This window comes from Pezoporus wallicus, unplaced genomic scaffold, assembly GCF_028554395.1.
Source record: "Pezoporus wallicus isolate ANWC-B61680 ecotype Strahan unplaced genomic scaffold, APGP_CSIRO_Pwel_v1 contig_11493, whole genome shotgun sequence".
Classification (NCBI taxonomy): Eukaryota; Metazoa; Chordata; class Aves; order Psittaciformes; family Psittacidae; genus Pezoporus; species Pezoporus wallicus.
In genome coordinates, this window is record NW_026635895.1 from 849726 (window position 1) to 953728 (window position 104003).

General features: G+C 48.1%; 1 protein-coding gene across 2 annotated transcripts; it reads right to left on the reverse strand.

Moving 5' to 3' along the window:
- Positions 1–422: 422 nt before the first annotated feature.
- On the reverse strand, positions 423–101092 carry TRERF1 (transcriptional regulating factor 1). 2 transcript variants are annotated; one of them, XM_057398502.1, is made up of 17 exons: positions 101016–101092; positions 70292–70347; positions 31409–31506; positions 20269–21906; positions 19680–19726; positions 18822–18972; positions 17667–17915; positions 13964–14333; positions 13309–13369; positions 12068–12207; positions 11261–11364; positions 10029–10104; positions 5234–5322; positions 3577–3690; positions 3143–3331; positions 2497–2705; positions 423–1859 (listed from the first exon to the last, which is right to left on the reverse strand). In XM_057398502.1, the coding sequence occupies exons 4-17, from the start codon at positions 21640–21642 to the stop codon at positions 1538–1540; spliced, it is 3495 nt and encodes a 1164-aa protein (XP_057254485.1). In that variant the 5' UTR covers positions 21643–21906; positions 31409–31506; positions 70292–70347; positions 101016–101092; the 3' UTR covers positions 423–1537. The 2 variants fall into 2 exon arrangements, with proteins under 2 accessions (XP_057254485.1, XP_057254486.1); XM_057398503.1 differs by lacking the exon at positions 17667–17915.
- Between the last annotated feature and the right edge of the window lie 2911 nt (positions 101093–104003).

Consider the following 104003-nt stretch of genomic DNA (forward strand, 5'->3'; position numbering starts at 1 on the left):
GCACAAAATAAGCTCCACCTTCTCTCAAGATTCTGCTCAAGATGTTAGGAATGTGGCAAAAAAAAACCAATAAACCAAAACCGAACCCATAAAAAAACCCCAAACGACCCTGAAATCTGGAAGATCTGAAATCAGTCTTACAAAATATTTTATAAAGTTAGCAGTAACTCTTCTAACTGTGCAAAATTCACAAGAAAATCAGTGCTGCTACCTGTGAAAGCTCTACAATCGGTATTCATATTGTGTCATTAAAGGTCCACTCAAACCTAACTCCAATACTTCGTTAATTCTTTCATTCTGCAGGGTACAACTCTTTTGAGATCCTATTTAGAGGACCAAATCTGAAGTCATATAAATGGTGTCAGACACCCAGCATGTGGATCTGAACCTAAGGGAGGAAAAACACTCACGAAACAGCAACATCAACTCACCTTTGCAGTTTGTTTTGCTAAACAAACAGTGCTTGAATTTGATGTAATGAGGACTAAAAATGGCACAAGAGTAACAGTTCATGCCTACAAGTAATAACTGACATGGGCAGAAGGCATATGCTCCAATCTCTTCCACGGGCAAGAATGTCTCCCTGTATTTGCCTGGTGAGAGAGCAAGCTCCTGCGCTGCTCAAGCATACGCTCTCCTAAAACCACCGAGATGGCTATTCAGCAGTGTGATTTATTGTCACAGCAAAATATATTTCCAGTGCAATCTGATTCCCAAGGCAGTGTTCCTGATTCAGTGTTCCCGATTCAGTGTTCCCGTCAGAGGATGTGAACCACAGTACAATCATCTTTCTTCAGTCCTCGAATTAGGTCATTTTAAAATCGGCGGATCAAAACCTCGCTAAAATGGAAGCTCTAAAACATACAGTGTAACCAATGCTTTTGCAAACTGCCTAACATGTCTGCATTAAGGCAAGACAGAACTGAAAAAGGACTGCGATACTGCAGATGATACAGTCACTCCTGTCATTATTTCACAGTTAAATCAGAATAGGTTTTTTTTCCTCCACCTCCCTTAAAAATGACAGCACAAAGAACGTAATTATCTCCTTAACAGAGATGACATTTAGTCTCCAGAAGATGCTGGAGGTGATCCAGCATAGGCAAAAAAAAAAAGAAATGCTCCATCAGAAGTGTGTGAAGATCATTCTTGTAATTGGGGTAAAATGAAACTTGGAAGGAGTTAAAGACTAACGATCCTACCGGGACCATCTGGAGGGAAGTGATAGCAGAACCATGAACTTCTGTAATTAGTGGCCTTGGAAGTTATCAGCAAAATGAGCTCAGATAAAAACACCTTATAAGAATATTTGTACCAATTATTTATTTTTCCTCCAAAACACAAATTAATAGAAAAAAAAAAGGGGGGGTGGGGGGGGGAAGCAGATTTCTTTTTTTTTTCTTTTCTAGACCTGGATAGAAGGATTATCATTTTCAACAGGTAGTTTACAATCAGTGGGGAATAAAGGAGCAGTCCAGGTTTCCTGATTGCTCCATTCAGGGTGTGCTCAGTAGCTGTCTTTATCAAACAACTTTATTTACAACTCAGCCTCATCCTGCAGTAGATCTGCATCTTCATCATCCAACAAAAGGTCAGCATCCATGACTTCATTCTCTTCCATGACGTCACCCAGCTCCTGAACAACATCATCGTCAATGTCACCCACACTTCCAACATGTTTCACCAAACTCATGTGATCCAGAGGGACCAAACCATGCCCAACGGGCCCAGTAGTTCTCGCAATAGCGGCTGCCGCTTCTGCGGCCACAGCGGCTTTCTGAGCCTTCTGCCTCTGCTGTTCTTCTTGTTGTCTGTGAGTCTTCATATGAGCATTGCGGCTTTTGATTTTGAAAAACACCCTAAATTTGAAAGGAATAAGAAAAAAAAAATCAGATAAAAACGCATTCCTTTTGATGAAGTGAGCCAAAAAAGACTCAACAGCCTATCAGTACATTTGCTTCCTTGTCCTGAAATAGAAGTCAGTGAAGTCTGCAATGCCACGGTGAGAATTTCCGGGACAGACTACCAGATTTATACATCCTGACAGTATCAAAATGGCCTACTCCTACTGCCGGAGGTATTTTGTGGCTCGCGCAGTTGCTTCAGTGTCTATGCACATCCTAATTCTCCCTGTGCTTAGTTTCACAACAGTCCTGCACAACAAAGAAAACACGAAGGGATCCCACATTAGCATGGACAAACTCAAGCACAGAAACAGACAAAAAGTGACCCACTGTCACATGCAAGTGTGTGATGAGGCAGGAAGCTGGACTGTCAAATGCAGACATTCCAGCAGGTAAACGGGTTCAGGAATGTTGGAGTAAATGCTGTGAAGTTTCCAAAACGTCCAGAATGTCATGCTAACCAATCTCTGAGGGTTTTGGTAAGGCAAACCTGTTCTTTTGAGACCATGAGAGCAAAATAAAGGGTTTGCTGCGATACTATTCATCTAGAAAATAAATGGGCAAATGTGATACTGCAGTTCTCTGCACTTACTTGCCACACTCCTTGCAAGGAAAAATCGTCGTTGGGTCGGTCTCCCCGCTTGTTGTGCTGTGGGCAGGTGAACTCTTGATGGAGCAGTACCCGCTCTGCGTACCGCATTTCTGCTTCGTGCCTGCAATGGTGCACCGTGGCTTTGTCACCTGGTTCGTACCCCCGTGAATGCGAGCGTGGCCGTTCAGCGCCTGGCGGGAGCTGAACACCTGACGGAGAGTGGGGTGGGGGAAGAAAGGAAATCAAAACCAAGCAACACCGCGCTGCAGAAAGAGGTATGCTGACTGCAGGACAACCGTACGCATCTAACACGCACAGTCTACTTGGTCAATGCTGCTTGCTCTCACCTATATCCCACTAGAGTTAGAGAAACTTAGTCATAATAAAACAAACCAGTGATACGTCCTATTACTGCAGCTGTACAGCAAAAAGGTAACCAGAGCTGTCACCATACAGTATTTCTGATGATACAACAACTCAGGATTCAGTTTTATATTGCCTGTGTTTTGTGGGCTGGGCTTTAAAAGCAGGCAAAATAATTTGTCCAAAGAGATTCGGGAGATATCGCCAGCCAGGAATAGTCTAAAGCCCTGACTTCACTCGCATGCAACCCCTCCCCCTGCTATTAAATATAACAACCACGTACAGCACCACAGTTTGGCATTTCACAGATGAAGGAGGACGAAGAAAGTGAAAGACTCTGAAGGGCAGGCAGATCTATGGGTCCAACAAGAGGGATAGCTGGTGGATCAGGAGACTTCTGCATCTCCCTTTCTTCCTTTCTGTCTTCTTCGATGTCCTCATCTTCCTCTAACACTTCTTCCTCTCCGCTCGTCTGAAAGTGAGAGTGCGTGTAAGAGATACTGGAAGCATGGTCATAGGCAGACAGTGCTGGATAGCAGGACATAGCACTGGAACAGCATGCTGCTTAACCAAGCCTGCTTCCAGGTTTCAGTACCTTTTCCTCATCCTGAATTCATAACTGTGGAGCGGACCTACATCATCTAGTTCAAACTCCTCCTCAAAACAGGATGAACGCAACAATTATCAGGTGGTATTCTTACATTCTTTTAGACTCACCAGGCACTCCTCTCTCCTTTTCTCTAAGCGTGTTCTGTGTTTCCGTCCCAAACGCAAGATTTTCTTCCAGGTATAGTAGTATTCCACACACTGTGCAACCGTCTTAGACTTAACCTGTAGGTAAGGAATGGCAGAAACAGTCCAATCTCAATGTTCTGCTTTCACTCAACACAATTTTAATATAGAAGCATAGAAACAACTTCATGATCATACAGTCCAACCGTTCCCCCACACTGCCGAGGCCACCCCTAACCCATGGCACCGAGGCCTCGTCTCCACAGTGTGTGAACACTTGCAGGGATGGGGACTGCAGGCCTACCCTGGGCAGCCTGTTCCAATGCCCGAGCACCCTCTGGGCAAGGAATTGTTCCTCAGCTCCATCTAAACCTGCCCTGGGGCAGCTTGAGGCCGTTTCCTCTTGTCCCATCCCTTGTTCCTTGGGAGCAGAGCCCAGCCCCTCCTGGCTCCATCCTCCTGGCAGGCATTTGTAGGGAGCCATCAGGTCCCCCCCGAGCCTTCTCTTCTCCACACTGAACCCCTCAGGTCCCTCAGCCCTTCCCCATCACACTTGGGCTCCAGGCCCTGCTCCAGCTCCGCTGCCCTTCTCTGGCCCCGCTCCAGCACCTCAATGTCTCTCTTGCAGTGAGGGGCCCAGAGCTGAACACAGGATTCGAGGTGCAGCCTCACTAGTGCCCAGTGCAGGGGCACAGTCACTGCCCTGGCCCTGCTGCCACACTGGTGCTGATACAGGCCAGGATGCTGGAGTTAAAAGGCACTAAGAAGGACATATAATATATAATGCAGGCACTGTGTAAGGGAGGTAAGCTTGCCTCCAAACACCTAATGTGCAAACATTTGTTTTCCTTCAGAAGCCTGAAATCAGGTCAGAACAACAGTAATGTGATGCTGGCTTGCGCAAAACAATGCTTGCCTTTTTTAATAAGCGAGAGTCCTACCTCACCAGTGCCCAGTACAGGGGGAAACCCAATATACTGAGTTGGTCAGTATATTCTAAGAGGCAGGCTTTATTTCTCAAAGATTCAAATGGAGAAAACACCACCACCCCCCCCCCCCCCCAGTTTGACTACAACAGGAATACTCTTGTAGAGTAAGATTTTTAGTTACTGTTTTCCAGTCAAATTTGTGGTGACTATTTCATCTTCATTTCATTTCTCTGGGATTCTCTAGACTTTAGTCAGGAAATGACTGAGAACATACTTCTGTAGCTCAGAACATGAAAATTAAGCCCAAACATTTCCTTCTTTATTAAGAGGCTTCAACCTTTTCTGGCACAGAGCTCAATGCCAGTGACTCAGGTACCTTTTAACAGACTGCCAAAGAACACAGAGATGACAGCAGAACGCCATGCTTGTTCCACACGCACAATGCCATCACCTGAGCTTCCAGGTGTGACGATTTTCACATGTAATAACAAGAGGAACAAGTTTGATTTATTTGTTTCTACCTGGTTTTTACTGGTGCTGCAGTTGCAGGCACAGGTACACCGAACGAATTATATTACTCCGATCAGAGTTCTCATAACCATGGCTGGCTCTGTGCCTGCAAGGAGATGGTCTGGCACTGGAGGATAAATGAAGGGGAACAGAATACAGCAAAAAGAAAAAAAACCCAATTGACTGAACAGAAATAACCTTACCATTTTCTGTACAAATATGAAATCTTTGCTGTAGGTGGACAGTGCCTCTTTGAACAGCCTCCTTTCTTGATGGGTCCATTTGTCAGAGCCTTAAAGAAAAGGGTGAACTCATTATAAATGATAAAAACCCACCATCTTTATGCTGACATAACATCTGAAACAGAAACTGGAAAACCTCAAGCACATGCTGCTACCCAAATACAAGTATGGCTGTACTGACTTAGTCCTCAAGTCCATCTAACCAGTATCTGGTCTCCAGCAGCGGCCACAGGCAGTTGTTTAGACAACAGTAAGACCAGGGTAAGCAAATACAATGCCTCTCCTAAAGTTTTCCTAACCTCTGACCACTTCCAGTGTAGGGGATTTCCCAAGTCTGGTGCAATTTGCTTATTTAGTAATTATCGTTGTAAGTGCTGACCCACTCTTCCTTTCAACCGATTGAACTTCTTGCACCCAAACCATCCTTTGCCAAGGAGTTTCACAGACCAAGAAACCCTTTGAACTCTTTGGCTCGTGGCTCCCTGTAGATTCACTGGAGGACCCTTTGTTCTTCAATTGGAAGAGAAAGTAACCTAATTCCAGTCGTCACCTCCATGCTGTCCAGGACTGCATGACCTCTCTGTAACGGTCATGCAGTCCTCTCATGGCCATTACTGCTGCCCTCTCCGAACCTCTTCCACTACTAAAGAATGCCTATAGATATGAAGGGAGCAGAACGGTGCATAATACTCAACACAGAAGCAATCCAGACTCACACAGTGGTATCACCGTGTTCTCTATTCTAACATTTGACTTGGGTTTTTTTTTAGCTGCTGTAAAATACAGAGCAGATGCTTTCATAAAACTAGCATTGCAATCCCAAGGTCTCATTCCAATTGAGAAGTATCACCAACAGAGCTCAATTTTATACGTAAAGCTTGTATTGCTTATTGCCATTTATGCCACTTTACAATCAACTGCATGGAAGCCACCTATTATTTTATTCTCTGCATCGTAACTCTTACAAGGTGCTTTTGCAGCTCTTCACTTGCGTGGCTTGATGCAAGACACTTAAAACCTCTGTAACAGAGGTCACAAGTAGATATTGCAGCAATGTGCAGTACAAAGTGTTTTATGAACATTTAATGGAAGCTGAACATAAAACTTTCCAATATTGTTATTCTGGGTCTGCTTCTCCAGCCTAACTGGCCATGGAAATGTGAAACCAACACTGAGATTGAAATGAATTTGTTCTTCCTCAGTCTTAGTCAAACAGAAGGAACACAAGACTGCTACACTGCATCAAAGCAGTGTCCTGTTGGTACGAGTGGGCAGCATTACGTACATTAAAGGAGGAGATGCAAGAAGCTATAAAGCAGATGCCTTTGAAATGACTTACACCATGAGAAAAGTCTCCTTCAGTCTGTCTGAAAGCTCCTGAAACACGTACAACTTTTATCCAGAGAAATCCCTAATATTGCTGTCCAAGTCACCGTTCTCCACAGACATGCTTGCCTCTGCACTGAACTCAATTAACTTGGGCTTGGCACCATGCATGGCACTGAACTCTACAGGTTACGTACGCCTATGCAAAACGCACAGATTTTATTAGCTGCAAGTGTTTTGTTTCTCAGTGCCAGCTCTCAGGCTCGCAGTCTCGGAGCAGGTGTCTCACTCCTCCTTCATATGTTCAAAACGACTAAATTAACTTCCCTGCAACCTGTTTTCTGCAGGCTTTCCCAGCACGTATTTGTAATTTCCACAGAGATTTACACTAAAGCTCTGTCCAACGTCAGAGAAAGGCACTGGCTTCAAGCCAGTTTTATTTCTTCTGTTACCACCCAAAGATCTTTCTGCTGACACACTGCCTCGCCATCTCTCCCACCCTGAACCACCATCATTCCTTTCTTAGGCAGCTTGCCAGTGATTTGATATTTCATCCCTTTGGGCAGGGGCAAATGCACTGATTCAGTCCAGTGGCCTGCTCTACTATGCCGAACTAGAACTCCAAGAGGCATAAAACCACCAAAGTAGAGACTTTAGGCTTTGGCAAACCTCTCTAGTCAGTCATGCTCTCCTGCCTCTGCCCCACTCTCCTGAAAAATAAATACTATAGAATCATTTCCATGAACTAATTTTATTGTGCACCCATGGAGGATTCAGGCCTTACAGCATTTCCCCAATAGCTTCGGTATTAGCAGAGGCCCTTGCAAGATTATGCGGGTTAATTGGAAGTAACCTAATTAATAGAATAAATCCTGTGTAGGAAAAGAAACAGAAGAAAAGCTGTTTTTAACTCTGGTTGCTGGGAAACCACTTTTGCTCTTGTTAGCTTGAAGGAGATATAGAGAACGTGTATAGAGAGAGATCTGCAATGCAGCAAGGAAGAATTTTGGACTTTGGAATACGGATGAAATTTGAAAGCTCATCTTTACGTTCAGACATTTATCGTACACTTTGTTTTACAGGCCCTGTTGTCTTTGCACTGCATCACTGACTACAGATATCTTCTACAAATCTGGGGGCTTTGGACCCAACCTGTCAGTTCCAAGGGGGCTACACATGCACCCAGGGAGTCACCCTGAGAGGTGGCTCAAATCCATCACATACAGCATACGCTGGGTCTGATCCACGCTCGATCCCAGCAGGTATAAGAAGGTTCCAGGCTGCCTGAAGCACATTATTCCAGAGACCTGCAATTCTCTCTGGAGAAATTCCACTCTTCAAATGCAAATACTGCAAGTGTTTGCCACAGTGCTCCTCCTGTATTAGATACATGTTCCCTCTCTCTTCCCTAGAACACCATCCTGACAGATGGCAAAGCTTTAGGACAAAGAGATGAGGGTGTTCTCCCAAGAAGCCCTGGGCCAGCATGCCCAGCTCTCTCAGCACACAACAGGAAAGCCTCAAGTTCTACAGTTCGCTTCCCTCACAAGCCCACAGGTTTCATAGGCAACCTATTCGCTTATACCCTCATCCAAGGGCAATGCTAAGGATGAATTTGGATTGATTGTGCTATCAATTAATGCTCATGAGTCAGTGCCATGCTCTGTTTCCGTGATTTCACCTTTAAACGTGGTGACAAGCGAGAGCTGCAATTTCTGAGTGTGGAGCAGAAAGCCCAAAGAATTAACCCACACAAATGCCACTTGGAGTTACATTGAGCTATTCATGCACCAGATTGCAAGAAATTCCCATATGCTCAGGTGGCTGATTATCAACCACAAATGAACCATTATTCAAGACCTGCTGCATGGTGCTAGAGCGAGGCTGTCAATGCAAGTTCCAATCACATGCTGCATTCAAGAGCATTAGAAAGTAATGCTTTGTCTTGTTATTTTATGGTGCTTAAATCCAGACTGGTGAGATTTTGTTTCATGCTGTGATAAACAGAATCAAACTTCCTTTACTGCTTAAGGAATAGGAATACACTGATGTCCACAGGTCTCAGCGCTAGGTAATACGGATCAGCATCATCTCATTTAAAAGATTAAACAAGATAGCCTCTCCTGGCTTCTCCCTCCACCTTCTGAAACTACTTTGAAGGCGCTTCAGTAAAGACTGCTCCTCCTCCTCTGCCACACAGGCAGAAGTGTCTTACCTGCTCTGCTAATTAGATTGCTCACTGAGGATGAGGCTGCCGTGATAGCTCCTCACCTTCCTGTTCTCATGCCCTGGACTGCCTCACACATGATTAGGTGTCATCTCTTCGTACAAGAGACCCCCGTCAAAGCTCCTGGCTGATGCCCTTCTCCACCCACGCCATATTCACCCTTTGGACTACAACAGAGCTATTATCAAAGGCACTAAGCATGTCCCCAAGACAAGACCCAAAACCCAATCTTCACATTCATTCATTCACTCTCATTATCAGCTGCCATCAAACCTGTTTCTGTTCTCGTTCTCAGGCCAAGGGGTTAGATTGTTGCTTTACAAGAGAGTTCTTGTTACCTGGGAGTCTTCCCAGTGAGCTGCTACAGCCAGGAAGCAGCTTGTCTCTATACTTGTTGTCACATAATGACTGGAACTGGAAATGGGTATATTACAATGACCACCAGACTTTTGGCCTGTTTCTTGTTGAGCCTAAAACTGGAGGTAGTCTCAGGTCTCTTATGTAAAACCCTGTTCTGGGTGTCCAAGCAGCAGTTAGCTACCATGAAGCATTAAGCAGTAACATGGAGGGACTTTTCCCACCTATGCTTAGGTGATGTAATGTAAGTCCAATGGCTTAACATCACCTTGTGTATTCCACAGAGCACTTCTCCTTCATCACCAACACGTAGTTCCTGTTGTGTTTGTTAAAGAAGTCACCATCCCAGACCTCTTTCTTTCTGGCTGAATCCAGAAATTTGGTACTAAAACACTAGCAAGAGTTACAGCACTGCCTCTTTGGAAGGATGCTCATGATTATCATATTCATTTATTCACCATGACCTAAGAAAAAGAAGGCATGATGGCAGATATGTATATACCACAAAATGGAGCTCTTCCTGCTAGTAAATTACGATCTACTAATAGCAGCAGTGTTAAAAGGAGTTTTAAAAGAGAGGGAAAAAAGTGACTCAAGGCAGTTTCAAATCTGTAGAACCCCACTCAGCTACATGGGTGCCAAGTTTCTGTACATCATCGGACAGGCAAAACACTTCAAACCTGCCACAAAGGGCTTCAGAAGTACCACTCAGCACAGTCCACGTCACCTCTCTATTAGATGCTGCCACCCCTGTGCGGAGAGTGCAGCGTGATCCCATGCTCCAGTCTGGAATTCCAGCCTTGGACTCTAGATACCAGCAGACAGAGAGAGCACAGGGAAACCTACCAGCGTAGTGGTAATTTGCCAAAGGGTGACACTTCAATCTCACTGGCTTCCTCAACAGCAGCTTCTCAAGAGTAACCTAAATGAAAGAGCAGGGAAAACCAGAATGAACAAATGCAGTCAGCTGTGGCACACAGCTGCATTCAGAAGACTATTTGGTATGAGGCTATGAATTCATTTCCTCCTTTTCTGCCACACAAAAATCGCATCAAATTACTCCAAGGCCCATTAACAATGTACCTCACAGAGCACCTAAAGCACCCCTGTCCTGCCTCAGCACAAATGTAGCCCTTACTCAGCAGCTTCCAGCTCTTCCCTCCCTTCTGCTTGCCGCATACGAATATGTTTACAGTGCTGATAATTAATACTAACATTTAACGGTTGGTTTGATAGCATTAATATTTATAGCATAAAGGCTTTTAGAGCATCTGTTAGGTCAACATCTGTAAGGAAGGACAGCAAGTGTAGTTAATCCTCCTTTGGATCAGGGAGACAGATGATCTGTGGGTCCCTAAAATATTTCCTCTGACAATGCAGACATCCCCCCCTCCTGTATAGCAAATATCACATCCTGACAGTAAGTTTAGCCTCCTGTCTCAGACCCAGCTAACAAAGCCTAAGGAAACTGGGACACAAGCTAAATCCCACTGTATTAGACAATCCTATGAGATTCGTTCCAGCCTTGTGTTCTGATGCAGCTTGTTTCAAATTGGCTTTCCAGGAACCAGCTCAGGGCCTTGTCTTTCCCTAACGCTGGGCAAAACGCATGTTTTTGCCCTACTTAGTAACATTCCCATCACTAAACTAATGCAAATATCTGAAATGCAGTATTTATATGAGACCTGGGTGCAATGACCTCACAGTTCTGAATAAATAATTAGCTATGACTGCTGCTACAGAAAAGGGTTTTTATAAGGGCTAGGAGAGGACGGGCTAAGCTCTCTGTGACCAAAGAGAAAGCTTGTGAAATCTCGGGGCTGGAGTAAGTACTGGGACACATTCAAAGCCCCAAGGCTATAAACTAAGTAATCTTATCTATATGAAATATACAGTAAGCCTTCAGAGAGGCACTGCTTTGAAATTTAAATTTATTAGAGAATGAAAGGGAAAAGTCATTCACTGCGAATCAATCAGAAATCTCTTTTTTATATAACCATAGCTAAATCCATTTAATAAAGCATGCTAATTTATCTGCAGAAGAGGATCCTATCTCCCCTTTCAGCTTCTTATCTTACCATAATATCTCCTTTTGCTTCAAAGAGAGAGTGCAAAGCGTATTCTGAGTTAGTTCCTCCACCAGGTAACACACTGGAACAGCTCATATTTAAAAGGTCTTCCACTGCGAGAAACAAGTCAGCATTTTACTGTTAATACACTAGCCTGTTAGTCAAACACCCAGAGCCAAGGATTCTGCAATGCCACTCAAAAACAACAGAGTTTGGGGCAGCAGCTTTCATATTCTCTCCGCAGCACCTCACCTCCTGGTTTTAGGATCTCTCACTGAGGAGGGGACGTGATGGGACGTGCAGAATGCAGTCCCTGGGATGGGCCAGGCTACTGCAGAGCCAGAGACCTGGCTGTGAGCAGTGGCTTGCCAGGCCACTGGTGCTGCTGTGCCAGAAAGGCTCCAGCCAGGGTGGAGAAACAGAAATGAACCGTGCTGGAAGGAGGAACAATCTCTGCTCAGGACTGGTAGAAGCTGCTGAGCCTGTCACGTTTCCTCTCCGTTACAGTCACAGAGCAGCCCCAGGAGCTGCCCCTCATCTGTGACCTCTGCCCTTACCAGGCAGTTCAGCACCCAAAACCACCCCAAGACACCACTTCCCCCTTGGCTGCCAGAAGCACTTCATCCTGACCTCGCTTTAAGTGGCACCATGTCATTTGTTACTCGGAACCTGTAACAGGCAGTTCTGGTCCCTTGCTCTGCATCCTCAGTAATTAATACTCTCTCGAATGTTTTATACAGGGTACAGGAGAAATCAATGTGAATTTCTTCAGCAGGCACAGGCTGATGTGCTTCTAAAACCAGCAAGTCGTTGTACCTCTTTGTTGGAAGACTTGGTTCTCCAGTTCTGGCCATGGTTTCCAAACCAAAGTAGCCTTGTGCACATCCTTCTCCATTAGCAACCTGTCCTGCAGCTCAGGAATGTCAGCCTGGAATCTGGACCCGATATTGATCCGTCTATAAGGATAAATAAATAAATAAATAAGTATTCAACCACACAGAAGTGCAGAAAAAACACCCCAGAAGTCACACAGAATCACAGAATCGTTAGGGTTGGAAAGGACCTTAAGATCATCCAGTTCCAACCCCCCTGCCGTGGGCAGGGACACCTCCCACTAAACCATGTCACCCAAGGCCTCGTCCAACCTGGTCTTGAACGCTGCCAGGAATGGAGCATTCACAGCCTCCCTGGGCAACCCATTCCAGTGCCTCACCACCCTCACAGGAAAGAATCTCCTCCTTATATCCAACCTAAACTTCCCCTGTTTAAGTTTGAACCCGTCACCCCTTGTCCTGTCACTGCAGTCCCTAATGAAGAGTCCCTCCCAGCATCCCTACAGGCCCCCTTCAGATACTGGAAGGCTGCTATCAGCCTTCGCTTTTGTTTCCAACTAAACTTTTATTACACTGGCATGCCAGGAAGTTGTGTCAGACTGCTTTACGCAATGCTTGACTCTCAGTGGGGTATTCTGAACAGAGACAGAACTGATCTCTTGGGGGAAACTAAGGTTTAAATACATAACTTAAACTGTACCGAGACATCCTACCTTGTGGACAACCCAAGCTAGCCTGTATGCATGCTGACTAGCAAGAAGCTTAGATGCCAGATCAGTACCTTTCATCGAGAAAGGCACTCTTCAGCAGAAACAGACATTACTATGGAGGGGCAAGCCTGTTTGCAGTCTGACCTGGGGAACCTACCAGGTAATGCCTCTCCAAAGCTCCACAGTTAATACCTATCTATCTGTCTAAACAACAGTATTGGATCAGTGTTTGTGTCCTTCACGGCCCTTTCCCACCCATCGCTAACTGCTCTTTCACCTTCAGTGGCTCCCATCAAGCCTCTCCCAGCATCTTTGAGCCACGGCATCTCCATCTCTCACAGCCACTTTGCTTCCAGTGTCCTCAGCCATCATCCAGAGCAGCCGTAAATACACCCAGCCCAACGTGATTTCAGGCAGTTGAACACTACCTGCCTGGTTCAAAGCACTTAAGCCACACGCTGTAGTCTGGAGCTATCTATAAAGGCAGTGACAAAACCAATATGGCTTTTCTTACGGTTCAACAGTCTGTTCTCCAGGCCCAGGCGTCACAGGAATGACACTTCCATCAATACTATCTGAAACAGAGATTGGTGCTTGAGCTTAAAAGGGTATTCTGGTAGCGACGGTACCACTGCTGACGCTCCGCCAGTGCAGTGGATGCACTGCCACTTCCCCATTCACATCAACATTACTCCGGTCTGTTGCCAAAAATTACCCTTTATCAACATTTAGGCAGAAACTGTCGACGTTTTTAGAGAGGTACCAGAAATATCTCAACTTGTAGCAGTTTCTGCTGCCCTGATCATGTGTGATTAGACACCTTTTCGTTCAGTGCTTCGTAAGAAAATACTTCAAAGGAACCCCACATCTCAAACCAGATCCAGTGGCCCAGCCACTTCAGAAGGCCCAGATGTAACGATAGCCACGGTGGCCCCCTCCTGAGGCACACCACACTGAAAGATCACAGCCTTACTTGCTGGTTAGGCTCCTCTGTTCACTTTAACACCGCCTCTACAAAATCCAAGGCAAAAACCCCAATAAAGACGGGCTTTTCCTGTGAAGTAGCTGTACCAGCCATGCATGTGAGTACACATGAAAGTCACTAATGTGGGAACACCACAAGAGCTGGTATTTACTACGTGCTGCCTCCCTGCAAGCGTAATACTTACTAGACTGACACAGGAGTACCCGTGGAGTAGGTGTCAGTGGCGTAAGGGGCAGCTGAGCATGCGAGGTGCTGTGAGATGACGTGATGACACTGCTGAAGAGACCCGACCCTTGCCGAACCGGACTGAGCATCGGCGGTGGAGTGTAGGGGGGCAGCTCATGCGTCCGGTCCAGCAGATGGTCCCCGAGGACACGGGGAGAGCGAAGCTGACTCTGGTACAGGGTGGCACCCGAATGGGACATGCTGAAGTTGCAGGAAGGAGGAGGTATGAAGAGAGGTTCGGGTCTGTGCCGATACTTCTTCTTGTCCTGCAATGGTTTGAAGTTTTCTTCCAATTTTACAGCACTTGGATGAGGTTTTTTGCTGATTTCCTACAGGAAAACACGCAGAACTTTAGTATTTAGGCATGATTAAACGTGGCTTGCACATAGCTCCCTACAGCTCAGGAAATGCTGTTACCACCAGGCACTTATTCACATAAGCCTGGGTCAATACATTATCTAGCGCTACACAGAAACCTCAGGGGAGTGAGGAAAAGCAGGACAAGTCACCCTCCCCTCCCTCAGCAAGCCCTTTGGGTCAGGGTAGGGCTGAGCCACAGCCACACACGGAGAGGCCGCTTCCAGCTCTTGAAGGTGTAGGAAACAGCTCTCCCAGCCCATGAGTCTCCCACGCCCTTCTTCAGCTCCAGCAGAACACCCTGGCCACTTCTAATTGCACTGTCGCACAGCACACGCTGGCTGCGGGGAGTTACTTCATTACCCAGTCACATTGTATTAGAAACTTTAGATGAGATGCTTTCCAATGCATTTGTTTTGTTTGCCTGGGAAGGACACATGAGCTCAGTGAAATTACTGCAGGACTCAGCAGCAGGAAAGGAAGAAAAATGTCATAAATCCAAATGCTTTGCCTCTTATCACTACATTCCCATCAGCCTGAGTACAGTCCAGCTGCAACAAATCTTCAACTTAACTCTCTGCTCTTTCCTTGGAGGGAAAAGGGGAGTAGATGTCCATTTGGGAAACACACACTGTGCCGCGCCTAGGATTCTAGAATATGAACGTTTGAAAAGTCATTTAACAATAAATCCTTAAGAATCTGCAGAAGCAGAATGCACGGGATTTGTGCGAACCTGGAATCTGGATTCCGGGGTGGGTAGGGACGGGACGAAACAGATTCTCAGGCTGTGCTTTAAGAACACAAAGAGCTGGGAGATGAGCACAGTATTAAAGATACTGCTTTCAGGTGTTCCACAGGAGATCCTCTTTAGGATACACTTGGGAAGTGGCAGAAAATTAGCAGACGGTTATTCCACAACGTCTGCTTCATCGGCTAAATCCCACTACTACATAAATTACTGCAGTGTATGTTTAGACAGCATAAATCTTTACACCACGGGTGATTCTTGAGAATCGCATTCACCCAATAAAAACCATGTTCTAGGAGCATTAGCACTGTCACCCTTTATCCCTTCTGTTAATAGGTTGCAGCTTGTGGACATGTTTTTGATTACAGAGGTCCTGTCCTCCCTGTTAGATCATGGCTGCATCCTCTCCAACAGCTGTTGACATTTTTTCTCTCTAAAAACAAAAAAAAAAAAGGAGCTAAGTTTGGGAAGAGTTTTCCTTTTGCAGGAAAAACCCCGAATGCAGCTTTACAGAGCATTTTGTTGCTAAGGGCCATTCAGAACAGTAAAGGGGCGAGGGTTACACAGAACCACGGACACTGCTCATGATGATGTTGAAAGTTTTGTGTCCATAAAGGAGAAAGAGGGAAAAACCCCAACTCAAACCTAAAAAGAGAAGGCCAGATCCAAGTCTTTGGGTAAGGGCTCATTTTGTTCTGCTCTTTAAACGTGAAAGAGCTGGTACACTCCTTTCTCACTAGTGTAAAACTAAGTAACCAAGACAACACCCTAGAAGTCTGGTACTGCCCCGTCTCCTATGCTGCTTCACCTACAGTATACCTTACCCTCAACGTGGTTATACCAGCAAAAAAGATCACAGTGAATATTAAAGGAGACCATCACGTCTATGCATAATCACCCCAGTACTTCCCTGAAGCTCCAGGAACTGGTTTCCCAATATCCAAGACTGAATGCATCCTTGTGGGCCCTGCTGCCGCAACCTGACAGGTCCACTCTGGGTAGATCCTGATGGGCCTCACCTGCCTGCTCACTGGCCTGTAGCCTTGCTGAATATTCAGTTTCCCTCTGCTGTTTGATTTTACTGATTCCATGAGCTTTGTGGGAGTTGTTCTGGACAGCTCAAAGCACGGTATAAATAAATGCAACACAGCTCCAGTTCTTTGGTATTAAAAGGGGGGGGGGGGGGGAACAACCTCTGTAATGGCACAATCTCTTCACAGAAGAGGAGGGAACTGCAGCTCTTTTGGTCTTTGAGTGTTCCCAGTGCTACTGCTTAGATAAAAGGTAGGATCCAGAGAGGAAACCGCATGAGTTTAGTTTGCTTGGGCACTAATAAAGACTGCAAAGCATAACTCTGAGTGAATGAATGCGCATTTAGCCAAACACTGGCAGATTTAAACACAGTCACTTCACATACGTTGCAGAAATACACAAGCCCAAGCCACCTACTCTGGTGTCTCTAGAGAAGATCTCCCACTCGGAGCTCAGGGATTCAGAAAAGACTGTCCCTTTTCTTCCTAGAAACCAGAAATAGACAATAAAAGCTGCACTGCTGAGTTACAAACCGTTGTGAGATGCTGCCTTCGGCAGGAAAGGGCAATTTTATGTGGAAAACCTCTGTCCGAAAGGAAGAGAGTAAAACATTTCATATGTATTTAAAATGACCGTGTTACGTCCGAGTGAAGGGTCAGAAGGGAGGTGATCCATGATGGGGCACGCTGTCCCCTCCCCTCTGGCCATCAGCCTCACGAGGAGGAGAGAAAAACAGGAGTATTCCTCTGCGTAACACAGATAATGCCATGCAGTGCTGCTGCTTCCCAGTAACCTCTTATCATGGAGTAGACTGCAAACATGGATTTGAAGGAACAAGCAGCATCTGTTCCTACACTGGAATGTGAAATAAATACCGCTTGCTCCAGGAGCCTTTCAGGAAAACAAGAAAGAGCGTTCCCACATCTCCTTCAAGTACTCCTCAATTCCTCGTGCTGCCGGACAATCCCAGTTTTACAAGTGAAATGAAAGCACTGAGCATAGCTATTTTTCCTAGATCAGGTTCCCTTAGGTCTGACGCATGCAGAGAGAAAGGAAAAATTACTTCATATTGGTCGAGAGCACACACACTGTAAGCACTACACGGTGCCCTCCTGCCTTGGGCTGAAACGAGAAGCACATAGATCTGCCTTTAAAAAACACCAGGAAGAAATAAAACTGCAATAACATAAAACCAAAGCAGCCTGAGAGGGGAAAAAAACCAAACCAAAACCAGTAAAAAGAGACTAAATCCCTTTGTTCTAGTGGGATAAAGGAATACTACGTTCCAATTGCAAATTGTTTCTTTTCAACTGAGGCCTCCACTTGCCCAGCAAAGGGAAAATTAACATTCCCAAACGGCCTAGGAAGAAATGCTGTGATGCTACAGGCCTTTTGTGCTTACTGGGCATCGTGAAGACTCTGGAACATATTCTAGAGTACAGATGCTTTAGAGGAAGTAGCAGCACTATAAGCAAAGGGATTTAAGACGCACAGCACAGTTAGTGGCAAGAAACGCAGCACTCACAGAGGATGAGCAGGGGTTGGCCACTTTTGGACTGCACGGTGGCGAGTAAGTCATCTTCACGAGCACGGGCATCTCGTCATCTGACACAGGGTTGGCAGGCTTGTCTCTGACTGTGGCAGTGCTGGCAGAGGGCTGCGTGCTGGGCTCGGGCGACAGAAGCTTTACAGGGACAGACACTGGCATGACGATGGGCGCGAGGCTATCCACCTCTTTAGGCAGCGGCTGCTGTGGTGGGGTCTCTCCTTCATCCTGTACAGACAATTAAAGGCTTTCAGCCCGAGTGAGGAGGCTACTGCTGGATGAACACACTACACAAGGTATGCACCGTGGCTCAGAAGGAGCAGCCAGAGTTACAAAACACACAACGGTGCTGCTCCCTGGACTCTGTTTGCCTTGAACGAAGTTGGTGGATTACTTATGACTCCTACACAGGCTCCAGCCTCGGTGGAAAATAACCACATGAAGCATCTTCACAAGATAAATCGCAGGAGGGGAGATAAACACGTGCTCTTTTTATCGCTATAAAGACAGAATTCTCCATCCCCCACCTAGAAACAAAGATGCAGATGGTGTAACTCTGATGGCTCTCTGCCTTCCTGTGGTATTCCCAGCTCGGACAGAACTCAAATACCAGGACAGAGAAAAACCAACTGACAGGGCAAGTTCTTTTCGTGCAGAACAATTCAAACCCACGTGTTTGGTTTGGTATTTGTTGATACCTATAGAACCAAAACACTTGGGAAGAAGGCTGTCAAAGATTCAACAATCCTGCTCCTTCAGTTAAAGCCTGGGAAGGCTTCCAATTAACATCCCTCACTCATCCAAGTAGTCCAAATGAAAATAAGGAAGACTCGATGTTCCTGATATTTCTAATGTAATAAACAGGAAGGGGAAAAAAACTTGATGCTCCTAACTGATTCTGTGATGTGTTCTTGTAACATGCAGGGAAAGAGAGGGACAAGCTCACTGCCTCGGGCTTGAAAGAGAGACTTCTGGCCTACAGGCTAACAGATTCACATGCTTTTCTGCTTACAGAGGGTACGACATAACAAAAGAGCGCCGAGAAGAACGAGTTTTGACAGCGAAGCAAAGCATGGCAAAGCAAGCAAACACGGAAAGGAGAAAGCCAAATACTGAAGTAAACCGGACTGCTACCTGTTTGAAGTTCGGAGATGCTCTCACTCCTCCGTGGGACCTCATGTGACCATTGAGAGCAGGCAAACTCTTAAACTCCTTCAAGCATATCGAACACATTAGTTTGTTCTTCGCATCAGCTCTCTCCGGAAGTGTTTCTCTGTTCTGGCCACTGTGTGGGTTTTCATTTGGTTTTAGCATGGAACAGAAGAAGAGACATTAGTTTGGCACGTTCCCTTTGGTGCAAAAAGAGGAGTTTTAGTCGAGGAAGTCAATGAGATTTTACAGCTAGATGGTTATGAAGCCGCAAGTAGGCACAGGGTGACCGCTGTGGAGTATGTGGGCAATAACCTAGATCCGCTGCTCCCGAGATGGGAAGTTTAGAGTAGGCCTCTGTATTGGAAACCCCGAGAACCCCCAAGATCCATCGTGTCAGACCTACAATTTCCCCACTCATGACAGCATTTAACAAGCGCTCCTACTCATGGGAGGAAACTGTGCTGGAGGACACCTCAGTCCTTCAGAGGTGAGACCTTCAGGTTAAACAGAGGATCCCCGATGCCAAAGATACAAATCCCAAGCACACACTGTCCCTTCTCCTACAAATGCAACACTGAGGGCAAACTGCTCCCCTGCTTTTGCTCCTTCTTTGGTTCTTTTCTATGGAACACAAAGCAAAGAACTGATTTTCCTGCTGGGGGGGGGGGGGCGGAGGGGGACGGTGGAAATCACACAAACTTAGTTCACAAAGCACAGAACTAAACTTGCATCTAGTAGGGGAACGGTACCCAGAGTGCCTTTCCCTCCCTCTGCACCGCAGCACTCCCTTGTATTTGTCATACTTGAATTAAAAGGGCTAAAGCAATCTTGTTCAAATACCTTTGTTCTGGGGACAGGGGCTGCAGCCTGCCGTCTGACAGCGGCACCTGCGAGCAAAGGGGGAGAAAAGAGGGGGAAAAAGAGAGAAAAGCCTTTTTCAGGAAAATAGGAATGCAGAAATGAAGGTCCCCACAACATTCTGGCTGCATCTGGTGGAGGATTTTACTAATATGAAAAGCCTCTGAGCTGAGAGCCTCCCAACGGCTCTACCAAACCAGTGCCCCCGTGAGCACTTCCTTGCACTCGCTTGCTGTCGGAAGCCTTTGCTCTGACCCTGAAGCGTTACTTCTGGCAACAGGCAGTTGTCCGACTGCTCCTGAGCAATCCAGCCCCAGAAGCATTTGTTGTAATTGGGTCCCTCCTCCCCAGACACTTCCCAAAGCCCCTCGAGAGGGAAGCAGCAGCTCCGTGGTGCCACCAGCCCGGGCTGAACCCCGAGATGGAGACAAGAGAAGTCTCTTAATGCAGCTCCCCAAAACACGCCCGTGATCACAGCTCACATCCTGACCTCCTCCTGGCTCTCCTGCAGCAGTGTCATTTCCACACCTTGCTACTCTTATGCAAAACACGGGTCTGAGCCATTACCTACCTGAGGCCACGCGGCGCTAGGAGAGTCTTGCTGAGAGCTTTTGTTGTTCAGATGAACCCCCGAGGGTGGCAAAAGAGTTCGATGAGGGACAGCATTACCTACAGAGTTCATCTCCTGCCGTGGGGCATCCTCCGCGCTCTCTGGAGGAGTGAGGCCGAGATGGGAGTTCAGAGCTGGCACCCTGCTCTCACCTGGGTATTGCTTCTGCTGGTCCTGCTGCTGCAGCAGACTCTGCGGGTACAAGTGCCTGTACTGTTCGTGGGGATCCTGGTAGCAATACTGAGGCACTGCTCCCAACTGGATAAGCTGCACAGGATGACTGGGATCCTGAGAGTACTGCTGCGAGTCATGCATAGCCTTTGCATCAGGTTCCCTGTGATACGGAGGAAGCGGCAACTGCATCTGTTGCTGCTGTTGCTGTAACTGCTGCATGACAGGTTGTGTTTGGTAATACTGAGCTATCGGCACCGGGCAGTGCCGCTGCTGCCGAGCTGGCTGCTGCTGCTGCTGCTGGATCTCCTGCATGGAGAGCCGAGGATGTCCCTGCTGTGGCTGAGCGTAGTACTGAGTCTGCTGCAAGTGCTGCATCTGCTGCGGCAAGAGCTGCTGGGGCTGCATTTGCTGAACGTGCGCCTGCCCTGGCTGGAACGCAGAGTGCATCTGCATCTGTGATAAGTGCTGCTGGTAGTCGTAGTACAGCTGCTGGTGCTGCATGACTTGCATCTGCTGCTTCTGCTGCGTGCTTGCAAAGCTCTGGTGGCTTTGCTGCGGCACCGGCTGGTATCGCTGTACACTGGACGTTACGGGCTGTTGCTCAACTGCTGGCTTCTGGGACAGCAGCTGCCTGAGCGCGCTGTCACCAGAGCTCTCCACCATCGAAGCCTCGGTGTGCAAAACCTGAGCCATGTTGTTCACCTGGATCCTCAGGTTTTGGTTGGCAAACACTTGTGTGAAGGAGTCCAGCTTATGCAGGACCCCACTGGTGATTTTTTGCGACCGATTATCACTGGATTGAGAGTAGGAATATTGGTACCCATCGTGGGAATCCCCCTGCCCGAGGGGGCTCCACATTGCGCTTGGATTGTTCAAACTGTTCCTCACTGGGACGTGGTTTCCTGAGCCAGAATGTGTCCAAGTAGTTTGTCTGGATGTATCCATTGATCCAAGACTTTTTGAACCTACAGGCAAAGCTATACTGTCTCTTGAATCTTGGGGAAACTGTGGGGAGAGAGGGGATGCCTGGGGAGCATCCAGAACAGAGGTCCCGTAGCTATGATTTAGAGACGGAAGCGAGTTCATTTGGTGCTGTTGGTAGTACAAGTTCTCATTGCTGTTGGCAGTGTGGTTAGTCTTATACAATTGCTGGTCCCCCATTTTTGGTCACTTCTGTTCCAAACTTACAGGCACACGAACCATTGAAATCTCTATGAACCCTGAGATAGCTGAGTGAAGGGAAGGGAGGGGAGGGGAAAAGCTAGAATTACTTATAATCCAGCATGTCCATGTGCATCACAAGGACTAAGATTTTCTCCAGTCTATCAGTAATTCCAATCTCAGACTTGCCGTTGCTTCACATCTTCAATAAATGGACCACAGCACAGATGCTACACAGATCAATGGGCTCAGTGTGCCGGGCACCTGTGGAGGAAGAGAAAGACAAGGTGAGGGCCAGCTCTCCACATAAACAGTTACAGTTGTTGCCTCAAAGGAAACTGTAAAATCTCTTAGTTTGAAACACATAAGCAGACACAAAATTGCAGCAGCTGGGCTACTCCAGAGCAGTCAGATTATTTCATCTCATCCCGTTATCTGCCTCCAGTGCTCCGACAAAATCATTCCGCCAAATAAAGGCTTATTCCTCAAACCTCTCTTCTCCCATAAAGCACGTGACCATCGAAGCAGCTTTAGCTGGCTACACACTGCTCTCTCATGCCTAGCTGACTATCAAGCCAGGTCACCTTCCTACAGTGTTACGAGCCTTCTTGTCAGAAGCAACACCCCCTTTACAACAGGTAAAAGAAAACCACGGCCTTGAACAGAGCTGACTGTACTCGGGGATCAGCACCTAAAAGGCAGACAGAAAACTGCAATCTGGGATTTGCACAGGGCCTTCCACACCTTCCCAACTTCCAGAGTACCTACAGAGGGTGCCCACTGGTGATACGAACATAGAGCATCACCGAAGAATAAGACGTCACAGCAATGAGCATTAGCATTGCAATAAAGAAAAGCAGCTCATGAGCGTAGTTACCCAAGTGCATCGCTGCACGTCCATTTGTTGGACACTTCTGTGGGGAATGTGATTAATGGCAAGACCAAACCAGTCCATGGAAATCTTTCCTGATCACTCACCTTACCTCAGGAGCGCTGAACTCCAACTCCTGTTCCGCCCTCTCACCCTTCCTTCTTCACCTTGTGTTATTTTAATGGACTAATTTCTATCAAATGCAACCTTTTCTCATTTTTACTGTATAAACTGTAACTCAAAGTAACACTTTACAGCTGTCTCGACTGGTTTTGATGAATAAGCCAGAATACATAAGCACATTATAGGGCTGGTTTACTATTCCACAGTATGAAGCAATCACTGTGTCTACAGTCACACGCACACACAGAGGCACAATATGCTTATGCAGACATAAATACGTCTTAACATAAAACCTGATCCTGAGCTTTAACAAGAGCACAAAAATACGAGACCACAACCATAACGCTGCCTCCTTCACATCTGCCTTTCTAAAGGTACCAAAGGCTCCTGTGTACCCATGGCCTTACCTGTTTTAACTTAGGAGGATCCTTGGTCTGAATGCATAAATGTGAAGTCACTGATGGAGAAAATTTTAACCATTGCCAGATGCATATTAACAAGGTCTGTGCTAGCAACGGCAAAGAAGGGGAATACATAGCTGCAGGCAGAACAAACCCTCTTCCGCTCTAGCATAATGTACGACAGCAAACCAGAGCTCCAATGAAGAGGGCTTTCAGCGTGTACAGTTTTTGTCTAAACCATCTGCAGCCATTAGCATGCAACGTTTTTCACGTGACAAATAATGGCTGAGAATAATTGCGAGTTTATTTCCCCTTTCCACAAATATAACATTGCTTCAGAGGTCCTCTCAACACGCTCCCCTTCCAGACTGCTAGAGATGCACGAGTCAACGAAGAGAGAAGTCAACAGTGAACGCTCAGGCTGCCAACAAGGTGGCTCAGCCCCAACCCAACTTCAAAGACTGCCTGTTAAAAACTAGGGAGGGAAACCGAACAAGGCTGGCACAAAACATTCCAAGGGCAACAAAAATAAACCCTGTGCGGCGTTTCACAGGGAAAAGCCATCAACTTCTAGAGGAAAAGAGGGAATATGCATCTCCTCTTACGCCTGTGAAGTCAAGAAAGATGAGCAGAGATGCTCTCAACACATCTGCCCATAAAAACAGGGCACTACTGGGTCTGCTGATACACCTTTTGAACAGGAGATCTGTCCCATATTAACAGTGGTGTAACTTGCACCATGCTCCTTGGGTTTGGCTCTTCTTTCTAGAGTCTGAAGTGACAAGCACCAGTGAAAGGACAAGAAACAATAGCAATTCAAACCAGCGAGTGAGAATAGGTGTTGCCAGGGGACAATTAAAAGGCTGTCAGTACTTCAGGAGTAAGAGCACTTATTCTTGAGGCAAGAAATGGCATGATTTTGGTATTTTTTATACATGTGAATGTAAATATAAATATGGGGGGTTTTACATATATATACACAGATGCACACATATATATGGCAGACGTTACCTCCTGCCCCAGCAGCCACAGTGAGTCGTGTGGTCACCAGGGAGAACGCCAGCCCTTGGGCACACACCAAATTCCAGTCACTGTACCCTTTTGCCTGGGGCTTATCCCATACAGATCTCAGGGGACTGGAAAACAGTCGGGAAGGTTTTACAGCTGAAGCATCAGCACCAACCTCTCTCCTCCCCTGTCTCAGGATCCAAAATAATGCTCATAGAAACTTCCTCTCCAGCATCCTCACAACACCTCCAGTCTGGGAGCTGGGACAAAACTCCTGTCTCTGAAGTAGCGCCAGAGTTAGCATCACAGTGACACAGAAACATCTGTAATAAACCTGAAGAAAATCAGAATGGGAAATTATAGTAAAACACCAGGTCAGGAAAGGATGGGAAAGTTCAGTCCCTTCGAGCATCGCACTTGAAGGCATTTGCATTGTTTTCAAACCCCCACTGTCCCATCCCAAAGAAAGATGAAAACATTCCTTTCAAACATATCCGGAGGGAGAGGAGTGCAAATGTTAAAAAGCATTATTAGTATTGCACCTTCAGGAGCATATTAAAAACCAAGAGGCAGGCACGTGGATACAAGCATAATAAAGCAGTCCTTTAGATACCAGGGGTGGTTTTGGTACTCGAGCAAGCTTAAATGCAAGGGCCTGGTGCTGTACACACTGAGCATTTGTTACCACGTTAACAAAATGCTCACAGTATGCATTTCTTGTGGGATTAAAATCTAAGAGCATTTTGGTGCTGTACACAACACCATTAAGGCTTTAGGGGCACCCAAGTTAGTCTCTGGCCAACTGAGAAGCCAGTGGCAGTGCACTGAATGATTTCTATTTCCTTCAATGGGAGGAAGAAAAGGGGCTGGTGCCTGAACGGCCATCACTGCAATTTACCACAGCTCTAACTCCTAAATGGTTAAACCAAACAACTAAAAGCAGCACAAGTTTTATAGCAACAATAGTTCCACGGTTGTGTTTCTTCTCTTCCCAACAGCCATTTATGCTACTTAACCTCTTACACGTCTGACATCGCACATGTATCCCAATCATGCAATCATTACAAAGGCACATCAAAACAAATGCAGACGGATAGAACCGTTTCTGTAGGCTGCTTAAAAGGAGAAATACCCCACTTAAGTTTACGGATAGAACCTGGACTCAAACTAATGGGAGTTCAGTTGAACTTGGGTAACAGACAAGGTTTTGCTCCAACTCTTTCTCATCGTTTCAGCATGGTCCCCTGCAACTTCCCCAGCCCGAGAGCCAGGGACATGCCAAGCTGGCTGAGATGCCTTTACACACTCCAACTCTGCAAACACAAGCAAGTGTAAGGCAATACAAGCAACAGTCTCTCCTGGAAGCACGCCTTAACTTAATTCTGGTAACCATGAAATGGAAGAGTATTCCAGCGTTATCAGTTGTCAGTAAAGGTGATCTGGCTTCCCTCCTTCATAAACTATATTACTGGAGAGTCAGAAGAACATAGAGAAGACAACAGGAGGTGAAATATCAATGAGACGGTAGCTATATTAAACCCCCCTAACAAACAGGAGCACTCCCAGCTCCATGAGGCAGCACAGCAGATCAAGCCACAGTCCCACTATTGAGCTGCCTGAATCCACATGGATTTCAGAGCAAGACATCCACTCCAAACAGGCTGTTGCATGAAAGTTGGGCTGGGCGCAGGCTGCAAAACAAGGACTGAATGACAGCCAGTGCCACTTTCAGAACTGAGTCAATGGAGAGGGATGACACAAGACTGTAGGAGAGCAGATGCTGAATGAAGCAGGCTCAGTAAGAAGACTGCATGTGATGGCAGATGCAAAAAAAGCCTTCCATGTTCAACCAGCTTCTGCAGGGCAGCACAAACAGTATCAGCAGATGCTCACTTGCTGGGGCACCATCCCCTCTTCACATCCCTCCCTGCAGCATGGTTACATGTCAGTTAAGGCAAGTTTAACCACCACTCTTGGTCTAAACTGGGTTTTATATCACTTAAGGCAAGCCTGCTTTCAGAAATGTGTCATTGCTGTGTGTTCTCCCAGCACTGCACACGTGTTTGAATTGTGCCTTCCAGCCTTCACTTGCACAGGGGTTTCTCAAGGGGCTGTCTTTTTGTTATTAGAATATAAGCTTCATTTGTAACTGCAGATAAGATGAGATTCAAAACCGAAGTACTCTGTGCTGTTCCTTCAATTTCCCACACAGCCCTCGCTGCAACAGAAACAAAACAGGATTTATCTGATTCGGTTTTTAGCCTTTTGAATTGGAATGGGTTTTTATTGGCCTGTTTTGTTATTCAGAACTGTGAGATCTTCTGCTAATCTATTCCTAAATCAAGGAGCCATCGGACAGGGGCTTGGGCAACGTGGTCTACTGTCAGGTATCCCTGCCCCTGGCAGGGGATTGGAACCAGATGAGCTTTAAGGTCTTTTCCAACCCAAACCATGCATGATTCTATGATTGTCCTCATCTTGCTCTCTGCTTTCCTTTAGGACAGACACTGGAAAATACAGCAGTTCCTTCCCTGGTACCCTCTGTTCTGTTAACACTGATGTTACCAGCAGCCTCTGCCACATGGGTTAAACGTAACACAGCCTTTAAGTGACAGCACAGACAGGCCTGACTTTGAGCTGAGCACTACCGACATACAACCACCTTTAAGAGCCCATTGAGAAAAGCAGCTTTAAAAGCCAGGAGAGCACTACCTAAGAACACAAACCTGCATTACCAAGTCCAGCTCTCAGGGGTGATGCTGGCACTCTTCAGATGTGATGACTATAACAGGATCCCAGATTGGTTTGGGTTGGAAGGGACCGTAAAGCTCATCCAGCTCCAACCCCTGCCACAGGCAGGGACACCTTCCACTAGAGCAGCTTGCTCCAAGCCCCTGTGTCCAACCTGGCCTTGAACACTGCCAGGGATGGGGCAGCCACAGCTTCTCTGGGCACCCAAATAGAGCATTCTGTAATCTATTTGTAAACAATGAATTCTTCACGACAGGACAGCTGTGCCTGTGGATCCTGTATCACAGAACTGGTTTTCTAAATACACTTTATGCTAAGATATCTATCCCTTTTCCCAGGCTGCCCTGTCCCTGTTCCTGCTATATCTGTTATCCATTTTGACTCTGACTCATAAATAATAGATACGTGTGTAAAAGTTCCTGCTTTTTGTTATCAGTTGGTACTGACACAAGGTAGTGTTAAGCTAATTTTATAAGAAGCATGTATCTTTATATGTAAGGGTTCCAGTTTTTGCTCTGTGTGAAGTCAGATTAGTGGGAGAATTATGTGCCATGTAAATTAAGTTTGCTTCCTCTTACTTTCCCAAAGAGTACAGGTCTTTGTAAGACGGTGCTTTTTAAGGTTTTCTTACTTAAGAAGAGCTAGTCTCTGGCTATGCAAGAGGCTGCTTTACCTGCTCCTGCCTGCATCTCCCATGGGAGCATGGGGAGCGATCTGATGGCACACAAGAAGTTGCAGCCCTGGGGAACCACAGATGCGTGGCCCCAGCGGCGGGTGCCTGTGCTGACCAAGCCACTTGTGTGACAGCAGCGTCTGGTGAGCCCCGCCACTGAAAACATCCCAGTGGGAAAACTGATCTTCCACAAGGAAAAGGCTCGGATGTCACCCAGCCTCTTGTAGTGACCTGTTCTTCTGCGTGGTCCATGGCTGGATCCTCCTAGCATGAGGTACAGAGGTGAGCTGGTCTGTGCTAACATTCATAGAATCATAGAATCGTTAGGGTTGGAAAGGACCTTAAGATCATCCAGTTCCAACCCCCCTGCCGTGGGCAGGGACACCTTAAGCTAAATCATATCACCCAAGGCCTCGTCCAACCTGGCCTTGAACACTGCCAGGGATGGAGCATTCACAACCTCCCTGGGCAACCCATTCCAGTGCCTCATTTATTGAATCCCAGACTGGTTTGGGTTGGAAGGGACCTTAAAGCTCCTCCGGCTCCAACCCCTGCCACGGGCAGGGACACCTCACACTGGAGCAGCTTGCTCCAAGCCCCTGTGTCCAACCTGGCCTTGAACACTGCCAGGGATGGGGCAGCCACAGCTTCTCTGGGCACCCTGTGCCAGCGCCTCAGCACCCTCACAGCGAAGAGCTTCTGCCTTAGATCTAACCTGAACTTGCCCTCTTTCAGTTTGAACCCATCACCCCTTGTCCTGTCACTGCAGTCCCTGATGAAGAGTCCCTCTCCAGCATCCTTGTAGCCCCCTCAGACACTGGAAGCTGCTCTGAGACAACACTGGATGGCTGAGCAGCACAGAATCGTGAGAGGGCGAATGGCTTCCTTCAGCCACCCCTGTGCTCTCACAGCCTATTTAGACACCAGGTTTGCCTCTGTAACTCTTTGTGCAGCCACAGTTCAAGGCTCAGCTCGGCTTTTTTTGGCACAGGAAATAAGCACATGAAAAAGGCAGCAGAGTACTGAAACAGAACGAATGAATTCTAGTGTCGCACAAGGTGGTCGGGTGAACGAGCAGAGAGCAAAGGGGAAAGGCAGGTGAGAAGGTAACAACTCAAAGATTACCCTGTTATTCCATAAAAGATCTTTGGAAGCCCTGAACACATCTGATGTAGCAATAAAGGGAGGGAGAGACTGAAAATAAGGGTCAAAAGGTATTAGGATCATGGCTACTGCGTTAGAACAAACACTGGGATAGCAATATGGATTTCAAGGACAAACAAGAATTTTCTACAGCTATCCCAAGGACAAACGCTTACAGGGTGACAACCTTTGCATCCCAATCCAGGATACATCTGCAGTTCAGTTTTGGCATTCTTTGAATGGCAGAGATCTCAAATCCATGCCCATAGCTGCATGCAAACCCCAAGGCAAAACCAGCACCTCCAAAACACCCCGCTTCAGCAGGTGAGAACAGAAGCAACTAAACCAATCGATAAAGTGAAAGAAGGATGGAGAGGAAGCAGACTGTGCAGTACATTGGTAAGAAAGCAACACGCTCTCAAAATGGAAGGGAAAACCAGATGAGCTGCTTTTAATATTAATGCTGGCAATTCTTTAACAGTTGTGCAAATCCTCCCAAAATTATCATTCCCTTTGCAGCTGAGTTCCCTCCGCAGTGCCGTTGGAAAGGCTGCTGGGTCTCCTGTGGCTGCTCATTTACGCTGTTCCCATTTCCACTCTTAGGACTGGAGACTCCAATGTCCTAATTCAGTTTAATAAAGAACACATTGGACTTGGGGGAAGGAGAGCAGCAATGGCATTGGGAGGGGAACCGAGCACTGCTCTGCTTCAGTGCAGTTAGAAAAGGCAACAAAAACAATAAACAGCCAAACCAACAGTTGAGCATCTCAGGCAAGTCGCCAGCAAAGGGGGAGGAGGAAGGAAGGCAAACAAGCAAAACCATCTTCCTCTCCTTTTGATCAAAGATACAAGCAGAAAACACATTGGGAGGCACAGGTGATTGCACGAAAACATTGCCTTCCCCCCAAAACTAACAGAATCCTGTCATTCAACAGGAGGCTGACTTCCACATAAAGCCATTAACGCAAATGAGCTCAAGGAAGACATAGTTCCATGGGTGCCAAAGAAAGAAAGAAGGTTGCTTCAATAAATCTGCTTATCTCTGCTGTCAGTGAATGGGTGTTACAGTTCGTAGGCACTCGGAAGGGTTTGGAAAACTGCAACTGGAGCAAGTACCACATCATTTCATAAAATGGCAAACAGGCACTGCTGTGATCTCCTCACGACACTGATGAGAAATATAATGCAAACCTTAACTAATGCCAGGAGGGCACTGGAATTCCATATTCCATGACTAAGCAACTAAAAACCATACAGAAAACAGCATTATACAATCACAGAATCACAGGATAGTTAGGTTTGGAAAGGATCTTAAGATCATCCAGTTCCAACCCCCCTGCCATGGGCAGGGACACCTCACACTAAACCATGCCACCCAAGGCCTCATCCAACCTGGCCTTGAACGCTGCCAGGGATGGAGCATTTACAACTTCCTTGGGCAACCCATTCCAGTGTCTCACCACCCTAACAGGAAAGAATTTCCTCCTTATATCCAGTCTAAACTTTCCCTGTTTCAGTTTGAATCCGCTACCCCTTGTCCTGTCACTACAGTCCCTGATGAAGAGTCCCTCCCCAGCATCCTTCTCAGCCCTCTTCAGATACTGGAAGGCTGCTATGGGGTCTAAATTAAAGGGGCCATGATAAAGGCAATGATTTTCTCATATTCACCAATACATTACTGGGGATTTGAGCAAGGCTAAAGCTGTCTACGAAGCCTGGTTTGGAATCTCTTCAGCCAACACAGGTTTACTGCCTGTTTAGAGGAAATAAACTGTACTAAGCTCCTGCTGAGTCCGACATCCTCTCAAATGAAAACATGGCTTACTATGAAAACTGGCCTCAACTTCACATTTTAACATACTTTTAGTAGTGAACTGAGCGACTTGGCTTTCCCCAGCAACACCCAAGTTCTCCAGACATAAGAACACCCTGGCATGAAGACCTCAGGACAGATCTCGCCTCACTTAACGTATGCGGCTGCATCACAGTCTCTGCTCAGTGCCTTTGATTTGGGGGAGGAAGGGAAGTTTTTAGGCCCTCCCACTCAAAGCTCAGCTATTGCAGTGACCACAGCAGTGCTAAGCACATGATCTGAGTATGAAGGTGGGCATCCTGCACTTCACCACTTTCTTCCTGCCCTCTACAGTGTTCATGCTCTGAAGCTTATGATGTGATTGCCTTTTTCTGTGACTGCACATGCTGTGAAACAGGCAGAGAACATAGGCTTGGGTTTGCAAGAACGGGCAAGAAGGGAACATCCTGGGACAGATAACAATTAAAAACCCAGGCCGAAGGAATAATACGTGGAAAACAGCAGATGAGCAAGCTTCGGGTAGGGAGGGAACAGCTGTTTGGAGCCCACTGTGTCCCCCGAAGGAGACAGGGCTCAGAGGCCCTCTGAAAAGTCAATCCCTCTAAAACACACGCCGTTGGTAGCCAGCAACGGAGCCAAGCAAAACCCAGTGGCTGTGCAGAGCCGACTGCCGTGGCTGTTCCCTTTTGTAGCTGTTTGGAACGAAGGGCACATCCTTGGCTCCTACAGCCATGGTAGCCCTCAAGACAGAGTGAGTGGGGATCTCCCGTGCCATACATCCTGTGGCATCATCTGTATAATGTTTTACAGGACAGAAAGAAGTCCTATTTGAGAAGAAAACACAAAGCAGTCGTATTTGAGAAGCCCATCAATAAAGCGGCAGAGGTTCTGAAGCCCAGCTTTTGGGAAGCACTCAAAAAGCACTGAGGCTCACCAGTCACAGAAGCCCCACAGAAGGTGGATATGGGATGCTGCGACGTTACCTGATTTCTGAGGATCTGTGAGACTCCTGGAGCTTGCTGTGCTGTCTTTGCCATAACATCTCATGCTGTTTTCATCCTGTGGTCTCCCAGTGATGTATCTAAGCATAAGGCACAAGAAAGGAAATTAGTTTTCCCCCAACCTGATTCTCTCATAAAATATCACCAGCTTGCCCCAAACCATGAGCTTCCGATTGCCACACAAGCAAATACTAACGTTTATTCACTATAGTATCTCCATGTTACCCTGTTCTTCAAGTCACTGTTGCAGAGGACGTCTATCAGCACTATAACTCCCTTAAGGAACAATCTAGAACGTCTTTCCTGTATCAACAGCGAGGGGCTTCTTCACTGTCAAATCTCTGGGATTGATTCATCCCCAGGCCTTCAAATCACAGACTGAAACACAAGTAAATTCGCCTTCTCTTCTTATTCAGCTCTTCTTATTTGCCTGCTGCAAAATGAGGAATGGGTTACGGTGATGAAACAAACAGAACAACGTTGTGCCTCTACTGCAGAGGTCACTGAGGTTTAGCAGCATCTTGCACTGCTTGGACAGAACCCAGAGACAAGCTGGATGCTCTCACGGAGAAGAGATTTGCTGGCCCAGAGCTTGCAACCTACATGAGGAGCATCGCACAAACAAGAGAAGGTAGAGCAATCAGGAAGGGAGGGATTAATGAAAGTCGAGGGTGCGGGAGATATAATCAGGTTGTCACCCACTGCAGAAGAGATATCTACGGCAGGCATCTGAAGTTACATAAGTGAAAACAACACGCTTGGGTTTGTAGGTGCTGCTGCCAAGATGGCTTTTAGGGAAGGCCCTGAACACCCAAGAGCTGACTGAGGTTGTTGGGAGGCTGCTCTCCATAATCATTGAGGAGTTATGGAAGCTGGGGATGTCCCATAAGCCTGGAAGAAGGCTGATGTCACCCCCATCTATAAGAAGGGCTTTAAAGGAGGACCCAGGCCCACCAGTCCTACTTCAGTCCCTGGTAATGGTATGGAGCAAGTCCTCCTGGAGGCTCTCACAAGTCAGATGGAGCATGAGACTGGGAAAAGCAGAGCGTAAGTCATGTCTGGCACACCTGATCACCTTCTCCAACCAAGTAACCTGCTCCACTGATGCGGGGCGAGCAGTGGGCACTGCCCACCGGCATTTCTCCACGCCTTTCCATACGGATTCTGAGAGGCCACCTCCCAGAGAAACCAACCCATTCCAGTCCAGACAAGCAGTCAGTGCAGTGTGGGGGGAACCGGCTGGCCGGCTACACAGGCAGGGATGCCTCACACTTCGTAACGTAGAGGCACAGGGAATACCTGGGCTTAACACGAGCGGAGTCAAAAGAGAAAGCTGATTTACCCCCCAGTTTAACCCAGCAGTTTGGAACCTGCCACGAGGTTTGTATTTCGTTTACAAACTAACTGCTGTACCACGAGCAGTGACCAGAGGCACAGCACACAATTCTGCTCTCTTTTTCTGGAACAAAGAATGCTAATGAATGAATTAAACCTAAAAACGCCAAACTATTCTGCAGACAAACCATCCCTGGGAGCTTCCTACAGAGGCCAAGCCAATGGACAATGGGAATGCTAACAACATAAATGCCCAGGAAAGCCCCTTCCTGCATTTCTTACTTGTTTTGGCTGCTTTTCCCCTATAGCGTCTTCATCATCTGAGCTGTACCACCACTCCTACGTAGCTGTATGTAAATGAGCAGACGTGCAAAGCTCTCGCACATAATAACACACTTAAAGAATAAAACTTTGGGTGTTTTAGGGCCAGAAGTAGTGAAATGATGGCAATAATGAAAACGGACCCAGCACTGCAAAACCACATACAATTCACAAGTGAGGTTTGAATTCCCTTCATCACATTTCAATCAGCATCTCATTTTTGGGGGTTAAACTAAAAAGCAATCTGATTTTACGTTCCTCTGCCACTCTGTTCAGTTTTGCTCCCATCCCAGCCCCTAGATTCTGCATGTAACCAAAGCACAGCAAGGAAACGCTGAAGTGAAGCCTACAGCAACATTTACAAACGGAGAGCTAAGTCAGAGATCAGCTATCCCATACCCACAACATGAATTCCTCTCTCTTCATCGGGATTGATGACTCTGCTGTAAAATCAGGAGCACATAATACCTTTCATGGGAGCGTAAAGCGCAGATGAATTAGCAGAGAGAGAACGAAGCTAAATCAATTTCTCATCTCGAGATAGTAATGGAGGCAATTTCTTGAACTTTACTGTGCTTGTAAGGTATTGATCAGCAGAGCCTCAGGCTGAAAGTTAAACCAGCTATTTTTCCAGTGGTAAAGTGGAGGATGGCAGTAAAACTACAGGCAACACACCTCGAAACGGGGGTTTTCTCCAGTTACAGGTCAGACGCTCAAAGTTCCCACCTAGCCACAAGTTAGTGCAACACACGAGAGGAAAGGCTCTAGCCAGAGGCTGAATGAATCCTGCAGGAGCCTTCACAGGGCTTATTTAAGGAGAAGCACAAAGACACAGTGCTGCTCTAGGAGCGACGGCACAAACTGCAGTGCTGGTTACACTACTGCAGCGACGGCGTGGGGACGGCACTTCTATCGTCACCCTAAGGAGCCACTTCCCAGAGGTCTTTCAGGCTCTGCTGGGAATACATTTGCTGCTCCAAGGCCTAATGGCAGGTGAGGATGAGGAGAACCTTTGCCTGGCCGATGACGATGCCCCACTCAACCACTGTGAAGAGCAGTGACATCAAGGAATGCCACGCAGGTGCTCCATGGGCTGGAGAAGGCCATGTGCTTCCAAGGACAATGCTATGGCTGCGTGGCAGATTTTAGGTATTAAAAGGACAATGCAGATCAGTGATGAGGATACACACATCACCTGCTGAAGCGTTCAACATGCACCCTTCTAGAAGGACTGTATTTACTTTAACGGGATGGATTTCTGCATCACCTGGCATTAAGACCCTAACTGAAAAGCTGGAATTGGGAACTCAGAGCATCCAAAATGCGATTCCGAAAGAACACAAAAGCCCCTTACAAACACCCAAAACCAATCACAACAACAAAAGGTCATCTGGGATTTCTGTTCTCCTGCCCAGTCGCTGCTGGTTTATCCAAGCACACACAGCCACCAGCTATAACCCTCCCATGAAAGGAATAAGCCTCACCTACTTTAATCAATGAAACACAAGATTTGCCTCCACTGTATTTATCATTATTTCCATTACAACAAGGGTGACCAAGAGCATCCTGTTATCGAAATTGGCTGCTCATGATTAAATAGTATTTAATTCTTTTGGGAACAGAAAAGGGGAAAAGGAAGCCACCTTAAGATAAGACACCAAAGCACAATACAGAGTACCTGAATTAAACAAGCAATACCAACAAGGACCGTAAGAGTGACCGGCAAAACCAGCAACAAAAAGTGGACAGGACCAGAACTACCATTATCACTCATGTACCATTACTCTGATTCACTTAAGGCATTTACATCAGAGCACGGCCTCTGCACATGCTGGATGTCCTCTCTTAAGCACCAAGTTCATGATTGTGTTGCCTTTCTCTGGTCCATGTTCAGCTTTCTGATTGCACCTTCCTAGAAAAAACCTCTAGGAATTCCAGTTCTCCAAGGACAGGATTCCTCATGCACACAAGGCCACTCTGATGTGCTCATTTCTCCATCTTTGAAATGCCTCAGGAATATTATATGATACTTATTTCCAGAGAAAATCTCTTTGACAAATGGCACATCTTACAGGTGCGATGCTGTGGCACAGAGAGATAACACATTCCAAAATCAGAGAATCATGGAATCCCGGACTGGCTTGGGTTGGAAGGGACCTTAAAGCTCATCCATTACCAACCCCCTGCCACAGGCAGGGACAACTTCCACTAGAGCAGCTTGCTCCAAGCCCCTGTGTCCAACCTGGCCTCGAGCACTGCCAGGGATGGGGCAGCCACAGCTTCTCTGGGCACCCTGTGCCAGCGCCTCAGCACCCTCACAGGGAAGAGCTTCTGCCTTAGATCTAACCTGAACTCGCCCTGTTTCAGTCTGAACCCATCACCCCTTGTCCTATGGCTGCAGTCCCTGATGAAGAGTCCCTCTCAGCCATCCTATACACATGGTACTGAAGGCTAGGGAGCACCCCACATTTATGCCGTGGCACACTGATGCTGTATGCTGGTTTCTGCTCATTCACTCGTGAGTTCCGACACTCATTTTACCCCGGGACGACCACAAAGTCTCCTTTCAGAGCAGGAACACCTGGTGCAGCACTCCTCAGGCCATATGCCGCACTGTGAGCCCCCTTCATCCTCCCACATGCAATGCTTTCATTTATCTACTAGCAATTTCCTCTGGCATTTCATCATCCAACATCCAGTGAAAGGAGTCCTCCTGCAGCACAGTTCAGCCAGCCCTTCTTTTCCTTGTTCCTATTACCCTAAGCCTACACTCCTGCAAAATGTCAGCTCCCTTAAGCTACGAGGTGACTGGAACTGCTCAGGCAGCATCACCACCAGAAATGACATCAATAAACAGCCCTGCTTCCTTGAAACACCCCCCAACTACTCTTTGCCTTCACAAAATTCCTGGAGAACAGCCACTCTTCTCAACTGAACTCCCCAATCACTCAAAGAAAGGGAAAAATCTTCACGCAAGCACTGCCTATAGAGATCTTAAGCCCTGATTCTTCCAGGCTGGCAGAGTCGAGAACACCTCACGGTGAGATCTCCTGCCAAGAGCCCGACAATCCAATGCTCACACAACATCCCTGCCCTGAGGGGACTGAACTCCTCAGCTCAGGAAACACCACTGCCAGCCCAGAAACACCCCAAACGAACGAGCAGCCAAAGCTGAAAGTCCAACAGCTACCGCTCGGCTCCAGATGCGCTGCACGCAAGTAGGAGGGGAATGAAAAGCCAGCCCTTCCCACCGCTCTGCAGACGGGCTCCTGCGCAGTGCCAGGGATGCGCTGGGAGATGCACGATGCGTAAGAGCTCTCCCAGTGAATATTCATGTCTGGAGCAAAGGGAAGCATCCGCAGTGTCGGAACGGGTCCTGTGCGGGGAGGGCTGTGGATACCCCCATGAACTCAGGCCTGGCCTTTGCACTGTACTGTGTCTGCTGACAGCCACAGAGCATGCGGAGCTCTGCTTCCAGTGATCCCTCCGGAAGGGACAATCCCATCCATCAGACACGTGGAGCTGCAGCGACCGACGGGACGGATTCAATTCCTCCGTCCTCTGCTTGTATTTATCCAACTCGCTTGCACTGCTCTGGCTGAGAAAGGAATGGGATGGCTTGGGAGGCTGAGGGAACAAAACCACACCTTTACCCCTCACCCCCATAGTTACAACACATAAGATACGAAACCAATGCAGCCAGTGGTGGAATTCCTGTTACTGTGACAGAAAGATACCATTTTCCCTAGCTTCTATTTTAAATTGCTTTCTGATACAGCCAAGGTTCTTTAAGCCCTTTTGGCTCCTTACGTAAGGAAAGGCCACGCCATTCAGTTTTACAATTACTTTTACCACTCCCAAAGGAGCGCTGACACTCAGCACCTTCCTCAACTTTGTGAGGAATTTATTCAGGTATTAGTATGAGCAATTTCTGTTTCATTACATTAAAAGCTCTTAGTCATCCCTGTAGAAGTCTTTTTCCCTTGGGCAGGCTCTTCTGTAGAGTAGGTAGTTATCTGCCAATCCCGTTTCCTTTCCTAGGATTCCATGTAAGCAGAAGTAGCACAGAAAAGGGGAAAGGACCATGCTTTTGAACACCATGGTGCCTCCATTTTGCAGGTGATGGACAGTGAATAGGCACAACTCACACATTTGACAGAACTTCAGGTTTGGCATTTAATACTTGCAAAAATAGCAATGTTGCCAAAAGGGGGAGCAAAGCTACGAGCATTTTGCCCCATCACCCTACAGGTACAGATAATCCCAGACTGGTTTGGGCTGCAAAGGACCCTAAAGCTCATCCAGCTCCAACCCCTGCCACGGGCAGGGACGGGGCAGCTTGCTCCAAGCCCCTGTGTCCAGCCTGGCCTTGAGCACTGCCAGGGATGGATACACAGCCTCTGAGGCTTTGAGAACTGGCTTCCACGCTTCCTCTCAGATGACCACCTAAATTCTGGAGCATGCCCATTCCCAGCCCTTCTAACTTCACTTCTGAGGTGTTTCCCACCCTAAGCGTAGGTCCACGCTCTCTCATTCTGCCAACCTGCGACACAGCACGCAGGACACCTCACTTTCTTGATACAGAAGCGCCAAAGCAAGCACACATTCTGCAAGGAGCAAGTTCATCCTGCTTAACAATTACCCGAGAGAAACACAAACAGGGAAACACAGATTAGGGGCATGATTTCCCTTCCCAGGGAGGCCAAGGAAGGTGATTTGGCCAGTGTTTGTTTTGGTTGGGTTGGGTGGTTGGGCTTTTTTGTTCTTTCTAATGTGTGGCCAACCAAGGGGGAGGAGGGAGAGACCAGAAGAGCACCTTCAGGTAAGGGCCTTTAACATAAATGAACGGCTAAAGCTTGATCTGGGACAAAGGTGCCAGCTTGTTGCTTAGCAGAACAACAGGACGATGTTTGCAGAGAGTGCCCAACAAGCACCCAGGAGGAAGCCTTCTCTATAGCAGGCACAGTGCAACACCACAGGGTCTTCTGGCAAGGAATTATGAACAGGAAACATTCTGAACAAGGTGATAAACTTGCCTGCCATCTATGGCTCTACCTCACATGCAAGCTGACCAAGACATCCTTCGGAATTACTGGAATGTGACACTTCCGACTGAAACCAGTGTATGCCTGATTAACTCATACCATTTTCAGCTCTAGCACAAAGCCATCCTGAACTGTTGTCCCAGACAATACAAGAACCAAAAGGCTCTGCCTGCATCTCCCCATGACCCAACTGGCATCCTGGCACAGCGCTCTGCTCAACGGTGAAGAAACAACTGGGGGGGTCTGCAGTAGGGAGCCCATCTCTCATTTCAAGTCCCAATTTTGTCTGAATCTGGCATGAATTATGCACAGGTGCCCTCCAAGCAAGTGGAGCTGTGCCGAGCGAACCTCATTATAGTTTTGGATGCTAGGAGGTAGAAGTGGACGTATTCTAAAGTCCCGTTTATTCGAGCCATTGAGGCTCTCTTCTGGAATAACCTCCCCAAATCTGCTCACCCGTTTCTCTTTCTCTTCTTGAGGCATCAGACCTGCCAAAATCTGTGACTTCCCATCTGCTGCCATCTCTATGAATTATCTCCCCAAACAGGCTGCAAAAGACCACCAACACCTCTCTTTTACCCACCTTCAAACAAACAAGGTAACATGCCTGGCAGCCGGCCGGCTCAGGTACATCGTGCATTCACACACAGTGGTGCTCAGGTGCCCAAGATCTCAAACTCCCCGAGCCAGCAGTGCAGACAGAACCTCAGCACCGCTTCACAGAGCTTGCCTCAGCTTATCAGCCTGCTCTCTCTGAAAGACTCCTCTCACGGAGGATACACGGTGTTTTTACATCCCCATTTTGCATCAATTCTTTTATGTGGATATTAAGCTTCAGAGCGCGCTATCTGGAAATCTGGGCTGCTCTAGATCATGCGTTTAAAGACTTACTCTCTAATTCTCCTGCCAGTTTATAGGAGCTGCATTTTTATCCTCTGATTTAGAAATGCATAAAAGGACTTCCTATGGCTTATCCTGGCCACGACTGGACCAAGTATTTATTTACTGCGTTGCTTACATGGGCTGTGAGCCACCCGACGAGGAAATGGGGAAATAAAGACAACCTCCTCCTTTAGACCACATCGTTTCTGTCACCGTTTCTACTTAGAGATCTGCTCAGGTCTGGTTTATATAGGAAAAGAGTAAGCACAGACTTCAGTTTTTCATCATCTACTGAACCCATGGCATATAAGACTCATTTATCACCAAGCCCTAGACCCCAGATGAAATGCTAATTACAGACACAAAGACAAGGTAATGCTTTTCCAATAATGAGCAAGCAAGCAATTCTCAGAACAGCGTTACCTGATTTATGACAGGATTCTGGAAAGAAGACGGTGGTGCTGAGACACTCGTGGTTTCCCTTCTGTTCACTTCTCACTTGCAGCAGGTTCAAGCCTCTCTGCAGTATCTACTCAAGAAATCTGAGTGGAAGAGTAATCTGTAACGGAGCAGGATGGGTGCTGATCTCCCCACCACTGCGTCCTTGGGAACTGCCCAAGGAACTGCGGCTACAAGCAATGTGAACAGAGAACTTCTTCATGAATCAGAGGATCAACCAGGTTGGAAAAGACCTTTAAGATCAACAACTCCAACCATTACCCCAAGCACTGCCAAGACCACCACTAAGCCAGGGCACTGGCTGAAAGATGTAAGTGACAATGCCATTTCTAACAACCCTCAACACCGCAGATAGCGGCAAACTTAACTTGGGGCTGCAGAAGAGCAGCAAGGTGGGATTCTGAGTCGATTTAAACACACAATTAAAACAGGAGGTAAACCCAACTGCAGCAGAAACCAAAGGTGAGAGACATCACAGATGTGCTGAGCGAGTCAAACACCAGCCAAACCGGAGCCGGCAGTGCTACAGCCTCTCCTGCCAGAGGAAGCAGCTCAAGAACCCCAAAGCTCCAACACATCCAGACGTGAGGGACAGCAGGGCAGGGGCACAAGTCTTCAAGAGGCCCTCCCATAATGAAGAATATTCCCATTCAGGAAGCGTGGTGGCACGCTTCTGGAGCCAAGGCTGGCATTACCAGTGCACGGCTTGAAGGGCTCGGGGACGCCAAACCTTGCCTTCATTTCTCTGCCTGCACTTAGCTCCAATAGCCCGTCATGTTAAGGAAACACCATTGTTACAGAATCCCAGACTGGTTTGGGTTGGAAAGGACCTTAAGATCATTCAGTCCCAAGCCCGTGCCACGGGCAGGGACACCTTCCGCTAGAGCAGCTTGCTCCAAGCCCCATCCAGCCTGGCCTGTCGCCATACAGGAGGTGCTCTTGGTCAAATCTCATGGTGCTTAACTTAGGTGCAGGCTGCACAACTATCCCTTTCGAGTGGTGGGGTTGTTGGGGGAACGCGTTTGTGGTTCTTTTAGCACTGATGTAAGTCACATCGCAAGACAGGCACCTCAGAAGTTACTGGAATAATGACCTGTATAGTTGTTATTGAATACTGACACTGAAATCTGATCTAATGGCACTTTTCTTGAGAACTGAAACAGTATTACTGAAGAGATTTCTCTTAAAAATGGAACACGGGACACGTGCACTGCACTGACTGGGAGGCAGGACTCCCCAGCAGCAAGGCTAACAGAAGGCATACGGTGACTGACCCAACACAGCGCTGCGGCATTCCAGAACAGCCTTCCCCTAGGAATACGTCCACAGGAGGAGAGCATCAACATGCAGGAAGGTGAGGACGGTGCTCCAATAGCTGTCTCATCTAACAAAGATCTCGGGCAGAGACTTCACGGGGAGGGCTACAGTACTGTTAAAGGATTTTCTCCAATATATATGCAACCTTACATTTGTGTCCATTATCCTGTGGTGGAGAGTTCTTACTGCCATAGAATCATGGAATCAACCAGGCTGGAAAAGCCCTTTAAGCTCACCCAGTCCATCCACTCCCCAGCCCTGTCGAGGCCACCCCTAACCCATGGCACTGAGGCCTCATCTCCAAGCTGTGTGAACACTTGCAGGGACGGGGACTGCAGGCCTGCCCTGGGCAGCCTGTTCCAATGCCTGAGCACCCTCTGGGGCAGGAATTGTTCCTCAGCTCCATCTAAACCTGCCCTGGGGCAGCTTGAGGCCGGTTCCTCTTGTCCCATCCCTTGTTCCTTGGGAGCAGAGCTCAGCCCCTCCTGGCTCCATCCTCCTGGCAGGCACTTGTAGGGAGCCATCAGGTCCCCCCTGAGCCTTCTCCTCTCCACACTGAACCCCCCAGGTCCCTCAGCCCTTCCCCATCACACTTGGGCTCCAGGCCCTGCTCCAGCTCCAGTGCCCTTCTCTGGCCCCACTCCAGCACCTCAAAGTTTCTCTTGTAGTGAGGGGTCCAGAACTGAACCCAGGATTCAAGGTGCAGCCTCACCAGTGCCCAGTGCAGAGGCACAGTCACTGCCCTGGCCCTGCTGCCACACTGGTGCTGATACAGGCCAGGATGCTGGAGTTAAAAGGCACTAAGAAGGACATATAATATATAATGCAGGCACTGTGTATGGGAGGTAAGCTTGCCTCCAAACACCTAATGTGCAAACATTTGTTTTCCTTCAGATGCCTGAAATCAGGTCAGAACAACAGTAATGTGATGCTGGCTTGCGCAAAACAATGCTTGCCTTTTTTAATAGGCAAGAGCCCACCTAAGAAAGAAATACTTTTTAAATCCAATTATCTTTTTGGGACATTCGGAGACAAGGCTCCTGGATAACAGATAACTGCATGAGATTGAAGATAATTGGAAGAGTTCTGGTCTCTGCCATGTCCTTAGCATTCCCGGGCTGCACATTCAAGCTACAAAACCCAGTCTGTGCATCCGATGCTGTACAAGGCAATGTAGCAACACAGATGGATAGAGATTATCTCTGAAAAGGGATGTGTGCCCCGGGCCTAAATGCTTTAATTTCATCTTTTAAATATTGAGATTCCTGCTAGGAATTTGATTTGCACCTTCGTTCTCCTACAGGGCAGTTTTCCTCAAGGAATTCCTTACCTCATTTTCCCCTGTGCTCATGTCTCTGGTAATGCAAGATTCACAAGTCTCTCTGCTGCCATACTTCCCGCTGGTATACTTTCAGTAATCCCCAGCTATCCCGAAAGCTGCATCTCTCTTTCCATCATCAGTGTCTGAGTTTGACCCTGGTTTTGGCTGCGATGGAGTTAATTTTGCTTCCCAGTAGCTGGTGCAGGGCTGTGCTTTGGCTTTAGCCTGAGAACAAGGCTGATAACACACCCATGTTTTAGTTGTTGCTAAGTAATGCTTACCCTAAGTCAAGGACATTTCAGCTTCCCATGCTCTGCCAGCAAGGAGGGGCACAAGCAGCTGGGAAGAAGCAGAGCCGGGAGAGCTGACCTGAGCCAGCCAAAGGGGTATTCCAGACTGCAGAACACCATGTGCAGTATAGGAAAACTGGGGGGAGTCAGATGGGAGGTGCTGATCACTGCTAGGCATGAGCTGGGCATTGGTCAGTGGATAGTGAGCAATTGTGCTGTGCATCGCTTGTTTTTCTTGGGGTTTATTCCTCTCTCTTTTTGTTATCCCCCTTTTAATTACAATTATTATTATTACTGCATTTTCATTTCAGTTATCAAACTATTCCTATCTCAACCTGTGTGTCTGACCTTTTTCCAGTTCTCTTTCCAGCGTTAGGAGGGGAATGGGCGAGCAGCTATGCAGTACTTACTTGCTGGCTGAGGTTAAACAATGACACCAGGTCCAGGCTCAGCTACAGGCTGAAATTCCTTTGCACACTGGAAGTTTCAGTTGTAACCTCATTAACTCCAGGCACTGAGCTCTGCAAGGCCGAAGTGGAAACGGAAAGCCCCATTCCTTTGAGATCTCCTGCCCTTGCCAGAGGGATGGTACAAAGGATCTCCCATCACAACAAGAGTCACCTCAACACGAGGAAGAACTTCTTTACATGAGGGTGGCAGAGCCCTGGCACAGGCTGCCCGGGGGGGGGGGGTTGTGGAGTCTCCCTCTCTGGAGCCATCCCAACCCCGCCTGGACACGTTCCTGGGTGCCCTGCTCTGGGTGGCCCTGCCTTGGCAGGGCTTGGACGGGATGAGGTCCCAAGGGCCCTTCCAGCACTGATGGTGCTGGGATCACAGGGAGACCTATGATCGAACCAGCAAACTTCTGGACGCCTCCTGAAGCTGTGCAAGTCCGAGCCATCATTCCCCAGAGACCTGCTCTTGAGCCAGCCCACTGACACGCAGATAATGGTCTGATCAATAAGGGAACGGTCTCTCAAATACTAGCACAGAGGTTTTGCACAATGCAAACGACACCTGAAAGCAGAGGAGCATCAGGCTGGTGTCCCCAGCTTCTCTTTATCCCTGGTGTGCTAGCAGAAGCCACAACCCAGAGGCTGCTCTCCCATTCAGGTGTGTTTTGGAGTCACTTTCCTCCAGTCATGACCTATTTCAGGCCACGGATACATCGGGAGCTGCTGATGGATGGAGACAACCTTCCTGGGTTTTTGTAAGAGAAAAAACATCCCTGGTGTGCTTCGTGCACGGGTGGTGGTGAGGCACTCCATGCCTCTGTGCTCACCAGCAAACCAGGGTACAATTACGGACCACGGTCCTGGAGAACCATCTGATAAACAATTACATCCTCATTTCCAATAGGTATGCCTGCTCCTGTCAGGAGAACCTGAAGATGAGATTTGGATGATTTATTCGTTAGTCTGGACTATGAAGTCCTGAAATGAAAGATGTACCTTGCAGTGAAACCCATGTGGGTAAGAACCTTCTCTCAACAACACAGGACTACTTAAGACATGAAATCCTGAAACAAACAGATCTCAGCCCTCTCTAACGTGAGGCTCCTGATGAGTTCATTGAAGACCATGAGATTTGGGAACGCTCGTAGGTCTTCATCTTGCCGAGACTGGCACATCTTATATGCCCCCAAGCACAGGACACAGAGTCAGCAAGAGGTTTCTGGTTCGTATGAACGGAGCATTTTCAGCTACTTTAAATCACCATCACCACCTTCTTGCAGATCTCGCTTCTGTTTCTCAGCTTCTTACAGGCTCTTAACAAGAAGATGCTGCTCAACAACAATAAAATCTTTAGCAAGGCAGTAGGCTCCGTTCTATTTCCCTTGTAGCTACATCCTCAAACAAGCTGTCTCACGAGTAGCAGGTTAGTATCAGAAGGAACCTGGTCTGGACTTGAGAACATCACCATTTCCAGTGGGTTCATGTCTTTCGGAAAGTCCCAAACGGAAAGACCTTAAATAAGACAGAAAACCCTGACACAACAGAGGCTTTTGACTCCATTCCCATGCCTAATGGACTGCCGTAGATGGATAACTGTGGCCTCACAAGGCTGTTATAGCATTAGCTTTGCTTCTAATAAGCAAGGGGAAGGCAAGATCCTCATGGCTCCTACTCCTAAGTCTCATGAAGTAGCAAGAAAAGAGTTCTGCCCCCAGGTGCTTTGAAAGGAAACCAAAGGCATCCACGGGACGATGGATGATTCACGACTGGCACATCTGAACCCCCAAATGCACCACGTCAATAAACAGATTCAGAAAACCAAAGATCATCATCAGTGCAGAGGATCAGAGCGAAGCGCATGCGAGTGATGAATTCCAACTCTTAAGAATGGATGACACAACCACTGCATCTCCTGAACAATGAGAGGGAAAAAAAAAAAAAGACCTATTAAAGAATCTATTCAGTGGCACAGCACCAGCCTTTGCAAAAAGGGTAAAAATAACCTTGGGCACAAGAGGCAGGAATCCAACACATGAAGTAGTCTGTGATGAGAACTCCATGAATAAAGCAGATGATACCAACTGAGTTCCCCAAGAAACCCCAACAAAGCAGCTGTTTACAGATAGGGAGAATTCCTGCCTATGTGTTTCCAAATTAACAACCAAGTGGAATGAGATGGATTTGCTGGTTTAAAAAAAGCCAAGAACCAGCTACAGAAAAAGACCTGGATTTGCCCACCCTCACAGACACATCGGGGTTTAACATTTACAAAGTACCGAAAGAAAACACCCCCCACCTCCGTTCTCTTGATTTGATGTCACATTTGGCACAAAACTTTCCTGTTCAGAAGGAGATTTGGCTAGACAGCAGATGGAGAATTCCATTAAAACACAAGTGGCAACATGTGCCCGCCCTCCCAGTCAAAAGCAGCAAACCACGTCCCTGTAACATCTGCCTGCAGATCACAAGGTGCTCACATGGATGCTTCCCCACCATATACCTTTTCCTTACTCCTATCTGAAAGTGTCCTTCTCCATAAGTGAATTCTGTGTTAAAAGACGGAAGGCAAACAAACAGCCTCACCTACCCTTCCTGGCACCATTCACTTATTCAGAAGGGTATAAAGGTCAAGAGCTCTGGAGCGCTTGGTTCAGCAAGAAGTCACTATTTCAAGTTAAGCAGAACGAGGAGGAAGAGAAACTTGGTTCACTGTACAAAAATAAGGCAAGTGGTAACATAAAGGCAAACCAGAGGGTACATTCATTATAACGATTCTGTGGTTCTCCTGTACTTCAATTAAAAGCCACTTTATTTACAGCTCTTGGCTTGGCAGCAGGCAAGCCGAGGAGAACATTCTTCATGGTGCAATTTCTAATGCAAACAAAAGTAAAGGTAACCCTAGAGGGGCTGGCTAACTTATACAACGAGGCAGGGAACAAACGGTACGAGTGAATAACCATCATGTCAAATGCATTCAGAAGGACCACGACTCGAATCATAAATTCTTTGACAAGCGCGTTCGCCTCAGAGAACTGCCTAAAATAGCTCCTTTCTCCCGTAAATATACAAACACTTTTCCTACGATATTGTTTTAACAGTAATTCAAAAGTACATTCCACCAACACAAAGTTAAAACCGCCCTTCCCACCCTCAAAACCAAGAAGTGACCACTACAGAGAGAAGTCTGTCTTTGCTGCTCAGCAAGTCCGCAGTGATTGGTTTCAGAGTGGAGAGCAGCCCTAAGAGGCAGTGCTGCCCAGGCAGGGCCCTTGTGCCCTAGAATCACAGAACAGAATCCTAGAATGGTTTGGGTTGGAAAGGACCTTAAAGCTCACCTACTTCCAACCCCTGCCACAGGCAGGGACACCTTCCACTGGAGCAGCTTGCTCCAAGCCCAGTTGCTCGCTCAGCAGAAGGGGTCACAGACTTACACTGCATTACTTCTATTCCCTGTGAAGATAGCCTCATATGGAACGAGTTTCTATCAGCCAGCTACAACCCATGTCCAAGTTGCTAGGCTTTGACTCAAAGACATGACATCATAGGTGAAACACTCCATCAGCAACCTCTCATTTCATTTTTGTCTGGTTTAACAGTACCTGTTCCAAGCTGTGTCAGGCACAGGTCTCCCCATCCCCATCTTTTCAAATGCATGAGGTTGCAGCAACCTCAAGCTCCTGGGGTTGCAAGCTCTCGCAAATGCTCTTCGCTCCAGCTTGCCAGTTGGCTTGGGAAAGAAATACCTACAAGAACATTTGGGGCTCCCATGCAGCAGAATGTTTTAAAGCAGTTTCTAATATGATAGAAAACACCCATCAACAGCTGTTAGCAGCACAGGAGGGATCTGTGTCTATACAGATGCTCATATGCTAGCAATCACTTCGCTGAAAGCACTAAGTGATGCCTGTTACTTTCTGCGCCCTATTTGGCTATGGGTAGTTTCAACTTGTATTCTACTCTAACCAGAGTGGAGATTTGAGAGCCGATCTCGTATCTCCAGCAATACACACAGGCCTGCTGCATTCAGAAAAGCAAGAAGAGCAGGCGTAGGTTTCTTTAAGACGCAAGCGCTCCTTCCAGGCTGTAAAAAGCCTTTTGCCCTGGGCAAACTAAGGCTTCAGGCCAATGCCTTCACTATTGCCCTCCAAAGATGTCCTACTTGAGAACTGTAGGTGCAACCACGCCACCTGATACCACCGCCAACTTGGCTGGCTCTTCTCCCTTGGTTTCCTATGGAGACAATTTGGAAACAACAAAAAAATGAGGGGAAACAAAAACTTCCAGAAAAGGAAGCAAGCCAGAGCACCGAAGTCCAGCTCCTGCTGAGCTGCCCTAAAGAAAAGCACCCTCTTGTCTCTAGTGATGGCCAAGGGGGCTAATGCAGTCAGGAGCCTGGTGAAATGAGCTGGTATGGTCAGAAGCCTAAACTCCGGAATCCTCAGGGCACAGACCGCAACAGCAGGAAGTTCAGTTAAGCCTTTCCATGTTATAATCAATAACTAACCAGTACCAGCTGTTTCGGGACCAGATGCCATTTGGTTTCTGGATAGGCTACAACGCACTGCCAACGAGGACAAGGCGACACGAAAGCACGCTGCAACGAGGGAGCTGAAACGGCACAAAACAAGGGGAAGGGGAAAACTTCCTGCAAGGCGAACAGCAAAGATGCAACGCTTCCCTGCTGTACTGAACTGTACTGAACACAGACACCAAAGCCACCCACCCCGCTGAACCCCCCCCAACGCTGCTGCTGCTGCCCACCCACACCAAACCACCCCAGTCAGAACATACCAGAGTGCCGCGGGTGCTGTTAGGCCACAACAGGAGCAGAAGCCCAAGAGCAGGCAGCACGCGCCCGAGCTGCTCCTCCTGCCCCACGGAGCATCCGGCCTTTCCCACTGGGCAGCACTGCGAGAAGAAACTGGGCAAGAAGCTCAGCATCCCTGAGAGCTGCTGTCATGTGTCTGAGCAAATCCTAACACACAGTACCACTCCCACAAAAGGGATCGAGCTTGTTCTTATGTAAGTATGTATATTATTTAACACTCAAAAACAACAGTTCCATCACATCGCTGTAAAACCAGAAGTGGCGAGGCGCTAAGGGGGGGAAAGAAGAAATCATTTCTACTCTTTTGTACCTATTCATTTTGTTGATTTGCCTTCAGGCAAGTCAAGGGCCCTCAACAGGCTGCAGAACAAGGACCACCATCCATTTTCCTCCTCTCCCTTTGTCGCAGCACAAGGTGACTGGAGTAAGCTTAATTCACACACTATTTGCATGTAAGTATCATCTCCTAGGAAATTATCTTTTGGATCTGGGGAAAAGTGATTACGAAACACCTTAAAGGTGAGATGAACAAAGGCAGGCCATCATCTTCTCAGGCAAGCAATTGTGGCTGCCTCTGCGGTCACCTGAACCAGTTTTGCTCTTCCTTAGATTAAACAAACACACATCGCTGAGATGCATGCATTGCTTCCGAGGTAGATGCGCAGGAGAAGGCCTAGGTGACGAAAATCACTTTCAACTAGATGTTAGTATATTCACGCTGCAAAGCACATAAAAGGAGGCAGGAAGCAGGGGAGGGAAATGTCTCTCTCTCATATCATATTTAAGTGACAGTACAACAGTGACTTTCCTCCCTGAACCGCTCACAGATACGGGGCCACTGCATAATCTGCAATAATCTTGTAAATTCGATTCACATTTTTCCCTGAACATTGCAGGAATTGACAGAATTAAGAGCAAAAATCATGATTTCTTTTTTTTCCCCCCCCCCCCCCCCCCCCCCCCCCCCCTCATCACTCAAACGAAACAGATGCAAAATAGAGCAAGTTTTCCCAGGAAAAACAGCTTTGTCCTACTTTGAGCTAGTTATTCCGAACTGTGCCCACCTCCCCTTGCACAGCACATTATGGAGTGCTAAGAAGCTCCTCCAGTCTCTACAAACCAGCCACAAGTTGGTTTACGGCAAACAAAACCCCATCCGCATCCAGGAGTAACAGCTGGCTGATGGAAGCAGATGTGCCCCTGCATCCCGAGCCTGAACTCATCCGAGCAGGTAGCACCAGGAAAGGCCACCCGAGGGAAGGGGGAAGAGGCACAACTTGGCACAGGACTTGGAAAAAAAGAGGGTGAAGGGAATGTATGCACACGCTTCTGAGATTTCACCCTGCTAAAATCTTGGACTAAGATAAGTTCTAGTGACATTTCTGCAGATCCAGGGATAAAAACCTCCAGAGATTCAATGTGAAAAGTTATTTAAAACATGCACAGATTTAATTTGATAGTCAGCCTTTCTGTCAACCTATTTTCTGCACTTCACTGAGGGCATCAGAGGGAAAGAGAAGATGTAAATCTTAAAGTAACACGAATAGATGCATTCTCCAGTTAGGAATGTATTATTTTTAGGACCAGGTGGAAAACGTCCTTCAAGGACACCATCCCTCGGTGGCACCCTGGATGGCCTGCGTGGCAAGCATGTGTCCGATAAGCAGGTAACTCAATGCCAACAACATAAAGACAAAAGCAAGTCAAATACAGCTTTACTTTAAGATGTGGCTTTCTACAATACCAGAGGAAAAAAAGGTATTTCTGCACTAAAGAGACAGCTGGGGCTCTGCATGGGTTACTTCAAAAGCGGCAACGCCTTCTCCAGACCATCCTTGTTCTGACTTGTTTCTTCTGGGTTTTCATTCACATTCCTGATGGGTTTTGACCGTTCCATACCAGCGCCCGGAAGGACCTTTGGAGAATGGACCCACAATTCCAACCACCATACTCCTTAAGTCCATCTTTGTCCCATCCACGCCTTGTCCCAAGCAGTCCCTGCAGCACATGCAACCTGCTGCTCCATCCAGCTGCATCACCGTGAGGCTCCAACTCCAAGGGAAGCACCAATTCCCACTTTAAGTTAACTTCCTCTAAAGCAGTTAATGGGTCTTTCATAATCACCTCTCCTTACCTGGCCCATGCTAACATACTATGATCTACCAGTGTGTCCCCTCCAAAATCATACCCCCCCCCGAGGCTCTCAAAGTTGAACTCACAGCGCTGTTGGGGTGCGTGCACACGTGTGCGTGCATCCCTGCACATCTGGGTAGCATCGTTCTCCAAGTGCCTCTGAGGAGGGATATTCACTTCTCAGAGCAAGCCATGGACTGGAAAGAATAAGCTCTTGCAGTATTAAGTTATTTAATACTTCAGTGCTGTAACAGATTAAAAGAAAACAAACAAAACACGCAGACCTTTTCCCACAGTGCTTTTAAGGCAGAACCAAAACTGGTTTACTTCAATGAAGCCTTAGGAGTGAAATCTACATAACCGGGTCAGAAACGGTGTCTTGGGAGGAACAGTTGCTGTTCTTTACCTCCTGAGCTTCAAAGCAACTTCCCAAAAGTTCCTTTGTAATGCTTCCCTCAGCAGAGCTCAAGTCACCCTCAGATGTTGCCATCGGACACTAACCCAATGGGTGAAAGGAAATCAGACCCCTCCCAAGAAGCACACGATGGGAAATCACTGCTGCGAGTTACAAGGCTCCCTACACTGGCATTACTCAGCTTAGCTCTACTCAAAGGCCTGATACACCCCACTTCACAGGCAGGACAGAAACATACACTTACAGGCTGGGGCAAACCAGCGTCAAACACCAGAGGGTTGAAGCCTCTGTCTTGACAGCAGAGTAACAGCACTCACAGCAGGCTCACAGGAAGATGGGGAACAAGTATGACGTTGCTTCTAGGGCTCCAATGCTTCCATAAGCTGTCTAAAACAAGTGACATGTATGGAAAGGGAATCTTTTCAGCAGAAGGCAGGGCAAGCTCAGGTTAGATCTAAGGCAGAAGCTCTTCCCTGTGAGGGTGCTGAGGTGCTGGCACAGGGTGCCCAGAGAAGCTGTGGCTGCCCCATCCCTGGCAGGGCTCAAGGCCAGGTTGGACACAGGCGCTTGGGTGACACTGTCTAGGTGTGAGGTGTCCCTGCCCGTGGCAGCGGCTCGAGCTGGATGAGCTTTAAGGTCCCTTCCAACCATTCCATGATTCTATGATGGAAAAGCAGAGGGACCTGCTACAGGAACCAACGTCCCCCTCAAGAAACTCAAACCACAACTCTCCAAGTTGACAATAACAGGGCAGGACGATTACCGGCACTGAAAGCCAGAGCAGTTCTCTGCATTCGGAATGAACTGATCCTATATGAATGATTGGGATATCACAACAAGCAACACAAAGGCTGCAGCAACAGTGTCCTGGAGGAGGAAGAGCTATAGCCTTGGTGCACGTAACTTGGCTTTCTGATGTGGTTTCTCCAGCAGATACACGCTTCCATGCTTTCCTCTTTGCTGCTCACGAGCTCTTTTTGGCTTGCATGGCTTCAAATCCATACATATGTATTTAAAAAGGCTGGGAATTGGACTTGCAAACAATATTTGACTAAATCCTTTTACACTAGTGAACAATTTGAGGTTTATGAGGGAGAGCATTTATACAGATTAGAAAGCAGCAGAGACACAAGAAATACACGAGAACAAAAGAAAGAGCTTGCAATAAGGCAAAAAAGACGGGATGCCCTCAGCTCTGGACTGGGATGGCAGTATTTCTATGTTCTTGAAGCACCGCAAGACATGAAGGCAACACCTCCTCTCCTCTTCCCCCAAACACCTGAACAGTAAAACCCACACGTGACAAAGTTACTTAGAGTTGGTCAAAGCCAGGGCAGAACTGGAAGGAACTGCAGATGAGCCAGGCAAGGCCAGGCCAAGGGGCGAATTAAATCCACTGTGGATCAATAACAATCCAAGTGCATTTAAATGAGAAGCACGAAGCACTCAGGACTGGTTGTTGGCTTTAACAGCTCTGGAGCAACTCAATGCTTGAATCGAGTCTTTGGCAAACCAATGGAAAGCAGTGCTGGATGCACACAGATACGGCTTCCAGATATCCTCCTTCCCCTTTTGAAGAGGAAAGCATTCACATGATTGTCTACAGGAGACTACCAACAACGCTGGTGTGCCACAGCATACATCAGCAGCGTGTTCTCCATCAGTGCTGTGTTCAGCTCTTACCATCTGATCTCGTCTTGAGACAGCAGATGGAGGAACAGGTTCAGAGAACGGGGACAAGAATAACCCAGGACAAAGGCAGACTTCTGTACAGTAAGAGAGGAAGTTTGGAACAGCCACACTAACAGGAGATGGGGAAATCGGCACAGGTATTAGAGAACTGTGAAGACTACAGTGCTCCCCTCCACTCTCCTCCTGCAGGAGCCAGGGCATCTCTGGAAGAGCAATGCACTCCAAGCTGCTAAAAGGAAATGTGTTTGGTTGGTTGGGTTCTGTGGCAGGCCTCCGGCGCTCTTGTTTTATCTTCCTTGCATTCAGCACTCAGGTTGCCCATTATTTTGCCACAAGCTCTAACGAAGAGCTCAGAAAGCCTCAGAGAAAGCCTACAGTCCTTCCGAGCTCATGACAATGAGTAATTTACTTGAGGCAGGGAAGAGATCAGAAACACCCACCTGTCCTCAATAGCATTTGCAGGATGCAAGGTTTTTGCAACACCAAAGTCAGACAGGACCAAACTAACTGAAAAGGCTCAGAACTTCCCTTCTGGGGCTTCAACATAACTGTTCACCTTAGGACAAAGCACATGTTAAAGTATCAGGTAGAGCCCCCACAAGCAGTAGGCAGAGGGCACACACAGAGGCTGCAGTGCTAGCCCATTAGGACACCCAATCCTCTGCAGAAGTGCAGAGTGCTACGTCCACACAGCGAGGTAGAGGAAGCTGAGAAGAAGGGAGCATACGCAGCTTTGGTTTGAGTCTTAAGCCGGAGGATGCTAGATAAAGGGTAGCTGTGTCCACGGCTCAGAAGTGGCCTTTGCAACGTTTGGAACAAGAAACGGCGCCGACGCCTCACAAGAGGGCTGACACACGAAGAAGCTGCTGGGTTACAGCAGGGCAGTGCCATTGCACTGGTCCAGCACAAGCCGCGCCCTTCAGCCCCCATCCCTTTGCAGTGCTCACAAAAGCGCTCCCGTGCAAGGCATTTACAACAGGAGCAAGGTGTTTCTGCCGTTAGTACTACAGTGTACACTCCTCACCAACTTATTCCCGAGTGTAGGAGCCCCGTGTTATGCATGACAGTGCAAGAGATGTTTTTGTATCTAGAAACCACCCCAGAACTAGGTTAGCCTGGCAGGCTTGCAGCGCTTCATTTACATATGAGTCAATCCTCCTGCAATACAAACATCAGCCATGCATTCCCCACTGTCCTTCTATTTATACTCACTATTTAACCTGCAGGCATCCCGAGTTAATTAAACAAATCAATCCCATTGAGATAATTGTGTCTCAAGCAAATTAGCACAATTAGCCTCTGAAAAAGAAAAGCCCAGCATTACTGCTGTATTTCTTTATATAATCATGTGCTCCTTCCTCTGACTGGGGGTTCATGGCTATCTAGGAATCTGCATTAAAATGAAAAGTGCGATGACACATGAAACTGGCTGATGTGCGACTGTTACCGCCAGCAGCTTCTCCCTTCGCATCATTCACTTCCACTGAAATCCGAGGTGCCCATCAGAAATGAAAGCCAGAGTCACAGAATGGTTTGGGTTGGAAGGCACCTTAAAGCTCACTCAGCTCCAACCCCTGCCACGGGCAGGGACACCTTCCACTAGAGCAGCTTGCTCCAAGCCCCCGTGTCCAACCTGGCCTCGAACACTGCCAGGGATGGGGCAGCCACAGCTTCTCTGGGCACCCTGTGCCAGCGCCTCAGCACCCTCACAGGGAAGAGCTTCTGCCTTAGATCTAACCTGAACTTGCCCTGTTTCAGCCTGAACCCATCACCCCTTGTCCTGTCACTGCAGTCCCTGATGAAGAGTCCCTCTCCAGCATCCTTGTAGTCCCCTTCAGATACTGTGCATATGCCCTCGCACTCGTTATCTCTACCCTACGATGCCTCTTCTGGTCCTTCCATTCTGCAACAGCTTGTCCAAGCTCATGAAGAAACCCTGGCGTGTAATGGGGAGATGAAGGCTCAAATGCAACACTGAGTTTAAACACACTCTTGCTTTCCTTTTGGGTCAAGATTTAGCTGGTTTTGTGGCAAGCTGGGAGGCCCCACGGCCAATGTACCACAGCCGAGACAGTGGGCAGACATAGGCTGAACTAGTAAGGACCAAATAAAAGCTAGGAGGCAAGGGTACCATCCTTAGAGGAAAAAGAAGCAAGGAAGGATCCCACTGCACTGGACACCTCACAGCTGTACCACTCTGAGGACAGTCCCTGCTCCAAAACAGTACGTTACACTGGTACTTACAACACAGACACAGAATGCTAGAGATTGGAAGGGACCTCGAAAGATCATCTAGTCCAATCCCCCTGCCGGAGCAGGAACACCTAGATAATGTTACACAACCACAGCAAGGGAAGCGGCGAGCTGGTTAACTGGATCCACTAGGGGTTAGAGACATTCTCAGTGCTTTCTTCTCCAGCTCAAGCTCCCAGAAACCCCTCTGTAACAAAGCTGAAGTTTTACAAATGACACCCCTGGTACCCAGGCTCTTCTGGAAACCGCACCTCCATCCCTCACAGCTCACCCGCCAGACAAGTTCTCAACCACCCTGCACCTGCATGGCCAAGGCAGGGGCAGGCATCCTCTTCTACCAGTCCTGGCCAAAGAAGAGTCCACAACTTCTGGCTGACAGCTGGAGACGTCTCCAGCTACCACCAGAATACAGGGAACAGAGGTGAGAAACGCCGAGCACCCTGCAGCAATGGCAAACTCAAGAGGCCAGTGTGCAAACCCACAACCTCATCAGCTGAAGCGCTTTAACCAGCCCCATTCCTTCAAGAGCTGGTGGAACAGCTACACAGTGCGTTTGCCATGCTGTGGACCAAGACCTCACCAGCAGCCCTGATGGTTACTGCGTCGCTCCACACGAGCCTGCGAGCACGAGTGTTGTTTGAATGCTGGAGACTCCATCTCTTGAGCTCATGGGAAAGTGCTGAGCAGAGGGAGGTAAGGGGGTGTGTATGTGCGTGTAGGAAAGACAGGGAAAAAGAGAAAGGCAGACATAAAGACGTTAAGGAACCTAACCAGCACTGTCTTCTCTGTTTCAGCAGATGATTCAAGGAGGGATGAGCTGCTCCTCGCGCTGCCTCCCGCCGGCTGCTAAGCAACTGCAGCAGCATCCAGCACTGGCTTCTTCCTCTTTCTGAGGGAATTAGACAGGCTTTACTAGTACAGCAGCTGTGAAAGTGGTAACTGGTACTAGGCTCCTGAGAGTCATTACAGGAGGAAGAAAGGGGAACAGAGGTGATGGGGTAAAGAGGGGAGGACAGCAAGGGACCAGGCTGGCACACTACTGCCGAGGCACCATGCACTAAGAAGGGAGGGTATGAAGGGGGTAGTTCTATGGAAGACTTCCTATTCTTTTTGCAAAAGGAAAATAAGGCATTTTGGGGGTTTCGGGCATATAAAACTAAAGCATTTTTCCCTCTTGGCACGTGTCATAGAATCACAGAATAGGTTGGAAAAGGCCTTTATGATCAAGTGCAACCATTCCCTAGTGCTGCCAAGGCCACCATTAACCCATGGCACTGAGGGCCTCAACTCCATCCTCCTGTCAGGCAGTTGTAGGGAGTGATAAAGTCTCCCCCTGAGGCTTCTCTTCTCCAGACTGAACCCCTGCATTTCTCATCTGCGTGGTACTGTAACCAATGGAACCCACTGGCTCAGCGGATGTGGCCGAGATGCTAACAGTGCTGCTCCTTCCACCATCACTCCAAACATGCCACCAGACAACGCTGGTCTGCACCTAGGTCAGCCAGCCTCCTGATCTGCCCTACAGAGCTCCTGGCCTTGATCCCAGCCTCCTGACCCTCAAATGAGGGGGGCCTGTAGGGACAGGCCAAGGGGAATGGCTTTAACCTGCCCAAGGGGAGACTGAGATGAGCTCTTAGGCAGAAGCTCTTCCCTGTGAGGGTGCTGAGGCGCTGGCACAGGGTGCCCAGAGAAGCTGTGGCTGCCCCATCCCTGGCAGTGCTCAAGGCCAGGTTGGGCACAGGGGCTTGGAGCAAGCTGCTCCAGTGTGAGGTGTCCCTGCCTGTGGCAGGGGTTGGAACTGGATGAGCTTTTAGGTCCTTCCCAACCCAAACCAGTCTGGGATTCAATGAATGTTGTTAGCACAGACCAGCTCACCTCTGTACCTCATGCTAGGAGGATCCAGCCATGGACCACGCAGAAGAACAGGTCACTACAAGAGGCTGGGTGACATCCGAGCCTTTTCCTTGTGGAAGATCAGTTTTCCCACTGGGATGTTTTCAGTGGCGGGGCTCACCAGACGCTGCTGTCACACAAGTGGCTTGGTCAGCACAGGCACCCGCCGCTGGGGCCACGCATCTGTGGTTCCCCAGGGCTGCAACTTCTTGTGTGCCATCAGATCGCTCCCCATGCTCCCATGGGAGATGCAGGCAGGAGCAGGTAAAGCAGCCTCTTGCATAGCCAGAGACTAGCTCTTCTTAAGTAAGAAAACCTTAAAAAGCACCGTCTTACAAAGACCTGTACTCTTTGGGAAAGTAAGAGGAAGCAAACTTAATTTACATGGCACATAATTCTCCCACTAATCTGACTTCACACAGAGCAAAAACTGGAACCCTTACATATAAAGATACACGCTTCTTATAAAATTAGCTTAACACTACCTTGTGTCAGTACCAACTGACAACAAAAAGCAGGAACTTTTACACACGTATCTATTATTTATGAGTCAGAGTCAAAATGGATAACAGATATAGCAGGAACAGGGACAGGGCAGCCTGGGAAAAGGGATAGATATCTTAGCATAAAGTGTATTTAGAAAACCAGTTCTGTGATACAGGATCCACAGGCACAGCTGTCCTGTCATAAAGAATTCATTATTTACAAATAGACTACAGAACGCTCCATTTGAGATGAAGTACCATAAATAATTGATGCTCAATACGTGTCAGAAGTAAAAGCAGTGGCGTTTTCTACACACGCATTGCCACTGTGGGGACAAGAAGTGCAATTCACCCTCTTTTAAGGCATTAAATTGCACATGTGAATTTCGTTTTCATCCCTGTAGACAGCACCTTGGGTCCACTGCCCAGTGTGGCACAGCTCTACCTTGTGCCATCTGTTCCCACCCGAAGAGGCAAATCCAGATGCAGGCAAGAAACTCAACCAGCGTGTCCCCCGTCCCAGTGTGGAAACCCTGGGCCGCCCCTCACACGAAAAGGCATGCCCCAAGCTTGACATTGCAATGGAGACGTGCCTCTGTTGGAAATTGGATTAAGACAAAGTATTTTCTATTGGCAAACAGTCACCGGAGAGGGGAGAGTCCAGTTACCACTGAGATGGAATCAATCTGGAGAGCCGACCTCACCCAGCACACTGGTTCTTCATTTTCCATGACCTGTGCAAATTCACCTATTTCCCACAAGATAAAGCAAAAAACGTGTAAAACGCTTGCTCCTGAGTTTATTCTTCTGTTCTGCCTGTACTGTTCTTTACGGCAGCAGGATACCTGCATGGATGCAAAGCTTCACTGCTCTGACTCCTTTTCTGTCCTCAATGAAAAGCCCTCAAACCGCAACACCCAAGTACTGGGTAAACCATCAACCAAGCAGAAATGCCCCTCGGAACTCTCCCTGCTCTACCTACACGTGCCCTTCTCCACACGGCGAGTAGTCAGGGCTTAAAGTCTGTTTTCTCTCTTTAGAGTCATGAATCCAAAGCCAGCAGGTCTGTCCAAGAGAGAACCTCAAGCACAGCACGGAAAGCTGGCCAGCCCACTGCGATGGCAGGGGGATAAACACCAGCACAAGCCCCAGACGCGGCTGGTCCATCATTCACAGCATCAGGCCATCTCTGTCCACCTCCCCCAGACCCGGAAAGCAGAACAGACCACTGTAATCTCCTTGACCTTCCACCCAGGGTGTGCCACTGACCTACATGCAGATGTATTACTTGTTGAAGCCCAGAACACACAAGCATCAGCAATAAACTCCCATATTAAAACCAGGCAGTTCTAACTCTCAAGCAGGCGACCAAGAATCCATCACATCCACGAGGAATTGTTTCAGTGAGTAATTTATCCTACTTAATAACTTATGTGTTACAACTAGTCCACATTCACCTGGTTTCTACTTCCAGCTATTCAACCTCATTACGCCTCCTACTAAACTGAAGAGCTGCTACTTTCTTTCCTCTATAGATCTTTGCAAAACACAGCTCAGCCACTTCACTTAAAGCAAGGGAGGCTTTTTCTTTCAAACAAATAACTAGCTACCCAACAGTAAAACAGGTTTTCCAACTGTAATCGATCTCTCAGCTCTCTGAAGCCTTATTCTTTCTAATTGCTTTTTCCTAAAGTAGGCACATAAGAACTGGAGCCCACAGTCCAGCAATGATCCTGTGCCACTGCTAAACTACTGTATACTCCTACGGGACACGCTTGGCTCTTGCACCCAAAGAGCACATCCATGCTTGCAGCAACACTGCAAAGAGTTGGCATTTTGGGAGCTTTTTACCATCACCCCAGGTCCCTTCCAGGGTAAACTGCCCTCCAGAACATAGCAAGCCCTTCCCTCTGCACAACACACAGAGGGGAACTGCTCCGTGCTAACACTCATCAAATCCCACACTGGCTTGGGTTGGAAGGCACCTTAAAGCTCATCCAGCTCCAACCCCTGCCACGGGCAGGGACCCCTTCCACTGGAGCAGCTTGCTCCAAGCCTGTGTCCAACCTGGCCTCGAACACTGCGCCAGGGATGGGGCAGCCACAGCTTCTCTGGGCACCCTGTGCCAGCACCTCAAGACTGGAAGGACACAGGAACAAACAGATTGTTCTTCAGTGATGGAATATGTTTTACACACACACACACGCACACTGTGTCCATAGCAAAAGGAAATTAATCCTATGTGACAAATGACATGTCATTATCTGCCACGGCCCTAGTTCTCAATGGCATTTTCAAATTTAAGAAGAAATAACTTTGTTCAGTGTAATTACCAGTAATAATGAAATAAGTCATCTCAGTTCTATCAGCCAAAGGCTCATAGTTCCTTCCCTTTCCAAATAATCACATTGCCTCACCACCCATTTATATTCCCTGCCATCATTTCTCCATTCGCTTCATACATAAGTGTGACAGAAGTCCCAGTATAAAACATGTTCCTCTTTGCATAAGTGCTCAGGAGCACTGGGTGTACATTTGACATCCTCAAGAGCAACAGGATGTCATACCGTGATATCCCGGTCCATTCTGAACACTGGACACAGTATTTTCACCTTCACTTTCCCCTCCCAGAAGAGCTTCATGAGTTAAAACGTACCCTGGTTAAGTGAACGCAGGATCGTGGTTTGTTGTTTTGGTGGGGTTTTTAATGCAGTACCTAATAAAGCATCAGCAACATTAACATTATGGTTATTAGTTTACTTAATATGATGAGGTTCCATTAGACAAAAGATAATACAATTGGAGGTTGGAAATTAACTATGGAAACATGTTGATATGGTTATATGGAGTCATGAAACTTTCTCAAATGCAGGAGCACTGTGCCTACAGTACAATTTAACCAAGTTAACTTATTTCAGCTGTACATGTATAATGAACTTTAGCCCTATGCTGTCATATCAGATACTCATTCCTCCAAAACAAAAATGTTTGGTTTGGGGTTTATACACAATAAAGCATTTAATGACCATTAAGAAAAGCTATAGCTGAAGTTGAGTCAGAACAACTTGTCAGCACATAGTGCTCCTGGAGATTTCAGCTCAAAAAGATGATTTCCTATCACTACTAAAAGGCAGTAGTATTTCTAGACAACAGTATCAGTGTAGTTGTACTACTTTTGCTTTTCTAGAGTAAGAGAACTTCTTATCTTTTAGACAAATAGCATTAGCATTGCAACAGTGTGCTGGAAAAGCACCATGCAGAAAGAGGAGCAAGAACGGAAGAGTCGGTATCCATCATCACAACAGAGCTGGGGGCAGTTGATGTTAGAGCCTGAACGAGAGGATTCCCTTGAAAAGCAGGGGTCTACATGCAAAACTCCAGCACCCTGTGCTGCTTTGCCCACAGGGATTTATTTAGGGCATGGCAACACCATAATGTAGACCTGAAGGTGTTCTTTTCCAGGCTAAAGTTTAATAGAGCTTCAACTTTTTAACAAGGGTCAAAGAAACTTCAACACATCTCCTCAGGTTAGCATGGCTTTCGTAAAAGCAGTGCAGCCCTTTGCTGATCCAGTTCAACTGCAGAATTAATCACCAGAATTCATTATCAGCCACAAAGCCTTCCCTAGGACACTTAACTGGTTGGCTATGAACGTATCCACCAGAGCTCATGTCTAACTCAAGCGTTTCACTGGTCAGAACGCACTACGGTCACCAACTCGCCCATCACAAGAACACCTCCATCATCATCATCATCATCATCATCATCCTGTGGCTGTTCTAAATAGCAAAGGTGAGGACTCGCTTCTCTGGGTAAGAGGGGTTTTGTTTGGGGTGCGTGTTGTGTGTTTTGACCTTCATCACCAAGTTCAAAGGGGATGGAGCAGTTTCCTCATTTCTGAGCACATCAGTATCCCAAGCAGTGGAGCGGCAGGGCTTTCACCTCCTGCCTGCACACTGCAAGCTCACACCTCGCTGTTACCGACTAAAACAACCACAATAAAGCACAAAGCTCCAGCCAGCTGAGAAAAGATGAACAGCCCAGCTTCAGGCGAACCAAGTGACTTTTGTAAGCCCACATCAAGCCTGTGGCAGAGGAGAAGCAGAGCCTGGTGAAGGCAGAGACACTCCAAAGCTGGGGACAGCTCAGACAGGGCAGCAAAGACATCCCCTCACTATGAAGGGCCTGCATCTCAGTGACATCCAGCGCAGCAGATAACGGCATCACTTGAAAGGATGACCCCAAGATGCTGCTGGTGGTTACTGTGCTGACAGGCTGCATGCTGGCCTTTTGTTCAGCCTCTGAAGTACGCTCCAAACAGCAAAGTAGGCTGAGAACCTGTTTCTTGTAACTTCACATTTCTAACGTAGGTCCTAGGCAGTCACTCAGCTCTGCACTTGCCTTTTGTGGTTGCATGTGTTTCCTATTTAAGAAAGGGACTACAGCAGTTCCTGGTTTGTCACATTTTCTTCAAATAAAGGGGCTGAGCAGCAGCTTCCTCTGCTGTGCATTACTCTGCACTGGTCAACGCTCTCTTCCCTGTCACCCTGCTCAGAAATGCTCAGCCACTCGCAAAGCTGATTCACAGACACGAGGCAACAAGAGGTACAATTCCAAACTCACATCCATGAGGACAGTCCATGGGATTTTCCCCTCCGTACCCTGATTTCCAACCCTCCCTTCTTCCATCTATGCACTTCCCACCTCTTTCAAAAGAACGGGAAACCACTTCTCCAGCTTCACAAATCTGGCACATTTCATCTTCCTTGCCGTTCGAGAGAGGCACACAAACTATTTGGTATTAATAGTAAGAACACTGTGTACTTTGTAAAGCTTTATTCAAAGCATCCTGTGATCTGCCCCTGAAAGCATCAATTTGGCACCTTCACAGAACTTCTGAGGCACGTATTATAATACACCTCGCAGAGGTGGCAGCTCAGAGGCACACTCAGGCTGAAGTGACTTGCTCTGGGGCTGCCCACCAAGGCCCAGAACAGGGATGCGTTCTGTACTGCAGCATTTGTGGCCAACGCTTGCTCCAGTGCTTCCTGCCCCACGTCTAGCTTCACAAGTCATCGTCTCTTTCCTCTTCTATCACCACACCTACACAAGTCTCTGGCAGAACTTCCCAGCCATCTCTTTTTCTTCCCCAAGGATTTCCTGATATCAAGTAATTAAATCATGAAGGAAGAAGTTCATCACCTGCTAAGGAAGCTACTTATACAAAGAGCATCCCCACCAACAGCAGCTTGTGTGGTGAGGTTCCTACATCCCAGATACGCTCCCCACTGGCTGAACACAAAAAGCTGATGTTAACCCCTTCCAAATGAAAATAACACTCTCAGGGTTTAGTCTTTAATTTCCCTGCATAAGCGAGACTGCTGATCAAATACCACACACATCTCCATTTGGTTCAAATGGGGGGAAAAAGGACTTAGGAGTTCAGTCTCCCCTCCTGCTATCCTCCAGATACACCATTACATAAAAGTGTAACGGTATTTCTTTACTATGAAAAAAAATAAACATGAAAGAGGAAAAGCAACCAGAAAAAGACTAATACTTCAACATGACAGCAACACCTGAAAACATAAGGAAATCATTTCAACCTTAATCAGCAGTGAAAACCAGAATCGCGTATGAAAAAGGCAGCGGCTACATGAACGTGAACTTGTCCTGCATGACAGCCAGCAGAGGAGCTCCTAACTTTATGTGATTCAGTAGTGCTGGAAGAGCATTACCTGGTTGGATTCTTGCGCCAGGATCCATCAACACGACACTTGGGCACACAGCCCTCTGTCTTGTTTTAACAGAGGTGCTTTAATAATGCCAGAGAATACCCTGCCATTAACCAGCTACGGCTCTGCTGAAGAACAGCCACTCAAACCTCACGCAATAAGAGGTCTCACTAGAAACCAGTAACAGAACTTGGGCTTATCCTGCAAGTGACCCTCAGGTACCTGCTATAAGCTAAACAGTTTTTTTTACCTCCTCTTATATCTCAAGGAGTCAGGGCCACAATGCATTTCCAGACTCCACTCCTCACTAGGATATTCAGAGCATGCCATCTCATCCCTTTCATTCCCTCACACCGCCTCTGGAAACTAGAGGCACAGGAACACAGCCTGACCTTGTTCCAACCCTCAAACCAGAGCTGAGGAACAACAGCTAGCCTCTCCGAGTGACACATGGAACACACATTTCCTAGAGAGGAAATGCAGGCAACCCTCAATGGCTCTCCAACAGCCTCTCTTGCTAGAACTGGGAAGTTTCCTAGGCAGCGTGGTCCTTCCACAAGTTCATCCAAGGAGAACATGACCCAGCAAGCTGCAGAGGTACATTCCAAGCACATTTTTCATGTTGCTCAATCAGCCCGAGCCTGTTGGATATTCTCCTAGCACAGTGCCAAAAAACTCTGCTTCAATGGAGTCTTATTTGTGGGACTGCTGGTGGAACTAACTCAACGGCAGAGAGCACTTCCAGTGAAGACTTAGTCATCACCCCCTCTTGGATGCTACAAAACAGGGTGGTATTTTAAGCTGCAAGGCGGCAGAAGAAAGCAGGGAGGAAAAGGGCAGGAGCTAATTTGTTCTTCCAAGCTGTCTATTCAAGAAACCCAGAGAAAGTTTAAGTGTGACACAGTCAAGTCTACTTCATTTGCCTGGCTGTTGTAAACACGCAGACTAGGATAACAGCCAGAGAGTGTATTGTTCTTCCTTTGTATAAGAGAAAGCACGCAAACATCAAGAGTAACATGAAGTTTTCAATGCATAAAGTGACAGCACTAGTATCTATTAGTGGTAAAATTCATCTGAACCTATACAAGACAGACCAAGCATGGAGTACTCCCTGACGGCTTTGGTGGGAGGGCACCATTACTCAAGTCCCCAGAGGCTTCCCACACTGCCCTAAACAGATTACTCAAGTCACTTCAGAAATAGCCAGCGAGATGCATAAAACGAGGCTGTGTACAACATCCCTGCAACATCCTTTTGAGGTGTGATCAAACACCCTACTCACTGGCCACCTTTACAACACATCACAAAGGCAGTATACTGTTGAGGCTTGGCATCCGAGAGCAAAAGGCTAACAAAGTACTAAAGCAACAAGCTTTTCTTTTCTCCTGATAAAATGGAGGAGGAAAACCAGACCCAGCCCTGTTGGCACACTTGGGAGACAAATTCCTTTTGTCAATTTATTAACTTCTTTTCTTCCTCCTGTTTAACAGAATTAATCTAATGGTGTAGAAGTTGGCAACGCAGCTATGTCAGAGGAGGAAAGCTGCTCTATTCCTTCTCGGTAAGCAGTGTAAATACACACACAAAACCCCCCACCCACAGGATATGGAGAGCTATTCATTTAGTTTTAGCCAAGTCTTTGCCAGACTGTACCTTCTGACTATTAGCTGACGGTAAATGTGCAACTGTCTGGTACTTCATCTCATATTAAGAACTAGACCAGCAGAAGCATCAACATTCAACTCCACCTCCAAAACCAGAACACAAGTGGTATGAATACAATTGTTGTCTAGACAAATGCCACTTAGCAAAACCAAAACAACTACACCCCCACATCCATGCAGTATTCAAAACAAAGATCTCCAAAGTGTCCTTCTGTTCACACAAAACCAAACTGCAGAGCACAAGAAGCTTGGTTTCAGGGCTCAAACCCCTGTCAGTGTTATGCCTAATGACATGCACCCCACTGCTTGTATTTGGGGGGCCTGATGGGATGCTGTCCATTGCCATTACCAGGCATCTGAAGGAAAATATTAAATCGCTTCTTGTCATCTGCACAGAGCACGAAACCTGGAGCGAGGGAGGGTGAGCAAAAACCAACTCGGGTTACTCTTTGCTAAAGTGTATTTTTGCTGGGTATAGCGTATCTGAACAGCTGGTTTCAATACAGCAATAACCCAAAGTCACCAACTCCTAGGAATAAACAAAGAACCACTGGGGAATTGCATTCGGGAAGGCAACGGTCCTGTAAAACGACTGGGGGTCACGGCAGACACAGGATAGATACTAAACTGCCTGCATGAAGCCGCAGCTAAGCGAGGAAGCTTGGCCTCTGGATGGGCAAGAAGAGTATTCTGTACAAGGCCACGCAGGGAGGGAGGGCCTTATCTAAAGAACAGTGAGAGCACGGGCAACTTGCACTTCAGCAAAGAAAACACCACAAGAACAGCTACAGAGTCAAAACCCGCATCTTGGGCCGTGTTCCTAAAGGCTGCATATTTGGCTTATCAAAAGGGATAACAGTTATCAGTGACTGACTGACAACGCAGCCAAATGTCTCCACCAAATTTACTCGGAAGATAAAGAGCGCATTAGCCAAAACTGGGCCCCCAAAACACACTGCTGGGCAGAGGGAGAAGTCTGGAAGAGTTCAGAATCAACCTCCTCTGCCCGACTGTCCATAGTTACTGTCGATTGCTATGACACGTGGTCTGCTCAGAAACTCAGCGACAGCAAGCCTGCAGAAGTATCCACAAGAACCACTTCCTATCTTACCCAGCTGACTAAAACCCTGTAGAACTCCGCTGGCGTTCACATCTTCCCCACTTCTTGGCAATGCTCTCCATGTGGAAATACAGACTTCTGCATTTAGGGAATTAGAACCAGTGTGGCTCTTGGAGCACACCTCTTTCAGAAGGACCGGCTGCTCCCTACACACCATCAAAGTTCATTTGTCTCCCAAGGGTTCCACAGCCACAGGTCAGGGTATTGAAGGCTTTTCCCAGCGCTCCAGGATAGACTGGGCTCCACCATTCTGCTGCTCTAGCTCATGTTAATTCACTTGGTTAAATGAGGAACTTTAAGTGATTTCCACGTAGAATCACCCGTGGCAGATCAGAGCACCAAAGCTTACGGACACCCACATCCTCCTCTCTCCGCTTTTTAAGCCATAGCAACTTGAACTAAACAAACACACCTGGACAATGCCCTTCATTACATCCCTCCAGGAGGATTTCTTGTGTCCACTGGAGCCCAGACAACTTAGGTCAGGAAAACAGCCCTACAGAGAAGCCAGAGCCAGTGGGTTCTGCCAGGTTTAGCTCCCTACACAGGCTCAGTGGGGTGAAGGACAGGCGATGTCCACCTCGAACTGCAATGCTGAACTACGCCCCATCTTCTTTGTGCTTTACCTGCTCCAAAGGGAACTTCACATCAGCTCGCTTCTCAAGCGAAAGCTGAAGTGGCTCTTCCCATCTCAGCCCTATGGCTTTAATGTGCACTCTACAGTAACGATTTCAGTTTCTCTGAACTGCTTATTCAAGAGTGCAAAATCACTGACATCCTGCAGAACCAGCCAGCTCATACCAAGAACGTTCTACAGCAAAAGGCGGCCTTTTTTATAAGGCTAGTTTGAAAAGTACTAAATAGGCTTATTTCCCATCTCAGTTTTTATAGGAGCAACACAATTCTTACAGCGAGCAGCTGGGGGAGCCCAGTGGGACAGAGGTGGGGAGTGGGAAGTGAGCATTCCACTTTTACATTAGGAGCAGAACCACAGAAATCTGCTTTTGAGAACATGATTAATCTTCATTTCCATACAGACTGACATCTAGGCCTCTGATACACGAGGTGAATGTATTCCGCTGCTTCCTATCTGCTGCCTGGTACCTGCCTGTTCCCCAAACATTCCTTCCAACCCGCTCCATCCTTTGAAGCTGACAGTTATCTACACATTCAGGCACTGAAGTCATTTATTCCTTCAGAAGCGTTAAGCACGTACAACTTGCAACATCACATTGTGCAAATATTCCAATCTTCTGGAAGAAAGAGGAAAGGAAAACACGTTTACCTTGATGTCTATATTTACATAGATATTCCCCCCCCACCACCACCAACTTGGTTATCTTGAGGCTTTTCCTTATGCACGAGAGCTTCCCCATTTTCATCCCTGCACTTCCAAGGTACCTTCTGCATTGTGACAAACAGCAAAGTAACCCGAGCAAAGGAACTCAAATTACCTGTTTCAATTTGATTCACATTAACTTGCTTCTGCGGAGACAACACTCTCCACGGGCAGTGCCAAAGGAAGTTATTAAAACTCATCCAGCAACAAAGCAAGAGGTTTGCACTGATGTGCACTAACGCAAGAAGGGACCACAACGTCCCGGCTGATAAAGGCAGAATTCCTGGACTTGGGTTCAGTTCAGTCGCATGAAAATCAAGGGTTACCTCCAGTAAAAAGCAACACCACACCAAAAATGCAAAGGAACACCAATAGTTCAATGAATTACTCTAGCTCTGAGTGTGATAGGCTGGGGTTTGCACTGCCAAGACTCATTGAAAGGAACAACTAGGAAGTGTTTGTGAAACATACTGCTCTTATAAAGTGCATTAACAGCTATTAATAATGCACATCAATCTACTGCTTTTCACATAATCAATATTAATCGGCAACCTAATTTGGAACTATTAAGACAAGCGACCTTGGAGCTGCAATCCATCAGGTCTAAGCTAACAGTGGGTGAAAATAGGCCTGATAACAGTTACTTCCTTGTCATTTCCTCCCCAAAACGACACAATGCTGCTCCAGCGATCAAAGTCAGTTTTATCTCAGAAATGGACCTCTGAAAATAGATCAGGCCTTACAGACAGATTTTACACTTATTACCCGAGCTATTGGGCTCCTGTGAAACTTGACTTGCAGGTCACCAGGGCCCGGGCCTCCTCGGAAGGAAGCAAGATAAAGGCACAGGGAAATATGGGGGAAGGAAAAGAAAAGACTGGGGGAGAGGTCTGGCACCTCTCAACACTGCCGCAAGCTTGCCAAGGCTCGCAATTTCATCACAGCACTTGAGGCATATTACAAGAGCAATTACCCATTTGTGTTAAGTCAACCCCATCACGTAATCAACAGGATGCATGCCAAAAGCCAGCCCTTACATGGAAGTCACCATGGCTAGGATTAAAACCGGATTATTCCTCACAGAGACTGGGCCACGTCCCGCTGCTTGAAATGGGGCGGAAGGATGGCAACCCCTTCAATTGCAAGGGCAGCAATAAACACGGGAGTGCTTCAGAAGTACTTCCCTGGAAGGAGGAAGAGCAGGGAATGGGTCAGGAAGTATCCACGAGAACTCTAAGTGACCAAGGGAAAACATGGCCAGCAGGCAGAGTGTCGTGGTTTAAGGCCAGCCACTAACATGGGACCAGAGGACACGTTTGGAGCAGGATCCAGATGCCTGTCTGGAAGGACAGAAACCCAAATGTAAGTGGGGAGAGGGAACGCAGAAAGAGAGCGGCAGGTGAAGTCAACTAACACCAATGCCACAGCAGTCAGGGACAGCTGAAGTAATGAGGTACACCCAACAAGTGCAGTCTTGAGAAGAAGCAGGACCAGGACAGCCACCTTTTGTGACACATGAGGGCTGGGAGCAGGGCCACTGGCACGGCTCCAGCCCAGGCTGCCGAGAAAGGGACAAACGAAGGAGACTCAGATCCACACGTGCACAGCTCAGGAGTAATTCCAACCCCGAGAAGGTACCTCAGGAAACAAGGACGTAATGCTTTCTTCTGGAGCTGAGAGACAAGAGCTGGTGGGAAGTGCTGCTGCTTCCTCCCAGAATCTCATTTTAAAGGCAGTCCTGCGATTGCCAGGCACCTGGCTCATGCTCTGTACACGCCTGGGGCTGGTAATAAAGCCGTGGAGAGAGAAGGTGTCATGGCCTCAAGCTGCAGAACTTGCTAGAAGCAGAGCCTCCTTGGGGGTGGGTTTATGAGGAAAGGGGTGAGCAACCTCACCCCAGGAGAGCCAGCACAACAGCAGCCAGCTGTGCCACAAGAGGTGCCCACGTTACAGCACACAGCTTCATCAGGGCCCACTCCATGGGACCAGCACTGAAAATTAACTAAGAGAGGAACAAGGGATGGGACAAGAGGAAACGGCCTCAAGCTGCCCCAGGGCAGGTTTAGATGGAGCTGAGGAACAATTCCTGCCCCAGAGGGTGCTCAGGCATTGGAACAGGCTGCCCAGGGCAGGGCTGCAGTCACCGGCCCTGCAAGTGTTCACACAGCGTGGAGACGAGGCCTCAGTGCCATGGGGCAGTGGTGGCCTGGGCAGTGCTGGGGAACGGTTGGACTGGGTGAGCTTAAAGGGCTTTTCCAGCCTGGTTGTTTCTGTGATTCTACTGCATGATCCTATGATGAGAGCACACAGACAGCAGCAGCGATGCCACGGTGGGCACCGCACAAGCGCCAGTGGCAGATGCGTGACGGGACGGCAGCTGGACCACCTTCGTGCACAGGGATGCTGGCACAGGCAGGCAGAACACGCTCTAAGAAGTCCTGAAAGCAGCTGTAATTACCTGTTCTTGGAGCACAGGCAGACTGGTTGGAACACGTGAAGAAGGTGGTTTACATAGCGAACGAGGTATGCACGTGAGGTGCTCTGCGTAGTAACCGCACGCCAGCGAGAGCTGGATTTTGCTGACTGCACACATACAAGACCACCTCCAGGGAGGGAGTAAGCTTCAACACATCGTGTTTGTAACACAATTTAACACATGGTGCACGAAAGAGGGTAGTCTGAATGGAGAAAACGCCTCACACTTCCACAAGAAGGCTAAGCAGCAACTAAGTCTTTGATTCTTGCATACTCCACACAGTGCCAAGAGCTCTCGCTTGGACAGCCACCCTCCAAAGGGTAAGTCTACTTAGCAAACAGAACTTACGGGGGGGGAGAGAACCAAAACCAAACTAAAAACCCCTCAAGAGTGTCTGTAAGAGCTAAATCTCTGAATCCAAGGAAAAAAAGTGATTTAGGCCTGGTCCTCATACAAGGCCACCACTCATTTTGCTGTTCGCGTGCCTTTCCATTTTCCAGCCAACAGCCAAGAAGAACAACAGGTATTTTTGAGGCCTGTAAATGGCACCCAACTCGGGAAAGCAGAAGACATAAAATGAAACAAGTGCTAGAGCTGTATCGTCACAGGTTGGAGTGTAGCTTGAAAGACAGTGACAATCCCTATGTAATACTACTGCGACGTCTGGCTGCTGTTTGAATGTGGTATCCCAACAGCTAAGGGGTTTAAAAACACCGATTCCTCTCTTACCAGCAGAAGCCTCTAAACCAGAAACCAAGAGAAAAAGTATCGAAGCACTGTCTTTTAAAAGCACTGCTATTAAGGAAGGCAATACAAAAGAACACCAAACAGCAGCAAAGCCATGGCTTCCTTCAGCACATTATTGACAGCAAAGACTCATTTCAGACTCAAACCTAGAGGTTTTCGACTCAAATACACTCTGTCCTAGTAAAAACTGCCCCAGTTTGAAAACACTGCAACAGGAAAAACAAGTTTTTAAAGAACAGAAGTTAAACAGCTCAAGGATGTTTTTACCTTTCAAATGTCTGCGGGGAAAAGAGGGGAAGGAGGCACAAGCAGAACCTCAACACTGAACAGAAGCTTTCCTACCTCATCTGTTACTTTATAAGAAGCTCTAAAACAGCAGCATAAGTGTGACCTCTCTTGCTAAGCCCCGTGCCCGGAAAGACATACGTTTGTGTCCTCTGGGCTTTGTCCATCAGTTCACCAGGAGAAAGGAGTGGGACACAAGGTGCACGCACCAGAGATGGTCTGTGCTCGGAGGGTCACAGGCAGAGGAACTCGGAAGTACATAAATCAACTATTTGCAGGGTTCTGTCAGGGCAAGAAAGGGCTGTCTTCAACCTGAACAAGAAACCAGCGAGACTGTTTCGTGTCGGAAGATGTTAATCTCGCCCTCTCTCTTACCTTATCAGACACATCTCCTCGTCCTATTCAGGATCCAGCGAGTCATAAAATCCCATCTGTAACAAAAGGAAAAGCCTATTAATACCTCCCGATAACCTCACGGAAGGCGAAGAAGCAGTACAAGGCAAACAGACGGCTTAGCTCGTGCTGCCATTCCAGTATAATCTACACCCCAGGCAAGCGGCCCTCCCGTCTGCAGCAAACTGGGAAACCTGGAGAGAAAGGCATTAAAGACGTCGTAACATGTTCTGTCAGAAACACGCTCTTCCCCCTGCAGCAGGGCTAGCAGAGGGGGCCAAAGCACGCAGGTTAGCCTGCCGAGTCATAAATAAGTCTGCAGCATCCTCTCATTAAATTAAATGACCATCAAATTACATAATGCGAATGGCTGTAAAATGAGCCCAGTGGTAATGGCTAGAAACAAGCACAGCGATGCTATACGTCGTGGAGGCAGTTTTCCAGCAGTGTACCAAACCTGGGCAGGCAGCGCTTTTTATCTCCAGGCCAAGACACTGTCAGCATCCAGCCTTCCTGAAGCAGAGTAAAGCAGGCAAGAAACGTACGGAACAAGGCTCTCGTGCACGAGTTTAGGTGATGCCTACCCTGAGCAAGTGCACCTCATTTCATAACACCTTTACAAACCAAAGCAGTGTAACAAAGATGCTGTTCTGGTATAGGCAAACATGAGGCAGACTGGCATGCTTGGGACCAGAGGAAAGAGTACCACACATTTAGTCAGGCTTGCCCGAACACTTCCCATGGCACTACTAAGAAAAGGAGCCATGACCTGCAATCCAGGCAGTCCACGAGTCACTAGGGCATTAGAGAGACCTCCTGCCTGGCAGCTTGGAACAGCATGAGAGTCTACCTAGAGTGAGAAATGCGAATCAAGGATCTGAGAAAGCAACCAAACCAACTCCTCCACACGCCCTTTTAGCCTTTCCAGCATCCTGGCCACAGGCCCCAGGAGCCTGCTAGTCCAGTGCCAGGCTGGAAAAGGCCAGGGACACACAAGTGAAATGGCACACTGTATTAGAGAATACTATGTAAAACAAAAACTCGAAACAGCCACCCTTCATTTTTCAATCCAGTTATCTGGGGAGAGATATGACAGGAATGAAAGGATTTGAAGCAGATAGTTTTCATATTTGCTTGCTCTTCCTGTGGTGATGCTACTGAGAGCATCCCTGTGCTAGATTAAAAGAAAACGCTGTGGTTTAGTTGCCTGACATCAGTTTGCACCCTCCATCACCTTCCTTGGACACTGAGCAGCGTGATGCCAATGGACCACCGGTGCTCCACGCTGAGGAAAGGTGACATCCTTTATAACATCCTTTGCTGTGCCTTGCTGCCATTTCCCTGCCAGCAAACACGGCTCACCAGCCGGGAGGGAAGCCACAGTCCAAACCACCTGCTCTGGGATGCTTCTCTTTTTCCCTGCTAAGTGCATACATTAACATACACTTTAAGTGCTGACCATGTGCTAAACCAGAAAATACCATTTTCTCATCTTCTACTAATAACAACTTCTTTTCTGCCATTGCCAGAACAACATAACAACATCCTTCCATCACTATGGGGTTTGGGGGGGTTCTTTTGGGGGGTTTTCTGGCTTCCACAAAGAGATCTTTTGTCCATGTGACAGAAAGACTGGAACAAAACAGAGCCACTGCCCAAGAGCCCACTTGACTGTCCCTACCCTCCTATTCCCTGCCAACCCAGTGGAATTCCTCCGAGCACAACCTCTTCCTGCCTATTTCCAGCGAACCTGCAGCAATGCTCCACGAACAATGGGAAGTTTGTTTTACTCAAAGAGTAAACCTTTTGCAGCTTCCAATGTAAATATTTTAATTAATGGGGGTTTTTTTAACTCTCTGCTGCCTTACTCGTGTTCACGGTCACAAACGCTGTCAGCACAGCAGCGCCGCTCGACAGCTGTAACAGAGAGGAAGAGAGAAATACAACACAGAAAAATGCCATCAGAAAAACCACCTTTAAAAGAACATCAAAACTCACCGGGGAACGCCTGGGACAGAAAGAATTAAAGCACTGGGGCTGTTCAGCCTGGAGAAGAGGAGCTGTGTGGAGCAGCTTCCAGTGTCTGAAGGGGGCTGCAAGGATGCTGGAGAGGGACTCTTCATCAGGGACTGTAGCAACAGGACAAGGGGTGATGGGTTCAAAGTGAAACAGGGCAAGCTCAGGTCAGATCTAAGGCAGAAGCTCTTCCCTGTGAGGGTGCTGAGGAGCTGGCACAGGGTGCCCAGAGAAGCTGTGGCTGCCCAATCCCTGGCAGTGCTCAAGGCCAGGTTGGACGCAGGGGCTTGGAGCAAGCTGCTCTAGGGGGAGGCGTCCCTGCCCGTGGCAGGGGTTGGAACTGGATGGGCTTTAAGGTCCCTTTCAACCCAAACCAGGCTGGGGTTCTAGGAAGGAAAAAGTCAAGCCTGCTCATTCCTGTGGCCAGCTGAGGGCTTGTGTCGGTTCCCATTGAGATAGTGCGCCTGTTTTATGAGCCAACTTGTAGGAAACCACAACCCAAGCTGTTTCCCAAACAACATCACACCCAGTGACCAGGATACATGCAAAAAGTGATGACTATCTTTTTGCCTCGGCTATCACTACAGTGGCTCCGAACCACCCCACCGCTCCGCATCCACTTCACAGGAACACTCCAATCTCCTATTAACCAAGCACTGGGGACTCTGTCAGCACCTCAGATTCACCCTCCCTGGGCAGGGCTGCTTTGGTACTACAAAGGTGACCCAACAGAGATGCTGAGCCTTCCTGCACGTGCTCCTCTGGTGGTTTCTGGATCCAGCAGCATCCCTGAGGGACTCACAGCTCTTGCACTCCAAACAGTGCCTCTCCCTGCAGAAACCATCCTCTGCCCCCAGATACAGGGATAGAGTTTGGATGTGGCATCAGCAGATGGCTGGCATTCAAGACTTGGTTTGAAAAAGAAAATTAAAAGAAGTGGGACACAGATGGTGCTGCTCCTGCTTTCCCAAAGCCCGACTGGAATGTGAAGGTAGACCTGCCCTTCCTCTGCTTTTATTTGAATGGGAGGGCTTGCTCCTCCTCCACTGACCTCCCCACACTTGATGCCTGTCAGCAACATCCTTCTGCAAGTGCAGCAATTCCCTGCCACTGTCAGCAATACACATGCTACACTGGCAAAAATCCTCCCTTTTATGGTGGAGGGTGGTGGTGCTCTCGTAAGACTTCTCAGATTTGGGGATTCTCACAACCACACAGCAGCTCCCTCACCTCCAGGCCACCACAGCAGTGCCGCTTGGCTTGTCACATCCCACTCGGCAGTGGCCAGCACGAGAAAGGATGGAAGGAAGCCCACTGCCTTTGTGGCGCTGAATTAGTAAATGCTAACTATCAGAGAGCAGTGAGGGAGAAAGAACGCCTGGATTGAGAGATCCTCTAATTTGGAGCAGCAGGACACACTGGGGACAACAAGGAGCCTGCTGGTTCTGCACAGGCAGCCTGTGTGGGTGCTCACACTCTGAGGAAGTACATGTGAGTAGTACATCACCCTGCGATGCTACGCACCCACCTCAGTACCTGTCTCCTATGAAGGGTAGATGGATACCAAAGGGCAGCAGCATTTGTGACAGGGTGATTCAGAAAGATGAGTCTGCGAGACCCTTCCTGCCCCTGCCAGTGCCACAGAGTGAAACTAAACCTCCTGACGCTGGTTTTGAGTGTTACTGACCACTGCTATGATGTACCTGCATGTACAATATCAGCTTTAGCTTCCACACCAGCAAAGACTGAAAAAAACCAACCCAAAGCAAGCCAGAAAGCCATTTGTTTGCCCATATTCCCCATCAGACTTCCTGGCTATACACACAACATCAAGACACTGAGTAAGAACCAAAGAAGTAAATAGCTCTTCTCAGAAGAGAGCTCTTTCAAGATAAACTCCTACCCCTTTTCCCACAAGACCAAGTGAGGAAGCAGACTTTGCATTAGGCCCTCAAAGCACACGGGCTCTGGGAAGGGAGACCTCTTAGCAAGTGAGCATCCTAAGGCTTATGCTGGTCCTTCCGTCTTCCCCCCTGACCTCTTGCAGGGAGCCACTGCACTCAGCTTTTTCCTGTGCCTGTTTCAGCAGCAACATGAAACTCGCACAACCTTACCCGTGCCTCCGTGGTCCTCGCACCAGGGCAGCGAGGGAAACGCTCCCCAGAGGAGCGGCACAATCCTAACTCACCCGTGCCCACGGGATAGCAAAAGAGCGAGGAGCGAGCAGATGAATGTTCATCTCTCCTCCCCGCCACCACCAGCAGCAGCAGCAGCCTGTGCTCTCCCACGCAGAGAAAAGGGAGGCTGCATAAGCCGGGGAGGCCAAACTGTCTGGGAAAACGTAGGAAGAGAACCGGTGGCAAATTCCCTTCTCTACGGGTTCTCTTTCCGTAGGGAAAGTGAAGGTCAGTCACCGAGCTGCTGGAGGAAGGCGAGACCACAGGGTCTCCGAGGGGCTGCTTTTATGCAGACCACAGAGCTGGACTACTCGGGACTGTACCAGCTCAACGTATTCGCTACCCACAGCATTCTGCTTACACAGTGCTTGTGCTATACAGCCTCTTCTGGAGGCTCCTTTCATTGGCACACTGCATCTTTGCCTGACCACAGGCACACACAGAAAGGACCCAAGAGCACCCCGTTATGGATCTTAGTTCAGAAACATAGGACCCCTCTCCAGCCTACACGACTCCAAGCACCTGCCTCCTAAACCACGAGGAGGTAGCCAGTAAGTACACAGAACCCTGAGCACGGGGCAGTTGCCATAACACACACCTGGGCCTGATTTGTGCCTCAAAGGTGTCTGTCAGCACACAGCACTGTACATGCGCCAAAGGAGAGCACGGGGGAGAAGCTCGAAGCAGGAAACAGAAGCTCAGCTTAGATTAGCACAGCTCACTCAAGTGAGCTATGCTCAGATTTGGGTTGATTTGCAAACCTCGCTGTCATGGGCTGAGATGTCTGAAGTTTTGGTAAAAAAAAAAGGCAAAAAAAAAACCCCAGAAAGCTAAAACAAACAGGCAGATGAAGCTGCCCTGGCAGCAGTTGGTACCTTTAAAACCCAAGGAAGATGAACCTTTCCAGCTCCTGTTTTAGAGCATCCTGCTCCTTGCTTTCCCATCTCCACGCTGACAGGCACCTCTCAGGTCCCCAGCACATCATGTGCTAAAAGATGCAACAGTGAGAGCAAAAAGAGGGACCAGCCACCTCTGGCCTTTAGACTGACCCCAAATCCCTACTACAAGAGGAGCACCTTGTTGCCTGTCGAGATGCATTACGAGTCAAGTCCAACACCAGCTTGGCTCCAAGGAGATTTGAAACGGCACCTTGGTGGGCTGACAGCAGGCTTCCAGGTCTCACCATTCCTAACAAAAGGAACAGGCCTGGACTCATCCCGTTGCCTGAAGACAGCAGATCCTACCCTCAAACACGTGTGCCAGCAACTGCAGCCACAGTTTCAATTACACTTATACCTGCCCAGTGGGAATCACTGAAAGAGTTCATTTGCTAACCCTTGACTCATGATAAATCACAGCAGCAGAAACACCACTGCAACCAGTCATTTGATCAAGAGTGAGGTGAAAGTTGCCTCCCGGGTAACCTAGAGTAGAAAGCTGAGCCTTAAAGGGAAAACTTAAAGGAAGATTGGGGGGAATGCACTATTTTGCTCTCTACAACTGCCTGCCAGGAGGATGGAGCTGGGCTCTGCTCCCAAGGAGCAAGGGATGGGACAAGAGGAAACGGCCTCAAGCTGCCCCAGGGCAGGTTGAGATGGAGCTGAGGAACAATTCCTTGCCCAGAGGCTGCTCAGGCATTGGAACAGGCTGCCCAGGGCAGGGCTGCAGTCCCCGGCCCTGCAAGTGTTCACACAGCGTGGAGACGAGGCCTCAGTGCCACAGGGCAGGGGTGGCCTGGGCAGTTGGACTGGGTGAGCTTAAAGGGCTTTTCCGACCCGACTGAGTCTATGGCTTAATGTTTGTATTTATTAATATTAGGGCTTCAACAGTGGATAAACAGAAAGAATCTCTCTGCCTCTCTACATATCGAAGCCTGTTTACACATGAAGGCCAAAAAGATGTCCTCATTTTATAAATAGTTTGCTCTGATGACTCCATCTGAAAAAAGTGCAACTCGAGGCTACATCCAGAGGCAAAACACTTGGCTACTGATGTCTAAACAGGGGGGGCAAAGACTAAACATCAGAGTCACTAAAACTCAGCAAACGGTTTTGTTGAAGCTAAGCACATAACATCGTGCGCATTCACCTCATATCAAACCACGGCTCCTCTCCAACTTGTAAAGCTCTGCTTCCCAGGAAGTCCTTTAAGCGTTCAAGATGAGATTCTCCTAAGTGTAAACCCTCCATCAGTTACTTAGACCTGACCACATAAGCCATCCAGCCATGCCTTACTCCTCTGATACAGCATCAGTAGGAGCGCCTGTGGAGTCAGAGAGCCAGGTAACTCAGGGACAGTGCTGGGAGAAGCTGGGACTTCTCTCCCCCAGGAACAAGGAAAAATGGTTCCCAAAGGATTTGCCATCTGAGCTCAAACCCCGCGCTTTGGTTTTCCTTTGTCACATGCCCCCTCCCTATGTCAGTATATGTATGGTTGCAGTTACAAGTGTAATTTGCTTCAGATCAATCACTTTGCATGCCAGGGCAGCAAGGGAAACAGAAACCCTGCACACAAGAAACTCATTACTCTATTAAAAAAATACCATTTCCAGCTAAAAGTTCCTCTTCAGTTTACCCAAACGCACACAGTTTGCTTGCTCCCAGTGTCCCTGCCCGTGGCAGGGCGCAGGAACTGGATGATCTTCAGGTCCTTCCCAACCCAAACCATTCTGTGATTCTATGATCCCGTTTCTCCACCGAGAACCTGCGAACAGCTACACAAGAATACCACAAGCAGTTGCAAAAGATGCTCAAAGAGATATTTGCTACCCAGCGTTTGGGCTAGACTTCCTAAACTGAGCAAACGATGGGGGTTTTGTGCCATCCCCTATTGCACGCTGCAAGCCATATCGCCAGGTCACACTCTGGATACATTGCATGAGGACATGCTTTGAGTTTAAAGGGAGAGGCAACCGAGAGGTCTGTGCGCTGCAGGAAGGAATAGAGGCTTCTCATGAAACCAAAAGCAAGCAGTACACATGTAATTTGGTGTGGCTATGCTCCACATAGCTACTGACACCGTGTATATCTGATATACACTATATAGTACCCGATACACACTAGACAGTATCTGATGTACACTATCAGGAAGGAATATCTGCCTGTAAAGCAGAAGTCAGTGCTTTTAAGGAGACCTACGTTTCCTCATAGCTACGGCGCAGCAGGGAGGACTGCAAGCATTTAACCCAAAGTCAGTGACCACACGCGGTAAGAGAGGCTTGCCAGGATGTGATCCTGAATTATGACTTCATCCCGCACAGCTCCCTTGAGCAAGGATCAGCTGAGACATCTTGCCCAAAGTCGCTCCTACAGCGCGCAGCCCAACCAAAGAGGAGACCAGGGTGCCAAAAATAACAATACGGGAAGTTTTCCCTTCGAATAACGAGGTATCCCTTCTAATTCAGGCCTATAAAACCGGATTTGTCAAGCTCTAAACTGGGTTGCAGCTATATTTCACTACACCATAAATCTTCCTTACACCCTAGTAAAGATGCCTAACAATTTAATATGCTATTTTATTTCTTTTTAATCTGGAACTCGTCAAAAATCACCTGAAACGGGCATCTCTTTCGCAGTCCATTTTCTACATAGGTACAAATTCCAGAACATAATTGCTTCACACTCTTCGCGCAGAAAAAACATTTGCAAAGTGAATTAGAATGTAGACTAAGAAAGGTTGTAATTACTTCTCTTGGGTTTCTTAGGTAGGTCAGTTCACATCCTACAAAGGCCTCTGTATTAGGCCGTGATATTCATTGAGCATCCTATTGCCCTGAAAGCAGCAGAACCTCTTGAAAAGAATTGCACCACCAAAGAAAAATTCCAGAGGAAAGAACTGGGAGTCCAGAGCCAGAACTTTCCAAGCTTTCCTTTTGAACTGGGAACAGAACGTGTCACAGCCCCTTTTTTTGGCCGAAATGAATTACTACACAGAATGCTGAATTACAACTGGCTCATACACTGCTGTTTCAGTGGGGTAACACGCACAGACCTCACATAGAAAAGGGCTAAAAGACACCTAAACAGATGGGGAGAAAAAACACTGCCAGCCCTTGCCGTTATTAAAACCTGCAATGCCCACTGCCTCCCAGCCCACCAGGTCTGCAGTGAAACAAGCCCCATTTCAAAGCAGCGACCGTGTCTGTACAAAGCACCGCTGGAAGAGGCTGAGAACACACATGGAGCACTGGAGAAGACGTGCATTTTCCTTCACGAAGTCGACGTGATGAAAACGGCTCCTTGGGTTTCAGATTGCGCCGAGCTTGGCAAACAGTGATGTCATTATTTTCCTGCTGCTTCCAAGAAGTGAGCACAGTTTACATCCTCCCTTCCTGCTGTCTCGCTTTACTCCCCTTAACCCAAGAAGCACAGGACTGGCAGGGCAGCACTTCAGCGCTGGGATCACTGGAGGAAGTCAGGACATCTCCATTTTCCATCTCACCACGCCTCTGCCAAGCGCAAGCTAACAAAGCCAGGGGTTAAACCGAGAGCTGAACTGCCCTCTCATTTGCCATGAGCACACACACACACTACTTTCTCTTTATGCTGCTCAGCCAGGGGTCACCAGCGGTATACGGAGGCACCAATTCCCGGTCCCAAGCCTGTCGAAGCCCAGTAGGAAAAGGCCCCAGAAAGCACCTAAATGGAGCATGCAGCAATTAAGACACCTTTGACTTGTCTGCTTATCGTGTGATTGCACCCCCTGGAGTGGAGTCTTGATATAGGCTGTAGTGGAGCTAGTGAGTGTCACAGCCCCTTCCCAGCTTGCTGCCGGATCTCCGAGACAAGTTTAAAAGGAGGAAGAATTAAGAGAAAAAACAACCCCAAAACCTTCAAATATTTTACAGTGGGCAAGTCTTCACCAAAACTGTTATTTGAGGTAACTGACTCACTTTTCCCTGCGATTCAATGATACCAACCAACTAAAGAGCACTCTAAAAGCAGTGCCCTGCAGTAAAAGAGCTGAGTTTGTACCATCCGAGGAAGTCCCTAACCCTGCTGTTAGGCTAACGCAGAGCTTCTCTCTTGGTTCCCACACTGAAACAGTGGGAACTTGCCTTTCCCCTTCACTGCAGTTACCACACCGCTAAGTTTGCTGTGCTCCAGACTGCCCTCAGGGATGCTCGGGCTGGGGTGGCTGGAGAGCAGAGGCTGTCTGCAGGGCTCAGCTGGGCTCGTGAGAGGCTGCGTTTTGCTGCTTTGGAGTCAAACACTGCGACTAAGCCTGCTAACAGGAAGCTCCTTAGTTCGCCATCTCTCCTGGCATTCCCAGGAAACAATCTGTCTGGAAAAGATTAATTTCTTTAATAAGCAAACCAAACCTCCAGTTATCTGAGATGAATGCCCAGCCAGTTCCAACCCCCAGTCTGAAGAACTGGGCTGGCTTTTCCAGCCAAGGAGGAAGTGAGGCCAGACTGAGAGCCACTGGGCTGATGCCGACCTGCGGAAACTCCACGAGCTCAGGGAGATTATGCTGCACGGTGCTGAGAGCTCCGGCAACAAGGGCAAAGTCTGGTAAAAAGGGGTTTCAGATACTGAAGCTGCACCAGCCTGAAGAACTTATTTCCAGCTGCTTGTTCACTTCAACTGCTCAGATAAAGGAGGGACCCGTCTTAGCTGCTGTCTTTCTAAATCTGCTTCCCCAGGCAAATCTCAGTTAACTCACTGCATCCCCGAGTAAAGCTGACTTTTGTTGTTCTGCTCTGTGCTATGTGATTTACAACATCCACAGCTGTATACAGATGTGAAATGCATATTAGAATTTGTCGGGTTTTGAATGAGTGGCACACAATAAACATAAGTAATGTAAACATCTGGCTTTACATTACCAAATCACCAATACTTCAAGCAAGGGGCTTGCCTCAGTGGGCACTCTTTAAAGCGCACACCCACATCCCAAAGAAAAACCACACAATGCAAGAAAACACAAACTCTTCTCCCTACACTTGTATTTACTTGCCGAGAGAAGTTAATATTTTCCTTAACTGGAGCCTTTTTACAGCTGGGAGAACAACGCATAAAGAACAGGCTAAAGTCACATGCTCGTACATCTACGAGTTAAAATACTTCTGAAGGGAGTTCAGCCAACAGAGCTATGTCGAACACGCACAGACACAGAGTCACACAGGCAGGGCTGTCCACAAAATGCTACCAACAAAGATGTTTGTATAAACAGCCAAGGAAAGACACAGGAATGTTTATTCCACAGGTGGATCGTCTCAGTCAGACCCAAAGCTCTGATGGCATTACAGTTAACAGTATAAATTCTGCATGATCACAGCCTTGGTTATTCTTTACCTGGCAGTGTGCATCTACTGCTTTCAGTGCTCTCCGTCTTGATTTTGAAATCCACGCACACCGATTAAACCCTCAACATTTACTCCTGCCTTCAAATCACAGAGACATCAAACCCCATCTCCAGCGCCTCTTCCCAGAGGTCTGCTTTCTAGGTTTTTCCATACAAAAGAGGCCGGAATTTCTTCCAGCTGATGTGCACATCACCGATGACTCCATTTTCAAACTAAAAGCCAGGAAATTAGTCACGGTAGAGCAGCATCTCTAGAGGACAGTTTGGGTGGCCACCAGCAAGATGCGCGTGGAAGGATGTGTGAGAAAGGAAGACTGGTATCTACCACTTCCTCCTTCCTGCCAGAGAGATCAGAGGAAGCCATAGAGTCCTTCACTTAACTCCCAGGGGCAGGAGAGGGCAGGGACAGGACGGGCAGGAGGACAGTCCTTTCCAGTCACCAGCAGCTACATGCTACCTATTCAGCTCAGGAACATCATCAGAACATCCTAAAACAGCACCTCCTCCCTATGACAAACCCACAAAAAAGGCCCTTTTCCCTCCCTCTCCCCTCCTCCAGGAGGGCATCCCCCTGTCCCCTGTCACCATAATAGGAAAAACCCACCAGGTGGAATAGGGTATTTCTCCAGGAGCTGCTCCATGCCCCAACCCCAGCACACAGACTACTCAGTGAATGTAAGCATGGGGCTGGACTCATCCTGCAGGCAGCCAGCAAAAGGCAGTGCTCCTACAATCCCAGACTGGTTTGGGCTGGGAGGGACCTGAAGCTCATCCAGTTTCAACCTCCTGGCATGGGCAGGGACACCTTCCATATCTCTCATAACACTTCAATCAGCCACCTCCAATGGATGTATTTCACCAGCTGCGAAACATAAGGTCTTACTTTGTCTTCCCAAAGATACTTTAGAAGCCGAAGCGATCAGCAGCTACCCCCTGCACCAATCTGAGTAGCTTCGTTTTGGGTATGATCCAGAGCCATTCAGCTCTCATCCATCCCATCTCCCCCGTCACATAAAGCATGTGTCAGCTCAGTGCACCTCAAGGACAACACCAAAAACAGTCAATGCTCTACAAAGTGGTGCTTTTTTACCACTCCCTGCAAAAGGTTAATGTGCAGGCAAGGAGAAAAGGGCCAAGCTTTCCTCCAGAGGCCATTTCGCTTGTCCTAGAACCTTAACAGACCCATGCAGTGTCCAACATGACCATGCCTTGCAGGCTCTGGGCACTGGAGACACAATCCCCCATGACACATCCCACCAGCGAGAGCAGAGATGCTACCAACATGAGCATGCAAGGAGAAGGAAGAGTGATAGCAACCCAGCACCCAGCCCTGCCTGGTGAGAGATGAGGAGCTGAGCAAAGGAAGGGCTCTTATCAAGAGAGGGCTTATTCCCAGCACACCCTCAGAGCACAGCATCATAAAACAGTTTGGGTTTGAAGGACCTTCAAAGCTCATCTAAATCCAATGGGCAGGGACATCTTCATCTAGAGCAGCAGCACACCACACACCATGCGCAGGGCCCAGTAGCCCTACCCTACTGGAAGTGCTGAATAAAACCCCACTTTTCCCCACGCTTCCATTAAAACCCCACTTTTCCCCACGCTTCCATTAAAACCCCACTTTTCCCCACGCTTCCATTAAAACCCCACTTTTCCCCACGCTTCCATTAAAACCCCACTTTTCCCCACACTTCCATTAAAACCCCACTTTTCCCCACGCTTCCATTAAAACCCCACTTTTCCCCACACTTCCATTAAAACCCCACTTTTCCCCACACTTCCATTAAAACCCCACTTTTCCCCATGCTTCCACATCACGCACACAGGATGATAAAAGGAACAGAAAGACTGCCTGGGAAACCGGGGGGAACCTGTGCAGAAAGACCAGTAACACAGGCACCACTGAGAGGAAGGGGGAGATGGAAGCCAGTGGACTGACCCCCAGGGCTTTAAAAGCCCAGTGGGCAGCTGCTCTGCCAAGAGACACAGTCAGGGAGTAACTCCCACAACAGCTCTGAACGCTGCAGGACAGCCAGAGGAGAGGAGACCATCACTTCCCAGGCATCACCCTTCCCAAATGATCCCGGGCAACCTCCACATCACTGCAGCACCCTCACCCTTACCTTCACTCACCCAACTCTTGCCACACATCCCATTAGCCTCCCCTCCCTACCTGGTGGCATACTTCACATGGGTCTGAGCACAGCACCAAGCTGTGATGGAACCAACGCGCTCCTTCCCCAGCCAGAGCCAGCCCAGGAAGAGGAAGGAGAAACCCTGGGAGGCGGTACCCTGGGCAGAAAAGCTGAGCTGGGAACCCAACCACGGCTGTCAGCAATCACAATCTGGGCAAACCAAATCAACCCAGCTGCAACCCCACTGCTGATGGGCTCATCAACATCACCTGCTGGCTGACAGCTAACCCGCTGTTGAGACGTTTCTGCTCAGAGCTGTGTAAGAACTAAAGCCTCTCCTTTCCACACTGAGAAGCACCTTACAGAACAGACATTAGTTGTCTGGCTTGAAAAATATGTTGGGGCTCTTTCAAGCCTTAATGGTGTCCCTTTAGCATCTCCCCTTTCCAAGCATTAACATGAATTTTCCACAGAGTTTTTAACCACACAGTAATTACACAGGCTGGATCCCTCTCTCTGAACTTCAGATGTTAACTAACAGGGAAAGGGCCACGTTAACAGCCTTGATTTTTTTTAAGCTTGCTGAAATTGTTACTCGATTCCAACTTCACACATCCAGGAAAGAGGAAAATGCACGCCACCAACAATGGCAACAAGTAAGCTAGGAGCAGGCTGAGGATTCATAAGAGAAGGAGAACCTGAGGGATGAATAACGCAGGAATGATGGATTAGGTTAGTGGCATGTATGCATGGATATGACTGTGTGACAGGGTGCATATTTATACCACACACAAGTGGAGTCTCTCTTTTGCCTTCTGTCATGTTCAGTTATGTAGCTTGCTCCCACAGCTCTCATTAAGAACTATGTTCTCGGGCAGCCTGTGCTGTCTCGAGGTGATGGAAAAGCCTGCTTTTGGCCCAAGTAAGAGCTGTCCTGGTTTCATCTGAGATAGAGTTAATTCTCTTCCTAGTCGCCGGTGCAGCGCTGTGCTTTGGCTTTAGTCTGGGAGCAAGGCTGATAAAGCCAATGTTTTCAGTTGTTGCTCAGTACTGCTTGCTCTGATTGAGGACTTTTCAGCCTCATGCTCTGCCAGTGAGGAGGGGCACGGGAAGCTGGGAGGAAGCAGAGACAGGGCACCTGACCCAAACTAACCAAAGGGGTATTCCATACCACAGCACATCATGGCCACGACAGAAACTGGGGGGAGCCACCCGGGAGGTGCTGCTCGGGTCAGGCTGGGTATCGGTCGGCGGGTGGTGAGCAGTAGTATTGGGCATCAAAATCGGGCTTTACTTCTTTCCCCTTTCAGTTTTATGTTCTCTCCCCTCGTTATTTCCCTTATCACTATTATCAGCAGTAGTATTATAGTGTACTTTAGTTACTGGGCCGCTCTTATCTCAACCCGTGAGGTTTACATTCTTTCTATTCTCCTCCCCATCCTGCCCGGGGTGGGGGGGAGGCTGCTGCGTGGTGCTGGGTTTAAACCACAACAGAGTTCACCATCTTTTTCCTGGGCATTTCCTCTAGGAACAATTCTCATCATCCCAGGATAAAAGATCACACGACACAAACCACGCGCTGCCTTTTGTATGTGAAACTCGACCGTTTCCAGATCAATCTTCTTCGACCTACTCAAAACAAGTCAGGAGGATTGCTGGGGGCAGGCGAAGCTCACACTTCAGATACACGGCTTCCGATGTTTGAGAGGTCTAACGCAGGTACTATCCCATTAACTCAGCACCACATTTATGAGGCAGAGGGATGCATTTATCTCTTTGGATAGGACACGTGGAGCAGATGACCATAGCATCACTGGTGAGAACTTCTATGTCATAAAATAACCCAATGCTACCCGAATTCACAAGTTCCTCTAACAAGGTAGCATGTGCCAAGCCAGGCAATCCTGAAGAATTACATTAGAAGCCTACAGACCTCTCAGGGATAATGAATTTCCTCAGAACTGCACGGGCACGAAGATGTACATGCAGGAAAAGAAACTCTGACTTCTTACATCCACCTATTTTCACTCGAGCATAAACCTGTAAGATTATCAACTACAATAAAGCTCTAAAATGGATGCACAAATGGTGTTTGAGGGCAGCATCAGGCACTCTGAGAAACATACGTAAGCCGAATTCTAGTGTGCTATATAAAGGCAAGTTTCAACCAGAGAGCTTTCCTGTGATTTGTGGTACTTTAAAAGCACCCTTGTAACAATTTCAATAGTTTAAAATCTTGAAGCTGAGTCCCAGAGAGATGCAGCCAGTGCTAAACTGCCGCTTTAATGGGATTTTTGCACCCTCTCTCCATGCTCTACTTTATAAATAAACCTCTAGACTCTGCATTGATTTTTTTACCATGATAGATTGAGCCTCTCTGGCAGAGAGGGCCAAAGAACAGCACATGAAAAATTACAGGTTCCCACTCTGTGAAAGGGACAACAATAACAAAGCCCACAAGGGAAACCAACTGCAATATAATGCATATATGCCTGCGTTCATTGCCTTTCAGATCTGCACTCTGTGTGGGTGTGTGCATATAGCAAGAGTTCTTCATTATATTTACTGTCAGCAAGAATTAAAAGAGTATCTCATACAGTTATATCACACGCTGTACATCTTCTTCAGTTCCAAAGCATAAAGTCTGACTTGAGTGCCACTTGCTCTGAAGCGCTATAGGACACCCCATCAAAATCATTTCCACAGGTTTTCTACTAGTTCGAGGTCTAGGTTCTGGAGATGCCAGAGTAAAAGCATTCAAGATGGTATATACAGCAAGAGCTAGCTTAAGTTCATCCAGTTAGCTGGTCTTCCAGGGTCCTGTGCCAGACAGCTCATCAGGATGCTGCCCTGCTGGCCCAGATTCTGTAACCAGCTCTGCTCTTGAGAACATCACCAAGCGCGCTCACGGCTGAGCTGTGAGATGCCTGCTCCTGCAACCCAGCTCAGAAAGATACTACAGAAACACACAGGGGCACAATAAGAACTTACTACCCATGTGCAGGGGTGCGAGGGTAACAGACTCATAACCCACCCACGTGAAGCAGACACTGTTAAGTTTGCTGAAACAGAGGCACCTCCTTTGCTCACGTGATACATGGTCTAGTGTGAAGCAATCCTGCCCATGGCAGGGGGCCGGAACTGGACGAATTTAAGCTCTTTTCCAACCGAAACCATTCCATTTACCACCATTTTTCAAGCAGAAGAGCTGATACCACAGGTCACTTTCTTACACAGGGAAGAACACGAAGGACAACCAAAAAAAGAATGGAAACCCAACAGGATGCGGGCAGCAAGACCTGAACTGAATAAGCGCAATCACAGATATTGAGCAGTCTTTTGTCTTTATCCCACTTGGTTCATCTCCACTATGTGGGTTTTTTCTGAAGCTGGATCTGTTCACTATGTAGATAACTAGATTAAAAAGGTTTCTTGAACACATGACTGTGCAATATCATTTGAATTCTTTGCAGGATCTTGCAAACTCCAGCGTGCTTAATTTTAGAAACAAGGACAACAAAAAAAAGCTCCAAACCCCAACAACAACGTCTGCCATTTCCATATGTGCTCTATATTGCACCAGTTCTTCACCAGAAATTAAACACAGCAAAAAAAAAAGCAGCAATATCCTCTCCCCCCACTCCCCCCCCCCAAAAAAAAAAGGCTGTCAGGGCCATTATGTCTTCCCTGACACTCCAAAATCTCAGCTACTTCTGAATTGTCAGTCTCCTAGTTACACCTGCCTGTAAGCTCCCCCAGTGATACACAGAAGGAATGGCAATTCAGGGAGCTACCTGTGGGGATGTGAAGATGCTGTGACTGCAGCACCAGGGATACTGGGGGATTTTGGCTGTGCAACGCCCCAGAATGGGTTTCAGTGGATGCAGCTGATTCGTTTCAAGTCTCCCCACATCTTCCTCTCGGTGGTTGCTCTTCAGAGGATGGAATGAGACGCAAGAGCAACAATTATCACAGCGGTAACCAGTGGGGACCTAATACGATGCTGATGCGATGCAACAGCAACCACTGATACCACTAGAACAGCTCAGGATGCTCAACAGGGAAAGGTGGGTTCAAAGAGCAGGAGACTACCAAATCGGAGATTTCAAGTCTTACCTCCAACCACACCTCACCACCAAGCAGGGGTGCAACACACGTCCAACACAGTTCCTGTGGGCTGGTGCGCACATCGCAAGGGATGTTGCTTTCCCTTGATTCAGCCAAACCAGAGATACAGACCCAAAGCCAGGCTCTCAACTCCTTCTTGAAGGTCACACCTCTGCCTGTGAGCTGTGGAGCTGAAGGACCAGCATTGCTTCCAACTGTGCTGTTGCTCTGTGAGGAACACGACCTTCAGAGGCCAAGGGTTTCAACCTGGCCTCTTTGCTGGTGCTAAATGCACAACTCTTTATCCCCACCAAGCTTCTGATTTCTAAATATCGCTCACAGGCACCTGCTACTGACAATTACCAGAGAACGTACGTAAGAGAAAAGGATAACATATGGCTGTACAAGTAACTAGTGCTGCTCCTCACAGGCTCTGAAAGGGACAAGGAATCTCACTGGTTTCCCAATGGGCCACTTCCACGGTGTGTGCTCAGACACACACACACGGGGTAACTGCAGCACGTGGCCTCCCGGGGCATCCCTCAGCACTGCTCCCTTCATCCCCTTCTCCTTCACTGCTAACAGAAGAGCTGAGCCAGAGGAGACATCAAAAGCAAACAATAAAGCATGTGAATGGACATCCATAGATTTTACATGCCGAGAGCCCAAAACAAAGCTCTTCCTGCAAGCCTTCCCACCGAAGGCACCCAGAGGCCTCCTCGCTTTCCTCCCAGGACACAGTGCAGCTGACAAGACACAGGGCAAGAAGGGAAATCTCCCCGTGCCCATTGTGGTGATGGGTGGGTTTGTTCCACAGCATCGCAGACTCATTTAGGTTGGAAAAGACCTAGAAGATCATCGAGTCCAACCATTAACCCAACACTGCCAAGTCCACTACCACTGGTAGGCTCAGGCCACGGATGGTTTATACACTCAGTGCACCCCTAGGATTATGGCAATCAGTCAGCTCTAAACCGCATCCAAAGAGAAGATGTATAAGCAACATCCTGCAAGCTTCAGCCAGGAAAAGAAATCACCCTGTCAGCTCACGGCCAGCCGCAAGCAAAGAGAAGTTCTGAGGGTCCCTGAACTGCAGATCACACTCAAAGAAACCTTCCCTGTACTACAAAGAAACAGGGATCAGTCCCTCCCACACCACCTCGGACCTCCCAAAACAATAAAGATAAATAAACCCATTCTGCATAGAGGACATTGTGCCTGGAGATTTAGCAAGAGGCGTGTCAGCAGGATTGTCATCTTTCTGCTTTGTCTCTGCATGCTTGGTACCACCACCGTCACAGCACCGCTCAAACGCATCAATTCATCATCGCATTTTCCCCTTCTCTCTTGCTAATGTAGTTATTTTTCCTCTGGGAAGCGACTTACTTTAAGAATTGCTTTATGATTAAAAAAAAAAGGCAGCAACCAACTGCTCAAAATGTCAACTTGAATTTGATTTCTGGCTCCCTCCTCCTCAGCCTCCTCACAGGAAACCCCCGTGCCTCCATCTCACATGTTGCCTAGTGTCAAGCCCAGGAGGACAGCCGCCAAACCTTGGTGTTTCTGGTAGAGATGGGGCACTCTGTTCCCTGCCACAGAGCTCAGCTTTGCACGTGGGACACGCAGGCACAAGCTAAGAGCTTCAGTTCAAGACCCTACTCCACGGCACGAGGGCAGGAGGGTTTAACCTGCAGGGCTGAGAGGACATACCCATGCGACGAGGGGCTGCAGCAAACCCCACAGCTGGTCACCTTTCAGATCATCAAGTCCAACCATTAACCCAACTGTTTGCAAAGGGCAACGCGCCATTCTTTCCTTGCTTGCTCCCCACACCGGTGGTCCGGGGAACACCACGGCATCAGGGGTCACTCCATCCAGTCGCATGCAAAGCCATGAAATCCCGTTACGATCCCACTGCTTTCAGAAGGCTGTAGAGCAGCCCTTATTGCTCTTCATCATACAAATTGAGAGCGCTTGTGATGAAGTCCTTAACGTGCCACCGTCAGCAAAGGCAGACTCGCAGCGTAGAGCTAATACTCAGTTAATAACCCATCGGGGAGGAGAGCAACCTCTGAATTTAGCACGGCTGACGTCAGCGGTGACGTCATTTCCACACCAGGGCTAGTGAGAAGAAAAATACAATCGAAAATAGCTATTTTTTGCTCTCTCAGAACCAAGATCCAGCGACACGTAAACTGCTCGGCCTCCGCTGCAAACAAACAGCATGAGAGAACCCAAAGCCGCACCGACGCGCTCAGCCTTCGCTCCTGCTCCTCGCAAGAGGCGAAGCCCACGACAGGCAGCGAGCAAAGCACTTGTACAGGCAGGCACGCAGCCGCAGCGCGTCCCAGCCGGCACTGCCAGGAGCCTGCTGCGCGCTCCCCGACGAGGTGCTTGGGGCTCGTCCTGCTTTGGAGGAGCTCACTTTAAAGAAACCATATGAAATAAATACATCCCTAACAAGCAAAAGGCTTTTTGGTGCGATCGTGGCAGAAATCGGTAATTCCCCACCGAGAGGTTAAACACGTCAAGCAAAACAGGCGCAGATCGGGGGGAGAAAGATGCCTGCTTAAATGAGCAACAAAATATTCAGCCAAACAGAGAAGAAACCGCTGAAAGCAAAGCCTGAAAGCACAAGAATTCAACGTGGTGAATTCGGGTAACTCAGACCAGGCTGTGGAGTCATTCTACCACTTTTAAACAACGTTCACTTCTTTTCGTAAATAAACCCCCCTTTTCCTCCCCCAAAGCAGTAACTCCTTAATGCAAAGTCTGCCGTAAGTGCTACACACACCTAGCGTGCTGGTAAGTAAGTTTAGAACTTGAGAACATTCATGAGAAAACTCAACCTGGAGGGTAATTTTCCTGAGGTTTCTGCTTGGCAAACGAGAACAGCGTTTTCAACAGACGAATATGCTTCCCTGTAATTGTCAGCCTGTTAAGCATCATGTAAATGGGTGTTTCACCCAAATGCAGCTTGAAACCTACCTACTGGAAACAAAGAAAGGAAGGTATCAAACCAACCAGCGCAGGACAGGGCAGAGCAGCACCAACAACATGTAAGCACAGGTTTCTAAACCATAAAACAAACCCCAAAGTTGTTGCGTAATTTATTCCCTTTCCTCCCAGTTTCACAGATGAAGATAGCAGCGCCAGGAGATAACCGAAAGACGTCGTTTGCCTTTAGCTCGGTAGTTTACAAGCCTTCAGGGTTTTGGGGTTGGTCGTTTTATCACTGGGAAAATTCCGTGGAAACATCACTTCTCTGCATTCCCAGCGTACGCAGTTCGCTTGACGGAGACGCATGCCCACCGAGCAGCACCAAGGTTTACAGTAAGCGGTGACTAATCTCCACAGCGTGCACTGTATGTGCATCACTGAGTCAGCCTGAAAGTTGGTTCATTCACTCCAACACCGCTTCTTCCATTCTCCTCTCTCTCTGAGCTGCAGGCACATCTGAGCTCTGCCTTCCCTTCATTCAAGAAGAGCTTCTTCTTGCCTTGATAGGGACAAACACCGACTGCTATGGTGCAGGACTGGCCTAAAAAACACAGGCTTGCCCAGACAACAGCAAAAAACAACCCCCAAAAATACCAAATAGAAGGACAAAAGGAAAGCCCTACATATAAAGCCTTACATTTAGTGTTCAGCAACAAACTCCCACGTGTGCAAGGAGGAAGCCTCACGGGAAGGGACTCTCTAGGGTCTGCGTTACTGGAACACATCCCAGCTTCACCATTTTACAAGGGCATGTAGTGGTGAGACAAGGGGGGATGGCTTTAACCTGCCAGAGGGGAGACTGAGATGAGCTCTTAGGCAGAAGCTCTTCCCTGTGAGGGTGCTGAGGCGCTGGCACAGGGTGCCCAGAGAAGCTGTGGCTGCCCCATCCCTGGCAGTGTTCAAGGCCAGGCTGGACACAGGGGCTTGGAGCAAGCTGCTCTAGTGGAAGGGGTCCCTGCCCGTGGCAGGGGTTGGTAATGGATGAGCTTTAAGATCCCTTCCCAGACCAGGGAAACCTTCCCAAGGAGCCTTCCCAAACTCAAACCAGGCTGGGATTCCACAATTTGGCAATCTGATTGCACAAAGCCCATAAGAAATGCCTGATTTAAGTGATCTGGTTTACTGACAACAACAGCAGCAGCAGAAACAACACAGGCACATACTATCAATGGCTGGAATGGCCACCAATGACTTTGCATTTGCTGAAACGTAAAGTAAAATGCTACACTCTTTTGTTCTCTTTTTTTCATTCCTTTTAATTTACCTAATTTGCAGCACGGACTTTCCAGAAATAACCTGAAAGTAAAAATTCTACCTGAAGAAAAAAAGAACGAACAACCCAAAACCTGTTTGTAATAAGGACAACATGGGGCTTAAACGTAAGGATTTTCTCTGCATAATTGAAGCCTATCATCCACTTTGTAATTACAATTCTTCAACCAGAAGACTACAGAGTAGAGTAATTGCAGCAAAGAGCTGCCTTCATACACAGATCCAAGCAGTCACAAGTTGGTCATCCAACCAACTCCAGTACAGATGAGCAAAAACGGACTGATTTGGCCAACACTGAGCACACCTCATCCATCAACCGGCTTTATGCAGTCTGTGCGCTATAGCCACCACGTGTGTGCTGCAGCGGCGTTATTAGCTTTGGACCCTCGCCTGCTGGCTGAGAGTGGGTCTTTAAAACCAGATAAGCCCATGTTGTTTTAATGAACCCCTACTTGTCAGTAACGATCAAGCAGTTAGCCCAGGGATCCTACTGACAGACTTCCAGCATGGAAGTATCGCTCCTTTCATAAATGAGTGGAATTCTGTGGTGTTAGTCTAGCGTTTATTTACGTGCATTCAACAACCAGACTAAAACTGCTTTTGGAAGTTGGGAATCACTTGAAATAAAAGCCTGCTAGGACTTAATTTTATCATCCCCGCTCGTGTTGAGCAGAACCTTACCATGCAGGCAGTCAGGTTTGGCTTAACCCATGCTCTTTTCATTAACAAAAGAGCGCTTATCCCAACATCTCTTTGCTGCGCACCTCCCTTTTCAGGCGTATTAGTTCTTTAAATCTAAAGCTAGTTTTAACTTCAAAGACTAAACTGCAAGCAAAATGAAGGATAAAATTCACCCTCTGCAATGCATCTTTGGTTTCCAAGCATATAAATGGTGGAGCCTTTTTTTGTTTTACCTGCAAGGCATATTCTCTTATTCATGCTTTTTCATTATAATAGCAGCAACTTTAGAAAAGCATTAAAGTTCATTACGAACCAGCTCTTTCAAAATTTCATAGTCCCAAAGAAACCAAAGGACAACCCCACTTTTCCTCACTTCAGAGAAAATTTGCCTCTCATTTTCTGCCTTTATCAAACGCACGCAGGCAGCGGCAATACTTCTTCAGCATGAAGCAGGCAGCTCAGATACCAATTTACTGAACTTTGACAGCATAAACCAAGTTTATCTGATGGGAAAAATGCAGAGAATTACTGTTCATCACCATGACTGAGAAGCCTCTTCCAGTCTTGGAAACGCAGAGCATCAATGGCAAAAGAGGGAGAAGCTGCCTGCCGGTGCTTCTGCGAACGCGTTGGCTTAGAGGAATTATTGCCACCTTCAGCGAAGGAATGTCCCTCACATACTCAGAAATAGGGGTTTAACAGAGTTATGAATAGGAATTTCACTCTTCTGGACATAAACTGTTTGCTGATTGAGAAAACTCCTCCATTTCCCCCTTTCTACACCTGATGTTTTGCCACGCAGGACTACTGAACACATGGGGATGGCGCACAGGGCATTCCTGCCGATGATGACTGAAAGGCAACTAGTGCTTCACTGCTTGGGTTCAGAGACACCCTCTGACAAACCGGATACCTGGTTCCTATGGCCTGTCTTGTCTTAGCGTATCTGAAGGGTGAAAGTCCTCCCAGACAGGGGCAAGAATGCCATTCCTGACACTCCACTGCCTACAGAGAAGACTGCATCCTGCCCTGCCTGGCATGCTACTGCTCGCAGCAATCGTGTTGCCAAAGAAAGCTGGAACTTCAAACAGCTTTACGAGATCCTTTCATATACAGCATCCTGGTTCAGCATCTCACCACTAAAGCACATCAGTCTGTGAGATGGTTTTCTGCCTGATTCTTGCCAGGAACTCATTAGAATATCACTGCAAGTACTTGTTTATTATCATAAATAATGCTGTGATGCTGAATTCACGTTTTTACACTGATCAATAAAAACGAAGTCAACACGCTACACACCCAGCCCACACATGGAGAAAACTCATTTAACAAGAAGATCAAAGTTGTCTACCTTCCACTGCTGTAAAATCACAACCAGCCTTTTGGCTTTCGCCAGTTATCTTTGAAGAATGATTGGAAATGAACAAAACGTAATTCTGGAAGCACATACTGAAATTGCAGATACAAAACAGAGATAGGAGGTAACATGCAAATAACCACGTGGGAGACCTTCTCTTGAATTCGAACTGCATGGCAGGCCAAAGAGACAGCTGGAGCATCAACGCTCTGCAAAGCTGCGCCATTCAACATAGCTCAACATTCACCAGCGCTCTTGTTTTCTCAAAACACATAAGGGCTCCTTTGCAATACTCAACATAAGCTTTTGAAAAGTAGCAAAAACAACCCAAAAAGCCAGCTAGCAAAGTTAGCATCTGAACTGCTCCTGCCCGTACCCCCCCTCCCAGTATATTACAGGCACAAGAAGCAACCAAACTGCTGTGCTCAACACTGAGCTACGTGGGACATCAACTTCTAGTTCAGGTGACAACAGCCTCCTGAGCTCTGGTAGTCACCACAGAGCCCATGGTTATTGACAATGCCACTGCGACCTAGGAGCCATCGCAAAGGGGATGCTTTCAGCCTCCAGAGAGAGCAACATGCAGCCCTCTCCCCGCTGACAGCACTGTGTAGCCAACTCAAACCCTACCACCTCTCTGCAAGGCCAGTTTTGATGCTCAGCATAAAACAGAGAAGAGGCAGGCCAGAAAGAAGCAACTGGAAGATATTTATGGAACTCTAAGTTAATATGTTAATATCCAAAATATCGCAAGGCTTTGGCAGCCTACATTTTGGGGAAAAGGAAGCTCAGTTCAGCTATGTAGGGTCTTCTAAGTATTCATACTTGTGGCAGGTAGGGTCTTCCAAGTATTCATACTTGTGGCAGATTTAAAGACTGCTCAGCATCCATTTTTTATTTAACACGCTGCTTGCTCTTGTTGCTAACAACACAAATCCGAGCACCACAAAAAAAGCAAATAACTAGCAAATTTGCTTATGAAATACCAGTGACACAATTTACTAGCCAGTTGGTTGGGGTTTTCCCGGTACAAACAGGATCTTCCACCAGGACATCTTCTCCACCAGCACAAAGAGACACAGCAGGGTAGCAGCAGAGAGGAGGCACCCGCCGTACAAGTCCAGTGGGCAGCACTGATAGCAGCCAGCAGCTACCAAGTTGCCAAAGAAGCCCCATTTATCTGCTCCGTCTTCAAGCACTGCCACGCTGTCCAAAGGAGTAAATCTTTAGCATTAATAGCTTCTTATCTTATGCCTCCACACTTTGACAGATCTATTATGCAGGCTTTCCTCACCTGCAGGATTTTAATACTATATTAAAATTACACAGGATCTGTTTGAGGAAAAACTATTACAAAGCACAAATAACATCACAACACATCTTCCTGCTCACCCATAAACTGCATTCCATTCTGCACGTAAAGCAGAGGCTACTTCAACTTACACAAAGCTCTAAGAGCATCCATTTCACCAGGACCCATGTCAGATCACACTCTTGCAGGGGTGTCTGTATGCATTTGTGCCCTAAGATAGCAGGGTTTACCCTACTGACCCATCCAAAAGTACATGCCAGGTTTACAGTGTGTATTCTGCTAAGAAAAATGAAAGAATTTACTGCTTAGGTGAAGAGTAAAATTAAACATCAAATTCAACATCCAGCCTTACTAATAGAGCTGGAATGGGCATAACCCTCCAAATGTAAATAGAGGTCCTCCTAGGAAAAGGCATTTCAAGTTCTGATTTGGCATGTGAAACATGGCAATAGTGGGAAAACTACTTTTCTCCTAAGACGACTGGAACTCAGAGGGGACTCCTACCCACCCAGAAGTGGTGCAAAACCTTCTAGTCCCCTAATTCGTACTGTTTTACCAGCAGAATTTGGGGTTTAAAGGGGAGAATGCATTTAAGGTTATTTCTAAACACACCGGCATTAGGTTCCTTTTTCTTTAATATTTAAAAAGTAGAACACAGACTTCCTTCCTATCCTCCCCCACGCATACACTAAAAATATATAAATATATAAATAAAGGAAATGAAACTTCCCCATCAATGAAAATGGGGGGGGGGGGTGTGAAGAACAAAGACAAAAATTACAGAGAACTTCAGCCATTAGCCCGTTTTAAACTTAACAGCCTCTTGTTTCACGGGGTTGGGTCCTTTCTTCCCCATATGCTGCAGTTACTTAGGATTTGATACTCACTTGAAATGAAAGCACCCGAAATGGACTCTGTCCTTTAAGAGCCTCGCTCTAGCCAGGGTGAACAAAAACCTCTCACTGTCAGGGACCTCATAAAAAAGGGGCTGCCGATAACGCAACATTCCTCTTATACCTCTTTTGCTGGGACAATCCTTCCCCAGCCCGTGTGTCTGCAGGCTTTACACTCCAGGGTTAGCTGGAGGTTTTAGCACCCGACCCTGAGCTTTCCCTCGTTAATAAACATGAGATTTTTAACAAATGGCAAAAGAAAACAACCCCGAAACCAACCCCAGGTATCAAAAACATCATCTGCAGCAATCTCGCTTTGCTCTCGTTGTAATGAAGCCTGAACATGAAGAGGCAAAAAAAAGACAAAGCAAAACAAAACCTTGCAGCACTGCACTTCAAGGACATATCACAATGCAGGCTCTATCAAAAATCTTACCATGAGCAGTTGATGAGGGGAGGGAGGGGAAAGGCAACAACCGTTTCCTTGCTGAACTCAAAAAGACCAGAGCAAATCCGCGATAAGGCCCAGGATGGCTGTTTAGAAAGGCTGAATGAGTGGGGTAGGGAAACTCGGCCCTTGCAGCCCTGCGCCTGCAAAGTGAGCCCTTGGCAGCTGAAGATCATCAATTTGTGTGAAATTCTAACAGAGTTTGGACTGGGAATCGGAGAGAGATGAGCCAAAAAGAAATTTAAACAGAAAAAAAATCAAAAACCGGCCACCTTTTGAGTCTGTACCATCAGAGCAGCATTTTGGGTCTTTCCAGAGCAAATCATCAGTCAACTCTGAAAACTTAGGTGGGCTGTTTGTGTGAAACACGTTACTCTTTGTTATACAGTAAGCCGAAACCACAAGACTCATTTCAATCCGAACCTCAAAATACACCCAGCACTACACAACTCCTCCAAACCCCTGCAACATCCCCGCTCTTAATATGAAGAGTTTAAACTTCTTTTACAATCCCTATTACAGGGTAACACAAAGCATGTGCTGGGTTCCCCAAACCATTATCCTCTCGAGAAGAGAGTCACATCAATGATGCATTTGCCCTGGAGTTTCTGCAGCAGCAGGTTGTAACCTGAGCACAATAACCAGGTTTTCCCCACACAAATCAATGTCTTTTTAGTTTCTGCTGCTGTTTCGAGCAGGGCCACATGAGCCCGCGCCACCACGGAGCAACACGGCCAAGGCGGAGAGAGAGAAAATGAACTGCTGCCACAAATACTCTTCCTTCTGCCCACAGAAACCAATATCCAACAGGAACCAACGCCAATGCAACCCGACAACAGACCGCGTTCCCTACATCGTCCTCCCGGCCGCACTGGACCACGCGCTACCCGGAGACACGATGGCAGCAGCGAGGAGGGGATGGCGCACAGTCCTGTTCTCAGCATCTCCGGGTCTGAGGAGATACACCCCGCACCCCCAACTCCACAAGATCACTTGGCACGCAGATGCTCAGAAGCAAGTACAATGGATTTTCTTAAATCTGTTTGGTTTCAAGCTGAAAGTCAAAGAGCAAACCCACGCTGATAAAATTGTTGCTACCTCCCTTTGAGCCACGCTCAGCCCTACTCTTTGAAGGAAGAGCCGCTTTTCTTAAAATATATTTGAATGTGCTATTTTTGTTTTTATCTTAGAAGGCCCCATTTCCCCTCCCAGCCCCGCAACTGATTACAATAATAGGTTTCTCAGAGCCAGACAAGTTGAGAAGAGGTTTTAGAACTCCAAATGCTGCCTCCTTTTTTTATTTGAGTTCCAAGGGCAGCCTCCTCACACCCCACCCTACAAATACTTGACACTTGCAGAAGTGTAAGCACAGTAACTCTGTGAGTAGAGTAAATCTGCTCTTCCAAGCAGTGCCGTGAAGCCAGGCCACGTAAATAGCCCAGTGCACGGCAGAATTCACACCTGCACTCAAGGATGCTTCTGCTACATCTTACAGGTGGAAGAGAGGCAGAAAGATCCCTTAATTTTAGGGAGACAGGAAAACATACAGTTCTGATGGTAATTTTTCACTGGAAGCTATGCAGCCCCCCACAAAAAAATAACCACAAGGGGAGAAAAAAAGCCTGTTTCCATATCAACAGTTATTTTATCTCTATTAACTGTTGCTTGCTTTTTTCTAAATAAACGTATTTCTACGCTTATTTTCACAAATGAAACTGCCTTATCTTGCAAATTACGATGACACAGCATAATAATGTGAGAACAACCTCCCAGAATCTCACGATGCCATCACGGATTGCAGAGCCCTCCTGCTTCAGTTTACTACTGTCCCATTGCAGTACTGGAAGAGAAGAGCCTTCCTGAGCACTGTACTGAGTAAGCGTTCAAGTGCCACATTCCTCATTTGGTTAGAGCAAACAAAAACAGATTAGAATACAATGAAAACACTCAGAGCAAAATATTAGCTTACTGCTTTAGGAAACCTACCGGCTACGACAGGACTGCTCTTCTTATGCTTTCGTCACACTCGCTGCCAAAGCCCAAGCTAGAAGCTCAACGTACGATGGCAAGCCTCACCGTACCACTGGGAGAATCCAAATGGCCGGCACAAAAGAAGTAATCAAGTTTGGAGTTTAAAATCTGGGAATTCCTTTTACCTACCTAGAGTAGTTGAGCGCTACCCAAAAGCGAAACAAACCCGATGCAAGGACTCATTTGTGGCCTTAAACGCAGAGTGGAGTGTTCTCAGAGACAGGTCATAAGTGGTAACGTGAACGCAGAGAAACGTTAAGTGGATAAGACATGGAGACCTTTTTGGTCTGTCCAATACAACGTGAGTCAATGGCAGAGGTTAGTCACACTGTGGTTTATTCATGCTCCTGCTGGGCCAAGCAGGGGTGATGCAAACACTGGAGGCAGGATGCCTACCCAGCTACCTCCTGGCCTCTTTCCTCTCTCCCACGGCGGGATGCCAGCAGCAGGACATGCACTGATAGCAGCATGATTAAGCTCTGGCCTTAGTTCACCAAGAGGCCGGTTCTGTACTCCTCACTCAGGCCAGCTTCCACAGTGAAGTGCAGGAACTGGAGCGTTCTTGGCTCTTCAGGAACCGCTGGTTTGACTGCCATGCCGACAGTGCTGCTCCGATCCATTCTGGAGCCTCCCAGCTTTAGAAACACAAGGCACTTATCCGTGGTGGCAGAACAGATCCTAAAAGTGTTGATTTGTGCCAGAACTTTTGAGGAGGGTATAATTAAGCCTTTTTTTTTTCCAAACTGTATCAGAGTATCAGTTACAGAAGACAAATGCAGACAACACATTTTCTTTCTATGAAAAATCACTTATCTAAATTTCAAACAAATACATTTAATCACAGAATCCCAGACTGATTTGGGTTGGAAGGGACCTTAAAGCTCACCCAGTTCCAACCCCCTGCCACGGGCAGGGACACCTTCCACTAGAGCAGCTTGCTCCAAGCCCCTGTGTCCAACCTGGCCTTGAACCCTGCCAGGGATGGGGCAGCCACAGCTTCTCTGGGCACCCTGTGCCAGCACCTCAGCACCTTCACAGGGAAGAGCTTCTGCCTTAGATCTAACCTGAGCTCGCCCTGTTTCACTTTGAACCCATCACCCCTTGTCCTGTCGCTGCAGTCCCTGGTGAAGGGTCCCTCTCCAGCATCCTTGTAGGCCCGTTTCAGACAAAAGTGCTGCAGCCCCTGATCGTCTTCCTGGCCTCCTCTGGACCTGCTCCAACAGCTCCACATGGTCCTGATGTTGGGGACACCAAAACTGCATGCAGTTTCTTATGTCCTTAAAACATTTATTTGTTTTAAGCACAACAGCATAGCTTAACTTCCACGATGCGCACGCGTGGACACAGCATCGGAGAAGCAGCACCTTTGTTGTTAAACACGTGCCTCGGACAAGCCTTAGGGAAAAAGGCAACATACCAACCAGGGCACATCACGGCCTGTCACTTCAACAAAGCGCAGTGGGCTATTTCTAGGTAGATGCGTTAAGGAAACGGCTCCATTCTGATCCCAGTTAACATCCAAACAAGAAAGGGTTTGCACATACACCAACACTGGAAGGTCGGGTCACACCATCCTACACTGTGCAGGTCCGGGGAGCTTGTGGGTCCGGGCAGCAGGGCAGCCCGGGCTCAAGCTCGCTGGGCGAGCTCTCCCCTCTTCCTCCCATACTTACAGTCAAACTATAGCTGTCAAAGAGACACAACTTCTCCCCCAGCGATTACCTGCCCAAAACATTCAGCACGGTGTGAAGCACTTTGTGTCGTTTTCCATCAATAGCTTAGTTACGGGTCATCGTGTTTATTTTGCCGCTATCGTATCAGGCTGCAAACACCTATAAGCCTCAGCAGGAGCTACCTGAAGCACGACCAGGGCTGATGCACTAGGACAGCCAGCACAGGTCAGATTCTCCCGGACCCCGCCAAGTTCCCATCTCGGACAGCCAAGCCTGTCTAGTTGTGGGGCAGCCGCGAAAACCACTCTGTAAAGTCAGCAGAAGGATGAGTAGGCATTATCCATTTATTAACTGGTGAACTGCCAGTTAATCTGACATGCAAATCACCTCTTTGGTATTTAAACACCTGGCCAAGAGTTGCTGCTGTTCGTTCCCCCCTTACTCCCCCCGTTTCGACGGGCCGTAAAGCAAAGCCCCCCCGCACCCACCAGCACCCATCGGGCGCAGACACCCGCGTTCATCCAGACCAAGTTCTCCCGCGGCCGCACGGAAGGGAGCCGGGGGCCGCCTCATCCCCAACACCGACGCCGAGCGCAGCGGTCGCGCCCGCCTCTGCTACTCGCCGCCGGGGCCGGGCCGAGGGGACCACCGCTGGGACACAACTTCCGCGCCCAGCTGCCCTTCCCCGCCTCCCCTGCGCTCAATCGGCCGGGAGGGGAGCAGCGCCGCGGCGGGGCGCGCCGGGACCCGCACCCTGCATCCTCCCGCCCGGGCCGCGCAGGTACCGGGCACCCCGCGGCGGCGGAGGAGGAGGAGGAGGCGGCGGCAGCAGCAGGGCCTCGCCTCCCGGGCGCTGCGGACCGAAAGTGAGCCGCAAACTGCAAACTTTCTATTTTACCCCTTTTCTCTCTTTTTTTTTTTAATCCCCTCCCGCCCAGCGCAGCCCCGGCTCCTGCAAAACCGAAACTTGCGAAGCGTTCGCCCTACCTGGCGTGGAAGCCTTGCAACAAGTGCAGGCGCGGGGCGTGTGTCGGCGAGCAGGGCGCAATCGCGATATGAATTTATGACAGAGCTGCCCGCGCTCGGTCCTTACTGCACTTACAGTGCGACGCTCATCCTGTAAACAAATATCGCTCCGCCAGGAAACATACTCCCCCCCGGCCCGGCCCGGCGCGGCGCGGCGCGGCCCCGCTGCCCGCTCCCACCCCGGGGCGGCGGCACATGGAGCGGAGCGGAGCGGGGCGGGCGCCGCCGCACCCCGCACGGCGCAGGGGGAGGCTCCGGGCAGAGGCACTTACCTCGGCGCGGCCTCCCCGCGCCGCCGCGCTGCCTTTGCGGGTCCGCGGTGCGGGGAAGGGAAAGAAAAAGAAGGGTAAAAAAAACCAAACCAACCCCCGGTGTCAGCAAATCGCTGTCAAATTATTCCCTCGCAGGGGAGAGGGAAGGGGGGAAGCAGAAGCAGAAGGGGGAGGAGGCTGCGGGAGGCGGCGGGATCCCTCCGCCGCGATGGGTCTGGTAGCGAAGCAGGAAGTAAGGTGTCGGCGGCGCGGCGGCCGGGCTGAGGGCTGAGGGGCACCCGCCGCCCCGCGGGCCCGCCGCCGGCCCTGCGCCTGCCGCCGCTTCCCTCCCGCTCCGCCGGCGGCTCCTCCTCTCAGCGCGGGGAGCGCAGCGCAGGTGCCGGGGCCGCCGGCGGAGACCTGTCAGCGGCGGCCGGAGCCGCGAGTCGGAGGGAGGCGGGCGAGGGGCGGCCTGGGGCTCCCGCATGCCGCGGGGCGCTGGGGCTGGGGGGGGGTCCCGCCGCGGAGAGGATGGGGGCGAGAAGGAGGAGGACGGGGAGGGCTCCCCGCTGCTGCCGAGGGGTCTCCCTCAGCGCCGGGGCGCCGGAGCCGGACAGTGGGCGCTGCGGTGGAGGCGCGGTCTCAACGGGAAGGGCTCTGCCCGGTGCGGGAAGGGCTCGGCTCGGTGCGGGAAAGGGCTCGGCTCGGTGCGGGAAAGGGCTCGGCTCGGTGAGGCAATGGCTCGGCCCAGTGAGGGGTACGAGCTTCCTCGCTGCCCGCGGCCTCCGCTCCTGCGCCTCGCGTTAATGTGGAAGTTGATTCTGTAATAGAGCGAGCCCTGTAGGAACTTGCTGCTGTGGTCACGGAGCTTTGCCGCTGGTTGTCTTAAATCACCCTTTTCTTTCGTCTTTGATTCTACAGAAACGGCACGGTGACACTCCTCATCGGTCCTGCCTCCCTGGAGCTCAGCATTCGCATTAGATTGCACCAAAATGTTCCCTTGCAGGGAAGGATTTTGCATCTTGGGAGCAGCTATGTGATGCATACAGCTTACGCAGTGCTCTGTTCAAGCTCACGGGCAATGACAAGTTAGCATAAGAAGCCGTGTCTGGGAAGAGAGAAACCGAAACGGGTGGTTACGGGGCCTGCTTCTGCCTTCAGAGAGGGGAGAAAAAAGCCAACAGCACTCTCAAGAACAGAAATAGGGCTTTGGTTTTAGCGTTTCTGATTCAGCCTTGCATTATAATGGTTACCAGCAGCTTCGTTTTCTTTTTATGGTCATCCTGGTTTCCTGGCTGCATGGCACTTCCACCGGGCCACTGCTCTTAATAATTTAACCTTTTATGAGATTGCTTTGATTTGCAGTGTAGATTAGAGCAAGAGTGAACAAGTATGATGTCACCCACCGGCTGCTAAACTCCTTTGTGCTACAGCAGAGGTCTCAGTTGCTTAAAATATCAAGAGAAAGAGAGGGTTTGGGTGGTGTTTTTTTCTTTTCCCAGCCAGCTAGCCATTTTCTCATCTTAGTTTTACTTAAGTGAAAAATACCATTCAGATACTGTAACCGTGCTGAGCTGTGCAAAGGCTATGCTGAGTCTGGGATTCGGTGGTTGGCTTGTTTGCTTGCTGGAGTCCTAAGTCATAGAAACGAGGTTGAAAATAGAATTAAAACCACAACTCAACATGTGCCTTGCCTCTGTTTGTTTTTTTGTGTCTAGTCTGGAACCCAGAATAGCCCAGATTGCCTCTGATTTCCAAAATTACCTTTGAAAATAAGCAGTGGGGTTTAACGCAGCCCTTCTAGGTCTGTCTCAGCTTCTGGACTTGCCCAGCTTATCAGTACAAACCATTCTATATGGAATTGGCCAGGTGTGACGTGGTTTACCCGAAACGCTCAGGTTTCTTCCGTAACTCTCAAAACAGAAGCAAATGTCCTATTAAAATTCAAACAAAGAGTCATTCTCAAGCAGCCTTTTCACATACTACAAGCTGGACCCGTCTTCCTCTGCTGTAACAAGTTTAGCTACGCAAAACTCTTCTGAATGAAGTCAAGTAGTTCGTTTAGCTTTGGTCAACACCTCAAGAGAACCGGGGGGCTGGCTACAGCCGCACCGCATTCTTTGTGTGTACCCTGCGATTCATCAGCTGGTCTCCATCAAAAGCACAAAGCCTTAATTTATGTTCTCGGTTTTCCTGAGCCTCCTTCTAATCTTCAGGGCTTTGAGTATCAAGCTGCCTGGTTTTGAGTCACAAACCGTATCACTATTTACAGTTTCAAACCTCAGAGTAATTCTATGGGCTTGTCGCGGTGCCTTTTAACAACGCTGTGGCACCGATTAAGTGATGAGCAACGGGAGCCCTGAAGCCACGGTGAAGTCCTGCCTGGCTCAGTCGCCCGCTTGCTGTCAGAAGAGGGAGACCTTGCTCTCTCCTCCCTGCCCCGCCGAGCTGGTGCAGCTCACCAAGGCAGAAGGCTCTTCCCTCTCCCTGTTTGGGTTCGTTTCCTGCCATTTTGGTGAGGTCCAAGGGAGCTGCTGCAGCAGCAAGCTGCCAGGGTGGCTTAGCTGAAAACCTCCTGAAGCCTCCCGCCGCTTACAAAGAGCAGCAAAGCAACAAATGTCTTCTGGTATGTGCTATTGCTCTGTCCAGGTCTTGTTAGAGACTAATGAATTGAGAGCTGTTGGAGCAAGTCCAGAAGCAGCCACGAGGATGCTCAGAGGCTGGAGCACCTCCCATGTGGAGACAGGCTGAGAACATTGGGGCTGTTCAGCCTGGAGAAGAGAAGCTGCGTAGAGACCTCAGGGCAGCTTCCAGTGTCTGAAGGGGGCTGCAAGGATGCTGGGGAGGGACTCTTCATCAGGGACTGCAGCGACAGGACAAGGGGTGGTGGGTTCAGACTGAAACAGGGCAAGTTCAGGTTAGATCTAAGGCAGAAGCTCTTCCCTGTGAGGGTGCTGAGGCGCTGGCACAGGGTGCCCAGAGAAGCTGTGGCTGCCCCATCCCTGGCAG

Coding starts and splice junctions, on each gene's coding strand:
- TRERF1 (XM_057398502.1), bottom strand. CDS start 21,642: ATGGGGGACCAGCAATTGTATAAGACTAACCACACTGCCAACAGCAAT. Junction 14,334..17,666: donor CCAACCCCTGCTCATCCTCT/GTGAGTGCTGCG, acceptor GTTTTCCTGTAG/GAAATCAGCAAAAAACCTCA. Junction 11,365..12,067: donor CCAAGTCTTCCAACAAAGAG/GTACAACGACTT, acceptor TGTTTCTCGCAG/TGGAAGACCTTTTAAATATG.